The 140,215-nt window shown below is 47.1% G+C and overlaps 1 protein-coding gene across 2 annotated transcripts; it reads right to left on the bottom strand.

The window, feature by feature from the left end:
• Positions 1 to 10,057: 10,057 nt before the first annotated feature.
• On the bottom strand, positions 10,058 to 92,011 carry BICRA (BRD4 interacting chromatin remodeling complex associated protein). 2 transcript variants are annotated; one of them, XM_066271680.1, is made up of 15 exons: positions 91,976 to 92,011; positions 34,890 to 34,990; positions 32,959 to 33,004; positions 32,826 to 32,868; positions 31,022 to 31,087; positions 26,773 to 28,734; positions 25,992 to 26,168; positions 15,777 to 16,382; positions 15,445 to 15,625; positions 15,071 to 15,180; positions 14,085 to 14,146; positions 13,047 to 13,195; positions 12,846 to 12,940; positions 12,555 to 12,657; positions 10,058 to 12,025 (listed from the first exon to the last, which is right to left on the bottom strand). In XM_066271680.1, exons 3-15 carry the CDS (start codon positions 32,997 to 32,999, stop codon positions 10,926 to 10,928), a joined length of 4,695 nt encoding a protein of 1,564 aa, XP_066127777.1. In that variant the 5' UTR covers positions 33,000 to 33,004; positions 34,890 to 34,990; positions 91,976 to 92,011; the 3' UTR covers positions 10,058 to 10,925. The 2 variants fall into 2 exon arrangements, with proteins under 2 accessions (XP_066127777.1, XP_066127778.1); XM_066271681.1 differs by lacking the exon at positions 25,992 to 26,168.
• Between the last annotated feature and the right edge of the window lie 48,204 nt (positions 92,012 to 140,215).

Genomic DNA, 140,215 nt, shown 5'->3' on the forward strand with positions numbered 1-140,215 from the left:
TCCTCGCCAGCGCTTATTATGTGTTGTTTTGTTGATGAGCGCCATTCTGACTGGTGTGAGGTTGATATCTCATTGTGCTTTTAATTTGCATTTCTCTAATGATTAGTGATGTTGAGCATTATTTCATATTCCTATTGGCCATCTGTATGTCCTCTTTGGAGAAGTGTCTATTCATTTCTTTCGCCCATTTTTGATTGGATTGTTTGTCTTCCTGGTATTGAGTTTTACAAGTTCTTTATAAATTTTGGTTATTAACCCCTTATCAGACATATTGTCAAATATGTTCTCCCATTGTGTAGTTTGTATTTTTATTCTTTTCTTATTGTCTTTAGCTGTGCAGAAGCATTTTAGTTTGATATAGTCCCATTTGTTTATCCTGTCTTTATTTCACTTGCCCATGGAGATAAATCAGCAAATATATTGCTGCAAGAGATGTCAGAGAGCCTACGTTTTCTTCTAAAATGCTTATGGTTTTATGGCTTACATTTAAGTCTTTTATCCATTTTGAGTTTATTTTTGTGAATGGTGTAAGTTGGTGGTCTAGTTTCATTTTTTCGCAGGTAGCTGTCCAATTTTCCCAACACCATTTGTTGAAGAGGCTGTCTTTACTCCATTGTATGCTCTTACCTCCTTTGTCAAATATTAGTTGTCCATAAAAGTGTGGGTTTATTTCTGGGTTCTCTGTTCTGTTCCATTGATCTATATGCCTGTTCTTATGCCAGTACCAGGCTGTTTTGAGTACAATGGCCTTGTAGTATCTTTATTATATGCGGCTTAAGTGTCTGTTTGTCGCCAATAGCTTATTGGTTGCTTGCGTAACTGTACTAGCCAATGGGGTGAAGTTGCCACGGCTGAACGCAAATTGAGCGGGTCAGGGGGAAGGTGAACATTTGTTTGCATTGGCAATCATCTGCTTTTGAAACAATTTAAGGCTGAACGCAAATTGAGCGTGTCAGGGGGAAGGTGAACATTTGTTTGCATTGGCAATCATCTGTTTTACATAAAAACTACGTCTTAATGTAATTTCTTTTAAGAATGCCTCCTAGAAAATACAGCACTGAAGAGGAGAGAAAAGGAGCTAAAGCTGCACAAAAACGGCTTTCTCTACAAAAAGAAACCACTGAGTAGAGAAAGACAAGGCTTGCTTCAGTCGCAGAGCAAATGCGTCTTTCTCGGCAAAATGAGACTGATGAGCATAGAGAAACAAGGCTTGCCTCAGATGCAAGACAAAAAAGCCTGTTTCGACAAAATGAGTCCCTTGAACAAAGGCAGGAGAGAAATGCAAAAAAACGACAGAGTAATGCTGACCAAAACGCAAAAAGGATTAAAACAGTTTCAAACAGAGAAACTTTAACTTTTGAGCATTCCTCTGGTGACATGAATATTAAATGTGAACACTGTCAGTCCTTAAACTTCAAGTTAGAAACTAATCGATTTGACCGTGGCAAGAAAGGATTTTCTCAATGTTGCAAGTACGGAAACATTGTAGTTCCACTAACTGAGAATTATCCACCACTCTTGAATAAATTATTGACTAATCAGCATCCAAACAGCAAGCGGTGGCTCTTAAGAAATGTACCGCCAGTGGTTTCCTTCATTGCACGCTACTTTAAGCAATTAAGCAAGTAGAAGGGGGAAACCCTGTGGGGCACTAAGCAAAGGGGCATCCTCGCCGCCTGCCCTGGGTAATTCAGTTTGAATTAGCAGACACCTTTGCACAAATCATTTTAATTACAATTTATAATATCTAGAACAGCGGTCATTTCGTATGACCGCCGGGCTTTCTAGTAACTTGATATTCAGAAGTGTGATACCTCCCACTTTATTCTTCCTTTTCAAGATTGCTGAGGCTATCCGTGTTCTCTTTTGGTTCCATATAAATTTTTGGAATATGTGTTCTATATCTTTGAAGTAAGTCATTGGTATTTTAATTGGCATTGCATTGAATTTATAAATTGCTTTGGGTAATATAGACATTTTAATGATGTTTATTCTTCCTAACCATGAGCACGGTATATGCTTCCACTTGTTCGTATCTTCTCTGATTTCTTTTATCAATGTTTTATAATTTTCCGAGTACAAGTCTTTAATCTCCCTGGTTAAATTTATTCCTAGGTACTTAATTTTTTGGGGTACAATGATGAAGGGGATTGCTTCCTTAATTTCTCTTTCTGACAGTTCATTGTTAGTGTATAAAAATGCCTCTGATTTCTGAGTATTAATTTTATATCCTGCCATCTTGCTGAATTTATTTATCAGGTCCAGTAGTTTTTTGATTGAGACTTTAGGGTTTTCTATATACAATATCATATCATCTGCAAATAATGATAGTTTTACTTCTTCTTTTCCAGTTTGGATGCCTTTTATTTCTTTTTCTTGTCTGATTGCTGTGGCTAGGACTTCCAGAACTATGCTGAATAAGAGTGGTGAAAGGGGGCACCCCTGCCTTGTTCCTGATCTTCTCGTTTTTTTTTTTTGTTTTTTTTTGTTTTTTCCTGCATTTTTCTGAAGCTGGAAACGGGGAGAGACAGTCAGACAGACTCCCGCATGCGCCCGACCGGGATCCACCCGGCATGCCCACCAGGGGCGACGCTCTGCCCACCAGGGGGCGATGCTCTGCCCCTCCGGGGCGTCGCTCCGCCGTGACCAGAGCCACTCTAGCGCCTGGGGCAGAGGCCAAGGAGCCATCCCCAGCGCCCGGGCCATCTTTGCTCCAATGGAGCCTTGGCTGTGGGAGGGGAAGAGAGAGACAGAGAGGAAGGAGGGGGTGGGGGTGGAGAAGCAAATGGGCACTTCTCCTATGTGCCCTGGCCGGGAATTGAACCCGGGTCCCCCGCACGCCAGGCCGATGCTCTACCGCTGAGCCAACCGGCCAGGGCCTTGTTCCTGATCTTAAGGGGATTGCTTTTATTTTTTTCCATTGAGTATGATGTTGGCTGTGGGTTTGTCATAGATGGCCTTTATCATGTTGAGGTATGTTCCCTGTATTCCCACTTTGCTGAGAATTTTGATCATGAATGGGTGCTGGATTTTTTTTTTATGGGTGCTGGATTTTATCAAATGCTTTTTCTGCATCTATTGAAATTATCATGTGGTTTTTCTCCTTCCTTTTGTTTATGTGATGAATCACATTGATTGATTTGCAAATATTGTATCAGCCTTGTCTCCCAAGAATAAATCCCACTTGATCATGGTGTATGGTTGTTTTTCATATATTGCTGGATCCGGTTTGCTAATATTTTGTTGAGGATTTTAGCATCTAAATTCATCAGGGATATTGGCCTATAATTTTCTTTCTTTGTGTTGTCTTTGCCTGGTTTTGGAATCAGAATTATGCTCGCCTCATAAAAGGAGCTTGGAAGTCTTCCTTCCTCTTGAATTTTTTGAAATAGCTTGAGAAGGATAGGAGTTAGTTCTTCTTTGAATATTTGGTAGAATTCACTCGTGAAGCCACCAGGGCCAGGACTATTCTTTGTTGCGAGTTTTTTTATAACTGTTTTGATCTCATTTGTTGTAATCGGTCTGTTTAGGTTTTCTGATTCTTCCAGATTAATTTTTGGAAGATTATATATTTCAAGGAATTTGTCCATTTCATCTAGGTTGTCTAGTTTTTTGGCATACAGTTCTTCATAGTATTTTCTTACAATATTTTGTATTTCTGTTGTGTCAGTTGTTATTTCTTTTTTTTTTTCTTTTTTTTTTCCATTTTTCTGAAGCTGGAAACAGGGAGAGACAGTCAGACTCCCGCATGCGCCCGACCGGGATCCACCCGGCACGCCCACCAGGGGCGACGCTCTGCCCACCAGGGGGCGATGCTCTGCCCATCCTGGGCGTCGCCATGTTGCGACCAGAGCCACTCTAGCGCCTGGGGCAGAGGCCACAGAGCCATCCCCAGCGCCCGGGCCATCTTTGCTCCAATGGAGCCTTGGCTGCGGGAGGGGACGAGAGAGACAGAGAGGAAAGCGCGGCGGAGGGGTGGAGAAGCAAATGGGCGCTTCTCCTGTGTGCCCTGGCCGGGAATCGAACCCGGGTCCTCCGCACGCTAGGCCGACGCTCTACCGCTGAGCCAACCGGCCAGGGCTCAGTTGTTATTTCTCCACTCTCATTTCTAATTTTATTTATTTGAGTCCTCTCTCTTTTTTTCTTGGTGAGTGGTTAAAGGTTCATCGATCTTGTTTACCTTTTCAAAGAACCAGCTCCTGGTTTTATTGATCCTCTGTATTGTTTCTTTAGCCTCTATGTTATTTATTTGTGCTCTGATCTTTATTATTTCCTTCCTTCTACTACCTCTGGGCTTTACTTGCTGTTTTTTTTCTAGTTCTTTTAGATGCAGGGTTTATTTGAGTTTTTTCTAGCTTTTTAAGGTATGCCTATAATGCTATAAACTTCCCTCTCAAGACTGCTTTTGCTGTGTCTCATAAATTTTGAGTTGATGTATGCTTATTATCGTTCGTTTCTAGGATTTTTAAAATTTCTTCTTTGATCTCATTGTTAACCCATTCATTATTTAAGAACATGCTATTTAGTTTCCAAGTGTTTGCATATTTTTTAGTTTTTCTGTTGTAGTTGATTTCTAGTTTCATGCCTTTGTGATCAGAGAAAGTGCTCGATATGATTTCAATCTTCTTAAATTTGTTGAGACCGCTTTTGTGCTCTAACATGTGGTCTATCCTAGAGAATATACCATGAGCACTTGAAAAGAATATATATTCTGCTGCTTTAGGATGAAAGGTTCTGAAGATATCTATTAAATCGAGTTGATCTAGTGTGTCCTTTAAGTCTGCTGTTTCTTTGTTAATTTCCTTTCTTGAGGATCTATCTAGTGATGTTAGTGGGGCATTGAAATCCCCTACTATTATATTATTGCTGTTGATCTCACCCTTTAAATCCATCAAAGTCTGCTTTATATATAATATTTAGGTGCTCCTATATTAGTTGAGTAGATATTTATAACAGTTATATCTTCCTATTGAATTGCTCCCTTTATCATTATGTAGTGACCTTCTTTATCTCTTACTATAGCCTTTGTTTTAAAGTCCATTTTGCCTGATATAAGCATTGCTACCCCAGCTTTTTTTTTTTATTTCCATTTGTATGAAATGTTTTTTTCCATCCTTTTATCTTCAGTCTATATGTATCTTTTGTTTTAAGGTGTGTCTCTTGTAGACAGCATATGTATAGGTCCTGTTTTCTTATACATGCAGCTACCCTATGTCTTTTGATTGGATCATTTAACCCATTTACATTTAAGGTTATTATTGATATGTAGTTGTTTATTGCCATTTTATTCTTTAAAACTGTATTCCTCTTTTGCTATATTCTTTTTCCCCTTTGATCTGTTTATAACAGGCCCCTTAGCATTTCTTGCAGCATTGGTTTGGTTTTAGTGAATTCACTGAGTGTTTTTTTTTTTGTCTGGAAAGCTTTTTATTTCTCCTTCAATTTTAAATGATAGCCTTGCTGGATAAAGTAGTCTTGGTTGTAGGCTCTTGTTCTGCATTATTCTGAATATTTCTTGCCATTCCCTTCTGGCCTCAAGTGTTTCTGTTGAGAAGTCAGAAGTCATCCGTATGGGGGCTTCTATATAGGTGACAGCCTTTTTTTCTCTAGCAGCTTTTAATATTTTCTCTTTATCACTTAGCTTTGGTATTTTAATTATGATGTGTCTTGGTGTAGATTTCTTTAGGTTTCTCTTTAATGGAGTTCTCTGTGCTTCTTGAACTTGTGAGACATTTTCCTGCCTTAATTTAGGAAAGTTTTCAGCTATGATATGTTTGAACAAAGTCTCTATCCCTTGTTCTTTCTCTTCTTCTTCAGGAACCCCTATGATGCAGATGTTATTTCTCTTCATGTTGTCACAGAGATCTCTTAAGAGTTTCCTCAGACTTTTTGAGTCTCTTTTCTTTTTTCTGCTCTGCTTCCATGCCTTCATTTATCTTGTTCTCTAACTTGCTGATTCGAATCTCAGCTTCATCCATCCTGCTTTTAATTCCTTTCATTGTGTTCTTCATTTCTGATATTGTCATTTCTGATTCTTTTTTATTATTTCAATGTCCTTTTTAATATTTGCTATCTCTTTATTTAGGTGTTCATAATGACCATCTATTGTTGTTCTAAAATCTTTGAGCATCCTAACAATCGTTATTTTAAACTCTGCATCTGGTAATTTGGTTATATCTGACTCATTCAGGTCCTTTTCTGGGGATTTCTCTTGATTCATTTGTGTTGCATTTCTCTGCCTTCTCATTTTGTCTGTGTAAAAGAAGGTTTTGGCCATTGTAGTCCACTGAGTGTGGCCTCTGTGTTCCCTAGGTGTGGTCTGTCTGCAGGCCCGCCACCCCCTCTGCTGTTGCTGCCTAGGGCAGCGGTTCTCAACCTGTGGGTTGCGACCCCGGCGAGGGTCGAACGACCAAAACACAGGGGTTGCCTAAAGCCATCGGAAATACATATTTTATTTTAAAATGTATTGTATAATAAATATGTATTTTCTGATGGCTTTAGGCGACCCCTGTGTTTTGGTCATTTGACCCCCGCCGGGGTCGCGACCCACAGGTTGAGAACCACTGGCCTACGGCATTTGGGTATGGGCATTGCCAGTGCCAGCCCACTGGGGCTACTGCTGTGGTTTCTGCCTCTCTTTCATGGGAGGGGCTGTGATCACATGCTCGGGTGTACAAGCCTCGATGGCCTCAGCCTTTGCCCCACCCCTGCAGGTGGGGTTATGTTCAGCCCTGAGGGCAGGGGTGAGCACTTTTGCTCAGCTGCGGGTCTTCGCCTGATTCCCAGCTTTTGCCCCGCCCCTGCAGGAGGAACCTGCTCACGGGACAGCTGCAAGCCTTGGCTCCATGGGCTGGGCAAGGTTGTGTGCCCACACTCAGTTGCATGACTCCGCCTATTCTGGGCTTTCGCTCCACCCCCGTCGCAACCTCAGTGTTTTAAGTCAACACTTTATCCACTGCACCAGCACAAGTCAGGCACATTTCAGTTGTATCAAAGATGTCCACTAACTATTTCCTCATCACCACCCAGACCCACTGCTAGCTCTATCTAATTAATATATAATTAATAGTATTCCCTATTAGGGTATCACAGATTTGTGTGTGGGGGGCTATTTATTGATTTGAAAGAGAAAGAGAGAGAGAAACATTGATTTGTTATTCTATTCAGTTATGTATTCATGTATTCATTGAATGCTTCTTGTATGTGCCCTGACCAGGGATCAAACCTTCAGCCTTGGCGTATCAGAATTATGCTCACTAACTGAGCTACCTGTCCAGGGCTGTGGGTTTCTTAATAAAAGAATAACTGTATTGCAGTATAATTGCTTCTCTCGTAGTCCTGGGGGTTTTATTTCGTGCATTTAAAGACATTATTCCAGGAAGGGTTCAGTGGAGTGAGAAGCCCCTGACTCACAACATTTTTTGAGCCCTTAATGACTGGGGCTCCCATCACATCTCACTGTCTCCTTGCTCTCTGAATCAGGGACTCTCTGAGGTCTATACTGAGGTCATCTAGCTACCCTGCCACCCTTGCAGCCTCTGGAGCCCCCTCCCGAAAGCGCAAGCTTGGGTTATTTTATAGCTCCCTCTTTCCTCATCTGTTAAAACAGAAGAGATAAACTTTGGCACATACTGCAACAGAGGTGGACCTTGGAGACATTATGCTGAGTAAATTAAGCCAGTCCCCAAAGAACAAATACTATATTTCACACACATGACTTGCCTAGAGCAGTCTGTCATAACAATAAGAGAAAATAAAATGGCAGCAGCCAGGGGCTGGGGGCGGAGCAATAGGCAGTATTATTTAATGGGCCAGAGTTTCAGCTTTGCAAGGTGAAACACGTTCTGAGGATGGATGGTGGCGATGGTTCCACAGTGTGAATGTACTTAATGTCACTGAACTCTATAGTTAAAAATGACTAAAATAATAAATTTTGTGATGTATACATTACTACAATTACAAAAGAAAAAAACAACAACAAACCCACAGAGAAGGCAGCCAGTCTCAGAGTTACTCAATGAATGTCGGACTCTTCTTGTAGGCTAGGGTTCCAGTCCTGCTTCCTGCCCAGGTCGCTTGGGCCCGGAGGTAACCTTCTGGACCTCTTTTTCCAGTTGGCTCAGCTGTGGAAAAGGGGACTCCACAGAGCTGCTTCCAGGATCTGGAAACAGGTATCTAACAAGTTTGATCAGCTTGGGTCCCCTCCCCAGGGCCAAGGGAAAAGGGGGGGATCTCTCTCCTGTGCTGCCCCTTCTTGCAAAGACTGATTGTTGCTCCCCACCCCCCACTCCCTGAAAGCTGAGTGTGCAGAAGTGGAGATGGTGGGCTGACAGCCAGACCACCTAGCGTGTAGTGCTGTCTGCCAGCTGGGTTCCTTGGGGCCTCGGTTTTCTCACCTACAAGATGGGGCTATGGATTTCCACACACGAGGACCAAGTAAAATACAGATGAACGGCCTGGAGTCATGCTCACAGGGAGTGCTCCACAAAGTCAGTCATCATGTTCTTCTGCTCAGGCTGTGTTCAGCCAGTGTCCCAGAAACAAGGCCAGAGTCCATTGAAATCACAGGCAAACTTTTTCTTTCTTTTTTCTTTCTTTTTTTTTTTTTTTTTGTATTTTTCTGAAGTGAGAAGAGGGGAGGCAGAGAGACAGGCTTCCATCTGGGGAGTTGCGTTGCAACCGGAGCCATTCTAGCACCTGAGGTGGAGGCCAAGGAGCCATCCTCAGTGCCTGGGCCAACTTTGCTCCAACAGAGCCCTGGCCACGGGAGGGGAAGAGAGAGACAGAGAAAGGAGAGAAGAGGTGGAGAAGGAAATGGGCGCTTCTCCTGTGTGCCCTGGCCAGGAATCAAACCTGGGACTCCCACACACTGGGCCGACGCTCTACTACTCTACTGCTGAGCCAACCAGCCAGGGCCACTGGAAAACTTTTTTGCATAGCCACATGGGGTCTTCCCAGAGCATGCAGGAATCCAAAGATGTTAAGAACTGCCGCTCTCCTTCAGCATCTTATTGTGCATGTGGGGGAAGCAGGTGTACAGCTAAGCAGGGGTTCATTTTAGGGTACCCCATGTATCAGCTTCCCTACCACAAACACCCCCAGGGCCTTGCAGAGAACGTGCGTATCACAAGTCCAGCCGCCATAGCCCACCTGGACTGTGGATGGCAGGTTTCTCGCTGGGGCTGATTCTGCCTTTGCATCTGTTCCCCATGCGGCCACCAGAGGGTGCCTAGGAACGCTGTTAGCTCCCAGCCACCTGCTCAGAACCCTCCCGTGGCTCCCACCTCAATCAAGAGCAAGAGCAAAGTTGGTACCTTGGAATCCGAGATCCTACACGATAGGCCCCCTTTGTTCCCTCTGACCTTGCTTTTCGATTCACCCCCAACCCCAGGTGTGGTGCTTAATGCTGGCTAGTGTTCCTAAGCACAATAAGGCTGTGATGTGCCTTATGGAGAATTCAGGTGAGTTATAGTGCTGTTGACCATGAGCTCAATGTAATGAATCAACAATATATATTAAAAAGCATCTATAAACAGAAACACATATAAAACAAGGTAATGGATTGATCATTTGACAAAAATGATGTGACCTGAGGCTAAAAGTATATGCTGATTTCATGTTTCCGGAGACCACAGAACATTAATGTGAATAAGAATAGCAGAGAAAAGAAAATAAATGAATAACCAAAACAAAACAGAAATAGACCCATAGACAAAAATAACAAGCTATGGTTGCCAAAAGTGAGGGGGTAGGGAGATGGGAGTTAAAAAAAAACAAAACCCACAAAAAAACTCTCCTGATCTGTTGAGCTATTTTCTTTCTCCAGTAAGTCCGTCCACCCACCCCACCCAGGGCAGGGACTCCTGCCTGCCTGGTTCCTGCAGCACCCCTGGGCCAGGAACAGGGCCTGGCACCTAGTAGGTACTCAACAAATACATGTGGAATACACCCTTCCCACCTAGGTCTCGCCCCAACCCTCGGACTCCAACCCCCCTAAAGACCCAAAAGCAAAGGGACTGAGGGGGCATCAGTAGTTTAAAAAAAAAAAAGAATCGGTTTTTAATTTACAAGAGTTCTAAATGTACAGAATTCTCCTTTAAAAAAATCGTTATACACAATAAATACAGTACAAAAAAATTTATCTTACAGTACTAGTTTTGTCTCCGAGATTTCAAAATCTGGCGTGGGTGGCTGGCGGCAGGAAGAACAGAGGGAAGACTGGTTGAGGGGTGTGCGAGGAAGACCCCGGTTTCCTGTTTTGCAGGTGCCCGGATTTCAGTCGAGGGACGGGAGGGTTCGTAATCTCTCTCTCTCACTCTCTCTCTCTTGCTCACTCAGGCACACACACAAGGACACAGGACAAGGAGCTGGACGCACACACAGGGATGTGGCAGGTGCCCTATGGGGGTCCTGCGATGCTGGCTCACAAGGCCCCTTCCCTGCACTTCCACTTATGGCCTGCTGGGGGCAGTGTTAAGAGGGTGAGCGTGGCCTCCAAGGATCCTCCCAGCTCTGAGCGCCTTCCAGGCATAGATGTTGAGCCACACAGACAAGCCTGATACCCAGACACACGTGAGCAGTGCACACAGGGTGCCCCCATCCCTGGCAAACACGCATGTCCCCCAGATGGAGGGGTGGAGTATAGCAGGAGGTGGGAAGAAATGGGAAGTGACACAACCAGGTTTAACCCTCCTTTGGCAGGGGACATTTTACATTTACAGTCCCCTCCCCTAAATCCACGACCCCCACCCAACAACCCAGCTAAAGCAGGTGGTGAGGGAGGAGGCCTTTGTGACTCAAATAACTTAGGCAAGAAAAACTTGGGATTCCCGGCTTGTGTCCCCCAGGAGGCTGAGGACAGATGCCCAGCTGCCCCTGGTGTCTGCACGGAGCGAGGCGACAGGGAAGGGAAGACCAGCCCGGTGTTATCTGTTCAACGTCCTGGCGCCAAGGCCACCGTTGTGACTGGAGGGTGGGTAGGCCTCTGGCCTGTGGAGGGGTGACGGGGAGGCTGGCGTGACAGCCACCGGGGGGGCGTGGGGGTACGGGGCTGCGGATGTCCGGCCGGGGGCCTGCTGGAGGTTCAGGATGCTGTCGATGGCGCTCTGGAGGTGCTCGGTGAGTGTGTCGTCCTGCGGGCTATCGCTGGAGAAACTGGCCTGGTCCACATCGGGTGACTCAGACTTGCGCCGCTTGGCAGGGGGCAGTGGGGGAACCTCCCAGCCAGGGTCCCTGCTGCCACTGCCCTGGCCAGCACTGGCCGTGGCCTCCGGTGGGGCTCCCTTCAGCATGCGCTGGTACAGCTCGTCCTCCACCGCGGCCAGCTCGCGGATCAGCCCGCTGGTGGCTTCGTCCACTTTGGTGGGCAGTGGCGCTGGACTGCTGCCCCGGGCCCTGCCCGGCCCCACCCCCTCGGCCGCCCCGCTGCCCAGCGCCTCCACGTTCTCACGGTATGTCTTCCGCAGGGGCAGGCGGGGGCAGTGCGGGGCTGGGGTTGGCGGCTTGTGGTCCGTAGTAGCCGGCGGTGGGTGATCCACGGTGCCGTTCATCTGGCCAGTGGTCTGGGGTGGTGGCGGGGGCCGCGGCGGGGGCTCAGCCGCCTTGAGCGCAGTGTGGGGCGGAGGCGGCGGGGGCTGGTGCACTGGATCCAGGGCTGTGTTGTGGACAACCTTGCTGAGCCCAGCCTCCTGCTTGATCTTGAGCTTGAGGCCGATGCGGCTTCGAGCCTCATAAGTCTTTATGGGTGGGCGATTGCGCGAAGGCATTGGGCCATCCTCATCAGCATCCAGGGAGGAGGCGGCAGAGGACGAGGAGGACAGGGAGGATGAAGCACGAGCCCAGGTCACGGAGGGGGAGCCGCCTGCCCCACCATGTCGGATCACCAGCTTGGTGGGCAGGTGCAGAGGGGGCTGGGTGGGCACCCCAGACGCTGAGGACGGTGGTGGGCCATGGCCGGGAAGCCGATGTCCCTCCGAAGAGGCTGCGACAGGGAGGCTGAGGGAGCGCGAAGAAGACACGTACTCATCTGGAGAAGCAGGGGGCCAAGAACACCGACAGGGTTAGGGACTGCAGGGGGCGCCTGTGCAGAACGAGCTAAGAGGAGCTGGTGTGCACTGAGCACCTACTACCCACCAGCCCCTGGGCTAAACCCCTGACTCACTGTGACCCTTCTCGGCAATCCCCAAATCCCCGCCATGTGTGCATGTGTGTGGGGGGTGTCATAAGGCCGGACAACGGAGGTATGCATGCAGCACCAGAGATTGGATGCCACCTTACATTTGGCAACCTGGGTACCTTGCTTGCTTCACGCCAGTTCTGGCTCTGCCCCCTTGCTTTTCTATCCCCCTGAAGGTGGGAGAGTGTTTTCCCCATGCCAGGACCGAGGGGGTGAAAGGGACAAGGTGATGGAGGAAGAACTTAGTTCCCAGGGAGACGGACCACGAAGGCGGGGCTCAGGCGCAGTCTAGTGGCGGAGTGAAGCCACACCCTCTCCCCACCCCAAGTCTAATTCTGCCCCAAGGGACTGGGTGGGGGACACCTCTCCCTTCCCTCACCAGGCTTCTCCTTGGCCAGCTGTTTGTCCAAGGCGAGGGTGGTCTTCTCTTCCTGAATGAACATTCTGTCGATCATCACCATCTCTGCTGAGGGGCTCACCCTCTGAGGGGCAGGAAATGGGCAAGTGAAAAAGCCAGGAGGGATGGAGGGAGGTGATGTGAGTAGCGGCGGTGGAAGGAAGTCGATTCACAACTGTCCTTGTGATCTGCCCGCTAGCCACCCTGCCTCCCTCCCTCCTCACCAGGGAGAAGGGCAGGGTCCCCCGGGGAGGAAGGTGACAGCCACCCTACCCGGGACTCCTCCAGGAGCAGGAGGCGGTACTTGTTGAGCATGGCCTGGGTGCGTTTCAGCAGCTGCGTGGAGACAGTCTCAAACTCCTCGTCCACTGCAGAGGAAGAGCAGAGGTCCAGAGGCACAGACATGGCAGACGGACAGATGGAGCAGGGTGCACAGCAGGGTCAGGGAGGGAGTATAGTCCTGGGAGGCCTTACCTCTGTGGTAGTCATTGGGGGAGGGGAGGGCACCCTGGTAGACATGGTAGGGCAGGAGGCGATACAGGGCGTCCTCAAAGGAAGGGAAGGCTGTCTTGTAGTCTGGGTGCAGGACAGAGCCCTGATGTTTGTGCAAATGCTCCAGGAAACTGGGAGTGGGGGTAGGGAGAGACCACACACACAGAGCTGGTGGTGAGGCTGGGAGAAAACAGGACCCCGAGCCCCTGGCCCCAAAGCAAACAGCAGGAGCAAGAGAACATTTGGGAAGCAGATGCTAGCACGTTCAGACTATTCTCCGTCTGCCTCACTGAACCTCTGGTGCTATAATGACCCCCATTTCACAGAGGAGGAAACTGAGGCCCAGAGAGGTGAAGAGCCTGGACTCAAAACATACAGCGAGGCAGAGGCAGAGCTGGGTGGGAATCAGGCCTGTTGCTCAGCCTCCGTGCTATCCTGTCTGCCGCCACCGGGGGGCAGCATGGCCCCACATTGCAGTGGCCCAATGGCAACCTCCAGGAGTGGAGGGAAGTCCGCCGGCTGATTGGTACCTAATACTCACAGGCTTTTTACTACCACACATGTTACAGGGAGTTATGTCTCTTTCTGGTGTGACCAGACATGCTGCCACCCTCCCACCCCCCACCACAAGGCAGGACTTGGTGGTCTGCTTTGTGCTTCCAGAACCCAGCACAGGACCCGGCAATGAGCGAGCACTTGAGCAATGCTCTTGGTGGAAGGCAGGCAGAAGAGATAGAGACAATGCAGGCAAGCATCCAACATCTACTCACCCACCCACACAAACACCGATCCCCCCCACCCCCCAGGCCTGTGTGAGGTGCTGAGGCACACTCCCATCGAACCCTCACCTGCCAGTTAGGCACCAACTGAGGCAAGTGAGGGACAGAGCACTGGGAAACCACAGGGCTAACAGGAGGTGGAGTGAGGGTTTGTACTTGAGCCTGCTCAAGCCCTCTTCTGCAGGGTGGTCCTCACCCACCCTCCTAGACCTCTCAAAAGGCACAGGGCGCTGCCACTCACCACGCTTCTTTGCTGGGCTGAAGTTGGGGTGCCTTCTTTAGGCTACTCAACTTGCTCTCATACTGTGGGGGGAGGAAGAGGAGTGAGGAGACCGCACGGAGAAACTGCCACCTTGGTACCCTCATCCCTTTCCCCCCCAAGCCTGGGACAGACAGGATGAGGCCTGTCTCCCCCGGCCTGGGGTCCTGGCCCTTCACACTCAACCTGCGGGGAAGACCGGGGCTGGGCCCTGGTGGAGCACACAGTGAGGAGAGGGTGACACGCAGGCGTGAGCCCTGGTACTGTCAGCCGGGCTCCCCTCTACCCCTCCTCATGCGTGGGTCTCTCAGCCTCAGCCTGCCTTATCTGGATGCCAGGAACACTCCTGGGGTTCCCTTCCTGCTCACCACGTGTCCTCCGTCTGCGCTCTCATGTGCAGACTTGCCCCGCCCCCCCGGCCCTCCCATCCTGCCGGGGTCCTTCCACTGGACTCCTCCCCTCTCCCAGGCTGTCTTCCCGCCTGGCCTCTGCTAAATCATATCTCCCGGTCTCTCCAACTTCCTGGGTCCGGGTCCCTCCACCTGCCCTCTTTTCTGTGCCCCCCATTTCTGACAGGTGGTCTCTGCTTCAGTCCCCTACATGCACCCTGCCCTTCCATCACCAGGTCCCTCCTTTCTCTTCCACCTGTCCTGAGCTGACACTGGACAGTCTCACTCACCTCTCCTCCTAGGGTATCGACCTCTTGCCTGCTTGTCCCATCCCCTCCAGTGACTGTATCAAGGTCTCTCAGGTCAACTCTCCTATTGTCACCCTGTTGTCTTGGTATCTGTGGGTCTGTCCAGCTGTCTCGGTCCCTCCCACGCCCCTCCCACACTGTCCTGCTGTTTCACCCATCAGCTGGATGTCTTAAGTGCTGATCCGTCAGCCTCCCTTGTCACGTTGGCCCCTTCCCAGGTTCCCTGGTGACACGGCCCGAGCCCCAGCCCTCCACCCTGTTGGCCTCTTACCTGCATCCCAGAGGACTTCCCTGGCCCAGATGCAGCAGCCTTGGCCACACTCAGGGTCGGGAGGTTGCTGGCAAAAGCTTTGCTCTCGGCAGGAAGCAGAGGAGGGAGACCTGGGAGCAGAGGTGGGGACAAACAGGGCTCAGTGGTCACTGGTCCCCTCCTCACACGTGATCCCCAAGCCTGCACCCCACTGTGCTTGTGTTTTTTTGGCCTTGGAGGCCCCACCAGCCCTCAGATCTGGGGGACAGCCCTTCCTCCTCCACCTTCCCTAGCCCGTGAGGTCTGAGTGACCCCTTGGGTTCACACAGCCACAGCTCAGCCCCCTGCCCACCTTCAGGCCCCCATCTCTCCTTCATGGACTACCTCAACCCTACCTGTGGTGGCCATGGGTGCTGGGGCAGGGGGGTGGCTGGGGGCGGTGGGGGTCCCGGATGGGGCCTGCCCGCTGACCAGCACTGAGGCAGCGGGACTGGCGAGGGGTCCTAGGCTGGTGGAGGTCTGTGGGGCAGTGGAAGGTCCCCCGGCCTTGCTCTGGAGAATGATTCCGGATGGTACCTAAGGAGGGAACAGGTGGTTGAGGGGTGGGGGGCACACACTAGGAGTTGGACGGCCAAGCACCAGGGATGGGGGTGGCTTCGATCAGACTACAGGGGGAGGGCTGGGGGCTTGTGGCGCGTGCGGTGGGGTTGGTCCCTGCCTTGATTACCTGGTGAAGTCTCTCCAGAAGAGCCTTCGACTGGGGTAGTGCTGGGAAAGGGGTAGTCACCATCTGGAAGGTCCGAGGAGGTGGTGGTGGGGGTGCTGCAGGCTCTGGGATCAGATGAAGGGCTGGAGGGGGCGTGGGGGACTTGTGGGGTCCCTGGCCAGGCGGGAACTGCATCTGGAATTCAGGTGGCGTGGGGGCCGGCAGTCTGGTGGACGTCTCGGAGGCCACGACGGAGGAGGTGGAGACAGGAGGGAGGTGGGGGGCTGGGGGCAGTGGCCCCTCTGGGGGCTGGGAGGCGGGGCGCAGAGGGGGTTGTGGTGGGCCTGGGGCCGTGGGGGCAGGGGTACTGGCAGGTGGGGGGACGCCCAACTGGTTCTGGATGACAAAGATGCCAGGCAGAGTGGGCGGGGCCTGGGGTGGGGGGCAGGGGTGCAGAGCAGGCTCTGAGGGCGGGCGGGATAAACTCTGGGGCTGGGAGGGTGGGCGAGAAGGGGGCCGGGTGGGGTGCGGAGAGGGCATGTGGGGGCTGTCCCCCAAAGGGGCCTGGTGAGGTAGTGATGGGGACGAGGAGGGGCCTGGGCCCTTCAATGGAGCTGCTGCTGGGATCTGGGCAGGGGAAGGAGGCAGAGGGGAGGGGGCAGGGGTCAGAACCAACCTCGGCTCCCACTGCCCCAAGATACTGGGGACACTAGCCACTCCCATAAGGAACCACCCTCCTTAGTAACTCCATCTGGGAAGAACCCCATCGTGACAGCAACAGTGCTATCCTTCCGGCCTGTTTCTCACCTCCCCACCTCACCCCTGCACCCATCCCCCACCTCAAGCCCTCCGGATCTCCACCCCCTTCACATATGCTCCGCCTTCCCAATCACCCCAGACTAAGGCAAGCTCTGCAGCATTTGGGGGCAGCAGTGGAGGAAGCAGCAGACGACACCACACCAGCTGTCCAGCAGGGAGGCAGGGCCGAGGAGCAGAAGCACAAGCAGCAAGGGAGAAGGAGGCAGCCAGGCGAGGGTAGCGTCCCAGAAGCCACCCAGGCCTGACTGTCTAGCTAACCAAGAAAAAACAGACACTAGTGTAGATAACAGAGTGGGGGCTGATGGCCACGGAGGGCACAGTGGGGACTGGGGGACCCAGGGAGCTGAGGATAATAAGGATGGCCACTGAGAGAAAGGGCCAGGCCCCTCTGGACGCCGGCCTGTGAACCCTGGGCCCCATTCTAAGTGTCTAGGGCCTCTGCCTCAGTGTGCCTATGTGGTCAGGGCTGCAGGCTGACCTGGGAGCCGCATGAGCCTGCAGACATGGGCCTGTGTGTGCACACGCGAGTGTGGGTGGGTGCATGAGCCAGACTTGCACGTGAGATCTGGGCATAGTCCTGTTACACGGACACAGCGACCCTGCCTGGGACACACCTTGGCCACAGAGCCTCACCCCCTCCACGCCCAGAAGTCACCTCCCCAAGAATCATCGCCTCATCAGTGGCCACCAAGCCGGGGAGGGCAGTGATATAAGTGATACTGGCACTGTCACAGAATCCTCACCCTAGTGACAGTCCACACCGATCCAGCAAGCTGGGCTGGCCGCCCATGCCCACTAGTGTGGTCTTCCAGCCCCGAGAGCTATGATCACACTGGGCCGATTTCACAGATGAGGCACAGACACCAGGAGCGGAGTGACCAGTCCAGAGCCTCCCTGTCTCACCACCACCCCAGACTTCAGAGCTGAGCGAGGGGGACTCAGGGGGCTTTCCAAGGCCACTGAGCGCGGCCATGCTTCCAAGCTAGGGCTCTGTTTCCAGCCCCCAGAGTGGCCGCTTTAGGATCAGGGTCAGGACTTGCAGTAAGTCTCCAGGCCTCTGGACCCGTCCAGCATTCCTTCCAAGTTTGGCCCTGAATGACCTCGGCAATTCCAAACAGAATCCAATCAATCAATCACTTAATCCACACACCTGGAAAGGCTTGCCACTTCCAATGAGAGACCAGAGAGCAGCCCTTGGTCCTCACAAGAGGCTGGTGAGAGTGTCACCTGGAATAGCCCTCTGGAAGGCAGTTTGGTACGGTGACTTCGAAAAGGCCCCAACTTTGACATCGCGTCCCCCTCCAGAAATCTGTCATAAGGAGCATTTGGGCCCTTGCTCAGAGCTACCCATTGTGGGAGTATTTACATGAGAGAAAATAGGAAACCAGCGCAAATGGCCCCAAACAGGTGAGTAGCTAAGTGAGTCAAGAGAAAAGAGCCGGCCCATGCCACACCTCCCTAACCCAGGGCCAGTCCTGAGCGCCAGAATGCTGAGTGAAGTCAGGAGAGTAATACATTACATACGGCTGGACGACTGGCTAACCTGCATCATGAACAGTGGACTAGATAACGGGATCGTCTCCATGCTAAATTTTCTGCATTTGAATCTATCTGCTATAGTCAAGTAAGAGAATGTTCTCTTGTTCTTAAGGGCAGAAAAACTCTACTAAAATATTGTAGCGTAAAGGAGCGTGATGTCTGCAATTGATTCTCAAATGACTTGAAAAAAAAATAATGCTATTAAGAGAGCTAAAGATAAAGGAAATGTAGCAGAGTATTTATACTGGGTAAGTCTGGTGTGGCAGCCAGCATCTGAGACCCAGCAATTGCACCTTCTTTGTTTTTTTAATTTATTTTTTTAATATTTTTTATTTTATTTTATTTTTTTGTGACAGAGACAGAGAGAGAGACAGAGACATACAGACAGAAAGGGAGAGCATCAATTCTTCATTGTGGCACCCTAGTTGTTCACTGATTGCTTTTTCATATGTGCCTTGACCAGGGGGCTACAGCAGAGCGAGTAACCCCTTGCTCAAGCCAGTGACCCTGGGCTCAAGCTGGTGAGCCTTGCTCAAACCAGATGAGCCCACGCTTAAGCTGGCGACCTCGGGGTCTTGAACCTGGGTGCTCCATGTCCCAGTCTGACACTCTAGCCACTACGCCACCACCTGGTCAGGCAAATCACACCTTATATTGTCTCCTCTGACACTGTACACAGGTTGGTCTCTGTGACCAATAGAATTTGGCCAAAGTGATCACATGCTACTTACAAGGTTAGGTTATAAAAAAGACTGAGGCTTCCATTCTGGGCACAGTCTCTTTCTTTTTCGAATGCATCATTCACTTTGGTGGGAGCCACTGTGCAGTACGTTATGAGAGTCCCCTCAGAAAGGCTCCTGTAGAGAGGAGCTGAAGCCTCCTGCCAACAGCAACATGAGTGCGCCATCTTGGAAGTCAATTCTCCAGACCTGTCAAGCGTCCTGATGACTGTGGCTCTGGTTCACATCTGCCCTCATGAGAGTTAGTGAGCCAGAACCCTTCAGCTGCTACTTCCAGATTCCTGCTCCTTAGAAACTGCCTCAGATAAGGTAATGTTGACTGTTTTAAGCAACTAAGTTTGGGGTAACTTGTTACACAGCAATACATAGCCAACACATAGGGTTAAAGAGTAAAGAACTCCCATAAATTCTTTGTATTATTCCTGAAACTGCATATATTTGAGAGGATTTTAGAGCTAAGTTTAAAATACCCAAATTTAAAAAATTAAATCTATTCTCATTAAAAATGCAGAAACACACACACACACATATACCACAAAGTCAAAAACCAAATGATATACTGGGGGAGGTATCTATAATTTACAGCACAAAGTTCATCTCTCTAATTTGTAAAGAGTCTCTAGAAATCACTAAGAATAACAACCAGTGAGAAAGTGGAGCAAAAGATGACCAGCAGTGCACAAGAAAGGAAACACAAAAGGCTCGAGTATTTCAAGAAATGCAAATCAAAACAAGAGAAATGCAAATTGAAAGCATCCTATGGAACCACTTTCACTCATTACATTAGGAATAAGCCATATGTTTCATAAAGACACTCATATTGCTCATGGAGGTCTAAACTAGCACAACATGCTGCAACTCCAGAGGAACACAACTTGGCAGCAGCTACCCAAATACAAGTGCGCATTCACTTTGATCCAGCACATAGTCTTCTGGGAAGTGACTAGATGGATATACCTGCTTGTGTGGGAAAGAACACATGAACAAGTTTTTTACTGCAGGCCTGTGTGGGGTGCCAAAGCCTGGACATAGTCTAATGTGAATCAATATAGCACTTACTGGGATATGGTGATTGGTTACAGAACCCCCCTGTGGACACCAACACCTATGGACACTCAAGTCCCTTATATAAAATGTCGTAGTATTTGTATATAACCTACACACATCCTCTCATATACTTTAAATAATCTCTAGATTACTTATAATACCTAATGCAATGCAAACACTGTGTAGACAGTTGTCATCATGTTTCATTCAGGAAATCCCTCCCCAATCTCTTTGATTTGCAGTTGGCTGAATTTGTGGATGCACAACTGGCAGATATGGAGGGCCAACTGCAGTGTGCTAGCTTCTGTCAGAGAGAAATGGGAGGAAAATGTAAACCTATAGTGCACTAGACCATACCGGCACAAAGAACTATAAGGATACACAAAAATAAGTTACTGTGTGCCTGACCTGTTGGGGCACAGTGGATAACGAGTCGACCTGGAACGCTGAGGTCGCCAATTTGAAACCCTGGGCTTGCCTGGTCAAGGCACATATACAGCCTGACCAGGTGGTGGCGCAGCTGATAGAGCGTCGGACAGGGATGTGGAGGACCCAGGTTCAAAACCCCAAGGTTGCCAGCTTGAGTGCGGGGTCACTGGCTTGAGCGTGGGATCATAGATATGACCCCATGGTCGCTGGCTTGAGTACAAGGTCACTAGCTTGAGCAAGGGGTCACTCAATCTGCTGCAGCCCCACCCCCAGCCCCCAGTCAAGGCACATATGAGAAAGCAATCAATGGACTAAGGATCTGCAACAAAGAATTGATGCTTCTCATCTCTCCCTTCCTGTCTGTCCCTCTCTCTGACTCTCAAAAAAGAAAAAAAAAAGCACATATAGGAGTTGATGCTTCCTGCTCCTCCCCGCTTTTCTCTCTCTTCTCCTCCTGCAGCCATGTGGTTCCAATGAGGTGGCCTCTGCCTCAGGTGCTAAAAAAAAAGGCTCCATTGCTGAGTAGCCCTGATTGGGGAATCAAACAGGCAACCTCCATCTTCTGAGAGGATGCTCCAACCAACCAAGCTATCTGGTCAGGGCTTAATATTTATTGATAGAGACAGAGAGAAGAAGGGAGAGAGAGGGGAGGGGGAAGGGGATCTTTCATTTATTGTTCTACTCAGAGTCGTACATTCATTGGTTGCTTCCCGCGTGAACCCTGACCAGGTATGTAACTAGCAACCTTGTTGTTTTGGGATGACACTTTTAATCGACTCAGCTGACCAGCCAGGGCCTATAATAATTTTTTTACACAACCACACAAGTAAACTGTTTACCAAGAAATTCTAACTGCCCGTGTGCTGATGGCAAGACACGCAGCCTCACACAGAATCAGAGCGGGGTGCAGGAGAGGGTGGTTCCCGCCTGGCGTGGCCCGGCCCGGCCCCTGCAGCTCTGGGCTGCGGCTCTAGGCTGGATGAAACTCAGGCACAAACTTCTTGGAGGAGCAACCAGGTTAGTGCTTTCTATAAAAATATCTGAAAAATGCACCTACCCTCTCATCCAGCCATCCTGTTTCTAGAAATTTACTCTACTGTTATTTTCATACACGTCTGCAAAGCATGGGTAAAGAATGTGAGTGTTGTGTGTTAACAATTACAAAAGAAGCCACTTTAAGTCCTCATGATAGGGGACTGAATGAATAAATCATGGTGTGCCATCTAATAAGATAAAAGCCTGAAAAGTGTCAGCAAACCACAGCCCCAGGTCAAATCTGGCCTGCCGAGGTGCCTTGCTTATCATTTTGTATGGCCCTCAAGCTAAGAATAGTTTTACATTTTTAAATGATTGGAAAAAAAATCAAAATATTTTGTGACTCGTGAAAATGACATGAAGTTCAAGTTTCAATTGGCTATCAATAAAGTTTTATTGGAACACACCCATGCTCGTTCATTTACGCATGGTCTAGAGCTGCTTTTGTTATACACAACAGTCTCTCATTTTTTTTTTTTTTTTTTTTTTTTGGTGAGAGGGACAGACAGAAAGGGAGAGAGATGAGAAGCATCAGTTCTTCATTGTGGCACCTTAGTTGTTCACTGATTGCTCTCTCACATGTGCCTTGACTGGGGGGCTACAACAGAGTGAGTGACCCCTTGCTTAAGCCAGTGTCCCCGGGCGCAAGCTGGTGAGCGTTGCTCAAACCAGATGAGCCCACACTCAAGCCTGAGACCTCAGGGCTTCGAACCTGGGTCCTCCTCGTCCCAGTCCAATGCTCTATCCACTTCGCCACCACAGTCTCTCTTATCTGCGGTTTTGCTTTCTGCAGTGGCAGTTACCTGTGGTCAACCATGGCCCAAAACTATTAAATGGAAAATTCCAAAAATAAACAATTTTTAAGTTTTAAATTGAAGAATGTGATGAAATCTCATTCCATCCCCACTGCTGGGGATGTAGACTGCCCCTTTGTTCAGCTTGCCCAAACTGTTAACGCTCCTTGCCTAATGGTCGGTGAGGGGCTGTTGATTATCAGAGTGACTGTCCTGGTATCACAATGCTTGTGTTCAAGTCACCCTTATTTTATTTAATAATGCCACATTCACATACCTTTTATGTTGCTATAATTATTCTATTTGATTATTGTTGTTAATCATTTACTGTGCTTAATTTATAAATTAAACTTGATCAAAGGTATGTATATGTAAAAAGAAAACATAGTATATATAGGGTTCAATACTATCTGCAGTTTCAGGCATCTACTGGGGGTCTTGGAAAGTGTGACCTGCAGATAGGATCAGACATAAGCCCTGGCTGGTTTGCTCAGTGGTAAGAGCATCCACCCAGTGTGTGGATGTCCCAGATTTGATTCCTGATCAGGGCACACAGGAGTAGAAATCTACTTGTTCCTCTCCCTTCTCTCTCTCTCTTCCCCTCCTGCACCCATGGCTCATTTGGTTCCAGTGGCCCTTGGAGCTGAGAGTGGCATGGAGCCTCCACCTCAGGTGCTGAAAATAGCTCAGCTGCCAAGCAATGGCCTTAAATGGACAAAGCATCACCAGTAAAGGGCTTGCTAGTCAGATCCTGGACAGGATACATGTGGGAGTCTGTCTCTCTGTCTGCCCTCCTCTCACTTAAAAAAAAAAAGGCCCTGGCCGGTTAGCTCAGTGGTAGAGTGTCGGCCTGGCATGCGGGAGTCCTGGGTTCGATTCCCGGCCAGGGCACACAGGAGAAGCACCCATCTGCTTATCCACCCCTCCCCCTCTCCTTCCTGTCTCTCTCTATCCTTCCCGCAGCCAAGGCTCCATTGGAGCAAAGTTTGACCAGGCGCTGAGGATGGCTCTGTGGCCTCTGCCTCAGGCGCTAAAATGGCTCTGGTCGCAACAGAGCAACGTCCCAGATGGGCAGAGCGTCGCCCCCTGGTGGGCGTGCTGGGTGGATCCCGGTTGGGCGCATGCGAAAGTCTGTCTGACTGCCTCCCCATTTCCAACTTCAGAAAAATACAAAAAAATAAAATTAAAAAAAAAAGAAAAAAAAAAGATAAGGGGGATCGACTGTAATGACAAAGACCTGTCAAGCCTGAAATGTTTACTATTGGACCTTTGGAGAAAGTTTGCTTGGCTTCTTTCATTTTGTAGGACTTTCAACATGTCGACAATGTTTAAGCACTTGACATGCTTTATTTGTCCCTCACAACCCATGAAGTACGTATTATCTCTGCTCTCACTTTACGGGAAAAGCTGAGGCACAGAGAGGTAAGGTCACAGAGACTATCGTGGCAGAGTCAGGGTTCCAGAGTCCTTGCTCCTAATGACTACCCACAACTCTCCTGAACGGTGGTTTTCCAACCACACCTAGTGCTCATTAGTCATGGCTCCCTCTGATCTCACAGCAGCCTACTCAGCACAGAACAGGTGCAGTATGGGTGGCTTGGCTCCCTCCCCCATTCACTGAGGTAATAAATGCTCACCAAGTATCTGCTGTGTGCCACGCACTGTTCTGGGCACTGGGGACACAGCTGGGAGAAGAGAGACAAAACTCTGCCACTGAGAGTCCTTTATCCAAGAACCTCTTTAGTGCTGGGTCAACTGGGACAGCTGGGCGGCTGAGGATGGAGTCCAGACATGTACCCATTGCCCAGCAAAAGCTCAGCACTGCCTGCAGAGTGACACTCTGAAATGGCACAGGACAAATGTGCCCTGGTCTGGCTCTCTACCAGTGATCAGAAGAAGGGACTCTACCAGCCCCAAGTCACAGCTGAGGATGGAGACTTGAAAACGGGAAGACACTCGCCAGAGGGACCCAGGCCTATGTGTGACCTGCTCTAGAAACAGTGCTTCCAGTCTGGGTCTCTCTCAGGCCTGGCCCTCACCTTCTCCTCCCAGCCTGTTTCTCTTCTCTGTGTAGAGATGATGCTACCATGGCCCCATGTCCCTCTGCACAGGGCCCATGCTCTACCCCATAACAACAACACTTAAGTGCAAATATATATCGAGTGCTTGCTCTGTGCAAAGTACCTGTGAGCTTGTATACTCCTAATAGATCTAGAAGAAATTATTATTCCTATTTTCCAGATGAGGAAATCAAAGTCCAGCAGTTCCACGGACTTGCTCAGGGTCAGCACAAGGCCTGGCACATGCTAAAGCCCCTTCCCCCAAAACATCTGTTGATGGAATGAAGGCATTGGTGGTAAAGTCACACGGCAGTGAACATGCAAGAGGGAAACCATGGCTGTTTGAGGCCAAAGCCCAGCTAATGCCTGCTGTCCTGGGCCTCGCTGATGCGGTTCCCTCCTCTGCCTTCCTATCCCAGTCTACCTACCCACAGGTCCTTTCTGAATGAGCACGATGTCCACTCCTCCAGAATAAAAGGTGGTGGGCTCTCCTAACCTCTCATGTGTTTATAACCCATATTAGACAAATGCTAAACTTCCTTATACATAATTTCTATAAATCAACAAGAAAAAAGATCAAGAAGCGAAATGTTAAAATGGCAAAGTGTATGAACAGACAATTCCATAGAAAAGAAAACACAAATAGATCTAAACCTGCGAAAATCTGCCCAGCCTCATTCACAGTAAAAGAAATGCAAATTAAAACAAGCTACAGTTTCTTGCCTACTAGACTAGACTGGTCAAGTTCAATGCACTGCTGAGGTTATGGGAAAACAGGCATAGATCTTATATTGGTGATAAAGGAGAAACCAATTTTACTCCATGGAGAGAGATTTTGGCAATACTGGTCAAAACTACAAACACATATGCTCTTAGAGACAGCAATTTCCTTTTTAAAAATGTATCCTACAAAGTGATGGGTGGACAGAGTTTTTCTTTGTAGCCTGGCTTATAACAGGTTGAAACCGGAAGTGACCAAGATGCCACACAAAGACTAACGGTTAAATAACAGCATGTCCACACAACGGAGTACTATAATAGTATACACACTGTCGTTGTATAAAAGAACTAAGTAGTTGGCCTCAGCGGTCAGCTTAGTCGCTTAGAGCATCTTCCTGAAACAAGGTTGCAGGTTTGATACCCGGTCAGGGCACACATGGGAAGCAACCAGTGAAAGCATGACTGAGTGGAACAGATGCTTCCCTTCACCTCCCCTGTCTCTGTCTTCCTCTCTCTGTCTTCCTAAAATCAATCAATAAAAAACAAAACAAAACAAAACAAAAACACAGTAGTCTCCAAGATGAATTTTTAAATGATAAAAGCGAGCTGCAAAGCTGCATGCAGAGTATGCTACTGTTTTTGTAAAAATGGAAGGAAAAAAATCCAGATGTCATTGTCTGTGCAGAGAAAAGGAGGGACCGCAGGAGGCTGAGGTTCAGGAGGGGGAGTTTCTCATTTGTATCCTTCAAAATGTGAACTACCTGAATGTTTTATCTAGATATGAAAAGGATAATTTAGGAAATCATCAATTTCCTGTTATGTACATCAACTTCCTGCCTGAAGTGTGGGCTCCCCCGGGACTGGCCCTGGTCTCAAGCGCCCATGACTGTCAGGAGCCCCTCAGGAAATATCTGGGGAGTGGAGGAGAGCACCGTTTCCCAGGCCAGCGAGACAGACAGGCAGGCAGGGCAGCCACAGGAGGAAGGAGAGCGGGAAGAAGGCGTGGTGCAAGGCTGGTCTGGGCTAGGACACACGCTGCTGGGGTTCATCTACCTGGGGGGCTGGCGCCGGGGAAGCCTGGCCGTCGGGGGCCTGAGGGCCCAGGCCAGCTCCTTTGGCGGCGGGGGTGGTCGGGGCTGGGTCTTGGGCGGGAGCCGGGGCGCTGACTATGACCGAGGCAGGCACGGAGAGGTGGGGGCCCTCGGTGGAGAGGGGCTGCTGGCTCCTCTCCTGAAACAGGCAGCCCACACAGGGTCACCCGGCTGCCCCCACGGACCTGCAGCCTTTCCACCCAAGACCCCCTCCCCACTGATGCAACAGAGAAGGGTGTGATAGAATTGGGTACAAGGGGCACCACGAGGCTGGCAGCCCTGGAGGTCCAGGCGCCAGGGAGGCTGCAGCTGGGTAGCTCCCTCCCAAGTCCCTGGAGGTCAGTGGTCTTCTAGCTCCTCTCACCTGCCCTGTCAGTCCGTCCATGTCTTGCCCAACGTTCCTGCAATACTCCCAGGACTCTAGCAGGAGGGCAGTCTGTCTGTCAGCTGTCCAGCCTTTCACTCTCTGTGTCTATGTGTCAACCATGCCCTCTCCCATGTCAAGTCAATTCCTTTCCTGTCCATCATCTGTCAGTCAGACCCTGTCACCCTCGCACCTCCTCCTAGGGGACAGTGGTATCCAGAGCAGGGTGCCATCTCTGAGACACTGTCCTGGCCCACAAGATCTCAGCCTCACTGCAAGCCCCTCTCCGTAGCAGAGCCTGCTGCCTGCCCTCCCCTCTGCCCCTCACCCCCATAGCCCTATACGCAGCCCCTGGTCCTGCCCCCCCCAGCCCTGTTACCTGGGGCAGGAACATCTGCAGGGAGTCCTGAGTGAGGATGGCCGTGGCAGCAGCTGAGGGAGGCAGCACGATCTTTTCTGGGCTGGGTGCCAGGACCGGGCTGGGCTGGGGGGTGGTGGCCTGAGGCGGGTTGGTGGCCTGGGGTGTGGGGGCCTGTGTGGGGGCCTGAGGCTGTGCCTGTGGCTGCTGGTGGCCCAAAGGCAGCGGGGTGCTGACCGTGGGGGTCACTGGCGGGGCTGTCTGCACCGTGAGGACAGGTGCAGCCTCCCCGGTGGCGGCAGGGGTGGCCGGCTGCACCAGACCGTCAGGGGTGTTGAGCATGGCCACAGCACTGGGAGGCAGAGTGACCCCCTGGAGGACGGTGGTGGCAGTGGGGCCAGTGGGGGCCGGCTGGCTCTGCGTGGGCAGGCTGCCCGCAGCCAGGGATACGGGCATCTGGAAGAGGGCCGGCTGGCCCACCTGGATGGGGGCAGCGGAGAGGATGTGGGCAGCGCTGTGGGCCCCGGAGTGGGGGGCCAGCACGGGACCCAGGCTCAGTGGGCCCGCCAGGTTCTGGTTGGTGAGGATGGGGTTGGCGATGAGCTGTCCACCAGCGTGGGGGGCCGCAGCTGCCAGGATCTGCCCACCCACATTAGCTGGCAGGGCCGAGAGCGACTGGGGGAGTTGGACCGCGGACGCACCAGGAAGCAGGAACTGGTTCTGGCCAGGCAGCATGTGCTGCGCAGGGATGACGATGCTGCTGCCCTGGTTCAAGAGGTGGACGCTCATGGGCTTGCTCAGGGCCCCAGGGGGTGGGGGCGGGGCTGCCCCCGTGCTGGTGGCAGGAGGCTGCTTGAAGACATTCGCCTGCAGGGCGGGGGCGGGGAAGCCTGACAGCACCACGTTCTGGCCAGCCTTGCCTGCAGCCATGAAAGTCAGGTTCTGGGGGGCCTTGGGCTGCTGCGGGAGGCCCCCTGCTTCACCCTGGATGGTGAGTGTAGCGCCTGCAGGGGCGAAAGGCTTAGGTGTCAGCTGGTAGAGCTTGGGGGGCAGCACGCCGGCAGGTTTGGGCTGGATGGGTGTGGGAGTACGGTGCAGGATCACGTTGGGTGCAGGAACCAGCGGGGATGTGCTGAGGCCTGGGGCCACCGCCAGCTGCTGCCCCGAGGGCGCCCCGGTGGCGGCGGCAGAGGCAGCTCCTGCTCCTCCAAACACAGAGTTCCCATTGAGTGTGGTGGCCACGGCGGCTGGGAGGTTCTTCTGGATGACCAGGCCGGCCCCCTGGGGTGAGACACCAGCCGATGCCAAGGTCACTGGCTCCGAGGGGCCAGCTGCCGAGGCTAGATAGCCACTGACAGGCACCTGCTTGGCCAGAAGCTGGGAAGTGGGTGGGTTGAGTGCCATGACCGGCTGGCCGACCACCTGGATGGGTGCCAGGCCAAGTGTGGCCGCCGTGGCACCTCCAGGGCTGCCATTGGGCAGACCCTGGAGGCCTGGGATGGGCTGCAGGGTCACGTTGCCCAGGCCCACGGGCTGCAGAAAGGGCTGGACACTCAGGGCTTTGTTGACCACATCCTGGGGTGGCACCAGGGCCTGGTGGGTCAGCACGGTGGGTGGGGCCTGAAGTCCCAGCAGGTCTGTGCCACCTGGGAAGAGGGCCTGGGGCCCCGAGGCCACGGTGGCAGCCCCTCCAGCAACCGTCGGGCCTGCCCCACCGTCTGTGGGTTGCAGGGTAGGCAGCTGGAAGGGGCCCAGGTCCAGCTCGGCCTCGGCTTCGAGCGTCTGCTCAGTGATGTTGGCCTCTTGGAGGCTCTGCTGAAGGATGTCACAGGGCTGGTCAGAGCCCCCGCCACCCCCGCCGCCCCCACTGGCTGCCGCGGGCGAGCCCAGGATGTCATCTTCCAGGAAGTCTAGGTCCACGCTGGGGGCTGGCTGGCTGGGCTCTGGGTTCAAGTGGTTGCCAGGAGCTTCTTGCACGTGGAGCTATAGGTCAAATGAGGTGGGAAGGACAGATCTGAGATTAGCAAAGGGCTGGGCTCAGGGCACAGCTGAAATAGGGAATACACTGTGTCAGGGCGGCATAATCAGAAAGAACATTCCATATGAAAGTGGCTGGACCTGGGTCCAAATCCCAGCTCCAACAGGGCTTAGCTGCAGAGCCTGCTTCACCAGCCCTCTCTCCCTATTTGTACACATCAGGAGAACGTAATATAAACCATTTAATAAATAGTTGTACAGTCTCTTTTTTTTTTTTTTTTTTTTTTGGCTCAGAGAGACAGAGACAGAAAGATAGGAAGGGAGAGAGATGAGAAGCATCAACTCATAGCTACAGCACCTTAGTTGTTCACTGATTGTTTCTCATATATTCTTTCACTGGGGTGCTAATGCCAAGACAGTGACACCTTGCTCAAGTCAGTGGCCTTAGGATCATGTTGGTGATCCTGTGTCAAAGCTGGTGACCTCGGGGTTGTGAACCTGAGTCCTCAGCATCCCAGGTCGATGCTCTATCCACTGTGCCACCACCGGTCAGGCCCTTAACACTCATCTGCAATTCCAGAACCCTAAAGGCTCTGAAAACCATGAGTGTTTTCCTAAGGCTTTGGAAGCAAAATTTGACCAGACTCGATGTGGTGCTTTAGGGGAAAGGCACGACTTACCCAGTTAACACGGCCCTTCTTAAGTCTGACCACAGAAAAGTGAATGAGCGTCACACACCCTGCACCAGAATCCGAAAAATCCTGAATTCTGAAACACCTGGGCCCCACAGGTTTCAGATAAAAGATTGTAGTTCTATTACCCATAACAGCAGCAGCTGCTACTGCACGTGAACTTACTCTGGGCCAAGTGAACTAAGAGTCTGACATTTTGTAAATGCTTTTCATGCACAATTCATGATATGGGGGCATAAATGTGCGTGTGCATATTTGAGTAAATACTCCACAGGTGCCTGACCTGTGGTGGCGCAGTGGATAAAGCATAGGTCTGGAATGCTGAGGTCGCCGGTTAAAAACCCTGGGCTTGCCTGGTCAAGGCACATATGGGAGTTGATGCTTCCTGCTCCTCCCCCCCTTATCTCTCTCTGTCTCCTCTCTCTAAAATGAATAAATAAAATCTGTAAAAAAGAATACTCTACAGGCAATAATTATGCTCACAGTATAGAATCCCCATTGATATTTAACCAGACAGCCTCCTAGGACGGTTGTGACATTCACTGACTTCATGTACAGGAAGTGCTTAAAGCCCAACCAGGGACCAGGTAAGTATTAAAAAATGACAGCAGAGCCCTGGCTAAATAGCTTGGTTGGTTAGAGTGTCATCCCAAAACACAGAGGTTTACGGTTTGATCCCTGGTCAGGGCATATACAGGAACAGATCAATGTTCCCCTCTCCCTTCCACCCCCCTCCTCTCTCACTTAAAAAAAAAAAAAAAGACAGCAGTGATGAGAAAATGGCCTCAGAGTAAGAATAGAGACTTGTCAACATTAATGGGTCCATAAGGGTAGTAACATAAAATGATGTTTATTTGTTGGGTCTTAGATTTAGATTTGATCATTTATATTACGAAAGATAAATTCTTCAGAATATATATAGGTGTAGCTATGAGGATGGAGAAGAGGGAGACGGGAGGACGGGAAGGGGGAGAGAAGAGGGGAGAGGAGGAAAAAGAGCAGAAGGGAGGCAGAAGCAGCAGGAGAGAGAGAAGAGGGAAGGACACTGGCATTCCGTAATGGGCACAGCCAGGCACACAGTAGGTGCTCAATAAATGTCCCCTGCGGTCCCCACCCTGGGCTTTGTCCATCAATTGCCTTCATTTTCCAGATGAAGACTGAGGTCTGTTATCAGTTGATCCCTTCCCTCACCCAGGTCACCCCTCAACAGCTGAGCAAAGACAGGCCCCCAGACCCCTACATGCTCTTCCCCCCCAGGGAAGTGCCCCTGGTGGACCCCAGGGCCGGCATCTCCCTCAACTTCCCAGAACAGCGCTGTACCAGCTGACTGCCAAGGCCCCATGGCCAGGGCCCGGAGCCTCACCTCCTTCTCCAAGAACCCTGTGGGCACAGTCAGAGTGGTCAGGCAGCAGAGGGTCCACCTCCACCCACACTGCTCACAGTGACCGCCCCCTGCCTCCCCCCAGCAAAGTGCATCACGGAGATGAGCGTGACTCCTTCCCTCTTGCCTTCAGAGCCTCCCTCTCCCGCTGGCTGCTGCTGTGGGCAGCTGGGGCGGTGACCAGGAGCCCACGGCCCTCCCCAAACCCGGGTCCACTCACCCCAGGACCTTCATAGAAGGCACTTTGGGCCTCCCCAGGATTATCCAGGAGGTCATCACTGTCGAGCTGCAACAAGACCCGCCCCACCCAAGGCCAAAGTTCAGCTGGGCAGTGAGCCAGTCCCTGCTCTAGAACAAAACCCAATTTAGGATGATACAAGACAAAAATATAAGATGAGGTAGGGGGCAAGGTATCTCCAACAGAGCCTCCCACCAACTCTCTGTCCCTTCCACTGCCCGGCATGGCCCACCACCCAGGCACCTAACTCATTATGCAGCACTGTCCCCAGGGGCGGGGGGGGGGGGGCAGGAATGTGGCTGATTTCTAGGGGCATGCTCAGTGCCTAGGACAGAGTCTGGCATCCATATGCGCCCAGTGAATGTCCCCAGCCAAGGAGCCCTCGCCAATTCCTCCCTGAAGCTGACGTCTCTCCAGAGCCCCAGCTGGTATATCCAACAGTCCCCCGTGGACTTCTGGAATCCACCCCAGACTCCCACTCAGTTGTTCAGACCAAAATCTAGAACTCTTTCTTCCTTGACAACCAGTCTCATTCACTCTGCCTCCCAGATAAACCCCAAAGCCAGCTCCTGGCCCTCCTCACTGCCTGTCCCTGTGCCCAGGCCACTGGCCTACCACTGCACTTGCCTCCATGCTATCAACCAATTCTCGAATGGAGCTCCTCTGCCCTCCCTGCGAGTGTGGACTGGCTCAGTGACTTGCTTCTAGTGAATACAAACTGAGGGAAGTGACAGAGTGTGACTTTGGAGACTAGGTTATAAAAGGCACTGAGCTTCCTCCCAGCTCTCTCACTTGGGTCACTTGCTCTGGGGGTTGCCATCCCAAGAAGATATCCTCGTGGTGAGGAGCAGAGGCCTTCAACCAACAGCCATCGGAATGAGTTCTTGTGGAAGCACATCTTCCGGCCCCAGCCAAGCCTTCAGATGTAAGCAGCCCCAGCCAACACCTGACTGCAAACCCAGGAGGCACCCTGAGCCAGACTACCCAGTGAAGCTGCCCCTGATTCCTGATTCCTGACCCTCACAAACTGTGAGAGTGCTAACAAATGTTGTTTTAAGTCACTAAGTGTTGGGGCAATTTGTTATGCAGCCCTAGCTGACTAATACAACTCCTCATAGCTCAACAGACTCTGACTCTCCCCTACTCTGCCCCATTCTCTGCGGTGATAATAGAATATGCATTCTCCCACTTATTAACCCATCAGAGTTGCCTGTCACGTTCAAAATAAAATCTAAACTCCTCGATCCAAGTCTGCCAGGCCCTGCACGACCTGGTGACTTTCCTCACTTCCAGTCTCACCTTCTACTCATCTCACCTTTAGTCTACCCCCCACCCGGCCTTCTTTCAGTTCTTCAAACATGCCACCTTTTCCTGCCTTTGTGCCTGCACTTGGCCTGCCCTGAACACCATAGCACCTCCCCTGACCCTTAAGGTTCACCTTCAATGTCACCTCCTTAGAGTGACTTTCTCTGACCACACTCGCTAAAGCCCCTGCCCCACCCCATTCATTTCCTTTTAAACCTCTTTTGTTGTGCAAGTGACACTACTATTTTGCATCCTACTCTGCATGGTACTTTCCACTATCACCTTTATGGGTTACCAGTCACTTTGGTGACCAAGGACATGGGTACAGAATGAAGACGGAATTGCCGTCTCTTTTGCCCTTCACCACAGCCCCACTGCCCCGCTCACAGAAGTCAGGGCAGATGTCCACTGAATTAGGAAACATGTCAGCTCCCAATCCCACAGTCCCTGCCCTGGAAACGCCTCCCTGCTCAACACTCACCTTCTCGGATCCATGTAAGAAGTCATTGAGGGCCTGAGGGTCACTGAAAGAGAGAAGGGAAGAGACACTGAGGAGGTGAGGGGCGGGTGGGGACGGGAGGGAGAGGGAGGGTGGGGGAGAGCCCGTTACTCACCAAATCACGTCTAGTAAGCATCTCCCATCCTCATCATCCATCGCCACTGGACGGGGCGGGGTGGGACGGGGAGGGCAAGGGAGACGAGGTTAGATGTCAGCAGCATGCCAGGACCCCCCTTCAAGGACCATTCCCCAGGGTCAAGGCTGGAAGGGTCAGGGATTCTGTTCCATTGAGTCTCTGGACAGGGGTGGGGTGGGGAGCACCTCTGGGTGCCCTCCCTGCAGAGCTTCCGGAGCAGGCACAGCTGCCTTTTCCTCCCCTGTCACTCTGTCCCCGGAATCTGACACCACCTAAGACTAAGCGAGCCCCGATCACATGTAGCCCCGCGCCAAGTATTTCACACACTCCTAATGCAGCCTCACAGTATCCCTCGAGGTGGGTCCTGCCACCACCACTTTGCAGAGTGAATGGAGGCGCAGAAACCCCCACTCTCCACCTCCCAGCTAGCAGGAGGCAGAGCTAGGTCTCAAATCCAGGAAGTCTGGCCCTGGAGCACATCCCTTTCTCTGCCCCACCGCCCCGCCTGAGCACGGGCCTGGCCCAGAGTAGGCTAGGGGTTTGTCCTGCAAGTAAACGGGTGAAGGAGGAGGGTGCAGGCTGCAAGAAGGGCTTCTCGGCCCAGGTTCTTGGCCCCCTTGAAGACATATGCAGAGTGGTTCCTAAAAAGGGCAGATGGCGGAGGGGGACGCCTGCAGCCCGCTGAGCCCCGTGGCATGAGGATGAGGATGGGGATGGGGACAGCTAAGAGTGTCTAGCACTTGCCCCAGGCCCTGACCCAAGAACCCCAGGGATGGGGAGAGATGCCATTAGCCCCGTCCTACAAATAAGGGAACTGAAGCCCTCCACATCTGCCCATCGACCCCAACCCACCTGACCTTCCACCTTCCCAAACACCCCTCCATTCCTCCAAGCTCCACCCGCACATCCTGGTGAAATGCCATTCAAACATCCATCTTTCTCTTCCTCCAGCACACAAAAGACTGCCCCCATCCCTTCCTTCCAGTGATGCTTAGAGGACACAAAGAGAAGTCACACCTCAGTGCAGGAGCCCGGAGCCATGGGGCTCTTGTCCCCTCTTTTTGGACGGGCTCCTGAACCTCTCTGAGGATGCCGTGACTGTGGACTCCTCTTCCCACCACAGCACCCCACACATGCAAAACCTCACTTACGCCCCCAGCTGCTTCACAACCCCTCACCCTGACAGCATTCTCTGAACGACACTGAGACCTCCCAGTCGCCACCCCAGCTCCCATAGGCTCAGCAGTCTGTGATATCAGGGAGCCAGTGGGGACCTCCCACACTGGGCGAGGGTCTTCTCCGAACAGTGTCTGGGAGAAGCCGGAGAAGGCAGACACTCTTGCCAGAAGCAAGCATGTGGCCTGAAACGGTACATGTGCTTCCCAGGGCTCACAGCACATACACACATTACCTCTCGGGGCCCAGCGAACAAGGCCAGGTCTCCAACAGGACAGCCTCAGACACACACATTCCCAGACCCTTGTGTGCCAATCACCCTCCCGGAGCTGGCCACGGTTCTATCCCCAAAATGGCCCTTCCTGGGCTTTGGCCTCCCTTCACAGTGGTGAAGTACCTGTGACTCCACACTCCTGCCCCACCCATACTGTCACCAGGTCCTAGCCTCCATGCCCCCGCCCTTCTCAACCTGCCACGGGGAGGGGTGAGGAACAGACCCAGCCAGGGAACACGGAGGAGAGGGGAGAAGAGCCTGCCTGTGGCTGGCATGGGGCAAGGGGCGGCCCAAGTGAGCCAGGGTCTTGGGCTGGAGGGGAGGGACTGCAGCTGTTACTACGCCAGGCTCTGCCAAGAAGGAATGTTACTTCCCAGTCCGGGGCCTAGGCGGGCCCAGGGGGGGTGGACAGAGGGCCAGCAGCCCCTGCAGGGAGGCACGGGGACCCTCCATTGGTTACCTGCGCTACAAACGAATCATGAAGGGAAGGAGGGGGTGTCCGCTCCAGGTCTACACAGAGCCCCCAGCTGGGGACTTGAGGAGTGTCCTTTTGGGGGCCAGCTGTGGAGAGAGAATGAGAGAGAGGCTGTGAGTGACAAAAGTCAGTGAAAGGAGAAAGATGTAGCCCAGGGGGCGGATAGTGAGTCAGGGGAGGGAAAGACAGAAGAGAGACAGGAAGGGCTAAAGACACGATGTTAAAAGAAGAGGTCAAACACAAGTTTAAAATCACATAAAACAACACTATACATATAATATGTAGACAGATACTATACCATACGTACATATATATAGTATAGTATATTCACATAACGACACAATAGTATATAACATTGTACAGTACCCTTTACTGGGATATCAATTTGACAAAATACAGTCAATTCTAGTAATCCGTGGTACTCATGCTCTAGAACAGGGGTCAGGAACCCATGGCTCACGAGCCAGATGTGGCTCTTTTGATGGTTGCATCTGACTCGCAGACAAATCTTTAATAAAAATAATAATGTTAAAAATATAAAACATTCTCATGTATTACAATCCATTCATTTCCTACCGCTCATGTTCATGGTTGCGGGTGGCTGGAGCCAATCACAGCTGTCCTCCTGGACAACACCAAATATTTATTGGATAATGCCTAACATACGTGGGTCGTTGTATGGCTCTCATGGAATTACATTTTAAAATATGTGGCATTCATGGCTCTCTCAGCCAAAAAGGTTCCCAAACCCTGCTCTAGGGGTTGCCATGAACACTGAATTAGCATGTCTCCTGTCACATTTCCATCGATCGATCCTGTGGGACCCTGTTTTAGGACACTGTATACAATATAATTGCTGGTTCATTAACACAACACACAGCTGACAGCTGCTCTCAGTACTGTCTGTCACTAACTTATGCCTGAACGAAGCTTCTCTAATGCAGGTCTTTTCTCTGCCAGGCACACCCCAGCCATCCTGACCTTGGGAACACTAGACAGGGCTTCAAAACCAGGCTGGGTGGCCACAACAGTGACTTCAGGTGGACACATGTGTGATTTGGGTTTTGCATGGCTCTGCACATGTCTGCAAGTGACCTGGAAAGCAGCATGAGTATTGAGAGTTGGGGGTAACAAATGTTAGCGAGTGGGCAAATTCACAAATACAGAATCTGTGAATCATGAGGTTCCGCTTTGACGATGAAGAGTAACTCTGATTGTGGGCCCCCTGTGTGCTGGAACCAGTTTTAAGCATTCTGTATATATTAACCCATTTCATTTTCCCTAATCCCTATGAGGTGGGGCTTTGATTAGCCCCATTCTGTAGATGAGAAAATTGAGGTTCAGGATGGTCAGCAGTAAGCCCGAAATCCCTGAACCAGCAGTGGCCAGGCTGGGATCTGAGCCAAGGCAGGCTCACTCCAGGGCCCCGCCCTCTGCTTAACCGCTATCCCACAGAGGATGCTCATTGCATTGTTTCTTTGAAGATATGAAGCAAATATGACAAAAATATCAAGATAAGACTAGGTGACATGGTCTCTAGGCTTCTGTTATCATTTGAGGAATGCAGTGTGGGGGACAATCAGATTCGAAGTGATCAAGGTGTATGGGGGGGAGGAACTGAGCATGGACCCACTTCCCCTCGTCCTCACCCCAGAAAGATCTAGAAAGCAGTGTCACAAAACCCAGTGTCCCACCTAGATTTCAGGGGTGCTGCCCTGGCCTGGAGGCATTCACAGCACCCAAGGGTGTTTCAAGGGAGTGGCGGGCATGGCCGAGCTCTGTGCGCCTCCCACCAGCACAGTCAGCCAGGAGGGGATGCTTCCTGAGCAGGCTTCTCCAAACCTGTCCATAGGTGAATGTCTCTACAACACTCCAGACTTCTCGAGAACTTTTTATCCATGTGTTTTTATTCTGGTGGTAACATCAGAGCAATGGATGGAGGGAGAGAACTGATCCACATTGTGATGATGTGTTGGTGAGGAGGGTGAATTTGAACACTGCCTGGGTCTTTGATGAGACTAAGGAATTGTTATTAAGATTCTAGGTGCAATAATGACACTGTTATTTTTTTTCTTTAGAATCCTTACCCTTTAGAAATAAATCCTGAAATATTTAGGGGAAAACTGATAGAATGTCTGTGACTTCCTGCAAAATAACCCAGCTGTGGGTGTGAAGGGGGCATATAGACCACGCTGTCCAAGATGGCAGCCAGCAGCCACATGCGGCTTTGTACATTTCAGTTCAAGTTAAAGTGAAATTAGGGCAAAGGGCTTGAATACACATTTCTCTAAAGAAGATACACAAACGATCATTAGCACACGAAAATATGACTGACGTCCCTAATTGTCAGGGAAACACAGTCACAGAGAAAATCACGAGTGCTGGTGGGGACGAGGAGAAATTGGAACCCTGTGCACGCTGGGGGGAGCACTGTGCGGCGCAGCTGCTGTGGGGACCAGTTTGGCGGTTCCTCAAACACTTAAAAATAGAATTACCACATGATCCAGCAATTCCACTTCTGGGTGTACATCCAAAGGAATTGAAAGCAGGGTCTTGAAGAGAGATTTACGCTGATGTCCACAGCAGCATTATGCACAACAGTCAAGACGCAGAAACAGCTCTGACTGTCCATCAACAGATGAATGGATCGACAACACGTGGTGTGTACAGACCATGAAATACGATTGAAGAAGGCAGTTCTGACACAGGTTACAACACGGGGGACCCTGGAGGACATTACGCTAAGTAAAATGAGCCAGTTATGAAAAGACAAATGTTACCTGATCTCATTTTTGAGGTACAAACAGAGAAAGCAGAACAGTGGCTGCCAGGAGCTTGGGGGAGGGAAGGACTGGGGAATGATTTTAATGGGTGCAGAGTTTTGGTTCTGCAAGATGAAGAGCCCTGGAGATGGGCAGTGGTGATAATTGCACAACAAAGTGACCGTACTTAACACCACTGAACTGTACTTAAAATTGGCTAAGATGGTAAATTTTATGTAACATGTATTTTGACACAATTTAAAAATGGAAAAATAAGAACAATTAGATATATCAAAGTTTTAAATAAAAATACTTATATAAAAATTAATTAAATGAAATTAAACATTTAGTTCTCAGTCATGTAAGCCATTTTTCTTTTCTTTCTTTCTTCCTTCCTTTATTTATTTTTTAAGTGAGAAGGTGAGAGGCAGGGAGGCAGAGACACAGACTCCACACATGAGCCCGACCAGGATCCACATGGCAAGCCCTCCATCAGGGTAGTCTGCCATTCTGGGGCTACTCTGTTGCTTGGCAACTGAACTATTTTAGTGCCTGAGGTGAGCCCATGGAGCCATTCTCAGTGTCCAAGGCCAACCTGCTCAAATCATTTGAGCCATGGCTGAAGGAGGGGAGGACAGAGAGACAGAGAGATAAGAGAGAGGGGAAGGAGTGGGGAAGCAGATGGGCACTTCTGTGTGCCCTGACTGGGAATCAAACCTGGGACTTCCACACGCTGGCTGATGCTCTACTACTGAGCCAACTGGCCAGGATAAGCCACTTTTCAAGTGCTTGATAACAGCTCCATGTGGCCAGTGGCCACCGGACGGGACAGCACACATAGAGCAATTCCGTCATAGAAGTGCCACTGGACCACACTGGTCGGTAAGAATGTTAGAAAAGTAAAAACTGGTGGGGTTGGTTGATTGGGGAGGGGGTGTCTATGTTTTACTATTCTCTCTACTTTGTGCACATTTGAAATTTTCCATAATGGGAAACTAGTAACTACCAAAATACTTTACTACCAAATATCACATGTCTGATTGTCTGGTTGTTTACTGTATCCCCCACACACACCAAGGGCAGGGACGTTTACCGGCTTCATGCCCTGTGGGACACCCAGTGTCAGCACAGTAGGAACTCAGCAAATATTTGTGAAATGAATCTGAAGAGGAAGTAAAACAAACCCATTCATTCACTTACAGAGTGGCCTGGTGGAAAGGGCATTTATGCCATGCCTACTATGTGTCCAGGATGGGGAGAGCTAAGGATACTGTCATGAGCAAAAGCAGATGCAGTCCTTGACCTTGGGGAGCATGCCCAGTGGTTCTGCACCAAGGAAGGCAATAAATGCCCTTCACCTCAACACATACATACTAAAAAGCTTCTGAAAAAGTGACTCCCAGGGGACACAATTACTGTGTAAAGTTGCCAACCCAAAATTGTTCACATGGGACCAGAAGCTCTAAGAGCCACCGCGTAGTTCCCACCTGAGTCCCAGAATGGAGTGGACACATGGACAGAGTCGCACCAATCCACAAAGGGCACACACAATAGCAAGAACAAGATTTTGCTATTGAAAGCCACTGAGCCCTGGGGCTCATTTGTTAACGCATATCACTTGGCCAAAGCTGACTGATGCACCTGGAAAAGCCTGGATGGCCCCAGTGCTTGTGCTAACTCCATACCCACAGATTCCTCCCAAGCCCCAGTGAGGCGGGAAGAACGTTGACTCACGTTTCAGAGCCCAGAAAACAGAGACTCAGAGGGGTCAGGACACTTGCCTCAAACCACACTATGGATCAGAATCTGAACTCAGACGCTGTGATTCAGAAGAAACTCATTCCTTACCACCTGCTACAAAAAGTAGGAAAAGCCAGGCCTGAAAACCACAAGCTGCTCAAAGGAACAGCCATGACGCAACAATGACAAAGTGTCCTTCCAGCAACTCATGTGAATTCCTCCCGCACTTGTAATGCGATCGGAGTTCTGCGTTGTCATTGGGAGTTGTGCAGAAGCCAGACGGCTTAGCAGGATAGGAATGAAAAGGCCTATTAGCTCCAGAAACAGGCAAATTTTAATTCCCCAATACAAATTTTAGTAACCCTTGAGTTGTTTGCAAGTCGTACAAATGAAAGTTGACAAAACTGTCACTGGCTGATGGGAAACAGCAGGATGAGAAGACGAGTGACAGTCTGGCTGCTGCTTTTCCAAACACCGCCTCCCCCGCTCCCCGTCTTCCTCCCAGAAGCCTGATGCCGCGCAGGCTAACACTTGCCAACCCCAAGATGTAAACAAAGGCTGTTCTGAGTCAGTCTTTTTCAAACAATGGGGCATGGCATTGAGGGTTGTGAAATCAAATGAGTACGTTGTGACCAGGGTGTTGTTGTTGTTGTTTTTTAAATTAAATGGAATGGGATAAAACAGAAAATATTAAAAGGCACCAACGTGCTAAGCCAGCGACCCACAGGTTGAGAACCGCTGTGCTAAGCGTTTGAGTATTAGCCCATGACACTGGTTTCAGTTATGTGTGTCTGTATGGGTATGTACTTCCTACTGTGGGTTGTGGTCAAAATAGCTTTAAAATAATTGGACTGAGCCAGTGAGTGGTAGGGCTATGCCCTTTATCAGTCATTCACTTTCCCAGGCTTACTTGCAGCTAGGTTAGCCATATTTTTCTGCAAATAGTAAAAGCCAAAGTGTATAGGGTTGGGTTCTTGCTCAGTGACTTTTGGGGAAAACTGTGGCAGACTTTGAGAAAGTTTTTGTTCTACAATGTAAAGACAGAGCTTCTCTATGGAGAAAGTCTTTTGCTCCTCACTTCCAACCTTGAATACAGTTGAGACAACTGGAGCTGTGGCAGCTATATTGCAACCATGAAGCAACAAACCTGAGGCTGATAAGGCCCCCTGCAGAGGACAACTGTTGGGAGAAGGGAAAAAGACTGGGTTCTTAACAACTCCTCATTACTACATGCCTGCAGGCTTACTTCTTAATCCTTACAGTTTAAGCTCCTATGAGGTTTTTCTTCATTTGCAGTCAGACACAATCTGACATAAATGAGCTTATATATATTTTTTAAGTAAGAGGGGGAAAGCGAGAGAGTAACAGACAAGGACACACAGGGAGAAAGAGGAGAAGCATCAAGTCGTACTTGCGACACTTTAGTTATTTATTGATTGCTTTCTTATATGTGCCTTGACCAGGGGGCTCCAGCCAAGCTAGTGACCCCTTGCTCAAGCCAGTGATCATGGGGTCATGTCTATGATCCTACGCTCAAGCCAGATGAGCCCACGCTCAAGCAGGATAAGCCTCTGCTCAAGCCAGTGACCTCAGGGTTTGAACCTGGGTCCTCAGCGTCCCAGGCTGACACACTATCCCAGGCAACACCACCTGGTCAGGTGAGCTTGTACTTTTTATAACTTTGCAACCCATCACAAGGATTCTGATGGCCTTCTATAGATCAAAGACTATACTATGTGAATCCATTGAGAAGAGAGGACCGGCCAAATGGGAGAGGGCTGATGGTGAGGAGATCTGGAGAAAAGACCACCGTGGTGATCGTCAGAACTCTTAACCTCCCTAGTCCCCCACTACCTTTGCAGCTTTTCTGATCAAGAGACGGGGTCTGTTACCCAACCCTTGAACTCAGGCTAGCCTTTTGACTTGTTCTGGCCAACAATGTGGCAAAAGTGACCTGTGCATTTCTGTGACTGTGACTGTGCCTCGAGACCCTGGCACACTTTTACTCTTTGTCCAGCTATCACGTAAACAAACCGGGTTAGCCTGCTAGAGGACAAGAGACACACACCCATCACCTGTGTCACTAGAGCTCACTGCCAGCCAAGCCGTAGAAACAGAGCTACAGAGCTGACCTACAGCTGACTACAGATGCCCAGGTAAGACCAGAAGTACCCAGCAGTGCCCAGCACAAATTCCAACTATTAGGATCAAGGTTTTGTTTTCAGCCACTGTGCGTATCTCATTTTCCAAACACAGCTGCACCAATGTCTCCAATCCCCTGCAATCTTCACCAGCACAATCTTGCCACTCCCTCTGAATGGAGGAGAGTCTGTGACCACATCAACCAGGACAGCGCAACAAAAGCGCCACTCTGACTTCTGAGACTGGGTTGCAAAGGGCAATTCAGTTTGTGCCTTGTCCACTGGGACACTTACCCTGAAAGATATCAGAGAGAAGTCTGACTACTCTGAGGCCACCATGCTAGGGGGACACCAAAGCCAATTATGTGAAGAGACCATGAGCAGGCACTGAATCACCCCAGCCTGGGGCCAAGCACGTGTGTGGATAAGCCTCCTGCCCGCCCCCGCCCCGGCCCCGGCCCGGCCTTCAAGTCTTCCTGGCCAACACCTCAGACATTGTGGAGCAGGGACCGACTGTGCCAGATTCCATGTGGAATTCTTGACCCATTAAACCCATGAGGACAATTCAGTTGTTGCTTTAAGCTATTCTATTAGGGGTAATTGGTTAAACAGCAATATTAACCAGAACAGCCTCTAAATCTGGGGCTGTTACGTAGCAGCTGATACAGCACTCTAGAGACCAAGGGCCTCTAGACCGCACACCTCTGACCCACCCAAGTCTCACCCACTCTGCCCCCTCATCTCTTCAGTCTCTCTCCTCCTCCCCACGACCACTATTCCTGCCCAGGTCTAGGCCTCGCCATTTCTCTCATCTCCTCCTATCCATCCACCCAGTCTGTGTTAATATTGCTCGTAACTGACCGCACCCATTGTTAAAATACTCAAGTACTTCCTTACTTATTGGTTAAGTAAATGTTGCTCCCAGCCCCCACCCCACCTGCCCGCTCAGAATCACGTGAGACCCCTTGTGACTCAGCAACTGAAGGGAACCATGAGGCAGAGCAGGGAGCCCACGGACCTCCCTCCACAGCACGCCAGACACTCCTGATTGGTGCCCACAAGCTGCTGCCTGTTACGCATTTTAAATACTGCCGATTCACAAGTCACTCAGCACCTTCTTCGTTCCTGCCCCCGTGCTGGGCACCAAGGCCCATGGTGAGCAAACACACCACACCTTCCCGTAGCTCAAGTCCACCGGTGAGAACATCAATCATCCCCTGCACAAACAACCGGATAAAGTGCGCCAGGCTCCCTTTGGCCTCGGTGTCTCCGTGCCAACCCGCCTCCTCACTGGCCACCAGCTCACCTGCCCAACCACCAGGCCAACCCCTGCTTAGGAGCCCCCCGTCCCCGGATTGGCTAGAGTTTGGGAGGCCAGGCGTTTGTGGTGGTCCCGGTCTGTGCCCTCCACCCTTGGCTGCCATCATTTCCTGCTCCATCCCCTTCTTCGTCATCACAGCCAAGTTTTGCCAGACCCACAGAGCCAGGTGCTGTTCTAAGTGCTTCTTCCGTTTCATTTCATTCTCACAACAGTCCTAGGTGACAGGTACCATTACCCTCACATCCATTTCACAGATGAGAAAACTGAGGCAGAGAAAAGGGTTAATTACGTTTTCCAAGGTCACCAGGTAGCAGAATGGCAAAGCTGGGATTTCAACCCAGGTCAATAGGCTCCCAAACTCATGGAACTACACAGCCTGGCCGGCTTCCCCGCCAAACCCCAACCGGCGACTTTCTGCAGTGCCCTTCCTTACAGGTCCCCACAGTCCTCCAATAACCCACTCAGGCCCTCAGGTCAATAGGCTCCCAAACTCATGGAAACTACACAGCCTGGCCGGCTTCCCCGCCAAACCCCAACCGGCGACTTTCTGCAGTGCCCTTCCTTACAGGTCCCCATAGTCCTCCAATAACCCACTCAGGCCCTCTGCCCCCTACCGTGGCCTGAAATGCCACAGAGAAGTCAGTTCATTTCCCATACGGCTCAGCCAGACAGGCCAACCGGGCAAGGCACTGTGGAGCAGACTCAACGTACCACAACGCCCACAACTTATGCTCTTATGACTTATTTATTTCTTTTCTTTTTTTTTTTTTTTTTTTTACAGAAACAGAGAGAGAGTCAGAGAGAGGGATAGATAGGGACAGACAGACAGGAACAGAGAGAGATGAGAAGCATCAATCATTAGTTCTTTGTTAGGATACCTTAGTTGTTCATTGATTGCTTTCTCATATGTGCCTTGAGCGTGGGGCTACAGCAGACCAAGTAACCTCTTGCTTAAGTCAGCGACCTTGGGTCCAAGCTGGTGAGCTTTGCTCAAACCAGATGAGCCCGCACTCAAGCTGGCGACCTCAGGGTCTCGAACCTGGGTCCTCCGCATTCCAGTCCAATGCTCTATCCACTGCGCCACCGCCTGGTCAGGCTGACGTATTTATTTCTAAGGCCTTTGTAGTGCATAGACTGGTGGCCTCACAGAAAGGTATATCACTGACCTGGAAGCTGAATATGGCCTTCCTTATTTGGGAGGAAAAAGCCTTTGCAGGTGTAATTAAGTTAAGGATCTCAAAATGAGATTATACTAAATGATTTGGGTGAGCCCTAAATCCAACAGGGTGGGACCTTTTAAAAGAGAAGACACACAGAGGAGAAAGCCGTGTGAGGACAGAGGCAGACATTAGAAGGACACAGTGACAAAACCAAGAGCCCCTAGAAGCTGGAAAAGGCGGGGAAGGATCCTCCCCTAGCCAGTCAGAGTCTGTGACTGCCTTGAGGCCAGCCCACACCTTGGTTTTGGACTTCTGGCCTCCAGAACTGTGAAAGAATAAACTTCTATTACTTTAAGCCACCACATTTGTTGTACTTGGTTTGGCAGCCCCAAGAAACTAAGTAATGCAGGATGTCAATTTCTAAGACCGACGTGTGTGATCAGTACTGGGTACACAGTACATATCCAGACCACCATCTACAGCTGTCTAGGCTGTTCACTGCACACGGGGACCCAGACATGGGACAACAGGGCCTCCAATCCAGTTGACGTTCTGCTGGAACCAGTGAGACCTAGATAAGGGCAACACCCCGCTGGGGCAAGAAACCCTTCTCCTCACTCACACCCTCTGGCACTGTCCTCGCACAGAGGCGCCTGCTGCTGTCCCAGTGAGGGTGGGCTGCCCAGGACAGGCAATGCACACTATGCCAATTTGAAAGCCAGTAAAGGAAAACGGAAAAAATGCTAACTCCTTGCCTATGCCAACCCCTTTAGGGGAAAGAAGAGAAAGAGCAATGTAAGGAGCAATTAAGATCTGCACCATCGCCTGACCAGGAAGTGGCGCAGTGGATAGAGTGTTGGACTGGGATGCAGAAGACCCAGGTTTGAGACCCCAAGGTTGCCAGCTTGAGCGCAGGCTCATCTGGCTCGAGCAAAAGCTCACCAGCCTGGACCCAAGGTCGCTGGCTCGATCAAGGGGTTACTCAGTCTGCTGAAGGCCCACGGTCAAGGCACATATGAGAAAGCAATCAATGAACAACTAAGGTGTTGCAACAAAAAAACTAATGATTGATGCTTCTCATCTCTCTCCGTTCCTGTCTGTCCCTATCTATCCCTCTCTCTGACTCTCTCTCTCTGTATCTGAAAAAAAAAAAAAAGATCTGCACCATCTTTATTCTGAGTGACCTGAAAAATCAGAGTTAGTGTAACAACAAAAAAGCATGCCCTATTGGTCAAATAAGTTTGTAAATAAGATGTATATGTTTGCTCACTTATAGTTTGCATTGGGTGTGGGAGGTGAGGCTGTAAGCTGGCAAGGTCCTTATAGCCTAAGGCAAGGGTAGTCAACCTTTTTATACTTACCACCCACTTTTGTATCTCAGTAGTAAAATTTTCTAACCATCCACCGGTTCTACAGTAATGGTGATTTATAAAGTAGGGAAGTAACTTTACTTTATAAAATTTATAAAGCAGAGTTACAGCAAGTTAAAGCATATAATAATAATAATTACTTACCAAGTATTTTATGTTGGATTTTCACTAAGTTTGGCAGAATAAATCTTTATAAAACAACTTACTATAGTTAAATCTATCTTTTTATTTATACTTTGGTTGCTCTGCTACCGCCCACCATGAAAGCCGGTATGCCCACTAGTGGGTGGTAGGCACCAGGTTGACTACCACTGGCCTAAGGCTTAGTTTTAAGACTAAGCCTTTGCCACCCTTTTATTTATTTATTTATTTTATTCATTTATTTTTTACAGAGACAGAGAGAGAGGGATAGATAGGGACAGACAGACAGGAATGGAGAGATGAGAAGCATCAACCATTAGTATTTCGTTGCACTTTGCGACACCTTAGTTGTTCATTGATTGCTTTCTCATATGTGCCTTGACCACGGGCCTTCAGCAGACCAAGTAACCCCTTGCTCGAGCCAGTGACCTTGGGGTCTCGAACCTGGGTCCTTGGCATCCCAGTCCGACGCTCTATCCACTGTGCCACTGCCTGGTCAGGCTGCTACCCTTTTAATACTAAGATCTTTTCAACATCCTTCTAATACTAAGATCTTCTCAAAACTAAACTTTTCCCCACACCTTCGACTGTTACATGATGTGGACTGGTGCACTCTTATGAGGAATCCCATTTATGCCTCAGATAAGGCTTTAATTTCTACACTATAAGATAAGGCAGATGGGGGAGAGGGGCTCTCTCTCTCAGATCCTGTCATCAGCATTGCAGAAGAGAGGCAGCCAAGATGGTGGACTGCTGAAGGAGAAACCAGTTTGTACAGAGAGGAGGAGATGGGGAACAGAGGTGAATAAGGCTGGTGAGGTAGAAATCTTTGATTCTAAGAAACTCGGATAAGTCAGTGGCTTTGGGAGCCCTAAATGGAAAGGGAAGTGTTTCCCACTGTGTGTATTTCTCACCCGCCGGGTGCAAGCTAGAATTAAAGATAATGGTCCACCAGTTCTTGGCTCCATTATTTCATTACCGTCTGTCCAAATCAAATGCGAACCTGCACAGGCCAAGTGGCTGTGATGGTGGCCGTGGCTACTGGCCATACACCTATAAAACCTGGACGGCTCCTAAAGGGCCTGTTGATACAGGTACTCACACACCAGCAATGTTCGCTGGGCCCCTTCTTTCCTCTTTTTGCCATTCATGAATGTTCTAACTACCTCTATAAAGCTGCAGGCCTGCCAAGAAAACCAGCTACCTCAAAGATTTTAGATTATTTTCCTTTATTGATTTTTTTTTCTTTTAGAGAGAGAGAAAAACATTAATTTGTTGTTCCACTTATTTATGCATTCATTGGTTGAGTCTTGGATGTGACCTGACCGGGGATCAAACCCGCGACCTTGATGCCTCGGGATGACATCCTATCCAACTGAGCTACCCAGCCAGGGCTTAGATTTTCTTTTTTTCTTACTACTAGTTTGTAAAAACCAGGGAAACTCTGAAAAGGACTGACAAAGGCAAGGGGATGGGGTGAGGGAAACAAAAGGAGTAGTTGACTGGACACAGGACCTTTCAGGCATTAGGCAACAGAGAAAGCTTCGAGTTCAAGGGGAAATGGAGCAAAGAGAAGCAGAGAGAAACAAGTGCCCTGGCAGCCCCCACATGTGCCTCAGCCCACTCGTTCCTGCCCTTGAGCCAGAATCACCAGCAAGCCTTTTAAAATAAAGACTGGAGGGGGAAAATAAAATAAAATTAAAATTAAATAAAGTAAAATAAAAAAGACTGGGTTTCAGAATGAGTAGGTCCGGGTAGGGCAGAGAACACGCATTTCTAACAAGCACCCAGGGGGTGCTGATGCTACTGGCCCAAACCACTACTCCAGAAGCTTCTGTCTCTTTAGTCTTCTTTCCAGGGCTCTTGCTGCCATATCGAACACAAACCACCAGTTCCTAGTCAGCGTCCAAGCCCCTGACTAAGTGGCCTCAGATCTCGAGTGCAGGCTTTGCCCCTTTCTTTGCCAGAAACATCTTTTCTCAGCCTCCTTTGTAGCTGAGTGTGGGAATGGGAAAGATTTTGCCATTTGGACAAAAAGACAGAGCCTTAATTCAATAAGATTATTTGTGCCTACTCCAAGACTGCTATGAAGCCTGATGACAATGGCTGGTTCTCCAGTGGTCATTTTGCACTCCTGAGGGGAAGATCAAGACGATAGGAGACAGAGCCAGTGGCCAGCAACTTGGAGCTGCCTTCTACTAGAAAGTCTCATTCCAGAATAGAGCTGAGAGCCTGGATTAACTAAGGTTAAACATACACCTATGACCTAGCTATTCCACTCAAAGGTATTTACTGAACAGAAATGTCCACAAAAACATTTCTACAAAAATGTCCATGGCAGCTTTATTCACAAAAGTCCCAAACTGGAAAGAGCACTGGTGTCCATCGATAGGTACGGGTAAGTGGATAAACAAACTGTGCTCTATCCACACAATGGAATATACCTTAAAAGTTGTATTCCATTAAAAGGGAAAAAATTATTGGTACATGTAACAGACAGATGAAATCTGAAATGAATCATGCTGGGCAAAGGAAGCCAGACATAAAAGACTACCCACTGTGAGGTCCCCTTTATGTCAAGTTCTAGTGAAACTGAAGGGAAAAATCAGAAGTGTGTCGCTAAGAGGGTAGGAGGAGGGGAGGGGCGGGAGTGGGGACGAGGGGAGTATCAGTACTGACTAGGAAGGTCCACGAAAGAATCTTCTGGGCTGACGGGTATGTTCTATATCTAGCCCTGGGCGACAACTACACGCATCACATTCATGAAGCTGTGTACTCGAGACCTGTGCATTTTATCCCCATAATCTTATCTCAGTAAAGGACAGCTAGTGTGCAAAACACCCAGCCTACACGATCAATTCTTGTTATTCGTGGCAATTGTATTCTCTAAAGTCCCACAAGCACTGAATTAGGACCAATGAATTATATTGATCGTGCGGGCAATACAGATTCCTGTGAGCCTCTGGTCACATTTTCATCAACCGATCGATACATCACCATGTTTTATGTGTGTTTCTGTATAAGACGCCTTGTTTAATGTATATAGATATTGCTGAGTTGTTCACAATGAACACGCAGCCAGCAGCGCGATCACTCACACCTAAAGGGAGCTCCTCACACACATGTTTTCTCTGTAGGGTACATCACAGCCTTCTTGAGCTTAGAAAAGCCAGCCAGCCTTCAGCATTGTGCTTGGGGGGCATTTCAAACGGCTAAATCACCAACAAAAAATGTGAACAATGTGGCACTAAATAAACCAAGAAAAAGACATTTGTTTACAGAGGAAGAGCTGGAATGAGAAGGGCCAGCCATGCCTCTTACTGCGGCAGGGAACAGGCACAGGGCCACACCTGCAAATGACCCGACCCGCTGTGATTTGGAGATTACAAGCAAGTGTGCATTTTGGGATTACAAAGAAATTTTAGCAAGTGGGTGAGTTCACAAATGTGCCAGTAATGAGAATCAAATGTCTAGGGCAATATCTATCAAGATGACAATGCATTTATCCTTTACTCAGTGATTTCACTTATGGGGATATATCCTACAGGTACAACCTGACACGCCCCAAATTAGACACTTGGAAGGTTTTATGGAAATATATTTAACAGCAAGATAGTGGAAACATCCACTGGCCATCAGTAGAAAACAAGTTAAATAAGCTACGGCCCATCTAAAGTGGAATACTATGCAGCTGTGGAAAAGGTTGTGGTATACAAACAGCCAATAATCATGTGGAGAGATGCTCAACGTCGTCAGCCATCAGGGAAATGCATCAAAACTATAAGGGATACCACTTTACACCCAGTAGGATGGCTATTAATAAAAAAGGCAGACAGCCTGACCAGACAGTGGTGCAGTGGATAGAGCCTCAGCCTGGGACACTGAGAACACAGGTTCAAAACTCCAAGGTTACTGGCTTGAGCGCCAGCTCACCAGCTTGAGCATGGGGTCGCTGCTTGAACAGGGGATCATAGATATAAACCCCAGGGTTGCTGGCTTGAGCCCAAAGGTCGCTGGCTGGAGCAAGGGGTCACTGGCTCAGCTGGAGCCCTGCCCCCACTCCCCTGCCCAGTCAAGGCACATATGAGAAAGTAATCAATGAACTAAGGTGCCACAGCTATGAGTTGATGCTTCTCATCTCTCTCCCTTCCTGTCTCTCACCATAAATAAATAAACGAACCAACAAACCAGACAAGGATGCAGGCAATTCAGAACCTCATTCACTGTTGGTGGGAATATAAACGTAAAATGGGTGGCTGCTGTATAAATGTCTGGGCAGTTCCTCAAATAGTTAAAAACAGTTACTATATGACCCAGCAATTTCTTTTTCTTTATATATATATATTTTTTTAAAGTGAGAGGAGGGGAGATAGAGAAAGACTCTTGCATGAGCCCTGACCAGGATCCACCAGGCAACCCCCATCTGGGGCAGATGCTCAAAACAACCAACCTATCCTCAGTGCCCAGGCCAACGCTCCAACCAATCGAACCACTGGCTGCAAGTGGGGAAGAGAGAGAGAACAGGGAAAGAAGCAGATGGTTACTTCTGTGTGCCCTGACCGGAGATCTAACTCGGGATGTCCACATGCCAGGCCAACACTCTATGCACTGAGCCAATTGGCCAGAGCCATGACCCAGCAATTTCACTCCTACATACACACCTATGAGAAATGAAAACATTCACTCACACAAAACCTTGCCCACAAGTATCCCCTGCAGCACATTCATAATAGTCAAAAGGCTGAAAAAATCCAAAAGTGGATGAGTAGATACACGTATGTGGTATACTCACATAGTGGGATCATATTCAGCCACAAACAGGAATGCCGTACTGAGGCATTGTGCCACAACACGGACGAACCCTGGAAACATTATGCTGAGTGAAGGAGGGCAGACACAAAGGACCACGTATTGGAGGATTCCGTTTCTATGAAATGTCCAGAATAGACAGATCCCTAGAGACTGAAGGTAGATTATTAGTGGTCACCAGAGGCTAGGGGAGGGGGAATCAGAAGTAGCGAGTGATGTCATAACCATGGTACTGTTGTAGGGCAACACATTACTCATGTGTTTGTGGGGATGCTGGTGTAAACAAATCTAGTGTGCTGCCACACCTATAGGAGTGTACCATACACAATCACAGTAATAGTAGGCTGCACCATTTAGGTTTGTGTAAGTGCAGCCGGTCCTCAGATAACGTTCTGGTACTACATTGATGAGATGCCATAGGAAATTGAGCCTTGTTTATATCAGTTAGTCTACAGTAAAACTCGTTTCATTGTACATAATTTTGCTTAAAGTCCCATAATCTACCGATGACGTTAACTGAGGACTTACTGTACACTCTGTGATGTTTGTGCAACATCACAATGAAATGATGAAATTGACTAATGACATTTCTCTAAGCACATTCCCGTTGCTAAGCGGCACGATGACTGTATATGTCAATGTAGATATTCGTTTTTTGGTTTTGTTTTAAATAAGGATGTTCTCTATCTACTGATAGGGGAAGCTCTCCAAGACTATTTGCTTTGTGAAAAAGTAAATAGTGTGTATAAAATGTTACCATCTGCTTCAAAGGAGCGTGAAAAAGATACAGGAATATATATTCTAAATGCCTTTATATGTCTAAAGAAGCTAAGAAGAATCTATACAGCATTCAACACTGAATACTAGGATGTGGACCTCACAGATGGGAACAAAGGTGGGAGGGAAACATTTCGCTGCATATTTTTCAAAATAATTTTTGGCTTTTCAGCCGTGGGAATGTACCAACCATTCCAAAAAGTAAAATTTAAAAATATGTGCTGGAGGGCCCTGGCCAGGTAGATCAGTTGGTTAGAGTGTCATCCCAATATGTCAAGGTTATGGGTTCACTCCCCAGTCAGAGCACATACAAGAATCAACCAACGAATGAAATAAATGAAACAACAAATAGAGCTCTCACTTTCTCTCTCTCCTCTCCCTTTCCTCTCTCTCTCTGAAATCAATAGATAAAATTTAATCTGTTGGGAAAAAATTAGTATTACTTAAGCCATCACTAGTCAGGCGAACTTTTACTTGCAGCCAAATGCACACAAAGTAAAAAGCTACTCAGGGGTAAAAGGAAACGCTGGGATTTAAACCAATTGCCTGCACGTTGAAGTCTGGGCTGCTTCCCAAGATATCCCACTATCGTCTTTCTTTCTTCTTTTTAAATTTTACTTATTAATTTTACAGTGAGAGAGGAAGGGACAGAAAGAAAAAGAGAGAAACATCAATTTGTTGTACCAGTTATTTATCCATTCATTGGTTGATTCATGTATGTGCCCTGACCGACCGGGAATCAAATCCTCAACATTGGTGTATGGGGACAATGGTCTAACCAACTGAGCTACCCACCCAGGGCCCCACTGCCTCCTTTCTAAGGCCGACAAGAACCCTGGAAAACTGAGCATCTGCTGGCCCGAGACAACCTTCCTTCCCTCCATCCTTCTGTGTTGGAAACACTTTACTTCCTGGATTCCACAAGTCTTTCTAATTACTGTCCAATTCACCTAAGTTGGGGGTCTGGTGTTGCTCAACATTTCTGTCACCAAGCCTCCCTGAGCCAGCTAGTTTGCCATATCGTAGAGCAGGGCCATCTTCTAGAATTATCTCTCTCTAGATGGCCCCACAACAAGCCACCTCTTCCTTTTTTTTTTCTTAAGTGAGAGTCGGGGAGGCAAGAGAGAAAGACTCCTGCACGCACCCCAACTGGGATCCACCTGACAAGCCCCCTATGGGGCGATGCCCTGCCCATCTGGCCCATTGCTCCAATGCTCAGCAACTAAGCCATTTTAGTGCCTGAGGTGAGGCCACAGAGCCATCCTCAGTGCCTGGGGTGAAACTGCTCCAACTGAGCCATGGCTGTTGCAGGAGGGGAAGAGAAAGATAGAGATAGAGAGAAGGTAGAGGGGGTGGAGTGGAGAAGCAGACGGTCGTTCCTCTTGTGTGCCCTGACTGGGACGTCCATATGCCAGGCCGATGCTCTTCCACTAAGCCAACTGGACAGGGCCCTCTTCCTTTTTTTAATTTTAATTTTTGGGGACAGAGACAGAGAGAAACAGAGAGACGGACAGACAGACAGGAAGGGAGAGAGATGAAAAGCATCAATTCTTCGTTGCGGCACCTTAGTTGTTCATTGATTGCTTTCTCATATGTGCCTTGACCGGGGGGCTACAGCAGAGCGAGTGACCCCTTCCTTGCTCAAGCCAGTGACCTTGGGCTCAAGCTGGTGATCCTGCTCAAACCAGATGAGCCCGTGCTCAAGCTGGCAACCTCGGGGTTTCAAACTTGGGTCATCCACGTCCAACACTCTATCCGCTGCACCACTGCCTAGTCATTCAGCCTCTTCCCTTTTCTTAATTGTCTCCATCTTCTCTAGGTATTGCAATCAGCACTGTCTGGCCACCCCTCTCTGTGCGTGGAGGGCTGCAGGGGAGTTGCCAACTGGCCTCCTGCTTCCTCTCCAGTTCTTTCTGAACTAGTCCCACTAGGCAGCCAAAGCAATCTATTTTATTTAAAGTCATATCAGCCTGACCAAGCGGTGGCGTAGTGGATAGAGTGTTGGACTGGGATGCGGAGGACCCAGGTTCGAGACCCCGAGGTTGCCAGCTTGAGCGCGGGCTCATCTAGTTTGAGCAAAGCTCACCAGCTTGGACCAAGGTCGCTGGCTCAAGCAAGGGGTTACTCGGTCTGCTGAAGGCCCGCGGTCAAGGCACATATGAGAGAGCAATCAATGAACAACTAAGGTCTCGCAACGAAAAACTGATGATTGATGCTTCTCATCTCTCTCCATTCCTGTCTGTCCCTGTCTATCCCTCTCTCTGACTATCTCTCTGTCCCTATAAAAAAATAATAATAAAGTCATGTCATTTCCCTTCTCAGGACCCTTCATGGACCTTTAACTGCCCTACAGTGAAAGACAAATGCTACCCAGAGGTGCTGGGGAGACAGGGGAGAGAAAAACAGACAACCCTGCTCTCCTGGAGGTCGTGTCTATGGACAGGAGTCCCTCACTGACATACAACACACTGCAGAGCAGATGACAGCAAGGATGACAGAGAAAGGTGGACCAGGAGGGAACAGGAACAAATAGGGCATGTTTTTTAGCTGAAGTGGTCAGGACCACCTCATGGAGGTCAAGTCTGAACAGATATGCGGGGGGGGGGGGGGGGGCATGTGAACAATATGAGAGAAGGGCATTCCAAGTAAAAGGAACATCAGATGCAAAGGCCCTGGGGCAGAAATGTGCTGGGGTTGCCTGAGCAAGAGCAAAGGAGGTAAAGAGGAGTCAGGAGGTAAGGTCACACAGACAATGAGGCCTGGAGAGCTGAGTCCACAGCCAGGGGACGGCTCTGAGCAGAGAAGGGACACAGTCTGACTTGGGTTTTCACAGGATCCCTCTGGATGCTGAGTGGAGAACACACTGCAGGAGGTGAGAACAGGAGCAAGGAGTCCAGAGAAGAGGCAATGGTAACAAGAGGTGAAAAGTGGCTGTATTCCAAATACGATGGCAGAGCAACAGGGTCTGCAGATCTTTTGGCCAGGGGTGTCAGGGAAAGAGCAGAGCCAAGGGCCCTCCAGAATTTGAGATGGTTGGGAGGAGAGAGCAGCCACACTGGGAAGCCAGGCAAGATGTAAAGGGCAGGCGCACCTTTAAATAAGCTCTTTTGTTTGATCTAGCACCTTCTCTAGTGAAAGTCATTTTTCATTAAGGTACTCTGATGGTCCCAAAGCCTCTGATGACCTTATTAAAAGGGATGACTCCCCACCCAGGGCAGAGCAGGGGGAGGGGCTGCTCAGAGAGATAAATAGTTGCATGGGGCCATCACCTAAGAAATGTATAAGACCTCCAAGTCTTCCCCTCATAGCAACACTTTTTGTATCTTGTTTCAGAATCTCTCAGATCCCAAAGTATAAACAGTTTCCAAGTGTGTATTTCATTTAGAATCCTTAAAGCATCTCGAGTATATGGTGTGAGGTAGAGATCCAATTTCATCTCTTTCCATAGGAATGACATTTGGGGTGGGGGGCACCAGCTTTGCTTATTAAGAGTGCCTCCTTTCACCATCAACCTGACCAGTGGCCACTGGGGCCTCATATGTGTCAGACGTCCATATGTGTTTAGCTTCTGTCTTGGGTTCTGTTTTATTCCATGAGTAGAACATTGATTTCTATTTATTTTCTAATTTAAAAAATAAAACAGATTAAGCTGGACAGGTAATATACACACTGAAGTTGCAGAAGGTGACAGATGGTCAAGGAAGCGAGCTGTCTTCGCAAGGCATAAGTTAGGAACCGTGATGTACCTTTGGTTGACTTAATAAAGTCCCATTTTTTTTCAGTATCTCAGTAAGTTGATCTATATATTATACCATCAACTTTTAAATAAATTAATCCTCATAAATGAGACAGAGGTCATAAAAAAGTGCTCACAAAGAAACCAAAATGATTAAAGATAATTGCACACAACAAAAGGTGACATATCTATCATAGGATTCCATTTATATGAAATGTCTAGAAAAGGTAAATTTACAAAGCAAATTAGAGGTTGCCAGGGGCTGTGGGAAGGAGAAATGGGGAGTGACTGCTTATGGGTGTGGAGACTCCTTCTGGGCAATAAAAATGGTCTAGATATATAGGCAGACAGAAAACTAGACAGAACATTGGAGCTGTACTAAAAGATGCTGAAATGCACATTTTTGAAATGGTTATTTTGGGGTCTGGCCAGTTGGCTGAATGGATAGGGCATCGGCCCTGCATACGGATGTCCCAGGTTCAATCCCCAGTCAGGGCACACAAGAGAAGTGACCATCTGCTTTTCTTTTTTTTTTTTCTTTTTTATTTTTTTTGTATTTTTCTGAAGCTGGAAACGGGGAGAGACAGTCAGACAGACTCCCGCATGCGCCCGACCGGGATCCACCCGGCACGCCCACCAGGGGCGATGCTCTGCCCACCAGGGGGCGATGCTCTGCCCCTCCGGGGCATCGCTCTGCCACGACCAGAGCCACTCTAGCGCCTGGGGCAGAGGCCAAGGAGCCATCCCCAGCGCCCGGGCCATCTTTGCTCCAATGGAGCCTTGGCTGCGGGAGGGGAAGAGAGAGACAGAGAGGAAGGAGGGGGTGGGGGTGGAGAAGCAAATGGGCGCTTCTCCTATGTGCCCTGGCCGGGAATCGAATCCGGGTCCCCCGCACGCCAGGCCGACGCTCTACCACTGAGCCAACCGGCCAGGGCCCCATCTGCTTTTCTCCTCCTCACTCTACCCCTTCCGCTGCCAGTGGCTTGACTGGTTTGAGCAGCAGCCCCCAGGTGCTGAGGATAGCTCGGTTGATTCGAACATGGGCTCCAGATGGGGGTTGCCAGGTGGAGTCCGACTGGGGCACATGCAGCAGTCTGTCTCACTATATACCTGCCTCTCAAAAAGGAAAAAAAAAAAAGATCACTTTTACATTACGTAAATTTTGCTTTAAAAATGTTAATGTAAGCAGAAAATATAGAGATGATGGTTTTAACCTATTACACAGGTTGACCAGGGACCCATGGTGCTGGGCTCAAAACTGGGAACCAGACACTTGGATGGCAGTGAGGCCCAGGGACCCCGAGAAAGCCTGGCCATGGGGGAGGAGGTGAAAGGCCACGGGGATGGGGGGAAGTTGGGCCTCACACAGAAAGCTGGCCAGAAGGGAGAACTGAGTAGAAGTGCTAACTGGGCAGACGCGTGTGGGAAAGAGAAGTTCAGAGAAAGACAGAGGGACAGCAGGGGAAGAGGGCCAGAGAGAAGGTGGCGCACCTCTACAGGACTTATCCTTCCTCCTCCGCCTGGCACACCAACCCAAGAGGCAAATTAATCGTCAGTCTACACCAGTGGTCCCTGCCCACTCCATGCCAGGAGCTACCTCAAATATAAGACAACCAAAACTCCGGGTAAAAGTGCAGAACACCCTCTGGGGGGGTGACATCACTCCTGTGAGCCCCATCAATCCCAACAGGACACCCCCGCACAAGGGAAAGGACCCCCAGACAGCCACCTGTACATCTGCACAGGCCATGCAGATGTCTGGTTCATGGGCGCCCGGCAGGAGAACATTGCTCAAGGCGACAAAGCAAGAGTTACAAAGCTGCAACCAGCAGCAGGTACTGAGATAATGGCTTTCAATTCTCATCCAGGAAGAAAGATTCTAGAACATGCAATGTAGGTCATACCTCTATCAATTTCTAACTGGCATCATACACAGCCTGGGGCTACTCTCTGTAATTCCACCCTTATGCAAAAATAAGGCAGATATGGATCAAAGGGCATGTTCTAGAATGTTCAAAGCACCCCTGAACTGGGAGCAACCCAGATGCCTGTCAATAGGAGAATGCATGAACATGTTGCGGTACATCTGCACAATACTACTCAGCAACGAAAAAGGAACAAACCAGATACTGATACATGCAATGTGAAAGAACCTCAAATAGATAATGTTGAGTGAAAGAAAATGCTGCTGTAGGGTTTCACATACAAAGCACCAACCTAGGTGCTAATCGATGGAGTTAGAATCAGGATGGTGGCTCCCTGGGTGGGAGTGAGGGTGGGAATGGGAAGGGGGCTATGGGTAACAGAAAGGGCACAAGGCTGCCTGACCTGTGGTGGCGCAGGGGATAAAGTGTCAACCTGGAATGCCAAGGTTGGCAGTTCGAAACCCTGGGCTTGCCTGGGCAAGGCACATATGGGAGTTGATGCTTCCTGCCCCTCTGCCCTTCTCTCTCTCTCTCTTTCTTTTTCTGTCTCTTCCCTCTAAAAAAATGAATAAATAAATAAATAATAATTTTTTAAAAAAGAAAGGGCACAAGGCATCTTTCAAGAGTGTGGTCATGTTCTGGTTTTTTTTTTAATTAAAGAGCTGGTTACATGGGTGTGCCCAATGTGTGAAAAACATCAGGCTGGAGGCCTATGATGTGTGCACTTTGTTGGGTGTTGTAATTCAACCAAAAGCTATCGAAAGAGGAAGAAAACAATGAAAAAGAATAACTGTCACCCTCATCTACTGCTGCTAGGATGTAAAATGGTGTGACCATGCGAGAAGCAGGCTGGCTGTGTCTCAAAAGCTAAACACAGAGCCACCCTGTGATACCCAAGAGAAATGAGCATGCGTGCCCACACAGACACCTGTGCACAATCGTTCACAGCAGCACTGTTCACAACAGCCCAAAGGTGCAGACAATCCAAATGCCCATCAACCAATGAATGTGTAAATGAAATGTACTCTACTACAATGGAGTATCACCCAGCCATAGAAAAGAATGGAGTGCAGACACGTGCCACAGTGCGGACAGCCTGACACCACGACGCTGAGTGGGAGGAGCCAGGCGCACAAGGCCACGTACTAGATGATTCTGTTTATATGAAATGTCCACAGCAGACAGATCTATATAGACAGAAGCAGAGCGGTGGTTGCCAGGGGCTGCGGGGAATGGGAGGGGGGGGGGGGGCGAAGGCTAAAGGGCACAGTTTATTTTTGGGGTGGTTAAATGCTGAAATTGATGCTGCTGATGGTTACAGGTTTACAAATGTCCTATCAACCAGTGCTACAAACCACGGACCAGTACACTTTAGATGGCTGGACTGTATGGTACATGAATTATATCTCAATAAAGCTTTTTAAAAAGAATGACTATGTAGGAGAATGTTGTTTTAGAATTGCCAAATGGAATATACACATTTTACACTTTTCTGTATGAATCTTTTATTTCATCATTATTTTGGAAAGTAGCAAATATGGCCTGGCCGGATGGCCCAATGGATAGAGCGTTGTCCTAGTGTGCTGAGGTCAAGGATTCAGTCCCAGTCAGGGCACGTACAAGGAGCAATCAGTGAGTGTACAGCTAAATGGAGCAACTAAGTGGAAGAATAAGTTGATGCTTCTCTCTCTCAACCCCATTCCCACCAAATCAATGGAAAAAATAATTTAACAATTAATTAATTAAAAAATAACAAATATGTGCTGACCAGACCAAGACACTTGACCATGCCCATTTTACAGAGTGAAAACTGAGGCAACACCTGCCCCTGGCCAGAGCTTGCCCCAGCTCACGGAACAGTATGCCCAGAAGCCCGGCTCTCAATGGTTCCTTGGCTGGGTCCCCCAAAACCCTGTTTCATTCTGGGAGTCAGGAGCAGAAGAGACAGACCTGCCAGTCCCTTCCCTGCGCCTCCACTTCAGGAGACGCCTACTACTTCTTCGCTAAAATCATTCGTTTATTCATTAAAAATCAATAAATATTTCCTAAACCTACATTATGCCTGAATCTCTTCAGCCGCCTCCTCACTGGGCTCCCAGGTCTCACCTCAGCCTAGTCTTCACAGGGACCTGGCTAGATCCTAAGTCAACTCATGTTCCTCTTTACTCAGCACCCTACCCAGGTTCCTATCTCACAGTAAAAGCCAAGTCCTCACTGTGGCCCTCAAGGCCCCACAAGATCTGCCACTGTTCCTTCTGCCCTCACCTCCCATCCATTCCGCTTTGTTCACTCAGCTCCAGCTTACACAAGCCTCTTCAACAGTTTTCAAACACACAAGGCATGGTCCTGCCCCAGGGCCTTTGCACTGGCTGCTTTCTCTATAGACCACACTTCCCCAAACACCCAGATGACCTAACACCTCATTCACTTCAGGTCTCTATTCAAATGTCATCTTCAAAAGTACAGATCTGCCCTGGCCAGATGGCTCATTTGGTAAGGCATTGTCCTGATGCACTGAGGTTACTGCTTCAATTCCCAGTCAGGGCACATGCAGAAATAGATTAATGTTGCTCTTTCTCTTTCTCCCCTCACCCCTTCTCTCTAAAATCAATCAATCAATAAAAATTTTTTAATAAAATACTTTAAAAATAAGTATAGAACCAACCTCCAGCACCCTGATCCCTCTTTATCCTGCTTTATTTTGTTAGGAACATTAACCATTATCTGACATAGTAAATATTTTACTGACTTATCTTGTTTATTGTCTGTCTCTGAAGTAACCGCTTGAGAAATATTTACTAAACATTGGGCAACCGTGGACAGCCGTGTAGGTTGCACACTGCACAGCCCTAGGGGAGACGCCATTCCTATTTATGATACTGTAGACTTGTCTGGCAGATGGCATTAAAGGGTCATGAGAAAGGGACATCTGTTTTTAGTTCCATAAAAGTGCCACACTTGTTTATGCATGGAGGTGATGGTTAAATATATAGGCAAACTGTTTCTTCAGATGCAGCCAGAAAGACTGCCACACACACCCCGACAGCTGGGGTTCAGGTCCTGCTCTGACATTGAGCGCCTGTCTGACCTTGAACAAGCTACTCCTCTCTGTGCCTTAGTTTCCACTTCTGACGGGAGCTATGACACCCCCGTGGTGTGGGAACGAGGGTTAAATGAGCTAGTGTGCGTGAACTAGATGACCCAGGGTTCACAGGATGGCCCAGAGAAGCGTGCACTATTATCAGAAGTGGCTTTTGCTCCCAAATCCCCAGGCTCAGGCTTCAAAAAAATAAAACACCAAGGAAAACTGTTTTTAAGCACAAAGTGCTTCAGCTTGCTATGTGTTATGCTGAGCAGACCTCTTGGCTTTGGGTTCAGAGCTCTGGAGATCTAGGAAAAGACCCAGCCCTGCTCCCTTCAAGGACATGGGCTCTGAGTCCTTCCTGGGGCCAGTGGGGGACACTGCTGTCCACACAGTGGGGTAGAAAACCCAGCCCCAGTGCACAAGCCTGCAGTGGGCATTCCCCACGCATGATGCACTTGCCTGGCCAGGTGCCCAAACGCCCCTGGACTGAGCTTGACCTTATGGATTTTCCTCTTGTCGTCAGCTCTCAAAATACATCAGTCTTGTCAACAGCGAGACTGAATGCCTGGAGGGCAAGGAGAAAAGCACCGATTGGGAGGATTGGGAGGACACGTGCCAAGATGCTAATAAGGCTGTGCTACCCGGCTGGCAGAACGTCTGGCAGGACTTCGCGTCACCTGCGTGTCCTCAGCAGTTCCGGAACTCTGTATATCCTGACCTCATCCCCTGCCCGTTCCTTCTTGTGTTCCTTCTAATAATGATTGTGTCTTACATATTTCATGTTGAGAGTTTTTAACTTTTTGTTGCAATCACATGCCTCCCCCCACATGGACTTATTCTAAGGGCAACGGATTGTCACAAACAACACGCCAGCTGCCGGTATGGGAACAAAACGATGACCAGCCTGCCCAAGAACGCCTTTGAAAGGATGAACCTCAGCAAGGTCAAGAGTGAGGGGTGTGAAAATTCCAGCCGGGATGCGTGCGTCACCTGAATACCTGACTGTCACTGAGAGGAAATGACAGGCAGACCCACGCAGAGAGATGTTCCACAGAATGACTGGTGGGGACCCTTCTGAAAGGCCAACGTCACAAAACACAAAGAAAGGCTGAGAAAACACTCCAGACTGAAGGAAGCGAAAGAGACAGGATGCAGCACATGATCCGGAACCCAATCCTATACTGGGGGCAGGGAGATGTAGCTATAAAGAAATTTATTGGAGCCCTGGCCGGTTGGCTCAGCGGTAGAGCGTCGGCCTAGCGTGCGGAGGACCCGGGTTCGATTCCCGGCCAGGGCACACAGGAGAAGCGCCCATTTGCTTCTCCACCCCTCCGCCGCGCTTTCCTCTCTGTCTCTCTCTTCCCCTCCCGCAGCCAAGGCTCCATTGGAGCAAAGATGGCCCGGGCGCTGGGGATGGCTCTGTGGCCTCTGCCTCAGGCGCTAGAGTGGCTCTGGTCGCAACATGGCGACGCCCAGGATGGGCAGAGCATCGCCCCCTGGTGGGCAGAGTGTCGCCCCATGGTGGGTGTGCCGGGTGGATCCCGGTCGGGCGCATGCGGGAGTCTGTCTGACTGTCTCTCCCTGTTTCCAGCTTCAGAAAAATGAAAAAAAAAAAAAAAAAAAAGAAATTTATTGGAACCACTGACAAAGTTGGGACACAAAGAATACACTAGACAACAGTTAAGGCATCAATGTTGAACAAGATGCCTTCGATGAACTACCCTGGGGTTAACATCACCCTTGTTCTTCTAAAATGCCCAACAAAGTGTCAAAGGCCAAAAACTTGAGTGGCATATGGTTCCTACTCTCAAATGGTTTAGGAAAAATAAGTGGTAAAGAGTTTGGGTGGGACTGGACCATTTCTGTAACTGGCCTATCTTCCAGAGAAGGAAACTGAAACTACCACACAAGAAAACTGTTTGCTCTGCCAGACCATAAAAAGAGAAGAGAACAAAAAAGGAGGCACAGTAAAATGTTAAAAGTTGGTGAGCTGGACAAAGGGTTTTCTATATAATTTTTGCCACTTTTCTAGAAATTTGAAAATTTTTCAAAATATAAAGTTTGGCCAGTTCTGGGACCATACTGCCTGGATTTGCCCCAGCTCTGTCCCACCTGGCTATGCAACCTGGAGTGAGTTACAGTACTTCCCCTCCCCGTGCTTCAGTTTCTTAGTCTACAAAACAGACATCAGAATAAGTGCTTCACATGACAGTGGTGTTCCGCTGAACACGCGTGCCAGTGTTTCACAGTGGACCGGTTCTGAGGGGGCTTATATATTCTCCACATCACCCCTGCTTATGGGGCTGTTTCAGGATTTAATGAGTCCATGCGTCTAACACATTAAATGCTCGATCAAGGTTAACTGTTACTACCACCGTGAGGACACCAAACACATGAAGATTTATGCCTCAATCTCCCAGCTAATATACAGGCTAAGCAAAGCCAAAGAACATGGCTTCTCTTTGCCTATCTGTCCAGAGCTACCCAGCAGGGGGGCTGGTCCCCAGTGCCTTGTCACAGCCTGTCTGGTATCAAGGACCTTGGCAACCTCACCATGAATGGCCCCAGAGACACTGAGACTGGGCCCTAAGTCCCAGGAAGTGGGTGTCCCTTCAGGGCCTGGACTGAGCCCCTGTGGAACAGCAAGAGCCACATTCAAATCTGCCCTTTTGACAGTCAGAGGCAATGAACCAGACACTCCAGACATTTTGGGGTTGGTTTACATAATTACTTTTGTGGACCAAATTTTAGAATCCAGGGAAAATGTTTTCTAAAAAGAATCCAGTTTCTGGTTTTTCTTGAAAAACTGGAATATCTGACCCACAAGAATTGAATAGCAACTGACCCTTTTTGATGAGGAAGGCGCTTTTCGGCTGCCCTGGGTGCATCCCCCCTCTCTAGACACCCAACTGCTCACACTATACCCAGCATTCCTGTCCAGGCCCCTGAGGACATCTGGGTCAGCAGCCCTGACTTTCAGCTCAGTTGTGGGACCTTGAGCCAATGGTTTTATATCTGGGAGCCTCAGTTTCCTCATCTGGGAAATGGGCCAGTTGCACCTGAACCCTTGCAGAGTTGATGTGAGAATAAAACCAGACAATCACAGGAAGGAGCTGATACACAAGTGGCCCCTGTCAGGTGTTATTTCTAGAAAGAGAAAAGGGGACAAGGCTCTCCTGTCACTTTAAGATCAGATCCCAAGGGCCCTGGCCAGCAGTTCAGTGGATAGAGCATCAGCCCGGTGTATGGATGTCCCAGGTTCAATTCCTGGTCAGGGCACAGAGGAGAAGCAAACATCTGCTTATCCCCCACTCCCTCTGCCCCTTCTCTCCCTCTTCCCCTACCGCAGCCAGTGGCCAGACTGGTTCAAGCATGGCCCCAGGCACTGAGGACAGCTCCATTTGGAGCACATTAGCCTCAAAGGCTAAAAATAGCTAGGTACCATAGGTACTCGAGTATCTAGCATCGGCCCCAGATGCTGTTGCTGTGTAGATCCAGATCAGGGCACATTCGGGAGTCTGCTTCACAATCTCCCCTCCTCTCACCTATTTAAAAAAAAAATTCAGAGCACAGGGTCCCTGGGCAACCAAATGAACAAATAAAACGTGGTGCATCCACACAATGGAATATTATTCAGCAGCACAGTAAATGAAACGGAGCACTGACACACGCCACCATATGGATGAACCCTGAAACCACGAGGCTGAGTGGGAGAAGCCAGACACAGAAGACACACAGGGGGTGATCCCACGTATACAAAATACCCAGAACAGGCAAACCCATGGAGACTGAAAGTAGATTGGAGGTTGTCAGCGACTGACCATGGGGGGGGGGGGGTTAGAGGTGAAGATGGGGGGGGTGATGACTAAGGAAGGAGCACGGGGTTTCTTTTTGGGGTGGTGGACATGTTCTAAAATAGGCTGCGGTGATGTCTTTCAATGCCGTGAAGATGCTAAGGAACCACCGAATTACACATTTTAAATGAGTGAGTTGTACGGCATGTGAACTATACCTCAGAAAGCCATTTCAAGAAAAATATTGTTGGAGGAATAAAGTAAGAACAGGAAGCTGGGGTGCTTGCAGAAGAGACAGGGAGGCATTAAGAGATGTCTGGTTTGGGGTGCAGGCTGGCAGGGGTATCGCCACAGTGTCGCTTTAGATGGAGCCTCGGTCACTGCCTGACACTTGGGAAAACCAGCAGGATCTCTGAAAAGTCCCAGTGTGGTGGTGCCTTTGTCAACTTTCTAGAACATGCCTTCTGTAAATAATAAGAATCGATTATAAATTGGCCAAGCACCGATTGGAATAAAATGTTCACAAACATCAGACAAAGATTGTGGGTCCATAATCCATAAAAAAAATCCCACAACTCGGACATAAGAAGACAAACAACCCAATTTAAAAATGAATAAAAGCCCTCAAGCCAATGAGATGTTCAACACCTTTCGTCATCAGGGAAATTAAAAGACCAGAAAAGAGATACCAGTATATACCCATTCAAAGGTCTAAAATTAAAAAGACTGACCATAGCAGGTGGCGGTGAGGATGTGGAGCAACAGGAACATTGCTGGGGGTTACCTAAACCGTCACAGCCACTTTGAAAAATGGTTTGGAAGTTTCTAATAACATTAAACATGTTCTTGTAAGACCCAGCCATTCCACTACTAGATATTTACCCAAGAGAAACCACAGCATGAGTCTATGCCAAGGGTCATACGTGAATACTCACAGCAGCTTCATTGTAATGGCCAGACACTGAAACAACCCAAAGGTCCACCAGCAGGCGAATGGACAAGCAAATTGTCATATATACACAGATCAGCGGAACACAGATCAATGACAACAAGAAACAAACCACTGACATACATGACGTAGAAGAATCTCAAAATCCTATGGTGAGTGGCAGAAGCCAGACTCAAAACCAGAACATGCTGTGTGTGATTCTATTTATATCAGTCTAGAAAAGACAAATCGAACCTATAATTATAGAAAGCAGATGACATTGCCTGAGGCCAGGAGGTGAGGAGGGCTGACTACAAAAGGGCACAAGGGACCCTTCTTCGGGTGATGGAAATATTGTGTGCCCTGGACTTAAGGTGGTGGTTACACAATAATACACATTTGTCAAAACACAACTAAGAGCACTCTTAAAATGGATGTATCACATTGTGAATAAATTATAGCTCAAGAAACTTCATTATCAAAAAAGAGAGAGAGAGAGAGAGAGACCCAGGCTGACTCCAGCACTTACTGGCTATAACTTATAGAGCTATAATTTCTAGTGTCTTTGTTTTCCTGCCTCAGGGCCTTTGCACTTGTTGGTCTCTCTGCCAGGAACACAGTTCTTCAGATAGCAGCAGGGCTTGCCCCTTGCCTTCTTCATGTCTTTGCTCAAATGGCATCTTTTCAGTAAGGGTTGGGCAAAATGACCACATGTACCACTGGCCCTCTCCATCCACTTTTCCTCCTTCTTTTCTCCACAGCATCCAGCACCCACCCGGTCCTATCCTGGGTCTCCCCATACCCAATCAGCTCCCCAAGGGCAGAGATTTTGGTCTTGTTCTTGCTGTAGTCCCCCTCCTATACACTAAGTGACTGCTGAACAAGTGAACCATGGGATACAGGTCACTGCCATTTGGGGATGAGTTGCAAAGATACTCAAGAAGTGTCTAATAAAGAAGGAGAAAGCCCAAGGGAGGATGGAATGAAATGGGCTCACAACCATCCTGTGAAGGAACTGCAGCTCAGAGATGGGAAGGCACTGGCCCCAGGTCACACAGCAAGTAAGAAGCAGAGCTGAGGTTCCCACTGGGCAGTCTGATACCGCCAACTATGCCACCCCAGGCAAGGGTAGAGGGAACTGTGTGGTCGAGACTGAGAACTACAAGACTGAGTGACCAGGGCCAGAGAAGTCAGGGAAGGAGTGTGTCTGGGGGATAAATGAGATAAGACTGTCAAAAAAAAGTGGTCCTGGCCCCCATCTGGAAACACAGATCGTAATTTAAAATATACAAAGATGGTTAACATCACTAGCCATTAGGGAAATGCAAAGCAGACCATGCATGAGAGACCATGGTACACCTAGTGATGAGGTTATAATAAAAAAGAGAAATTGGTGTTCTCATGCACTGCTGGTAGGAATGTAAAGTCATACAGCCGCTGGAAAACAGGCTGGCGGCTCCTCAGTAAGTTACCATACGACAGGCCAGTCCACTCCCAGTACATACACAAAAGAAATAAAAACGTGTCCACACAAAAACTTGTTAGCAATGTCCAAAGCAGCATCATTCATTAGAGTCAAGAGGTGGAAACAGTCCCAGGTCGAGTAGTTCAGCTGGTTAGAGTGTGATCCCAATATGCCAAGGTTGTGGGTTCGATCCCCAGTCAGGGCATATATCAAGAATCAACCAATGAATGCATAAATAAGTGGAAAAATAAATCTATGTCTCTCTCTCTCTCTCTCTCAAATCAATAAATTAAAAATAAAGTTATGAAGTTCTGATCCATGTTATGTTGGTGAACCTTCAGAGCATTATGAAGTGAAAGAAGTCAGACACTTATGGAGTACATATTGTAGGATTTTATTTCTATGAAATGCTCAGGATAGGCAAACCCGCAGAGACAGAAAGTAGATTAGCGGCTACCAGGGGCTTGCAGTGGGGAAGGTCGGCTGGGGGAAACCAGGAAACTGCTAATGGGTCCAGGCTTTCTTTGTGGGGTGGTGACAAGATTCTGGAATCGGAATAGTGGTGGCAGCAGCACAACCTGGGAATATACTAAGAACCACTGAACTGTGCGCTCTCTCTGGGGGGCGTGCCTGCACCTTTTCCCACCCGCTTCCCTCAGGCGCATTTTCCTGGCCTCTCTCTCCTCTAAGCTCCAAGGGCCCTTCTTTTGCCCCTGTAACTTGTTTCTGGGGCCAACTTCTTCTACAGCTCATTTTTTCTACCTCTGGGACTTTCTAGATACATTTTCTCTTATAATAAAGAAAAACACAAAACAAAAACCCACCCAGCTATACCCTTTAAGAGGGCAAATTTTACAGTATGTGAATTACATTCTTTACAGAAAGGTAACAAAAAGGCACAGCCCTGATGTACCAAGAGCTGTGACTTTTATTGGGTTTGATGTCATTGTGGTTACACAAGAAAATGCCTATTTTTGTTTTTAAATACATACCACATTTTTCGCTCCATAAGATGTACATTTCCCCCCCCAAAAGTGGAGGGGAAAATGCCTGTCTTATGGAGTGAAAAATACGGTATTTTATTAAATATTTTAACACACCATTTGGTACAGATTTTTTTTTTTCTTCCTCCTTAAAACCCTAGGTGTGTCTTATGGTCAGGTGTGTCTTATGGAGCAAAAAATATGGTACTTAAATACGTAGAATCAAAATAACAAGAGACTTGGGATTTGCTTTCAAGTACTTCAACACCACCAAAAAACAGACCAACAGAGCAAGTGTAGCCAAAACTTCATCTATGAGAAACCTGGGGGTAACTAGCAGGTTATTCTGTTGCTCTCTCCACTTTTATGTACATTTAGAAATGTTCATAATTTTTTTTTTTTTTTTTTTTTTTAGAAAGAGAGAGAGAGGAAGGAAGGGAGAGAGATGAGAAGCATCAAGTCATAGTTGTGACACTTCAGTTGTTCACTGATTGCTTCTCATACGTGCCTTGGCTGGGGGGCTCCAGCCAAGCCAGAGACCTTGGGGCGAAGCCAGAGACCTGATTTCAAGCCAGCAAACACAGAATCATGTATATGATCCCACACTCAAGCTGGTGACCTCAGGGTTTCAAACCTGGGTCCTCAACGTGCCAGGTCAACCCCTATCCACTGTGCCACCACAGGTCAGACTTTTCATAACTTTTTTTTTTAATGCACATACACTTTGTCCCAGAAATTCCACCACCAGGATTTTAACTTACATCTCTATTCATATTCATACTAATCAACAGTTGTTCATGGTTACTCATTGTAGCCTTGTTTGTGATAGCCTAGAGCTAACCTAAGTGTCCAGCGAAGAGGGACTGGTTCAGTAAGGTAGGGGCCTCCAGCAGAATACTACACAGTCCATTACGTGCAGCTGGGAAAGACACTGAACTTGGTAAGTTAGAACTTCTGGATATAGTATTAAAAGAAAAAGGTAAAGGGCAGCACAACCTTAGGATACCCTGTCATTAGTGCCTTATAAACTGCGTGTGCATGTGCATGTGATGCTTAGGTGTACGCAGAAAATCTCTGGAAGGAGAACCAAGTACTGTAACTGTGTTACCCTGGGAAGAGGGCCTGAGTGTGGCTGGTTGGGAGGCAGGGGAAGGAGCGAGATTTTTCACTAGAAATCGTTGATCCCATTTGAGTTTTGGGTATGTGTTCTCTATTCCAAAAAATAAAATACATACATTTCTCTTTTTTTGTGTTTGTGTGTGTCAGAGACAGAGTCAGAGAGAGGGACAGATAGGGACAGACAGACAGGAAGGGAGAGAGATGAGAAACATCAATTTTTCGTTGCAGTTCCTTAGTTGTTCATTGATTAATTTCTCATATGTGCCTTGACCGTGGGCCTTCAGCAGACCGAGTGACTCTTTGCTCAAGCCAGCGACCTTGGGCTCAAGCTGGTGAGCCTTGCTCAAAGCAGATGACCCCACGCTCAAGCTGGCAACCTCAGGGTCTTGAACCTGGGTCCTCCACATCCCAGTCTGACGCTCTAGCCACTGCGCCACCGCCTGGTCAGGCAAAATATATACATTTCTTAAAGCCCCAAAGAAAAGCTGTTTTCTAAGTGAGGCCCTGTCCCCACACATCGTCCCTGGGGCTGGATTAGAAGGATCAGGTTGTCCCTTCCCCAGGGGTAGACGCCAGGCACCGGCTGAGGCCGCCCTGCAGGGGGAGCAGAAAGGCCCCATGGGCCTGCCCAGGGCCCCCTGGGAATGACTCCTGCTCCCTTGGCTGAGGCTGGGGGTGAGGGAGATACAACACAGAGGGGAGGAAGAGGAGGTAGGGGGGAAGAGCGTGAGGGGAGGAGGAGGCCTGCGAACTACGGAAACAAAAGAACAGGACTGAACAGGGAATAACTAGAAATGCCACTTTGGCTGAAGAAATGGCCACTAAGTAGCTTGATTCATAACAGACAAAAAGTAGAAACAGCCCAGATGTCCATCAGCTGAGGAATGGATAAATCAAATGTGCCCGTCTGTACACAGGAGTACTACTCAGCCCTAAACAGGAATGAGGCTCAGACACGCTACAACATGGGTGACACCTGAAAACATTATATAAAGTGAAAGCCAGACACGCACTCCCCAAGTGTCTGTGGTCGCATTTATATGAACTGTCCAGAGTGGACAAATCCTAAAACAAAACAGATTAACCACTGCCAGGGGCTGGGGACAGAGGATGGAATAAGTGCAGGGCTTCCTTCTGGGGCGATGAAAATGTTCTAGAACCGGACTGAGGTGGTGGGTGCCTACATTGTGGATATACTAAAAACCACTGAACTGGACACTTTCAAAGAAAGAAAGCTGCAGTATGTAAATTATCGTGATTTTTTTTAAAAGAAAAAGATTTTTTAAAAAAGAATGAAGTAGTATAAATGCCATCACATGGACGAGCCTTGAGAACATGGTGTGAGAGAAGTCAGACACAGAAGGTCACCGAGTGCGGGACACTATTGGTATGAAAATGTCCAGAAGAGGCAAACCCATTGGGACTGCGGCAGAGCAGCAGCAGCAGGGGCTGGGGGAGGGGTGGGCAAGGGCAGCTAACGGGCACAGGGTTTTTCTATTTGGGGCATGAAAATGTTCTGAAACCGGAGGGAGGTGATGGTTGCACAACTCTGTGAATATAATAAAATCTACTGAATTGTACATTTTAAAGGGTTGAATGTGATGGTATGGGAATTATATCTCAATAAAGCTGTTTATAAATTTTTAAGCAAGAAAAAACAAAAGATAGAAACTGGTCACAGTGGCCCACCCCCCACCACACCCTGACCTTCCCCACTTGACTTCCCAGTATGCACATTCACTCTGCATGGCCCCGTGCCCCCAAACACACAGTGGCCACACCCCAGGGCACCACCTCCTCCTGCCTGTACTTCCAGGGTTCCTACATGTACTTCTGGGTCGGTCCCCAGGTTGTCTAGGTTGCTCCTCGGTCCCCACTGCTGGCCAGGGGCAGGGGTGCCATGATGGTGGGCACGAAGCTTCAGCCTCACATGCTGTCCTCCATTTACTCCCCGGCCCCAGCCAAATACAGGCAAGAAGACACAGAAACCACAGAGGAGTGTGAACTGTGCTGGGTTTATAGAATTTCCTAAGTGTGCACACTGCTGATTTCAGAAGCCTCAATTCCTTCACACTTCATACAAAACAAAACATAGAAGTTTTTAGGGTGATGGTGTTGTATCAGAACAGCGAGAAACAGATGTTTTGCCACACGATTAAGTAGCCAAATTAAGTAGTCTTTATTTTAAAGCCGCAACCACATGGAGACCTAAGTCATTCAAATCATGTGGCCCTGAACACAGTTTGAAGTCAGTTTTTAAAGACAAAATTATACATTGATTGGAGAATGGAGAGGAGAAGCCTAGTAGTAAAACAAAGCAGTGAAACAAGCTCACTTACAATGTTTATCTATAGGGTTAATTCAGAGAAACATTTTGGAAACATGCAACCTTGCAGAACCAGCCCAAGGCCACAGCCTGGGAAACCAGCCTCAAGGCCAGGGGTAGGGAGTTTTTTAGAAGAAGGAAGTTCTGCTAAAAGTCTCTTTGTTTTAGAGAAAGTAAGTTCTGCTAAAAGTTACTTATTCTAAGAGCCTTTCTTTTCTACATTTCAATGGGAGGCAAGCGTGAGGAGGGGGTCAAATATATGGTGACTGTAGTGAGGAAGGAGACTAGACTTCCTGCGGGGAGCACACAATGGAGTATACAGATGATGTACAAGTTGTACCCCTAAAATTTATATAAGGTTATTAACCAATGTCACCCTAATATTATACATTTAATAAAACAAAAATGTAAAAATCTTTATACTTCAAAAAAAATTAAAAACACATACACACATAAGAAACCAGACTGGAGAGAAAGGACCAGAGGGGACTGCGCCATGCCTTGGGGTGTCTCAGGTGAAGAGGTGAGATTTTGAACGGTATGAAGCAAATTGTTTATGAAAAATACTCTACAGACACATGTTCTTGCTTCAAGCAACCAAGCTACGGATTCCATAGAATTCCTGGGGGTGGCTTTCTGGGCTCCAGAGTGTCTCTCTCCCTCCCACCTGACCCTTATTCTGCCCTCCAATATGACACCCACCCTTGATCTGGTGAGGAAGAAAACCAAAACCAAAAATCTCTGATTCATTCCATCAACCAATATTTAGTACGCACCTAATACCTACTATGCCACAGGCCATGGGAGACCCTGCATGGAGCTAAACTCTTGTAGAAGAAGCACACCCAGATTATAGTAATAGTGGAAGTCACTAGGAGGTGATCATAATATGGAATAAGGAATAATGGGGAAGGGGAGGTTTCAATATTAAAACAGAGTGGTCAATAGAGGCAACATTGAAGCAGAGACTAAAGTCATGCAAATATGTAGGGAAAAGCATATCCAGCTGTGGGAGCAGTACATGCAAAGGCCCTGAGGCAGGAATGTGTCTAGTTGGCTCCAAGAACAACTAGCTCATTGTAAGGTAGGTGGAGTGCACTGGGACTGTCAGAAGGGTAGTTAAGGGGGTGGGAGGCATGAGAAGTGAGTTAATTTTATTCTAAGTAATCTAACCCTCAGTATTGCTTCGTGCTTCACAAACTAGGCTTGGGACACATGGGGAACTGAGGTGGTATTCTTAGAAGTCTAGAAGTTGTCTGTTACAGTTCAAATTTTCTCACACTTCCATTTTCATTGTCAATGTTTTTCAAATTGTGGATTGCAATATTTGAACAGTAATAAAATCAATGTAATGGTCAATAGACACTTAAACAAATGAATGAAACAAAAGGATTTTAACTGTATCACTAAATGACTCAAAGGTAGTCAAGCTACATGTGCCATAAAACTTTGGTTTCAGATGTGTGTGTCTATGTCTATTCTGGGTCATGGTGTAGAATATGTTGTATCGGGAATTGCAAGTAACAAGTGAGGAAGACAATTAATTGGATGCCCTGTCCCCTAGAACCGAGTCCTTCCCACCCACTCTAATGGCCATGCCAGTATCTATGAACACACACCCACGGTGGCAAAGACTGCTCTGTGTGCCCCCAAGCCATTTTCTTTTCCTCCTAGGCTGGACTACATTTCCCAGCATCCCTTGTATCTAAGTGTCACCATTTGACTGAATTCCAGCCAATAATGTTAAGTGGAGTGAGACTTGTTTTCCAGGCCTGTCACATAAAACATTCCTCTGCTATTCTTCATCTATAGTGAACTCCAGACTCAGGGGAGGGTAGAGCCACAAGAGGGAGAGAGTCTGGTTTCCTAAGTGAGTTCACAAGGGGCTGCCCAACAGAAACACTGTCACTGGTCTATGACATGTGCAAGAAAGATACTTTTATGGTGTGTGTCAAGCCACTGAGAATAAAGGGCTTATTTGTTACAGTAGCTGGCTAACTCACACACCCACCAGATGAAGGCTGCTCAACCAGCAGCATGCTGAACTAAAAGCCTTTTGCAGAAGTTCCAGAAAAAGAGAGCAGAGTCTCTACATGCCTCAGGGTACAACAGGTGTGCCCAATTCAAAACAGCCCACAGCAGAGCATCAGGACCAGGTCCAAGGCCAGAGATTTAGTGCCCACAAAATATTCTAAGCCATATTAAGTTCATGTTTTGAAAAGAAACTTAAGTTCCACGATCAGGACCAACTTCAGTCTCCAACCCAACACCACACCAATGACAAGAGACCCCATTTATAAATCACTGTTATCATAAATGAGGTAGTAGGCTTTCACCACAACCCTGACAGACGGGAAAAACTGAAGCCTACAGCTAACCTGACAACAGGAATTGTGGTTCACCTCTGGCCTGCTAGGCATGTAATTGCTTAATTCACACATCAGCATGGGAGGTGGGAGGCTAGAACAGAAGCTCAGTGAGGGCACGCTGCCTCCCTCATCTACCACAATGCCGGGCACATGCTGGGTATGCAGGAATATTTGTTGAATAAACGAACACCTGTTTGTTTCCCCTTCTACAAATGAGACAATAAGGCTCAGAGAGAGCTCGTCACTGACTCCAGGTCACCCAGCAAAAGTGAGGGAAGCAGGTTTCAGGTCAAGACAGGCCCCCAAGCACCACCCTGCCTACTCTGCCAGCCTGTTCCCAGTGCCCCTCACACCCACTCAGGGCCCAATCACACCACCTTTTAAACCTTAGGGCCTTTTTTCTGTTCTTCCCAACTCTCTCTCCCTTCCACCCCAATATACTTTCTTTTGACTTATTCACATCCTCCTAAATTCCTCACTCACTAAATATTCATCCACTTAAGCAAATAAGGAACTGAGACTCATGCCTTTGTTCTAGAAGCTGGGGGGATGGCTGTGAACAAAACAAAGATCCCTGTTCACTTAGAGCTAACATTTCTGAAGAGGGTAAGGATGGAGACAGAAAATAATAATAATATGTTATACTAAGTATTGACAAATACTTAATTTATATGTATTTGACATATATATATTTTTTAAGATTTTATTTACTGATTTTACAAAGAGAGTAGAGAGGGGTGTGGGGGGGGGGGGAAGAAGTAGCAATCATGGTTGCTTCACTTTAGTTGTTCATTGATTGTTTGTCATACGTGCCTTGACCGGGCAAGCCCAGGGTTTCGAACTAGCGACACCTCAGTGTTCCAGGTCAACATTCTATCTACTGCACCACCACAGGCCAGGCTGATTTATATTTTTTGAATAAAAGTTCAATATACATTATAAATTATATCTATAAATGTTAAAATAGAAGTGCTATGGTATATGTAGAATTATTTATAAATAGTAAAAATACAGATACTGCTCCCTCCCTCTCGCCCACACCATGCACTTTGCTGCAGGGAAAGAAGGCCTCTTCCCACAGGAGTGCATCACCCACGGCCCTGCCTCCTGCCAGCCCCCAGTGGCCTGCCTGGACAGTACCATCGGCTGTGTGGACAGCTGTCACTGCCCCAGTGAACCCAGATGGAGTCTGTGTCCAGTGATGTCAGTGATTCTACACCAGGACCCTTGGAGGCAGGTGACCTCGACCCAAATGAGGGATGTCCTTCTGTTTGATCAGTACAAGGTCACCCCACCCTGCATGGATGGTACAGCTTTGGTGGGTGAGAGCTGGCTGGTAGCTGGCCGCCCTGGCTTCTTCCAGGCTCCTCTGGTCAAAGACACTGCCACACGGACAAGAGCTCAAATTCTAATACTGGGTAAATGGGGCCGGGGAGCACTTTGGTCCCAGGAATATGAACTCAGAATTCTTAAAATGCTCTCTGTCCCCACCCCAACATGACAGGTTTCACAGCAGTATAAATGCTTCTTCTAACATTAGGATATAATTGCAGCTGTTTTCCATCCTTACTCTCACTATTTGTTTATTAATTACTTACTATCCTGTCTGATTCCAAAGGGATTTGTGGTAGCTCATAGAGAACAGCACATCTAACAAAAATAGCAAAACTATTGAGAAATAAAATAGTCCCTTGCCAGATAGTTCAGCCAAAACACCAAGGTTGGTGTTTGGGTAGTTAGACCCAAAACACCAAGGTTGCAGGTTCAATCCCTGGTCAGGGCACATACAGAAATCAACCAATGAATGCATGAATAAGTGAAACAACAAACCGCTATTTCTCTCTCTCTCTTCCTTCCTCTCTCTCTCTCTAAAACTAAGTATTTTTAAATGCTATGAATACATTTTTTAAAAGGGTTAAGAAGGTAAATTTTATGTTTGTGTTGTTTACCACAATAAGAAAATTTTTCATTTAAATTAAAAGAGAGTGAGAGAGAGAGAAGTCAAGGATGATGTCAAAGTACCTGTCCAGTCCTGGTCCTGGAAGGACAAAGCTGCCACTGACAGGTGGCAATAATCTGGAGACAGCAGACTGTGCTCTGCTTTGTTTTTAGGGGTGTGGGGTCAAGGGGAGCTCGGTGTTGGACACATGAAGTTTGAGGCGCCTATCAGACAACCCAGTGGAGATTTCAGCACAGTGGCACAGGCTGGAGACAATGTGCCAGTATCCAGAAGGGGGGCATGAAATCTTCACATTCCCCCACCAGCCACGGTCCAGTGTACAGACTCTAGGCTCTTGGCTTTTGGAGAACAAGTTTCCAGAAGCTCTTACAGCCCTCTCTGCTTCCTCACATCCGGTCCCATTGAGAGTTGATGCCGCTGACAATTCTGAATCGTATGGCAGGAAGTGGAGACTCTGGTAAACATAATGCACGAAGCTGGTAACCTGCGTGTGTAACATGCACCCTGCATGTGGGAAAGGGGGAGACACTCTATGTGCATATGGGTCCCTCCTCCATACTTTACTCAAATTTCTTGAGCGGAAATGTATGCCAAAATGCAGATTTCCCCCCCCAGACTTTGCAAGGTAGTGGTGTACATGTATTCATTTCAGCACACCCACAACAGGCTCTGAGGCCGCACCCTGTAATCAAATGCTAATATCTCTGCAGCCAAACATATGAATATTCACTTGGAGTGTGATAAAGACTATGAATAGCCTGGCTTCCATCCGGTTTTGTTGCCCAAGTCGCTGTGGTACCATTACTTATGTTGGCAGTGGTATTTTGACAGTGCGCCTTGCTTGCTGGCTGTTCCACAAGGGGCACAGTCTCTGTGTGCTAAACCTGGAGGCTCCCCAAAGGTCTAGAAAGGGGACAACCGTGAGCTCTGATCAGACAAATCTGGCTTCAAATCCCGGCTCTGCAATTTTCTGACCCTGAGCAACTGATTTCATCTCTCTGGGGTCTTGGCCTTCGGGATAAAGAAAGATCTAGCTGATGCCTGTAGGACTTCAATTAACAACGGTGATGACTAAGACAACAGCAGCAATGACAATAATTGTAGCCAACCTTTCTGGAGCCTTCCCATGGTCCATGGGGGCACTGAGCCCTATGCTGCCATCACGCCACATGCCCATCACACTCCTGGGAAGCAGCTCTGCTCTTCCTTATCCTCCATCACAGAGGCCTGGGGCAGCCTGCCTAGGACGTTCATCCCACACTGTCCAAAACTTGGGTCAAGCCTACCCCTAGGTCAGGCTGACCCGTCCCTCACACAGATCCCCTCCCACCAGTGATGATTTAGTCAAACAATCCATGTGCTGTCTTCCTTCCTGTGGAATCCTCCCCAAACAGCCCCAGAGAGAGGTAGTTATTTACTCCACTGCGCATGCCCGGCACTGCTGGGAGCCCACACATGCGATCTCCAGACCAATGCTGTCTGCCTCCTGACCCAGCCAGCCCTCATGCCCCCAGGAGCTGCCAACCTCCTTCCACCACCTAGAATATTCTCTTGCCTCTCCTTTTTCGATTCCTCTGTACCATCGCCTTCCTTTGAGCTCAAACGCAGCTCCAGAGGCTGCCCTGAGCCTCGAAGACCGACAGTTATTTAAGCAGCAGGACCTGGGCTGATTTTCGCCAGTGTCCCTAGGGTCCAGCACAGGCCTGGCACAGAGCAGTTGCTCAATAAATCCTGGCTGCTGTTTGCAAGGGGTGAGAACGGTGAAGCCTCTGTGGAATGCAATTTGGCAGGGCATACCCACGTCTACATGCACGCTTCCCTTTGCCTTAGCAAGTCCTCTTCCAGGAATCTGGCTGGTAGAAACACTCTTGCACAAGTGACTGAGGTGTGGCTACAAGAAAGTCAGGTCGAGCCACTCCCCAGTTTAAAATCCCCCATGGCTCCCATCTCACCAAGACTTGATACCCATTTTGTTTGTTTGTTTATTGTTTGTTTGTTTTTTGAGAGAGACAGGAACATCCAGCTGTTCCTGTATGTGTCCTGACCGGGAATTGAACCCAGCAACCTCTATGCTCTAGGACGATGCTCCAACCAACCTAGCTATCTGGCCAGGACTTAATTTTTTTTAGAAAGACAGAGAGAAGAATGGAGAGAGAAGGGACAGGGAAGGGAAGCATTTGTTGTTCCACTCAGTCATGCATTTTTTGGTTGCTTACCATGTGTGCCCTGACCAGGGATTGAACCCACAACTTTGCTGTTTCGGGACAAAGCTCTTAACCAACTGAGCTAACTGGCCAGGCTAAGCCCAAGTTCTAGTCCAAGACACAGAATGGAATCGCTACAGCAACGAAGAGGTGGTGTGAATTAGCTAACAGTGAGGGGAACACGAAATTACTCAATTCATCTAAAGGAGGCAGGAAACGAGAAAAAGGAACAAAGAACATGGGTGATAAACAGAAAACAAATAGCAAGACAGAAGATTTAAATCCAGCCACATCAATAATGACCATGAACAGAAAACGGTCTAAACCAGTGCTATCCACTGTGTAGTTTAACAGCCAAGCTCTGAAAATTACAGCTGGTCCAAACGGAGATGTGCTGTGTGTGTGAAATATACAGTCAATTTCCAAAACTTAGTGTGTGTGTGGGGGGGGGCATATAGCAAGTGCTGGTGAGGATGTGGAGAATGGGGACCCTGTGGACTGCTCCATGGGAATGTGAAATGGTGCAGCCACCGTGAAAAACAGCAGTTCTTCAAAGATTTAAGCACAGAATTACCATATGACCCAGTAATTCCACTCCCAGGTTACATCCCAAAGAACTGAAAGCACAGACTCGGACAGCTCCTTGTAGGCCAATGTTCACAGCGGCACTATTTGCAATAGCCAAAAGGTAGAAGCAACCCAAATGTCCATCAACAGATGAATAAATAAATGACATGTGGTGTGTATAGACAATGGAATACTACTCAGACATGAAAAGGAATGGTGCATGGGTCCATTTTACCACCAGATGAGCCTTGAAGACATTCTGCTCAGTGAAATAAGCCAGACACAGAGGATGAATACTGTATGACACCACTTATGTGAGGTCCTTAGAGTAGGCAAATTTATAAAGACAGAAAGTAGAATAGAGGTTACCAGCCGAGGAGGGAGAGGGTATGTTGAGTGGTACAGTTTCTGTTTGGCATGACAAAGAAGTGCTGGAAATGTAGAGTGGTACTAATTAAACAACATTGCAAATATACTTGTCACTAAACTGTACATTGAAAGATAGTCAAATTGGTTAATTTCATGTTATATTTTTGTTGTTGTTACAGAGAGAGATAGGAAGGGAGTGAGGAAGGAGAGAGTTGAGAAGCATCAAATCATAGTTGCTTCACTTTAGTTAGTTGTTCACTGATTGCGTCCCATAAATGCCTCGATGGGTGGGTGTGTGAAGGAGGGGCTCAAGCCAGTGACCATTTGGGATTATGATGATGATCCCACACTCCAGCCAGCAACCCCCGCACTCAACCCGGCAACCTCAAGGTTTTGAAAAGGAGACCTCAGCATTCCAGGTCAACTCTCTATCCATTGCACCACCACTGGGCAGGCTCATGTTATATGTATTTAAATACAATAGAAAAACTGTAAAACATCTCAGTAATTTTTATATTGATCACAAGTTGAAATGAAATGAAGTATTTTGGGTTACATAAAATATATTTACATTAATTTTCTCTGTTTCTACACAAACGCCCCACACAGGGGACAGTGAAAAGACTTATAGTGGTGGTATATGAGTTTTTCCCTGTATAATAATGAATACAGACCTGCCCTTAATTTAGCAAGCTGAAAAGCTTGGAGTTAAATCTTATTTTAGCCTGGGCATCCCATGTCTCAGCTAGATTTGCAGAACACCTGAAGCAACTCGAAACCATGGGGAAACCACTCCACACGCTACCACATTTGCAATTCAAATGTGTGGTCCCAGGACCAGTAGTGGCCTCACCTGGGAGCTTGTCAGAAACGCAGAGCCACAGACCTACTGAATCAGAACCGCTCTGCAAGGAACCTGAGGGCACGGTCAAGTTAAAAAAACTGTTAGTGGGCAAGCCAGCCCAATCTGTCTGAGCCAGTGGGTACAGACTGGAGGCTGGTTAGCGATAATAATAGCCACGGCAGTGAGAGTGATCAGCTAGCATTTACAACACACTTATGTGCCAGGAACCTGACGACACATTATCTCAAATGAAACTCACCACAATCCCAGCAGTAGATAATCTGGATAAATCGGTGACCCCATAGCCGCCATTCCAACTCAACCTGCAATGGCCCTCCTTATGCATCCCTCTGTGTCCGTAGCCACAGGCCAACAGCAGCAGAAATACTCTTGGTTGCAAAAATCTTAGTATATTCGGCGATGGAAGCTGCCCACCTTGCTGGGGGTATTCCCCACCATCCAGCGTGAGCTCTGGTCTGAAACGTTCTGAATGTTGAAACACTTATGGTACTGAATAGTACCATGCATGCAGCACTTAAATATTGACATGCAATGTCACCTAGCTGACCTCCAAGAGGAAGGGATGAGGCCCCTCTATTTGATGGGGAAACTGAGGCTGAGAGAGGCTGGGGTCATTGCTCCAAGTCCCACAACTGGCTACAAGCTAGGTGTGCCTTCAGAGTCCTGACCCCCACCCCCACCCCATCCCTTAGGTCTGGCTGATTCATACCAGCTAGTCACCCACACAGTCTTGCTCACAAACTCATAAACAAATCAATCCTCTGTCTGGAGGACACTGGGGCAGCCATAGTTATGTTAATGAAGACACAAGGAAGGGTAAAAGGGAAAGGAGAGAGGGAAGTACCCTGCTGGGCGGGGGCTTCCAATGGCTCAGCTGAGACCCAAGCTGGATCCCAAGCCAAGAGTGGGGGAAGAGGGGCAAGGACAGACTGTGGGGTTTCTCATTTCGGCCCCAGCAACAAGGAAGCATTGGGGCTATAGTTAAAAGCCTGGGTTCTGGGACCAGACCACCACTTACAGCAGCTGGGTGACTCTGGGGAAGTCACTTAACAGCTTGTATCTCAGTTTCTTCACCTGTAAAATGGGGATACTCACTGCACATACCTCCTAGGGTCCTTCTGTGAGCAAATGAGTCACTGCTTAAAGGGCCGGACCAGTGTCAGGGAGGCACTGGCTGTCATTATTATTATTACTGCTATGGTCACAGTCCATATAAAGTTTTTTTTTTAAATTGACTTTTAGAGAGAGAAGAAGAGGAAGAGGGAGAGAGAGGGAGGAAGAAGAATGGAGGGGGAGAGAGAGGGAGAGAAAGAAAAGAGCATTCATTTGTTGTTCCACTTAGTTGTGCATTCACTGGTCCCTTCTCATATGTGGCCTGACCAGGGATCAAACCTGTAACCTTGGTGTTTCGGGACGACACTCTAACCCAGTGATTTTCAACCTTTTTACACTTGAGGACCAGTGAAAATAGGAGAATTATCTTGGGGAACACTAAGGCAGAAATCACCCTGAGCGTAAGCGAATTCAACTAAGATCATTGGGCCTATAATCTTCATACAACATCAGGGTGTTCGGCAGACCATCCCAGACCAGCGTTGGAAAAACTCTGCTCTAACAGCCTGAGCTAACCAGCCAGGGCCTGCACGAAGCTCTTAACCCAATCCTCAAGTGCCTGAAATCCTTTGCCAGCTTCTGGGAGAGCCAAGTGTGTATTTCTCTGGAGAAGTATGTGGCCTCTGAGCAGATTCCCGAAAGGACTTAAGACCTCTTTCCCCCAAACTGTGGACCACAGCGTGCTCTAGCCCTTGGCCTGAAAGAAGGCCAACACCAGCTGGCACTAGCCTAGGCCCCCCAGAGCCACCACGGGCCTCCCTCTCCTCTGGTCTTCACACAGGCCCATGCTGGTCTCCTGGACTCTTTCCCAACTGCTCAAACGTCTTTCTTCTGCCTTTGTAACTCTCCTCACCTGTGAGGAAACACACCTAAGGCCAACCCCGTATCACCCCCTCCTGCCTCTTCTAGAACTTTCCTTCACTCCTTTCCTTTTCTCTCCTGAGCCTCTAAGCCTGCTCAGAGTCTGAAAAACCAATCCCACATGCTCCTCTCCTCTCAATCTGAGTCAAGGTCGCTCGGCCCCTCATGTATGCAATAAATACCAATTACGAGTTTATTCCAGTCTGGTCTCAGGGATGAATCCTATCACGGGAATAAACGGAGTGACTGACGTGAAGGAAGCTTGGCAGGTAAACAAGGAAGGCTGCCCGGAGGAGGGGCTGTGTAAGCAGAGGCCTTCAAGACAGGAAGGAGCTGGGGGGGGGGTCACTGCAGGCCGAGGGCGCAGAGAGGACAAAGTGAGGAGGGAGGACCAGGCTCAGTGCGTGAGGAAGGCAAGGTGAGGGGCGAGGAGGGCGAGGAGAAGCCCAGGCCAGACTAGGGGCTCTGTCCAGAAAGGCAAGGGTTAGCTGTTTACCTGAAAGCAGAGGTAGCATTTTTTTTTTACCATTGATTTGAGAGAGAGGAAGGGAAAGAGAGGGGGGATAGATCAGAGGCGGGGGGAGAGAGAGATAGAGAGAGAAGCATTAACTCATTCCACCAAATTGTGCACCCACTGGTTGCTTCTCATACATTCCCTGAACAGGGCTCTCAAACCGGCACCATCGGTAGAGCCAGCAACCTCAGCGCTCCAGGACACCATTCTACCCACTGCACCACCGGCCACAGCAAATTTCTTTTTTCTTTCTCTCTTCCCTTTCTTTCCTTCCTTCCTTCCTTCTATCCATCCACCCATCCATAAAGTCATCCTTCCCCTTCTCATGGCTCCTCACTATATTCCAGGCTGGCTCCCACCCCTACCCATCCATGAAACCCAGAACATCTTTGCTTCCAGAAAAGCTGCATCCAACCCAGGAAGCCCAACCGCAAGTCCATTTAGAAACTCAGCTCAGGCCCTGGCCGGTTGGCTCAGCGGTAGAGCGTCGGCCTAGCATGCGGAGGACCCGGGTTCGATTCCCGGCCAGGGCACACAGGAGAAGCGCCCATTTGCTTCTCCACCCCTCCGCCACGCTTTCCTCTCTGTCTCTCTCTTCCCCTCCCGCAGCCAAGGCTCCATTGGAGCAAAGATGGCCCGGGCGCTGGGGATGGCTCTGTGGCCTCTGCCTCAGGCGCTAGAGTGGCTCTGGTCGCAACATGGCGACGCCCAGGATGGGCAGAGCATCGCCCCCTGGTGGGCAGAGCGTTGCCCCTGGTGGGCGTGCCGGGTGGATCCCCGTCGGGCGCATGCGGGAGTCTGTCTGACTGTCTCTCCCTGTTTCCAGCTTCAGAAAAATGGGAAAAAAAAAAAAAAAAAAAGAAAGAAACTCAGCTCAGTGTTCCTGAGATGCGGACCGTGCCTTACCCTGATCGTCCTCCCTCGCTCTCTCTGTTTGGTTCAAAGATGCTTCTGCTCTTCACATGGGCGGCCACCAGGTTGATTCTCAACACACTCCTGAATTCTCCATTAGCCATCAGCCCTATCCCTGAGACTTCAGTCATCACTTGGTGTCACTAACGCTCACTTGGGACTCCTACAATTCATTCATTCACTCTCCATCTCTCTCATCTCTTTTCTCTTCATTCCCCACCAGCCAAGAGGGTGTTAGATAGAGCTTTACCCTCCAGGTTTGTGTTCTCCAAACTACCAGCACTCAACCACATCTCAAGACAGGGCAGCTGCACCCACCCAGAAGTTCAGGCCAATGGCCTTAGATCACCCTGGACTCCCCCTCTTTCTCTTTCTTCCCATCAACAAAAACTCAGAACCTGAGATCCCAGTCCCAATGTCCCAGGCCCTCATTCCCCATGAAGCTTCAACTGGCCTTTGTACAAAGCATCCCAAGCTTCTCTGCTGGGAATGACATTGCATCCAAATCCAGAAGCTCCCTCCTCCAGGAAGCCTGCCCTGATGGTCCAACATACTCCAGAAGTCATGTCTCCTCCCAGCGTCCACCAGTCTAGCTGAGATACTAATTTCACCTTGCAGGGAGGAGGGGTGTGCTCTTGGTTTACCGCCCCCCGCCCCGCATCCGTGAGGGCAGAGCTCTGAAACCGGACACACAGAAAGCCCACTGTGTGGGTCTGAATTAACCAGTAGAATTTGCCTGGATTCAAATCCTTGCTTGGCCAGCAGCTAGCTGTATGACCCAGGACAAGTCACTTGACTCCTCGCTGCCTCTGTAACAGGGAGATGGTAGCAACCTGGAGGTCTGGCTCTGGGAAGCATTTTAAGCAAACTTTGATGACTGTGCCTCATGAAGATGGACAGGGAGCAACATAGGGGCCTAAAAGCAAGGAGCTGGGTCAAAAGACACAGAAGGAGCCATAAAGCAGGCTCCAGGGAAAATCCATCACACAAAGCAAACAACTGCCAGGGCAGAGGAGAGCAAAAAGACAAATCACCTTACACAGGAGGAGGCCGCTGGGAAAGGCAAGGGCAGAGAATGCAAATACAGGGAATTTTACACACTGTATATAAATACAATCTACATGTGAATATTCTAGACCTCAATAGGGGTTACACCGGTGGCCACATTTGTCAAGGCTCATGCAGATGCACAGTTCAACTCTGTGCATTTTACTGTAGGTGAATTATACTTCCATGAGAAAATTGGGAGTAATACACAGTGTATTTCCCCTTGTATAAGACATACTTTTTCTGAAAAATTTGGGGTCTAATAACTGGGTGCATCTTATACACCCAGTTTACTTGCATTTCCCACTTTTTTGCACTTGTTTTTGCGCTCGTTGTTGAAGACAGTGGCTCATCATCAGACACAGATGAGGACGAGCTAATGGATGGAAGTTTTGACAGTGATGAGGAGTTGTATGAATTTTATGATGAATAAAACTTGAGTTCAATAACTTTATGTAATACATTTTTTTTCAAATTTCGTGCCCCCAAATTAAGGTTCGTCTTATACATGGGAAAATATGGTACATACATATAAAACTCCCTGTGAATGGGGGGGTTGTACACAAGAGCGGGAGGTCATGGCAGATACTGGGGACAGAAGTAGGGACTGTGTGGCAAGAGCTTGCTAAGCCAAGGGGAGCCTGGCACAAGAGGGTGAAGAGCTAAGAGCTCTTTCAGAGGGTCCCCGCTCACCTTGCCTGGGGGCTCCATGTTCAAGGACGGCTGAGGCACCATGAGGGGCAGAAAGGAGGTGACAGTCCAACAAACTGGCACGACCACCCTGAGGCAGGAGCACTGCACACGGACAACGGGCAGTATGCATCCTGGGGAAAGGGGGCTCCTGGGGGCTGGGGGCGTCCTGGGGGAAAGGGTCGCACTTAGCCTCCAAGCTGCTGGGGCCACCAGGGGCTCCCTCCAGGGCCCAGGGGTCATTAACAAGGGTTCTGCAGTCACAGATACTCCCCCTCACTCTGCTCCCAAGGCTGCCAGGCTGGGGCACAGGGAACACTGGAGGCTGGGAGGGGGATCACTTAAAGTTAGCAACCCCCACCAGACCCTCTAAACACAAGAAGCACTTTACTTTGAAGGGGAACTACTGAGGGACAGAGCAGGCAGGAGAAGCCTGGCTGCGTGCTTGAGGGGCATCAACCCTTGCTGTGACCCTCAGCCCTAGAAAGAGCATTTGGCTACACCCCTGAATACACAAAAAAAGTAATAACTAATAATGGTGACAACACTAATGACCGCTACCTTCTGCTGACTGCTTAGTTTCTTTATTTTTTTTTAAATGTTCATTCTATTGATTTTAGAGAGAAGGGAGAAACGGAAGAGAGACAGGAACATCTGCTCCTGTATGTGCCCTGACCAGGGATCCAACCAGCAATGTCTGCTCCTTGGGACAATGTTCCAACCAACTGAGCTATCTGGCCAGAGCTAAGCCAGGTGCTTTCAAAACACTTTTCCATGCAGGGCCTTAATGGGTGCAAAGGTTCTTTTTTTTTTTTTTTTTTTTTTTATTTATTTATTCATTTTAGCGGGGGGAGGGAGAGAGAGAGAAAAAAAAAGAGAGAGAGAAGGGGGAGGAGCAGGAAGCATCAACTCCCATATGTGCCTTGACCAGGCAAGCCAGGGTTTTGAACCAGCAACCTCAGTGTTTCCAGGTTGACGCTTTATCCACTGCGCCACCACAGGTCAGACGGGTGCAAAGGTTCTTGAAAGAGCTATTTAGTATTATTCCTGTATTTCTGATTCTCTAACTTGGGATGAGAGAACTTGCCCCCAGGTAGCTGACCCAACTATCCCACACCCCTGGATCATCACATCCACCCCTTGTCACTGGCCAATCTTTCAGACTCTCCCTTTACAGAAACGATTTTTGTATAGGCCACCATAACCTAAGCCCACACTGTCCATATCCAAGCACTAACCTACAAACCCATGTAATTATAAATAGCACCCAGGGTGTGAGGCCTGCGGTAGCCAAGACAGGGACCTCACCAAGGCCCCAAAGAAGTGAACACCAAAGAAGAGAAAGGACAACCTCACCAAATCTCAGTCCCTGCTGCCTCAGTTTCCCCAACCTGTGAAATAGGATAAATGTCCTCCTTCTCTGAACAGGGCAGATTCTGGAAGAGGTGAAACTGATTCTGGACCCCAGAAATAATAATATCATTCATAACACTAATAATCCAGATGAAATGATAGGATATCTGAAATTTACTCAAAAGTACTCTAGCAAAAAAAAAAAAAAAAGCAAGGTGGGGAATAATGGACCAGAGAAATCAGCAGAAATTTGTTGAAGCTGGTGACGGGCACAGAGAACTTAAGTATGCTGTTCTCTCACTGCTTGGTGGGTGCTTTAATATGTCAATTATAAGCCTGACCTGTGGTGGCACAGTGTATAAAGCATTGGCCTGGAACGCTGAGGTCACCGGTTCAAAACCCTGGGCTTGCCCGGTCAAGGAACATACAAGAAACAACTACTAGGAGTTGATGCTTCCCGCTCCTCTGCCCCCTTCTCTCTCTAAAATCAATAAATAAAATCTTTACAAAATAAGATTTCCATGATAAAAAGTTAAAATAATAATTTTATAAATATTAATAATTAACATATAAACAAAGTGAACCTTTACTATGCACTCCTTCAAGGTATGCCATCTTAAAAAAGCTTTTCACATCTTCACTCATTTAAGCCTCATAACAACCCCAGGAGGGAAATTGTTACAGATGAAGAACTGAGACCAAAAGGGTATTTGATTGCCTGGCACCTTACCCTCAGTTTAAAATGCCAACATTAATTGCCAAAGGTTTTGGGGGGAAGGCAATAAAGACTTGGGTCTGATCTCATGGGAGACTTTGCTACGCTTCTTGATATTAGTAATCATCCCAGACACTAAGTTTTTGAGTGCTTGCTATATGCCAGGCATTGAATATCTGTGAGTACACCTGCAGTGGATCACCTGTCATTCCCACTCTTCCAGATGAAGAAACTGAGGCACAGAGCAGGGAAATCCTGCCTGTTTCCAGAGTCATATTGCTGTGCCTGATGCCAGAGCAGCCTGCTATGGGTCATCCAGTTTAGAATGCCAACATTGTTCCCATGTGCCTTTGGGGAAGATAATGGGGACCTTTCAGAATGGAGAAGTCAGCCTGGTTCCCACAGGAGAACAGTAATCATAGTGAAAACAGCAGCAACCTCAGTTGCTAGTTCCTGAAAGCCCACTGCATGCTCAGCTTGGGAGAACACTGCCTCACTAGGCCCTCCCTGCAGGCCTCACAAGGGAGCTGTCATGGGCCCATTCTACAGACAAGGAAACTGAGATCCACAAAAGGGATCGCTTGCCCAGGGTCCTGTTCCAGTTGAGTGGAGGAGCCAGCATTCCCTCCCATGCCTGCCAATATAGGGAGTTCACGGCTCAGCTAACTGGGTTGAAAAAGCCCCAGGCTAAAGATCTGACAAAGAATGACAGGCAACACTGCCATTGACTGTACTAGCTACCCATGACCTTTTTATAGATGTTAGTTATCCTCACAACCTTCCCAAAGTAGGTACTGAGATGAGCCCATTTAATAGCGGGGGAAACCAAGGCCCAGGGTAAACAAGCCTTTTGGCTGTAGCCATTCAGTCCACAAGAGGCAGAAGCAAGATTTGCTTCTGCCAACAGACACTTTGGCTTCCTGACCCTGGGCTCTTGATCTCCACACTAACTGGCAAGCACTTGATGCAGGCCACAGACAGGAGGAAGACACAAAGGGTTCACACAACACAAGACCCTAGGGCTGGACAGGTTGGATGAACTGAACAGGAGGGAGAATGACTTCCTTCAAGATGTGGCTGCAGCCTGACCAGGAAGTGGCATAGTGGATAGAGCGTCGGTCTGGGACACGGAGGACCCAGGTTCAAATCCCCAAGGGCGCTGGCTTGAGCAAAAGGCGTCACTAGCTCTGCTGTAGCCCCCTGGTCAGGGCGCATATGAGAAAGCAATCAATGAACAACTAAGGTGTCGCAATGAAAAATTGACGCTTCTCATCTCTCTCCCTTCCTGTCTCTCTGTCCCTATCTGTCCCTCTTTCTGTCTCTATCACAGAAAAAAATAAATAAATAAAGATGTGGCTGCAAATGGACCTCCTAAGAGTGACCAAATGACAAATGTCAGGCTCAGCAATCCACTTCCAGGAATTTATCCCATAGGCATACCCATTTCCCAATCAGACAAGTGGATGCATGCCTTCCATCTCTACACGCAGAAACTTTTGGAAACATCACATCCATGTCAAGTCAAGGAGGATTCACCCACTCCACAGAACACCATGCAGTCAAGAAAAACACGGATGGTCTCCCAGGAGATGAAATGAAAAAAGCCACAGGCAGAGCAATGGGAAGAGCATGCTACCAGCTGCACACTGTATATGTATATTTTAAAGATACACACATAGATGTAAATGTGTGTACAGAACATCAGAATTGAGGAGCTGCCGCTCAGGAGGCAAGCTGGGGTCCCAAGGACGCGGGGGTGGGGGTGGAGAGGAAGATTTACTACTTTGAATGTCTCCCATGTGCATGTATCATTTAGAAAATAAGAGAGGGAGAGAGAAAAAGAAGTTAACTTCCTCCTTGGAGACTTAACAGACCACCCAGACAGAATTCACAGCTAATCTAGACCTAAATACAACACTTACTTCCAGCCTCCTCCAGGATGGGGTCCCAATATCCTAACCAAACCCCAGGGCCCTGGCACACAGTAGGCCCTCAGGAAGTTTCACTGGGAACAATTAACGAAACAAAGGCACTCTCTCCTGCTTCTCTTGCCAACAGATCCCGCCACCACAAATACACAAACTGTCACCAAACTAGAAATGTCTTAGAAAACATTCTCTCTCTCCCCATTGGGGAGACTTGCATGTCACTAAGACACATGCCGTCAATGGGGACAAAACTCTAATAATGGTTGGTACTCCAGGCAGGAGAGAGTTCGAGAGAAGGAATGAGGACAGACTCCTTGGGGACAATTCAACCAAACATTTCCCATGTGTCTGTGGTGTGACGCATCCTATGCTGCAGAGCCAACTCTCAGGCAGGCCCTCTGCCCTCAGAGAGAGGACAAACTGGATGTGAACAGTGAATAAGTTTGAGGCAACTCATTTCTGATGGGGAGGAATACTTTACATCGCAGATGTGTAGTTTGGGGAACAGATGCCTGGTGGGGTGAGGATCCAAAAGAGACCAGGGCAAGATAACCATGCCCCCCCCCACCCCCTCTCCCCTGCCGGGCAAGAAAGGGAAAAAGGCAGCCCCTCAGTTGCTTTCCAAACCCAGGCCAGCTGGAAAGGAATGCCATGTTTTCCTGTTTCCAATTAACTTCCCCCAACAGCAGCCCTTTGCATTCTTGAGACCAGGAGTCAAGGCAGCTATAAGGGAGAGCTACAGGGAAGGCTGACAGGAACTCTGCTGGTGGCTGGACCTGGAGAACCCGCCCCATACCCGGGAGCACTCCCACCAGGCCTCAGGGCTTGGCACTGAACCCTTGGTCCTTTCACAGCATCTTGGAGGGGAGAAGGGGACCATGACCCCACATCCCCAGGGAAGGAAGTCAGCAGGGAGAGGAGTGAGGTATAGGCCTGTCTCTCTTGGGCCTTACTCATGTTTCCCCCCTCAAAAAAAATCTGCTCCTACTTTCAGGAAACATTCAGCATAGAAAGGCCTACAACCCCCTTCTTCTGCCCACCCAAGAATTATGATAGCTTAGGCAGGCCGTCTCCGAAAGATACTTGCACATCAAGGAGAGGTAGCAGTTGGGGAGGCAGGCGCTCCCTCAAAATGTTGTCTCCCCAGCTCTGCTGACAAACATGGACCCCTCTCCCACCACCCCCAGCCATGGAACAGGCTTCCCCTGAACTCAGTTTCTTCATCTGTATAATGGCAAGAGTCACCTCCCTTATTAAGTATGCAGGGCCCTTCCCAGCTCCCCTCCCTCAGCCCAAGCCCCCAAAGACTGATTCAGCACAGTGTATGTTAACAGAATAGGTTCCCGAGTCAAAGACACAGAAAGGGTATGTCACCTAAGTGGAATTATCTACAGGCAGGCCTCACTCACCACAGGGAAATCCTCAGGGGTGGACGCCTTATGCTAACACCCTAAAATGCCAAGCAACCAACAGTCCTTTCCACCCTACAGGCATGCCACATCCCATCTGCTGAATGAGAAATAAAAACAGCATGTTTGGATAACACTTTCACCCCCCTCAGGGTCAGCTAAGGAAAGTATAATTATTTCCATCTACAGATGAGGAAACTGAGGACTAGGGAGTTGCATGACCTCCCTAAGGACAAAGAGTGGTAGCAAAAGTGTGACAGCCAGTCCAAGTGAAAAATGGGCAGAAAAGTTCCCTGCCAACTGCATCAGGGCACCACAGAAGGTCACGGGGCAGAGTGACGACCAGGTCCCCACCAGCTCAGCTTCCCTCCCTGGAGGGTTGAGTAGCAGCAAGCCAGGGCAAGTTCCAGCTCAGGGGGAGGAGGAAGGCGATAATGGGGCCAGCTCCAGGTGACCCCAGCCAGGCCTGACTCACACACCTCCAACTCTCAGCTCCCACAGGCAAATGCTCTGCTCAGCCCCAGGTGAAATGATGTTGCCCTGGCCCAGCTTCCAGGTGCTCCTATCCCTTCTCCAAACCAGCACTCTGACAGCTCCATCCAGGTATTATATTTGAGACCCAATTCAACTCAAATCAAAGGGACCAAGTGCCAAAGAGGGTACAGGAGAATCCAAGAGCTTTGAGCTGAGTTGAAGAAACCTGAGAGGGTTACAGATTGGGGCTGTGTGACCCCGGGCAAGCCACTTAACCTCTCTGAGCCTCCATTAGCCTGTCTGCAAAATGGACTAACAGTCCCTACTTCCTCCCCCAGTTGTGGCCAGTGAATAATGCACTTAGCAGCAGCCATAATGCTTTCTAGTTAGGGAGATGAAGTTATTTCCAACTTCTAGGTGTGGGGGAGTTTTGGGGGAGAGTGGAGGAATCGATGAGCCCCTTAAGTTCCACCTGACCCCACACATGGTAAGGGGTAATACCTGAGCTGTCACCTCCCCTATTCTACCATCACCCCTGAGGTCAGAGTTGCCTCAGCCCCCACCTCTACTCCCACCCCAGGTGAGAATTTGAAAGCTCTCAGAACTTATCATAAATTTCAGGCCTTAGTGTCTTGGGTGTTTCTACAACTGTTTCCCAGACAAGCGCCCTCGGAAAGGTGTGAGGGAAGTGCAGACGCTCCGTACAAGCCCAGATCCTTGTGATACTACTGGAGGACTGTGTGACAAAGGGGGCTGCTTGTCAGGACTGCAGCCCCCTGTCCTGGAACAGCGGAAGGCTGGGACCTGTCACCCCCGCCTTCCCGGGAGAGCTGACACTGCGGCCTCTGACCCCACCTCCCGGGAAGCTCAGCTGCTCAGAACCACAAAGCAAAACAAAGGGGCACGGAGAGGAAGGAGCCACAGAGCCTTCCAATCACCGCTGGCGCCGGCGCCCGCGCCCCAGCCCGAGAGCCCTCCCGCGGTTCCTCGCCCGCTTCTCTGCTGGCCGCGGCCCAAGGCCTGGGCAGCCCCTGGTCCCTTGTCTCCCCGCGGCCGCCCGTGACAGCAGCCGGGGAAGCAGCCGAGGGGCAGCAAGGGATAGGAAAACCAGATGGCTCCATCCCTCCTCCCTCCTCCATCCCTCCCTCCCGGTGCCCGCGGCCTGGCCGCCCTCCGCAGGGGCCCGGCTCGCCCGGGCTCACCCCAGGGAAAGGGTTGCCTTTGTCTAAAGGTCACCACCCGAGTGCGGTGCCCGGGCTGGGCCTGGTGCCTCCCATTCCCGGGCCGAAGGGGTGGAGATGGGGGGCCGCCCCAAATCCTGGGAGGTGACAGGGGTAAGGCTCACCTCCCTCCTCACTCCCCCCGTAACGGCCCCCCTCCAGGGCCAGCCAGCCGCAGGAGGAGGGGGTCAACTTCTTTCACTGCTGGGGAGTGGGAGACCAAGTCAACTCCTTTCATTGTTTAGGGGCGATGGGGAGGGGGAGACCCGATGGCCTCCTTCCACATCCATCCCTCCCAGCTTGCTGGAGGCCCCGTTTCGCCCCGGCACCCCCGGGAGGCATTTGGGGAGGGGGCGCAAGGAGATGGGCGAGAGGAGGCGATGAAGGCTCGCCGCCTCTAGCCGGGAAATCACCATCCGCTGCCCGGTTGCCCTCTTCTTCCCTGAAAGGCGGGGAGCAGGGCGAGGGGAGGGAGCCCTTGGGCTGGGAGAGGGGGTCTCCCCGCCCCTCCCCCCGTGGAACGTTAGGTCTCGTTTTTCCGCCGCTCCATTGTATCCCCGGCAGCCGGCGGGAGGGCCGTGGAGGCACCGGGAGCCGGGTTTGGGCAGGAGAGCCGGGAAGGGGGGGTCCCCTCAGGATCGGGGCGACGGTGATGATGGGAGAGACGCGGGGGGTGGGGGGCTGCCGGGGGCGGTGGGCGCCGAGCGAAAAAGAGGCAGCGGACGCTGCGCCCCGGTTGGGGGGCTGAGTGTGTGAGTGTCGGGGGGGTGGGTTCGGCCCCGTCTCCGGCTCCCCCCACACACACCCTCGCCTCCAACCCCCACTCCCCCCTCGCTTTTGCGCCCTGTCACAGCCCCGACTCGCAGGTAGAGAGAGTTAAGAGATTTAAAGAGAAATTGCTACATTGTGAGAAACTCACCCTGATGTTTGAGCAGCCGTCGGCGCGGGGTCTCCGAGACGGCCCCGCACGGGCTGCACAGGGAGGACCCAGAAGGGGCCGACCGGCCGGGCCGGTCAGCGCACTGCCTGATCGCATGGCGGCCGCCCGGCAGCCTCCGCCGGGTCCCCGCCGCCGCCCCGCGCCGCGGCCCGGGCGCCCCGGCCCCGCGCTCGCTCCGAGGAGGACCCCTCGGGTTTGCAAAAAATATATATTTATTTTTTTAATTAAATGCAAAAGAAAAAAACCTTTACAGGGTTTGTGTTCCGCCCCCCCTTCTCCTCCTCCTCCCTCCGCCCTCGTCGGAGGAGGGGCTTGGGAAAGCCCCGCCCCGCGCCCGGCAAACCTGCCAGGGCTCCCGGCGCGGAGCGGCGGGCTAGCGAGCGAATGGCAGGCTGCGGTCGCTCAGGGAGGGGGCTCTTTTCTCCAGCACCGCCCCCTACCCAGCCCAGTCCCAGGTGTTTGGGGGCGCACCTCCCCAGACTCCGGTGAACTCCTGAAATTGCCATCATGCTCCGGGTTGGGGGGAAATCTAAAGGGATTCGCTCTCCTAGACCCCGGGCGGCCAGCAGCACAGCTGGGGAGGGGTTGCCGATTCGGGGGACGGTCGCCGGGCGGGAGAGCGCAGTGGTTTGAAAAGGTAGCGGGAGTCGCTGATGGAGAAGGAGGGACGGTCTCGTAGGTGGAACCGCGAAGAAACCGGGAGTCGAGCCATAAGGGTGGAAGGCGGCTGGAGCTTCGGGGCGACTGGCCGATATCCCTGGCTGGCTGGATCACTCACCCCAATCAGCCTTTGCTGATCTGCGCCGGCCTTGCGGAGGGCTCCGGGTACACGGGTCTGCCCTGCCGCAGATCCTCCTCGAGGACTCTCGAGGCGCGCTGGTGGGACTCCCAGAAGCCCCAAAGTCGCCGGGTTGTGCTGGGTCCGTTTCCGCCCCACCTGGCGGTGAAAGCCTCGCGGGCGGCACATTGATTCACGCGTTCATTCAGGGAATGCTGGTGAGCGCCTACTGTGTACCCTGTGCGCGGCTGAGGACCCAGCTAAGACTCAGACAGCCCTCCCGGGACGCACAGACCAAAGGAACTTATATTCTCTTAAGTACCTTCCCTCTCCCCAGAGCCTAGAAAAAGCTCTATGCACACAGACACTGATCAGTAAATGTGCGTTGAATAAATGAGTGACAGACATCTCTCTATTTTTTTAAGCTTTAGCATGTATAGTAGTATCTTTGTGATACTTTCATGTTATTTAAACATTTTTCTTCCTTAAAACAACCTTTTGTTGTTGTTGTTGTTGTTGTTGTTAAAGAGACTACAGTGGTTAAGGGCCCTCACTCAAGCCAGTGAACCCCTGGTTCACATCCTGCCTCTGCCACTTCCTTGTTGTGTGACCTTGAGCAAATTACATCACCTCTCTGTCCCTCCATTTCCTCATCTTTAAATAATAGGGTCATTAGGAGGAAATGAGCTGTCCAGGAGAGCAGCACCTAGTAGGAAGTATCAGATAAGTGCTGACAGATTATTATTATTATATAAAAAAGAAACTCACTTTCAAAAGGAGACACATGGGTTGCCCCAAACATAAGAGAGGGGTAAATCTAGCAGTGGTCATGCACTGGAGGTAAGTGACCCTTCTGGGAACAGCAATAGATACACTGAAATTTTATTTTTCTGTAGCTTGCCCTTCCATTGGCTATGATTGAACTACATTTGGAGTATTCATTAACTAGTGCCAAGTACAATGATGTTTCCAGGCATTAGCACTGCCTCCTGGGAAGAGACCTCTGATAACCCCTCATCTGGAGGCTTTTAGTTACTGCCACCTTACAATGTACAAAACAAGGGAAATGCTTTGCCCAAAGCACACAACCAGGAAGTGGGACCTGATTGAAGCTGGATGGCACTGCCTCACAGCTACCAGCCCCTGGGATACTCTGAACTTGGGGACTGGCTTGCTCAAAGTTGGCAAACTTCAGGCATTGGAGTGTGACTGTCCAAGTTTATTTATTTATAAAGGAAACATTAAGTATCTAGTGTACCCCAGTGATATAGTGGTGACCAATTGTTTAAGTATATCTAGTGTGCCCCAGTGATATAGTGGTGACCAAGAGCACCCTGGTTCCTGCCCTCCCCCCCCCCCCCCCAGCCAACACACAGTCTATTAGGGGCAAGTAAGCAAAAAGAATAGGTCACTTAGCCTTGGTTTCTCCCCAGCCTCCACCACAGGTCCCAAGTTTCTTGTTGCCTTATGGTATCCCTCACCCTGGTGCCTATACTCAGTGTTCAAGAAAGGTTTAGGTTTGCTAACTAATGACATAAACAATACCCACCCTCCCAGAGGCACACCTGATCTCTTGGGGAAATGGCCCGTGCAGCCATATACCACTTGGAATGTGCCGGGTTGGGTGTGAAGGAAGCCAACAAATAGCCCCAAGCCTTGGCTGTCAAAAGCCCTGGGAGATCAAATGTCCAAGGCTAGTGTAGGATCAGCAGGGGTTCAAGTGGAAAAAACTGCTGTCCTTTAGGGGTGACACACCCCTTCCCTTGGAGAATCATGCAAGTTGTGAGTTTCAAGTTAACTGAGTTGTCAGTGAGACAGGTTAATCTACTTACCACAGGGCTACCTAGCCAGGGTGGAGACTAATCCAGTATGCCTAGGTGGTGTCACAACTTTGTCTCTGAGTCACCAAGTGAATCTGGGGCAGGTCACTTCAGCTTCTCCAATTTCTCATCTGTCCAACGGGAATGTATAGTCAGACATCATAATCTGTCCCCAAACATTTTATTATGAAAAATTTTAAACATGGAATAGTGGAAGAAATACAGTGAAACCTAAATACCCACATCCTTGATTTGCCTGTTACACTGCTTGCTTTACCACATCTGTGCATCTATCCGTTGATCAAATCCATATTTTAATTTAGAAATTAAATTTAATGGGGTGACATTGATCAATGGTTTCAAGGAAACATCTCAATAGCATTTGAACTGTTCATTGTATTGTGTGCCCATCACCCAAAGTCAAATAATTTTCCACCACCGTATATTTGTCCACCATCTTATTTTATTTTATTGATATTACAGGGGGGGCAGGTGTAGCAAGAACCATCAACTCATAATTGATTATATGTGCCTTGACCAGGAAAGCCCAGAATTTTGAACCGATGACCTCAGTGTTTTAGGTCAACGCTCTATCCACTGTGCTACCACAGAGCAGGTGATTTTTTTTTTTTGATGCCTTAAAACTGGAAGACATATGTTTACCTCCCCCTTAATACATATTAACCAGGTAATCCTAACTAATTCCTTCCTCTGATAAACTCTGAGAATTGTAATAACAACCCCTTGGGACAGTTCTGACTTTCATTTTAAATCTGAATTCCACCTTTTTTGTGAAAGAGAAACAGGTTCAGAGAGGGTAAAAAAACATATCAAAGTCACACAGCTAGGGATTCAAACCCAGCTCTGTCAGTCCTCAAAGTTCAGACTTTGAGGATTACAGAAAAGGATAAAATGGGACAATGGACATGGAAGCTCCTTTGGGACAGGGACAAAGCAGCATATGGAGGTAATATATTAGGACCTGAGAAGATGCATCCATCCACCTTCCTTGACCAACAATTATGTTGTGACCTGTGGCTTCTGGCACAGGGTCCTTGCCTGCCAGTTTGGGACTTAATCCCATATGAGTCACAATATTCCCTAACATTAGGCTGGACAGGTAATGGACATCTCACAAATGTTTGCTGATTCAATAAAGGGCTCAAAAAACATTTTGCTGTGAGGCAAATGGCTTCTTCTATAAGCTTCGCAGCCACTCAACAAGCATAGCCCTAGCTAGACATTGGCCTTGGGGTTATGAAAACCCCATGATCTCTACATGACCTTGCAGTGATTTTCAACCTTTGTTTCTCATGCACTCATAAACTAATTACTAAAGAAAAAGGGGCCCTGACCTCTTCTTCCTTAGTAACTAATTTATTTGTGCCATGAGATGAAAATGGTTGTATTTAGTCAGGGGCACTGACCTTAGTAATTAGTGTGTGTTTGTGCCATGAAAAAAAAAAGGTTGGCCTGACCTGTGGTGGCGCAGTGGATAAAGCATTGACCTGGAAATGCTGAGGTCCCCGGTTCGAAACCCTGGGCTTGCCTGGTCAAGGCACATATGGGAATTGATGCTTCCAGCTCCTCCCCACCTTCTCTCTCTGTCTCTCTCTCCTCTCTCTCTCCTCTCTCTCCCTCTCTATCTCTCTCTCTCCCTTTCTCTCTCCTCTCTAAAATGAATTTAAAAATAAATAAATAAATTTTTTTAAAAAGGTTGAAAATCACTGAATGGATTGTTTTAACTATAACTGTACAGCTAAAAAGGAATGTCAGAAAAACCCCTATTTACTGTAGAAAGGTCCAGTACATTGGACAACTAACCTGTGCTTTCCCTGGGGTCTGATTCCTTTTTCCATATCCAGCGTACTTGTTGCAAGTCCCTCTTACCCTCCTAACACTCCAGCTAGGAGCGCCCCAGTCCCCTCCCCCCATGTGTCGCAGCATTTTCTATCCTGTCCGCTCTCGCTTCTAGTCCTTCCGCACCCTGCACTCCACCACCAGCTCTCTCAACCGGATTCCCTCTACTTTTAACTGCCTCTTGCACCTCTTTCCTGCCCAGCAGCCCGGCTCCTTCCCTGCAGGACCCTAGTCAATGTGTAGCCCGATCGCCCTCGCTCTACAGAGAGCAGTCGTTTTACTTTATATTGACTTTTAGAGAGGATGAAGGGACGAGAAACATCAATTTGTTGTTCCACTTATTCATGCCATCACCGGTTGATTCCTGTATGTGCCCTGACCAGAATCGAACCCGCAACCTCAGCATGTTGGCACCACCTTCTAACCAAACTACCCCGCCAGAGCTCTTTTCTTTCTTTCTTTCCTTTTTTTAATAAATGGTTTGGGTCTCTGAAAGTCTAAACCACGCCCATCGCGGTCCTCCCTCGCAGAAAGTTGAAAACGGTCAACCCAGTTCCTCTCTTCTTGATCTGGGAGGGTGCTGGTGCCATGGGTGTTTTTAGTTTTCAGTCAAGCAGCACACTTATGATCCCTGCGTTTTTCTGTATGTACGTAACATTTCTTTTTAATTGGAGTGACAATCAACACAACTATATAGGCTTCAGGCGTATAACTCCTCAAGTATGTAACATTTCAGTAACAAGGACGAACAAAACAAGAAAAAGCCTTGCCCGATCCTCAAATACCCCTGCACCTCTTCCAGGTATCGTTCAACGGGGCATGAGAGGAGAAAGTTCTCGTCAGACTTTTCCAGGATCCCGGTTTTAGCGCCGGGCCCGGGAAGAAAAGGAGAATCAGAGGGCATTGATTCCGGGGCGACCTCTGCCCTTTGACCGCTCCCTTTAAACATGGCTGGTACAGCCAGTGTGCGCAGCCCCGGCTCCCAGCCCTGCAGACCCGCAGGGAGAACCTAGACCCCGCGCGGCGACCAAATCAGGCAGCTGTGAGCCCAGCCCAGCCTCGGGTCCTCAGCGCGGCAAGTACGCGGGGCGGGGTCTGACTGTCCATTGGCCCAAACCTAGGGGTGGGGCTACCGCGCCAACCCGCCCCTAATCCCGCAGGGTTAAATAAACCTCGCGCCCACCCGAAGTACGTATTATTCATCGGAAGGCGGGGCCCAGGTTTGTTTACACCTTGCTATTGGTTGGATTTGAATCGGCCCGGGTCGCGGGGCGGGACTCCAGAGAGCCCAGGCCCGCGCTTGACAGCTTCGGGGAGGCAGGTGCCACCGCAACTCGCTCCACCAAAGCTCTAGGACGGGTCCTTAAAGAAGGGGGTACCCTCGGCAGATGCGAGCAGCGGGAGCTGGCAGGCTGAGGCTTCCTCTCGTTACTTGATAAACGCTAACCAAGGTGTGGGAAGCATTGTTTTTGTTTTCATAAAAACGCATAAGGCAAAACAAACCGGGGTAAACAAAAATATGTTCTGAAAACTCCCTTTGTATCCATACCTTGAACCAATACATTCTAAGAAATGTATTGACTTAGGTATGGAGATAAGCGACTTGCGCTCCCGGTACCCTGCAATGGCATGGGGGGGGGGGCGCGGTGAGGACTTGACGGGAATGAATTTCTGCATCATTCATTCATGCACCACCAGATACCCAGACTCAGATCCAGAGAGTGGCTTTATATGTTGCTTTAAGCGATTTGGTTATCAGCGGATTTAACATCCCAGCTGCGCGGGAGGGGAGACTTCTTGGGCTATTCCTGGGGAAGGGGGAGAACGAGGAGGACAGGACACTAAGAATGGAAGACGGCCTCCTGGGGGAAACAATGTCAGGCTGGAGGAACTGATGGGCAGAGGAGAGCACTGTCCGGTTTTAACAGTTTATTATTACTCCCTGTTCAAGGAGATCTAGAGAAGAGGATATAAAAGACTTCCTGCAGCTAATGAATTTTTACCTGTTGTGGAAATTACTTGTAAAGACTTTCTCTGCAAAGTGCACCACAGGGTTTGTGAAGCATGGTTTAGATGGCTGTGAAAACTACGCATGCTTAGAGTACAAATATTCTAGGCTACCAGATGATGGAGTTATAAGTAATGCTTAACCGAGCTAGCGCTGCTGGCCCAGGTGCATGGATAAACTCAATGAATGCCCCAAAGATCCTAGCAGGTAGGAGGTTCTAATATCATCCCTGGATTGTTGAGGAAATTTAAGTCGCAGAGAGGTTACAGAATTGCCAAAATCAGGAGCCATAAGGATTTGGGCAGCCCTGCTCCAAAATTCATCCTTTTAACCACCATATTACACTTGCCCCTAAAAAGTTTCTGACTTTTGTTGCATTGTTTTAAAAACTACATAAAGCTTTGTACACCTGAGACCTATATAGCTTTATTAATCAATGTCACCCCAATAAATTCAATAAAGCCTGACCAATGGAGGCACAGTGGATAGAGCTTTGACCTGGGATGCTGAGATCCTAGGTTCAAAACCCTGAGGCCACCAGCTTAAGCATGGAGTCCCTGGCTTGAGCCCAAAAGTCACTAGCTTGAGCCCAAGGTCTGTGGTTTGAGCAAGTCACTGGCTCTGCTGGAGCCACCCCCACGAGTTGATGCTTCCCATATTTCTCCTCCCTCTCTCTCTCTCTTCCTGTCTTTCTCTCTCTGATCAATAAAATACATAAATGAACATTAATTAGTTAATGAATTAAAATTAATTAATAAATATGAAGCTTGATGCAGATTCTTTTTTTTTTTTTTGGCAAAGACAGAGAGAGTCAGAGAGAGGGACAGACAGACAGGAAGGGAGACAGATGAGAAACATCAATTCTTTGTTGTGGTTCCATAGTTGTCCATTGATTGATTTCTCATATATGCCTTGACGGGGGGGGGGGGGGGCTACAGCAGACCAAATGACCCCTCACTCGAGCCAGCGACCTTGGATTCAAGCTGGTGAGCTTTGCTCAAACCAGATGAGCCCACGCTCAAGCTGGCAACCTCGGGGTCTCAAACCTGGGTCCTCCACATCCCAATCCAATGCTCTATCCACTGCGCTATCGCCTGGTCAGGCTTGATGCAGATTCTTAATGAAGTTAAGTAATTTTCTACTTTCTAAAGCAGAGCTTTAAAAAAAAATTGTATTGAATATTTTGAGGTGACCTTGGTTAATAAAATGATACAGGTTTCAGATATCATCCGTATATTGTGTGTTCACCATCTCAAGTCTCCCTCCATCACTATTTATGCCCCATCTACCACCTTCTACCACCCCACCTCCTTTGCCCCCCTGCAATCCCCATGCTGTTGTCTGTGTCTATGAGGTTTTTTTTTCTTTGCTTAATCCCTTCACCTTTTTCACCCAGATCCCTTTGACAGCTGTCAGTCTGTATCTATGAGTCTGTTTCTATTTTGTTCTAAGTTTATTTTGTTCATTAGATTTCATATATAAGTGAAATCATATGATACTTGTCTTACTCTGGCTTATTTCACTTACCATAATAACCTCCAGGTTCATCCATGCTGTTGCAAAAAGTAAGATTTATTTGTTTTGGTTTTTTTTTGTGACTGCATAGTATTCCATTGTGTAAATGTACCACAGCTTTTTCATCCACTCATCTACTGATGGGCACTTGAGCTGCTTCCAAATCCTTGACTATTGTAAATACTGCAATGAACATATATTTTTTTGAATTAGTGTTTCCAGTTTCTTTGATGATAGTCCCAGAAGTGGAATTGCTGGGTCATAAGGCAGCTCCATTTTTAATTAAAAAAATTTTTTTTCTTAAATGTGAAGTGGGGAAGCAGAGAGAGAGACTCTTGTATGTGCCCCAACCTGGATCCACCAGACAAGCCTTCTACTGGGGCTATGCTCTGCCCATCTGAGGCCCTTGCTCTGTTGCTCGGCAACTGAGCTATTTTAGTGCCTGACATGAGGCCACAGAGCAATCCTCAGTGCCCTGGGGCCAACTTGCTGCTACTGTGCCATGGCTGTGGGAGAGAAAGATAGAGAAAAGGGAGAGGGGAAGAGGTGGAGAAGCAGGTGTTTGCTTCTCCTGTGTGCTCTGACTGGGAATCAAACCCAGGGAATCCATATACTAGGCCAATGCTCTATCCATTGAGCAAACCGGCCAGGGCCTCCTTGTGGTTTTAATTTGCATTTCTCTGATGATTAGTGATATTAAACATCTTTTCATATGTCTGTTGGCCATCTCTATGTCTTTTTTGGAGATGTGTCTATTCAGGTCCTTTGCCTATATCTTAATTGGATTGTTTGGGGAGATTTTTGTTTTGTTTTGTTTTTTAGTGTTGAGTTTTTAAGTTCCTTGTAAATTTTGGATATTAAGCCCTTATCAGATATATCAGCAAATACATTCTCCCATTCAGTGAGTTGTCTTTTCATTTTGTTCATTGTTTCTTTGCTGTGCAAAACTTTTTAGTTTGATTTAGTCCTATTTGTTTATTTTTCCTTTATTTCCCTTGCCTAAGGTGATATATCAAAAAAACCCCAAAACATTGCAGTAAGACATGTCTGCAATTTTATTGCCTATATTTTCTTCTAGAATTTTTATGGTTTTGAGTCTAACATTTAAATCTTTAATCCATTTTGAGTTTACTCTTGTGTATGGTGTAAGAAATGGTCCAGTTTCTTTTTATCTTTTTGTACATATCTGTCCAATTTTCCTAACACTATTTAGTGAGTTGACTATCTTTACCCCATAGGTTTTGTTTGTTTTTTTAATATTTCTAGTTTATTGATAGAGAAAGAGGCAGAAATATCGATCTGCTGATCCATTCATGCCATCGCTGGTTGATTCCTGCATGTGCCCTGACTGAGGATCAAACCTGTAACCTTGGCAGTTGGGGTGGGCCAACCCACTGAGCTACCTAGCCAGGGCCAGGTTTTTTTTGTTGTTGTTTTTGTTGTTGTTGTTGTTGTTGTTTTTACAGAGACAGAGAGAGAATCAGAGAGAGGGATAGATAGAGACAGACAGACAGGAATGGAGAGAGATGAGAAGCATCAATCATTAGTTTTTCGTTGCGACACCTTAGTTGTTCTTTGATTGCTTTCTCATATGTGCCTTGACCGTGGGGCAACAGCAGACCGAGTAACCCCTTGCTCAAGCCAGTGACCTTGGGTCCAAGCTGGTGAGCTCTTTTTGTTGTTGTTGTATTTTTCCAAAGTTGGAAACGGGGAGGCAGTCAGACAGACTCCTGCATGCGCCCAACCGGGATCCACCTGGCATGCCCACCAGGAGGCGATGTTCTGCTCATCTTGGGGTGTCGCTCTGCCGCAATCAGAGCCCTTCTAGCTCCTGAGGCAGAGGCCACAGAGCCATCCTCAGCACCCTGGCAAACTTTGCTCCAATGGAGCCTTGGCTGCAGGAGGGGAAGAGAGAGAGAGAGGAAGGAGAGTGGGAGGGGTGGATAAGCAGATGGGCGGCGCTTCTCCTGTGTGCCCTGGCCGGGAATCAAACCCAGGACTCCTGCACGCCAGGCCGACACTCTACCACTGAGCAAACCAGCCAGAGCCTCAAGCTGGTGAGCTTTTGCTCAAACCAGATAAGCCCGCACTCAAGCTGGTGACCTCAAGGTCTCGAACCTGGGTCCTCCGCATCCTAGTCCGGTGCTCTATCCATTGCGCCAACGCCTGGTTAGGCCAGGGCCAGGTTTTTTTTTTGTTTAGTTTAGTTTCTGTATTTTTCGGAAGTTAGAAATGGGGAGGCAGTCAGACAGACTCCCGCATGCACCCGACCAAGATCCACCCAGTATGCCCACCAGGGAGCAATGCTCCGTTGTAGCCGGAGCCATTCTAGTGCCTGAGGCGAAGGCCGTGGAGCCATCCTCAGTGGCCCCGGCCAACTTTGCTCCAATGGAGCCTTGGCTGCAGGAGGGGAAGAGAGAGATAGAGGAAGGAGAGGGGGAAGGGTTGAGAAGCAGATGGGTGCTTCTCCTGTGTTTCCTGGCTAGTAATCAAACCCAGGACTTCCACATTGCTGGGCTGATGCTCTAGCACTGAGCTAACCGGCCGGGGCCCTTTTTTAAAAAAAATAAAATAATTTCTGCTTGTTTCTCCTAAAATTCTATACCAGGGCAAATTTAATTTTTTGAAGTACTATTCACAGAGGAAAAGTTTTTGCTCTTGGCCCCCCTACCGCTCTCACTATGAAACACTGGTCTGCTGCTAACTGTGTGCCAGGCGTTCTCAGTCTTCCATATACACGAGGTCATTGAATCATTACAACTCTGAAGTCAGAATGGTCATTCCCATGTCACAGATGAAGAAACTGCAGCACACAGAAGTTAAATAATTGGTCCAAGGTCCCACATCTCTTTGCAAAAAAGAAAAGGAAAACCAAGAATGGGCAGGTCGTGGTAGGAGAGGGAGAAAGGTGTCCAAAGTTGAAAGAGAGAGAATGGGAATTAAGCTAAACCACTGGGCTGGTGAGCGTGAGACAGTGGTTGGGCAGTGCTTAAATCAGTTCATCAGTCTTTAGGGAAGTGCAAATCAAAACCACAGTGAGAGACTTCTTCCCACTTACTGTAATGGCCATAATCCAAAAATGGGGGAAATGACAAGTGTTGGGAGGATGTGGAGAAGTCAGACTCCACACCGCTGGTGGGTAAACTGGGGCAGCTGATATGGAACACAGTGTTGTGTTTCCTCAATAAGTTGCACATAGAAATACCCTTGGTGATATAGCCAAAATAATTGAAACCAGGTATTGAAACAATAACTTGTACGTGAATGTTCATAGCAGCACTATTTATGAGAAGCAAAAGGTGGAAACAATCACAATATCTATTAGTGAATGATTGAATAAACAAAATGTGGTAGATCCATACAATGAAATATTAGCCATAAAAGAACAAAGTATTGCCCCATGCTATAGAAATCTTAAAAACATGCTAAGTGTAGCCTGACCAGGTGGTGGCGCAGTGGATAGAGTGTCGGACTGGGATGCAGAGGACCCAGGTTTGAGACTCCAGCAAGGGGTTACTCAGTCTGCTGAAGGCCCGTGGTCAAGGCATGTATGAGAAAGCAATCAATGAACAACTAAGGTGTTGCAATGTGCAATGAAAAACTAATGATTGATGCTTCTCATCTCTCTCCGTCCCTGTCTATTCCTCTCTCTGACTCACTCTCTGTCTCTGTAAAAAATAAAAAAATAAAAAAATAAAAAAACATGCTAAGTGTAAGAAGCGGACTTAAATAAGGCCACATATTGTATGATTCCATTTATATAAAATGTCTCCAATAGGCAAATTCCAGAGACAGAAAGCAGATTAGTGGTGGCCCTGGCCAGTTGGCTCAATGGTAAAGGGTTGGCTGGGCGTGTGGAAGTCCCAGGTTCAATTGCTGGTCAGGGCACACACAGGAGAAGCTACCATCTACTTCTCCACCCCTTCCCCTCCCTTTTCTCTCTCTCTTTCTCTCTCTCTCTCTCTCTCTCTCTTCCTCGCCCGCAGCCATGGCTCAATTGGCACTGAGGATGGCTCTGTGGAGCCTCTGCCTCAGGTGCTAACAATAGCTCAGTTATGAGCATAGACCCAGACGGGCAGAGCATCACCCCAGATGGGGGTTGCCAGGTGGATCCTAGTCAGGGCACATGCAGGAGTCTGTCTCTCTGTCTCCTCTCCTCTCACTTGGAAAAAAATAAAAAATTAAAAAACAAAAAGAAGCAGATTAGTGGTTGGGGGGGGGGAGGAGGGAGGAATGGGAGTGCTGACTAGGCACAGGGTTTCTTTTCCGGGTGATGGAAAAGTTCTGGAATTGGAACACCCTAATGCCACTAAATTGTACACTTTGAAATGGTTAAAATGGTAAATTTTATGATATAAACATTTTTTAATATAAAATTTTTTTAATTTTAAAAAGGCTGTAAGAAAGCAGAGGTGTTGATTACACATGACTTACAAATAATACATATGGCAACATATACAAGGAGAGGAGCAGAAAACAGCTGGGAGGGGCAGGCTGATGGAGGGAGAGAATGGGGAGATGGGGGGAGATGGCAGTCAAGTGGGTTCTAGTCAATGCACCTGCTCTGGAGGGGTCTGAGAGCCCCGGGTGATCTCCTTGAGTTTTCAGAGATCTATAGGGGATACATGCCCAGCCCACCCCCCAGGGCTGGAGTGGGGGATCCAGGGGATTGTGGGAGCCCTGAGCAGGCATCTGACCCAGCCTGAGGTTCAGGAAGGCTTCTTGGAGGAGGAAGAGGAGGAGGAGGAGGAGGAGAAGGACAAGGTGGAGGAGGAGGAGGAAGAGGAGGAGGAGGAGGAGGAGAAGGAGGAGGAGAAGGGGGAGGAGGAGGAGGAGGAGGAGGAGGAGGAGGAGGAGGAGGAGGAGGAGGAGGAGGAGGAAATAAGAGGCATTTGATAGGTGTTGATATTCTGGGCCTAGAGTAGAGAGACAGCCTAGAGTTTCTATAGCACAGATCAACCTTGACACTTCCCAGTGGAAACCCTCCTATGACTCCCTAGTGCCCATGGGATAAAGTTCCCATTCTATAGTTTGGCATCAGTTCAGTCCATACACACTCCCTGTGCACCTGCTCTGTGCCCCACACATTGCAGGGGTCACAGGGGTGATGAGACAGGCCCAGCCCTGCCCTCACGGGGCAATGCCGCACCACAGTGCAAGAGACAGACATAAAGCAAAGCATTTCCCGTGGTGTGACAGGTATCCTGTGGGAGGTCAGGCAGAGTTGACCCAGCCACCAGGGGCTTTCTAACTCCTCTAATTCCTAAGGGACTATTTGACAAATGTACTCCTCTACTGTTCTATACCTTTAATTAGTTCTCACAGCCAAAAAAAAATATTTTTTTCCTTACATGAGTTCCCAGAGTACTCCCTTAGGCTCACCCTAAACAAAAATAGTCATGAAATCACAGGTGTGTTGGACAGCATACTTTTTTTTCCCTTACCGTATGAAAATAAATGCATGACCAGTTTTTTATATAAATGAATGATCATTTTTAAATTATTTTTATTTATCTATTCATTTTAGAGAAGAGAGACAGAGAAAGAGAAAGAGAGAGAGAGAGAGAGAAGGGGGGAAGGAGCAGGAAGCATCAACTCCCATATGTGCCTTGACTGGACAAGCCCAGGGTTTTGAACCGGGGACCTCAGTGTTCCAGGTTGACGCTTGATCCACTGCGCCACCACAGGTCAGGCCTGCCTGGACCATTTTTTAAAGTCACTTGGAAATTATCTCAAGTGCTACTTTGGGAACATGTGCCCTCAACTCTGGTTCCAGATGGAAATCAATTATAAGCTAAGACTTGCAAGAAGAATAGTTAGTCAGACAAGGGTGGAGAGGAAGAGCAGGTGCAAAGGCCCAGAGGCAGTGGCTTTTGGGGAAAAAGGCATGTCAGGTGCTGAGTGTCAGGAGCTTGGCTGGGAGTGGTGAGAGAACCCGAGAGGCTGAGGGAATGGGCGGCCTTACAAGTACACCTGGAATTTGAACGTTGATCCCAAAGGTGATACACTGTCATTGGAAGGTTTGTTGATATCGTTGTTGTTACTTTTAATTACTATGTGAACCACACACATAATATTAATTTGAAGTGTATAATACAGCCTGGCCTGTGGTGGTGCAGTGGATAACGCATCCACCTGGAATGCTGAGGTGACTGGTTCAAAGCCCTGGACTTGCCGGGTCAGGGCCCATATGACAAGCAATCAATGAACAATTAAAGTGAAGCAACTATGAGTTGATACTTCTCTCTCCCCCACCCCTCTCTCTCTATAAAATCAATAAATAAAATTTTTTTTCTTTTTTTTAAAGTAATCTTGTTTTTATTTATTTATTTATTTTTTTTATTTTTTACAGGGACAGAGAGAGAGTCAGAGAGAGGGATAGATAGGGACAGACAGACAGGAATGGAGAGAGATGAGAAGCATCAATCATCAGTTTTTCGTTGTGACACTTTAGTTGTTCATTGATTGCTTTCTCATATGTGCCTCGACCATGGGGCGTCAGCAGACCGAGTAACCCCTTGCTGGAGCCAGTGACCTTGGGTCCAAGCTGGTGAGCTTTTTGCTCAAGCCAGATGAGCCCACGCTCAAGCTGGCGACCTCGGGGTCTCGAACCTGGGTCCTCCGCATCCCAGTCCGACGCTCTATCCACTGCGCCACCGCCTGGTTAGGCAATAAATAAAATATTTAAAGCATACAATTCAATGGTTTTTTGTATATTCTCAAAGCCTTGCAACCGTCACCACTGTCTAATTCCAGATCAGGCATTGTACTGAGTCATGTCCCTGAAGACTGAATCAGTTCTACCCCTTCCTTGCTTCCCTTTGACAGACGTGGGGAGAAGAAATTGGAGGGGGAGAAGAGGGGAAGTGAAGAGACCAGGGAGAAGCTGGTGCTCACAGTCAGAAAAAGGAATTTAGGAATCAGCTGGATCTTGGTTCAAGTCATTGCCCATTTATTTAGTAACTGTGGCCTTGGGCAAGTGACTGAATCTCTCTGAGCCTTAGCTGTTTAATAAGAAAAGTGGGACTAAATCCGAAGGGTCTCTGTGAGGACTCGTGATGTGCTGAACACAGACCTGGCACATCGGGTGGCATCAGTTTCCCCCCATCCTATCATTGGCATTGTTCCTATCAGCGCCAGGACCCAGAACAGTCCCAAGTGCTTTGAGTCTTCGGATGTGGTTGTTTTTCTGATTCTTTCAACAAACAATCTTATAAGCAGGTGTTATCATCCCCACTGATAAGAGGAGGCATCTTAATTCATTCTGGCTGTTATGATACCACAGACCAGGCGCTTATAAACAACAGAAATTTACTTCCTATGGTTCTGGAGGTTGGAAGTCCAAGATCAAGAGGCCAGTAGATTCGGTGTCTAGTGAGAACCTATTTCTGGTTCTTGCTGTGTCTTCCACATGGTGGAAGGGGAGAGGTAGCTCCCTGGGATTTCTTTTCTCTCTTTTTTTTTTTATTATTATTTTTAAAAGATTTTATTTATTGATTTTAGAGAAAGGGGAGAGAGAGAGAAGGGGGAGAGCAGAAAGCATCAACTCATAGCAGTAGTTGCTTCTTTTACATGCCTTGGCTGGGCAAGCCCGGGGTTTCAAAATGGCGACCTCAGCATTTCAGATCTATGCTCTACCCATTGAACCACCACAGGCCAGCCTCTTTTCTTTTTTTAAAAATTACTGATTTCAGAGAGAGAGAGAGAGAGAGAGAGAGAGAGAGAAAGAAAGAAACATGGATCTGTTGCTCCACTTATTTATGGTTGATTCTTGTATGTTCCCTGACTGGGGATTGAACCCACAACCTTGGCATATTTGGAACAATGCTCTAACCAACTGAGTTACCTGGACAGGTTTGGCTTTCTTTTATAAGGGTACTAATGCCATTCATGAGGACTCCACCATAATGACCTAATCAGCTCCCTAAGGCCCTACTTCCTACCATCACATTGGAAATTAGGTTTCCATATATGAATTTGGGGGAGACACAAACATTTAGTCTATAACAGGAGACACTGAGGCACAGAGAGGTAAAGTCACTCTCCTGAGGCCACCTAGCTAGTCCAGGGCAGAGCCAGGATTAAAACCTAGGTCCCCATCTCTCTGCCTTTATTTATGATTGTTATTGTTAGTCTAGTCAAGAGATCATCTCCAGGTGAGGTCTGGAGCCTGCGGACATGTGGGGATGGAAACAAGAGGAATGACCCACAGGGAGAGAGAATGGTGACTAGCTGGGATGTGAAAATGGCAGAAGTCCAGGTGGAACCCCTCACTAGCACTTTAGAAGAAACACTTTCTCGCAGGAGATGGAAGGAATAAAGAGACAGAGAGCTTGACCTGTGGTGGAACAGTGGATAGTACATCAACCTGGGATTCTGAGGTCCCAGGTTCGAAACCATGAGGTCACCAGCTTGAGCGCAGTTTACCAGCTTGAGCGTGGGCTCGACAGCTTGAGCTTGGGATCATCAGCATCAGAGGCAGATTAAGGTCAGTTGAGGCCCTGGGTGCTGAAGAAAATATTGGGCCCCTTAAAAAAAAGAGAGAGACAGGGAAAATAAAAATACATGTTAACCATATTTTTAAATAAACCAAAAATATTATATACTGTTAATGTTAAAAATTGCACATATAAAACCAAACTTGGTGTCATTAGAAAAAAGTGTAAAGTTGGGGTTTTGCGGGGTCCTTCAGAAGTCGGGGCCCAGGGCGTGTGCCTGGTGAGCCCGTTAAATCCTCTGATCAGCATGATCCTATGGTCACCAGCTCAGCTTTTGCCAGCTCACAGGGAAGAGAGCAGGTATGGTGAGCATCAGTCTTACCTGCCTCAACCCAACCTTCTCCACCCCTTCCTGTATGCAGACCCGTGGCCTTATGGCTTTGTAACTCCTCCCATTAAGAAATGGAATCTCTTCTCCCACCCCTAAACTGGAACTTGCTTTGGCCAGTAGGACATAGCAGAAATGACAATGTACAAGTTCCAAGACAAAGCCTTGAAAAATTAAAAAAAAAAATTTTAAGACCAAAAAATAAAGACTAAGCCTTGAGAGGCTCTGAGTATTTCTCTTCTCTGTCTTGCACCTCTGCCTTCACCATGGCAACGTGCCTAGGCTAGCTTGCTGGAAGGAGCTGAGAGAAAGGTAGAGAACTGAGTCGTCCCAGCTGAAGTTATTCTAAACTAGCCAGCCTCCAGCTAATGGACCAGAGGATGGTAGGTTCATATTCGAGTCCAGCCAAGGCCAGCTGAGCCTGACCCAAATAAGCAACAGTTGTCCAGGATGATCCAAATACATGTGAGATAAAGTAAATGGTTGTTCTTTTTAAGCCACTATGTTTCAAGAGGGTTCATTATGCAGCTGTAGCTAATTGATACAAAGGAGAGATTAAGAGCTAATATAAACATGTGGGCTTCAACACCTAGTACTTTAGGAAATCCAAAATTCTCTCACCTTTCCTTCTTTCCTTCACCAACTTCCCCTTGAAACTTTTTTTAATTTAGTTTTTTAATACCAACTCTATTTTTCTTTTTTTAATCTTTAAAAAAATTTTTTAAATAATTTATTGTGTTTACATAGATTCTAGTGTCCCCCCGAATACATCCTCCCCTCCCCCGTGTTCCCCAGTACATCCCCCCTGTTCCCCTCCCCATAACGCCCTCCCCCTTCCCTCCAGGATTTGCTTTTCTGCTCTCATCCCATCCTACCACCCTATCATCCCTTTCCCTCTATCCGCTTTCCTTCTGGATCCTTTGATCCCGCCTCTGTTTCTATTCCGCTCCTCAGTTCATATTGTTTGTCAGATTCCTCAAATGAGTGAGGTCATATGATATTTTTCTTTCTCTGCCTGGCTTATTTCACTTAACATAATAGTTTCCAGGTCCATCCATGTTGTCGCAAAAAGTAATATTTCCTTCTTTTTCATGGCCCCATAGTATTCCATTGTGTATATGTACCACTGCTTTTTAATCCACTCGTCCACTGTCAGACACTTGGGCTGTTTCCAGATCTTGGCTATTGTAGACAATGCTGCCATAAACATGGGGGTGCATTTCTCCTTTTGAATCGTTGATGTGGTGTTCTTGGGGTATATTCCTAAAAGTGGGATAGCTGGGTCAAAAGGCAGTTTGATTTTTAATTTTTTGAGGAATCTCCATACTGTTTTCCACAGTGGCTGCACCAGTCTGCATTCCCACCAGCAGTGCAGGAGGGTTCCCTTTTCTCCACATCCTCACCAGCACTTATTCTGTGTTGTTTTGTTGATGAGCGCCATTCTGACTGGTGTGAGGTGATATCTCATTGTGGTTTTAATTTGCATTTCTCTAATGATTGGTGATGTGAGCATTATTTCATATGCCTATTGGCCATCTGTATGTCCTCTTTGGAGAAGTGCCTATTCATTTCTTTTGCCTATTTTTTTTTCTTTTGCCCATTTTTCATTGGATTGTTTATCTTCCTGGAGTTGAGTTTTACAAGTTCTTCATAAATTTTGGTTATTAACCCCTTATTAGACATATTGTACGTATTGTCGAATATGTTCTCCCATTGTGTGGTTTGCCTTTTTATTTTGTTCATATTGTCTTTAGCTGTGCAAAAGCTTTTTAGTTTGATATAGTCCCATTTGTTTATCCTGTCCTTTATTTCCCTTGTGCGTGGAGATAAATTGGCAAATATATTGCTGCGAGTGATATTGGAGAGCTTACTGCCTATGTTTTCCTCTAGGATGCTTATGGTTTCATGACTTACATTTAAGTCTTTTATCCATTTTGAGTTTATTTTTGTGAATGGTGTAAGTTGGTGGTCTAGTTTCATTTTTTTGTAGGTAGCTGACCATTTTTCCCAACACCATTTGTTAAAGAGACTGTCTTTATTCCATTGTATGCTATTACCACCCTTGTCAAGTATCAATTGTTCATAAAGCTGTGGGTTTATTTCTGGGTTCTCTGTTCTGTTCCATTGATCTATATGTCTGTTCTTATGCCAGTACCAAGCTGTTTTGAGTACAATGGCCTCGTAGTATAACTTGATATCAGGAAGTGTGATACCACCCACTTTATTCTTCTTTTTCAAGATTGCTAAGGCTATTCATGTTCTTTTTTGGTTCCATATGAATTTTTGGAATATGTGTTGTATATCTTTGAAGTATGTCCTTGGTATTTTCATAGGAATTGCATTGAATTTATAAATTGCTTTGGGTTATATGGACATTTTAATGATGTTTATTCTTCCTAGCCATGAACACAGTATATGCTTCCACTTGTTTGTATCTTCCTTGATTTCTTTTATCGATGTTTTATAATTTTCCAAGTACAAGTCTTTAACCTCCTTGGTTAAGTTTCCTCCTAGGTATTTTTGTTGTTGTTGTTGCAATAGTGAAAGGGATTGTTTTCTTAATTTCTCTTTCAGACAGATCATTGTTGGTGTATAAAATGCCTCTAATTTCTGAGTATTAATTTTATATCCTGACACCTTGCTGAATTTTTTTATCAGGTCCAGTAGTTTTTTAACTGTGACTTTAGGGTTTTCTTTGTACAGTATCATATCATCAGCAAATAATGATAGTTTTATTTCTTCTTTTCCAATTTGGATGCCTTTTATTTCTTCTTTTTGTCTGATTGCTGTGGCTAGGACTTCCAGAACCATATTGAATAAGAGTGATGAAAGGGGGCACCCCTGCCTTGTTCCTGATCTTAAGGGGATTACTTTTAACTTTGGCCCATTGAGTATGATGTTGGCTGTGGGCCTGTCATAGATAGCCTTTATCATTTGAGGTATGTTCCCTGTATTCCCACTTTGCTGAGAGTTTTGATCATAAATGGGTGCTGGGTTTAATTGAATGCTTTTTTCTGCATCTATTGATATTTTCATGTGGTTTTATCCTTTCTTTTGTTTATGTGATGAATCACATTGATTGGTTTACAAATATTGTACCAGCCTTGCCTCCCCAGAATAAATCCCACTTGATCATGATGTATGATTTTTTCTCATGTATTGCTGGATTCGGTTTGCTAATATTTTGTTGAGAATTTTAGCATCTAAATTCATCAGGGATATTGGCCTATAGTTTTCTTTCTTTGTGTTGTCTTTGACTGGTTTTGGAATCAGAATTATGTTTGCCTCATAAAAGGAGCTTGGAAGTTTTCCCTCCTCTTGAATTTTTTGAAATAGCTTAAGAATAGGAGTTAGTTCTTCTTTGAATGTTTGGTAGAATTCACCTGTGAAGCCATCTGGCCCAGGGCTTTTGTATGTTGGGAGTTTTTTGATAATTGTTTCTATCTCATTTGTTGTAATCGGTCTATTTAGGTTTTCTGATTCTTCCAGATTGATTTTTAAAATATTACATTTTTCAAGGAATTTGTCCATTTCACCCAGGTTGTCTAATTTTTTGGCATACAGTTCTTCATAGTATTTTCTTACAATCCTTTGTATTTCTGTTGTGTTCGTTGTTACTTCTCTACCCTCATTTCTTTTTTTTATATATAATTTTATTTTTTTAATGGGGTGACATCAATAAATCAGTATACATATATTCAAAGATAACAAGTCCAGGTTATCTTGTTGTTCAATTATGTTGCATACCCATCACCCAAAGTCAGATTGTCCTCTGTCACCTTCTATCTAGTTTTCTTTGTGCCCCTCCCCCTCCCCCTTTCCCTCTCCCTTTCCCCCCTCCTCCCCGTAACCACCACACTCTTATCAATGTCTCTTAGTTTCACTTTTATGTCCCACCTACGTATGGAATAATGCAGTTCCTGTTTTTTTCTGATTTACTTATTTCGCTTCGTATCATGTTATCAAGATCCCACCATTTTGCTGTAAATGATCCGATGTCATCATTTCTTATGGCTGAGTAGTATTCCATAGTGTATATGTGCCACATCTTCTTTATCCAGTCATCTATTGATGGGCTTTTTGGTTGTTTCCATGTCCTGGCCACTGTGAACAATGCTGCAATAAACATGGGGCTGCATGTGTCTTTACGTATCAATGTTTCTGAGTTTTTGGGGTATATACCCAGTAGAGGGATTGCTGGGTCATAAGGTAGTTCTATTTGCAGTTTTTTGAGGAACCACCATACTTTCTTCCATAATGGTTGTACTACTTTACATTCCCACCAACAGTGGATGAGGGTTCCTTTTTCTCCACAGCCTCTCCAACATTTGCTATTACCTGTCTTGCTAATAATAGCTAATCGAACATCCACCCTCATTTCTAATTTTATTTATTTGAGTCCTTTCTCTTTTTTTCTTGGTGAGCCTGGCTAAGGGTTCATCAATCTTGTTTACTTTTTCAAAGAACCAGCTCTTGGTTTCATTGATCCTCTATATTGTTTTTTTAGTCTCTATGTCATTTATTTCTGCTCTGATCTTTATTATTTCCTTCCTTCTACTTCCTCTGGGCTTTACTTGCTGTTCTTTTTCTAGTTCTCTTAGTTGCAGGATTAATTTGTTTATCTGAGCTTTTTCTAGCTTCTTAAGGTTTGCCTGTAATGCTATGAACTTCCCTCTCAGGGCTGCTTTTGCTGTGTCCCACAGATTTTGAGTTGTATGCTCATTTTCATTTGTTTCAAGGAAATTTTTTATTTCTTCCTTGATCTCATTATTGATTCGTTCGTTATTTAATAACGTGCTGTTTAGTTTCCAAGTGTTTGAGTGTTTTTCAGCTTTCCTATTGTAGTTGATTTCTAGGGTCATGCTATTGTGGTCAGAGAAGATGCTTGATATGGTTTCAATCTTCTTAAATTTGTGGAGACTTGTTTTGTGCCCTAATATGTGGTCTATCCTAGAGAATATACCATGTGCACTTGAAAAGAATGTATATTCTGCTACCTTAGAGTGAAAGGTTCTGAAGATATGTATTAAATCCAGTTGATCTAGTATGTCCCTTAATTCTGCTTTCTTTGTTAATTTTTTTTTTTTCCCCGAAGCTGGAAACGGGGAGAGACAGTCAAACAGACTCCTGCTTGCGCCTGACTGGGATCCACCTGGCACGCCCACCAGGGGCGACGCTCTGCCCACCAGGGGGCGATGCTCTGCCCCTCCAGGGCGTCGCTCTGTTGCGACCAGAGCCACTCTAGCGCCTGGGGCAGAGGCCAAGGAGCCATCCCCAGCGCCCGGGCTATCTTTGCTCCAATGGAGCCTCGGTTGCGGGAGGGGAAGAGAGAGACAGAGAAGAAGGAGACGGGGAGAAGCAGATGGGTGCTTCTCCTGTGTGCCTTGGCCGGGAATCGAACCTGGGACTCCTGCACGCCAGGCCGACACTCTACCACTGAGCCAACCGGCCAGGGCCTCTTTGTTAATTTTCTTTCTTGAGGATCTATCCATTGATGTTAGTGGGGTATTAAAATCCCTACTATTATAGTATTGCTGATGATCTCTCCCTTTATGTCCATCAAAATCTGCTTTATATAATTTAGGTACTCTTGTATTAGGTGCATAAATATTCATAAAGGTTATCACTTCCTGTTGGGTTGCTCCCTTTATCATTATGTAGTGAGCTTCTTTATCCCTTACTATAGTCTTTGTTTTAAAGTCTATTTTGTCAGATATAAGTATTGCTACCCCAGTTATTTTTCATTTCCATTTGCATGAAATATTTTTTTTCATCTTTTTACTTTCAGTCTATGTGTATCTTTTATTTTGAGGTGGGTCTCCTGTAGACAGCATATGTATGGGTCCTGTTTTCTTAACCATTCAGCTACCCTATGTCTTTTGATTAGAGCATTTAATCCATTTACATTTAAGGTTATTATTCATATGTAGTTGTTTATTGCCATTTTTTTCTTTAAATCTATATTCCTCTTTTTTCCCCCCAGAGACAGAGAGAGTCAGAGAGAGGGATAGACAGGGACAGACAGACAGGAACAGAGAGATGAGAAGCATCAATCATTAGTTTTTTGTTGTGAATTGCGACACCTTAGTTGTTCATTGATCACTTTCTCATATGTGCCTTGACCATGGGCCTTCAGCAGACCAAATAACCCCTTGCTCGAGCCAGTGACCCTGGGTCCAAGCTGGTGAGCTTTGCTTAAACCAGATGAGCCCGCGCTCAAGCTGGCGACCTCGGGGTCTCGAGCCTGGGTCATACGCATCCCAGTCCAATGTTCTATCCACTGCGCCACTGCCTGGTCAGGCTCTATTCCTATACATATATACACACATACACATTTTTTTCCCTCACTTTGTTCTGTCTACAGCAGGCCCCTTAACATTTCTTGTAGCATTGGTTTGGTTGTGATGAATTCCTTGAGTTTTTTTTGTCTGGGAAGCTTTTTATTTCTCCTTCAATTTTAAATGATAGTCTTGCTAGAGAAAGAAGTCTTGGTTGTAGGCTCTTGTTCTGCATTACTTTGACTATTTTTTGCCAATCCCTTCTGGCCTCAAGTGTTTCTGTTGAGAATTCAGATGTCATTCTTATAGGTGTTCCTTTGTAGGTGACTGACTGTTTTTCTCTTACAGCTTTTAATATTCTTTCTTCAGGCCCTGGCCGGTTGGCTCAGTGGTAGAGCATTGGCCTGGCATGCAGGATTCCCGGGTTTGATTCCTGGCCGGGGCACACAGGAGAAGCACCCATCTGCTTCTCCATCCCACCCCCTCTCCTTTCTCTCTGTCTCTCTCTTCCCCTCCCGCAGCCGAGGCTCCATTGGAGCAAAGTTGGCCCGGGTGCTGGGGATGGCTCCATGGCCTCTGCCTCAGGCACTAGAATGGCTCTGGTCACAACAGAGCAACGCCCCAGATGGGCAGAGCATCGCCCCCTGGTGGGCATGCCAGGTGGATCCCAGTTGGGCGCATGTGGGAGTCTGTCTGACTGCCTTTCGGTTTCCAACTTCAGAAAAATTAAAAAATTTAAAAAAATTTAAAAAAAGACTGATTAGGCGGTGGCACAGTGGATAGAACGTAAGCCTGGGATGCTGAGGACTCAGGTTCAAAACCCTGAGGTCGTTGGTTTGATCATGGGCTCACCAGCTTGAGCACAGAGGTCACCAGCATGAGCGTGGGATCATAGACATGACCCCATGGTTGCTGGGTTGAGCCCAAAAGTTGCTGGCTTGAGCCCAACGTCTCTGGCTTGAGCAAGGGGTCACTGACTTGGCTGGAACTCCCCAGTCAAGGCACATATGAGAAAGCAATCAATAAACAACTAAGGTGCTGCAACTATGACTTGATGCTTCTTATCTCTTTCCCTTTCTGTCTGTCTGTCCCTGTATGTCCCTCTCTCCTCTCTCTCTAAAAAATAAAAAATGAAAAAATTTAATTTTAAAAAAAGTTAAGAATTTGGGATTCTTGGTGTATTCTAGGAATGGGAAGTGGGGACTGAGGAACAGAGATGGGGAGGACAAAGGAATAGAGGAGGCAGCAAAATGGTTAGTAGTCAAGGTCCTGTGTCTGGTGGCATGGCCAGTAAAAACACTAGTGGTGCAGTGGCTGAAATGATTTTAGAAAGTGAAACAGGCCCTGGCCAGGTGGTTCAGTAGATTAAGAAAGCATCATCCTGGCACACCAAGGTCATAGGTTCGATCCCTGGTCAGGGCACTTACAAGAGGCAATCGATGAGTATACAAGTAAAAATGGAACTAAATAGAAAAAAAAATTCTTTCTTTACCTCTTAGCTTTGTTATTTTGATTATGATATGTCTTGGTGTGGGTCTCTTTGGGTTCTTTTTTTAATGGGGGTTTCTCTGCTTCTTGAACTTGTGTGGCTCTTTCCTGCATCAATTTAGGGAAATTTTCAGCTAAAATGTCTTCAAAGAGCTTCTCTAGTCCTTGTTCTTTCTCTTTTCCTTTAGGAACTCCTATTATGTGGATATTGTTTCTCTTCATGTTGTCACAGAGCTCTCGTAAAGTTTCCTCAGACTTTTTTTTTCCTCAGACTTTTTAATCCTCTTTTCTTTTTGCTTTTCTGCTTTCGTGCTTTCGCTTATCTTGTCCTCTAAGTTGCTGATTTGATCTTCTGTTTCATCCAGCCTGCTTTTAATTCCTTCTAGTGTAGTCTTCATTTCTGATATTGTTTGTCATTTTTGTCTGGTTCTTCTTTATGATTTCCGTGTCCTTTTTGTTGCTTACAATTTCTTTATTGAGGTGTTCATTAACTCCATCCATTGTAACTTTGAGATCCTTGAGCATCCTAACAATCATTATCTTATACTCTGCATTCAGTAATTTGATTACTTCTGATTCATCTAGGACTTTTTCTGAGGATTTATCTTGTTGAGCATATGACTTATGCTTCTCTGCCTTCCCATTATGTATGACTTGTAGGCTTCTTCCAATTGTGGTCTCCATACCTAGTAGAGCCACTTTAAAGTCTTGATTTGTTTGTTTCCTTCTCAGTTTTCTTAACTTGGTGGTAATCTTGTTTACTGATCTCAGCAGGGGGCTTATTTGAAAGTGTATCCAGGAATGCTGTGGGTGTAACCTCTGAGACTCTGCCAGCTGCTCTCCAGGGGGTGGGCTGCTTTCTCAGCTTCAGTAGGGGGAGGTGTATCTCAGATCTTCATGGAGACCTGAGTTACTGCCCCTCCTCCCCACTTCCTGTTTTCAGCTATGTCTTTTTGCACTGATTGGAGCTGGAGAGCTTTCTGGAGGTGGGTCACCGGGAACCACTTTAGGCTTGTGCTGTGTGGAGGGGTCAACCCTTCCCCCAGCTATGGCCACCTCCACACTGGATGAGTCAGCTTCTCAGTTCATCCCATGCATTCCTCTGCCCATCACTGTCTGTCTCTTTCTCCCCCCTTTCCTTTTGAAAGATAAGCCAGTCCTCTTAGCCCTCCTCATTCCCAGGTCCCCAGGCAAGTGGCTGTGAGTGATATTTTCTGCTCTTCTCCTTTTAATGAGAGCCCTTCCCCTTCACTCCTGGAATCAGGGGAGCCCCTGCCACACCTCCGCATTCCCTACCAGGCTCAGTGTGGCTCCTTTTTTGCTCCTTGGTTTTTGAGACCTGTTCTTTTAGTCCAAAGTTGGTTTTTCATGCTGATTGTTCCTAAATTAATTTGTAATCCAGTTTGGTGGTGTGAGCTGGGAGTCTGTGCATCTGCTTGCTCTGCTGCCATCTTAGTCTGCCCTCTTTTTAAAATTTTTAAATTTTTTTTAGATTTTATTTATTCATTTTAAAGAGAGAGAGAAGTGAGGAAGAAGCAGGAAGCATCAACTCCCATATGTGCCTTGACTGGGCAAGCCCAGGGTTTCAACCCGGTGACCTCAGCATTCCAGCTTGATGCTTTATTCACTACACCACCACAGGCCAGGCCCCCTTGAAACTCTTATTCCAATATCCAGATCTCAGCTTGCTGCTAAGAATATAATATATCCCCTTTGACAAAAGGGATACATGGTTGAAGAATAACAGCTTTGGTGCTTGTGTCATTTATTAGCTTAGAACTACTGTGATCATTTAAGTAAAGGAACCATCATTTAAGTAAAGGAACATTTACTTAAATGTGACCCTTTAAGTAAATTCAGCAAAATCATTTAAGTAAAGCATCTTGCTGAATTTCAGGAAATGAGGTGATAGACACTGGTGGAATGGGGAGAAGTGCCAACCTCAGCCACCCGCATCACCAGCACTAAGGTAGCTTTGACCCACGTTGTCCTTCCTGCTTTTCTGGACTGCACGCAGGAAGCCAGAGGGCGTTGGTGAGGAAGGGAGGAGGTCTATGGATATGGATGCTTCTGTTGGGAAAATGAATGTCCTGAGTGTTCTCAAACACAGAACACACTTGGATTGTTCTCTTCAAGAATTAAGCTTGGTACTTTGGAATCTGAGCCTTGTGCCCTAACCGGATGTGGTGAATCAGGGCTGACACTGCGCATGCTCAGAAAGCCCATTTGTGAGGGCTGGACATTTGCCATCTCCAAACAAGACAGAGAACAAAATCCCCCTACCTCCCCCTTCCAATTTTTAAATAGAGGAAGTTGAAATGACCTGGAGCACATAGCACTCCCCTTTCATCCCCCCAGCATTAACTCACTACCTGGATACTCGTTGTGGCTTCTTTCTGAGGTCAGTAGAGTACAGGCTGTGGAATGAGCCTCCAGGTTTGTATCCTGGCTCTACCACCTACTCATTGTGTGCCTTGGGCCAGTTAGTCACCTCTCTGCACTTCAGTTTCCTCATCCATACAATGGGCACAGTAGCAATCCTTGTCTCTCAATGCACAAGTGGATATGAAGGGCTTTAGAACAGTGTGTGGTGCTTTTGTATCATTATTACTGGAAGGCCCTGTTAGGTACTGGGGACACAGCAACCAAGGTAGGCATGGTCCCTGTCCTCACAGAACAAACAGGGGAGACACACGATGCATGTCTTAATGACAGTTAAAGCCAGAATCAGAGCACCTTTCACCATCTCTGTCCCTACTACTTGTGTCACCTCTGAGATGTTCAACTGTAGTGAAACACTTCCAGGCAACAGTCAGTATCAGATGACAAGGTCACTGGGGGGAGGTCGGTGAGGAGCAGACCACTCACACGGTCTCAAAGCATCACCTCTCAGACTGCTGGTTGCGTAGGAGAGAAGAGCCCCTTATACCAGCAGAGACCTGACAGTCGCCACCTGCAGTGGCTTAAAATCAGTCCACAATCTTTTGGCCTTTCTTCCCAATGCCCAATGCCTTTTGGAAAGGACCGCAGCAGCTGGGGTGGGGTCAGACTGGATGGGGAGGAGCGGGAGGAGAGGGCAGGAGAAGCAAGAACAAAAAAGAGAAGAAAAGAAAGGAGAGAGAAGATAACTTCAATCCTGAGAGAAGGTGTGGAACCCAGGGGTTTCTGTGTCATCACTGAAAGGAAAGAAGACCCCGGGCGCATAGCTCAGTTGGTTAGAGTGTCGTTCGGATGCAGCAAGTTTGCAGATTCGATGCCTGGTTGGGCATGTACAAGAGGCAACCAATGAGTGCAAAACTGCTGGGTGGATGTTTCTTTCTGTCTCCCTCCCTTCCCCTCTCTCTAAAATCAATTTAAAAGGTGGGAGGGGGGAAGCCAAGGAGGATTAGCTATGGGGATGGGCAGCAGGGGGCTTCCTATTGTAGCAGGGATTAAGGGGGACAGACGCCCAGACAAGTTGATGAAGGAAGCAGGATCTTAATAGCCGGCGGAGCAGCGTGACCCCAAAAGAGGCAATAAACCACCAGCTCCTCGAGGTTAGATTTCTTACATTTTATATGCCTTTTACAGAATACATGTGTTCTATGAAGGAGTCTCTTCACTATCTGATGGCTTTGGTTTGCTCAGGGAAGTACTGTTTGGGACTTGGTTCTCAGCTGGAGGGCAGGTGGGCTGTGAGTTGGGAGGCCTGGAAGGAAACAGTCTTCTCTCCATTAGCAAAAAAGCAGCACCCCAGAGACACAGAGAGAATGCTCTGTGCCCTTTTGAGGCCTGTGATTTCTGATTCAGGTAAAACCAGTCAGGCTGGCTGGGTGCTTTCCTCCTGCTGTGTTTAGCTGGTATGGAGAAGGTAGGCGGCTGGAATTTGGCCAGGTGTGTGCTCTGGAGGATGAGAGCGTCGAGGGTGCTTGAAGGAAGTGATTCAAAAAATTGAATCACAAGAAGTAGAGCCGAGCACAGCAAAATAGCAAAGGAAAGGCAGTGGAGAGGAGAAACCGGTGGCCAGTGTGGACCCCCTCACTCCTAGGGAGCGTCTTCTCCCCCCCCCCCCAGGTCCACTGAGGCTTCCCTTTGCAGGGTTTCCCTCCCACTTCTCTGGTTCCTCTTTTTCTGTGTCCTCACTGATCGACTTCTCAATGTTTGCACTTTCCAGAGTGTAAATGTGCCCTCCAGGCCCACTCACTTCTCCTTTGCTGCTTGGTCTTCCTAAGCATTCTCGCCCCTTCCACGGGTTTGGTAACTTCAGCTGACCTTGATTCCAGCGTGAGAAGTGCTGTTGAAGAGATCGGGTGCTCTGCCTGTGCTTGGAGCGGCTGGTGATGCAGTCAGGGCTCTTGAAAGTCTTCCCCTTTTCTCTTTGTGACTTCCCAGATGGGTCACTGGCCCCAATCTGTGGGGCAGCAACCAAGGTTCACCTGATGCCATGCAGTGTGTGGGTGGGGGCCAGGTTCAAACCCTGATCTTTGAATCCTTATTCGCCCAATTATTCGGTTGGTCTCTCTGTGCCTTGATTTCCACATCTGGAACATAGGTGTAATACCACTATCTGCCCCATAGGGTGCTTGTCAGGATTCAGTGAGTTCATATATGCAAAGGGCTTCAAACAGCACCTGTCACAGAGTTTGGTAACTTCATATACATACTGCATGAATGACTTTAATTGTAGAATTATAATTGTAGAACATAATCTGTAGACAATTTAAATTTAATTACAATTTAAGTTTCTTAATACATTTAAATATAAAAATACATTTAAATATAAGTATTAAATTTTAAGTTTAATCCAGTCAATACATTTTAATTTAATTTTTAAAGTTTTTATTTAAAGAATTTATTGGGGTGACATTAATAAAATTATATAGGTTTCAGGTATACAATTCTATAGTACATCACCTGTATACTGTACTGTGTGTTTACCACCCCAAGTTAAGTCTCCTTCCATCACCGCGATCCCTCCTTTACTCTCTTTCTACCTCCCTAGACCTTCCTTTCCTCTTATAATCCCCACACTGTTGTCTGTGCCTATGAGGTTTTTTCTTTGCTTAATCCCTTCACCTTTTTCACCCAGCCCCCCAACTCCCATCCCCTCTGACAGCTGTCAGTCTGTTCAGACCCATGAGTCTGTTTCTATTTTATGTTTTAGTTTATTTTGTTCATTAGAGTCCATATACAAGACATACGGTACTTGTCTTTCCCTGGCTTATTTCATTTAACATGATAATCTCTAGGTTCATCTACACTGTTGCAAAAAGTAAGATTTCCTTCTTTTTTACAGCCAAGTAAACATACTACAGCTTTTTCATCCACTCATCTACTGGTGGGCACTTGGGCTGCTGCTTTTTTTTTTTTTTTTTGTATTTTTCTGAAGTAAGAAGTGGGGAGGCAGAGAGACAGACTCCTGCATGCGCCCAACTGGGATCCACCCAGCATGTCCACCAGGGAGCGATGCTCTGTTGCAACCGGAGTCATTCTAGTGCCTGAGTTGAGGCCATGAAGCCATCCTCATCACCCGGGCCAACTTTGCTCCAATGAAGCCTTGGCTGCAGGAGGGTGTTGTGGACCGGTAATGGCAAAAAGCCATTATAGATTCAAGGCTTGGCAGGGGGCTTAAGTTCTACCCCCTCCATCTCCATATTTGTCTTTGATGCTCTGTGTTTGCACCCACTCCACTTCCTTCCTTGGGTTGCAGGAAGCAATATACATACCCTTCCTCTGACTCTTTGTTTTCAGATGTTTGTAAAATTCACTAATGTATACTGTTTTTGCCTTGGGAGAGTTCCTGTCTTAGCCTTTGATGTGCAACTTTGTATCAGGGTCCTTGATTTGCATAGGTCCATATAATAAAGCGAACGGAGGCTGTGAGGCACTCAGATGCTGCCAGGCAGTTTGAGGAGTCCTCCCGGTCCCATCGGTTTTGTTCTGACAAAGTGTGTTTCCTTAATTCCGCACCGTTATTTGGAAGCTGCGCTGGTCCGCGGCAAGTGGCGCCCGAACAGACGACTTGAGTATGAGGAAACTAAAACTGAAGGAAGGTGACGGAACTCCCCAAAGTGAAGTGCGCACAGTGAGTAAAGAAAGTTTTTGGGGAAAGTGTAGTTGGGAGTAAAAGAATATGGGACAGATAGGGTCAAAAGTAAGGGACCTTTTTGTAAAAATGTTTCCATATGAAGACAAATCATTGTCTGAAGAGTATCAGGGTAAGCCGGAAACAGAGGGATGTGAATATGAGGATAACTTGAAGTCTGAGGATGACAGGGGGGATGAAAAATCCGTGGCTATGGCTGCCTTAGCCGCGGGGCCTCCGCTGCCCTCAGCTCCTTCCTACATTCAACCCTCTGCTCCTCCGTTCCCTTATCGGGCTGATTCCATAGTCTATAGCTCAAAAACTGGGAAATCTCCTCTCCAACAATCTATAGACCAGGCTCGAAATATAGGGGAAACAATAGATGGCTTTGCCTGTTTTCCTATTGTGGAAAGACAGGATAATACAGGGAGACTAGTGCGAGAACATGAACCTGTACCTTTTAAAACTCTGAAAGAGCTTAAACTTGCTTGTGCTCAGTATGGGCCTACTGCCCTTTTTACACTTGGTTTATTAGATACCATTAGTGCAAAGGCTCTTCCCCCAAATGACTGGAAGGCGATTGCTCATGCTTGTCTCTCTGGGGGTGATTATTTGTTGTGGAAGTCAAACTTTCATGAAAAGGCTATAGAGCTGGATGAGAAAAATCAGCAAGAGGAGGTTGCTGTTACTGTAGATATGTTAACTGGAGAAGGACAGTATGCCCATATGGCAACTCAATTAGAATATCGACCAGCTATTTATGATATAATTAATCAGCTAGCCACACAGGCATGGAAATGCCTGCCTATTCCAGGGACCAAACCAGAAGAATTTGGTAAAATTAGGCAGGGTGCAGACGAGCGATTTCAAGACTTTGTCTCACGGCTAATTCAAGCAGTTGAAAGAATAGTAGGGGATAAAAATGTGGGAAAGGTTTTAATAAAACAACTAGCCTATGAAAATGCTAATTCTGCTTGTCAGGCTGCACTTCGGCCTCACCGCAAGAAGGGAGATATAGAGGATTATATTAGAATTTGCGCTGATGTTGGGCCTTCATACATGCAAGGTCTTGCCTTTACCACAGGTAATAAGGCAAGATTTCCAGGACAAAATTTTGATAAAGGACAGAACAAGCGAAGGAAGGAAGGTCAGGGAAGTACTTTTGCCCGTGGATACTGTTTTCAATTGGGGGGTTCGGGGCATTTTGCTAAAAACTGCCCTGCTTTCCCCGGATATTGGTCTCGGCCTCTCCCTCAAGGACAGCCAGCCCTTAAGGCTCCGGACCTCTGCCCACTCTGTAGACATGGGAAACATTGGAAGAATAAGGGGAGGCCTAAATGTACTACTGCAGGACAGGGAAATGGACAATGGGGCCCTCCCCGGCCCCATCAAACAATAGGGGCAATGTCAGTGTTTCCTCAGCAAATTCAGATTCCAGTAGGCCAAACATTGCCCAACTATCCCAGGCAACAACAGGCAGTACAGGACTGGACCTCAGTCCCACCTCCCAATTCGTATTGACTCCAGAGATGGGACCTCAAGCCATACCCACTGGAATTTTTGGGCCACTTCCCAGTAACACAGTAGGAATCTTGTTAGGCAAAAGTAGTTTAACTATGAGGGAATTCTTTGTTCTTCCTGGAGTGATAGACTCTGATTATACAGGGGAAATTAAAGTAATGGCTCACACTTTGAGGAATATAGTCACTATCTCCCCTGATATGAAAATTGCTCAACTAATCCTTTTACCTCTTTTAAGACAAGGTCAAACCCTGCTAAAGGGACCCCAAGAGAATCAAAGATTTGGCTCCACTGATACTGCCTATTGGATTCAAAAAATAGGTCAGGAACGCCCTGAAATGGAACTAACAATACAAGGGCGTAAATTTAAAGGGCTTTTAGATACTGGGGCTGATGTATCTATTATTGCAAAGCTACATTGGCCTCCTTCCTGGCCCACTCATGCAGCAGCCACAGAATTACAAGGTATAGGGCAGAGTAAATCCCCTCAACAAAGTTCTAGTTTTTTACAATGGGAAGATAAAGAAGGTCATTCTGGATTTTTTCAGCCTTATGTGCTCCCTGGATTGCCAGTTAATTTATGGGGTAGAGATGTTTTGAAAAATATGGGGGCATTGCTTGTCAGTCCTAATAGTTTAGTTAGCACTCAAATGTTTGATCAGGGATTTTTGACCACTAAGGGTCTAGGGAAAGAACAGCGAGGAATTCTCACCCCCATAGAAGTGGCACCCAATACCAGAAGGCATGGATTAGGATATCAAAATTTTGCATAGGGGCCTTGGTAGCTCCTGCTACCCCAATAATGCACTGTGCAGACCCAATTACTTGGAAATCAGATAATCCTATATGGGTAGACCAATGGCCCCTTTCTCAGGAGGAACTTAGGGCAGCTGCTCAATTGGTACAGGAACAGCTACAGCTTGGGCACATTGAACCATCTAATAGTCCATGGAATACGCCTATATTTGTCATTAAAAAGAAATCAGGAAACTGGAGGCTATTACAAGATTTGAGAGCAATAAATAAGACTATGGAAATTATGGGTCCTCTCCAGCTAGGACTTCCTTCTCCTACTGCCATTCCATGGAACTATCACCTTATAGTTGTTGATTTGAAGGATTGCTTTTTTATTATTCCTTTAAGCCCTCATGATTGCAAGCGTTTTGCATTCAGTGTTCCTTCACTTAATTTTCAGGCTCCCATGGAGCGATACCAGTGGAGAGTTTTGCCTCAAGGTATGGCTAATAGTCCTACCTTGTGCCAAAAATATGTTGCTCAAGCCATCTCTCCAGTACGAAGGCAACACCCTAAGGCATACATAATTCATTATATGGATGATATTCTTATTGCTCATCCAGATAAAGACACTGTGTTGACCATTTTGCAACAACTAGAATATTCTCTGAAAAAATCAGGACTTTATATAGCTCCTGAAAAGGTACAGCAATCTTTACCTTTTTCTTATTTAGGACAAATTATTGAGGGACAACAAATTCGCCCACAGAAAATAGAAATCAGGACAGATCATTTGCAAACTTTAAACGATTTCCAGAAACTGTTAGGAGACATTAATTGGCTTAGACCTTCCTTGAAATTAACTACTGGAGAACTGAAGCCACTTTTTGATATTCTTAGAGGCTCAGCTGAACCAGCTTCTCCTCGGCTACTTACACCTGCGGGACAAGCTTTAAAGCTTGTAGAAAAGGCCTTGCAGCAAGCACAACTAAAACGCATAAATCCTGAGGAATCAATTGCCCTACTAATATGTCCCTCAAGTTACACTCCAACAGGACTATTGTGGCAAGCTTCAGGTCCTATTGAATGGATTCATTTAGCTGTTACTCCTAAGAAAGTTTTATCTCCATATTTTGATCTTGTTGCCTCCTTGATTATCAAGGGGCGTAGGCGACTCTTGCAGCTTATAGGTTTTGAGCCACAGACTATTGTTGTTCCTTTTTCAAAGGATCAACAACAATGGCTCTGGGAAACTTCCACAAAATGGCAAATCGCTTTTGCAAATTTTACAGGCCAAATTGATTCTCACTACCCAGCTGATAAAATAGTTCAATTTTCATTAATTACTACCTTTATATTTCCTAAGACAATTGTTAATGAGCCCATTCCTGAAGCACCTACAATCTTTACTGATGGATCCAGCTCAGGAATAGCAGGCTTAATAATCAATGGACAGCTTTATACTGAAACAGTCACCTTAAAATCAGCCCAAAGAGTAGAATTACATGCCATTATCATGGCTTTTCAGCATTTGCCATACTCCTCCTTTAATTTATATACAGACAGCAGATATTTACTTATGGTTGTTTCCACTATAGAGACTGCTGTCTTAGGGACAACTGCTGATGAGGAACTATTTCAGCAGTTCCTCCTTCTTCAAAGACTTGTACGTCAACATACAGCTCCGTGTTTTATAGGACATATTCGAGCTCACTCCATGCTCCCTGGAGCTTTAGTGCAAGGGAATGCCCTTGTTGATCAAGCTACCCAAAAGAAAATTATTGGAGCAACCATGACAGATCAAGCAATTCAGTCTCATACTATCCATCACCAGAACGCTGCAGCCCTGCGTAAACAGTTTCAACTTTCTCGGGAAGCAGCACGGCAGATTGTTAAATCTTGTCCAAGGTGCCCTATATTACAATCTGTCCCTTCGTTTGGAATTAACCCTCGAGGACTCCTACCGGGGCAACTTTGGCAAATGGATGTTACTCATATACCTTCATTTGACAAACAATCCTTTGTCCACGTTACAGTAGATACTTATTCTGGATTTATAGTAGCCTCTGCCAGAACAGGAGAGGCTGCTAAACATGTTATAGCTCACTGCTTGTATGCATTTTCTATTATTGGACTTCCTAAACTGATTAAAACTGACAATGCTCCTGCATATGTAGGAAAAGCATTTACTACATTTTGTCAGACTTTTGGACTTGACCTAAGGACGGGAATTCCTTACAATCCCCAGGGTCAAGGCATTGTAGAGCGTGCACATCAAACACTTAAAAACCAATTGGAAAAAATTAAAAAAGGGGAATTATACCCTCAAACTCCTGCAAATCTTCTTTGTCATGCTCTTTTCACTTTAAATTTTTTAAATACTGATGTACAGGGTCATTCAGCAGCAGAGAGACTCTGGAACCCTGCAAGGAAAGCCTTCCCTGAAGTGCGATGGAGGGACCCACTCACAGGAATCTGGCAAGGGCCAGACCCTGTTCTCTTATGGGGCCGAGGATATGTGTGTGTTTTTCCTAGGTCTGCTGAAGCTCCTCGGTGGATCCCTGAACGACTGGTGAGACACCATGATTCTAGATGAGAGACTCACTTCACAAGAGCAATTGCATAAGAGTTACTATGCTCTTTTCCCTTTCTCAATTATTATCTAATTTTTTTTAATGTTTTAGATCATTTTATTTTCCTGATCCATTGCTTGAAAAGAGGGCGAAAGGGGGGCCTGATTTGGGTATTGCTGAATAGAAATCTCATACGGCCGTCTTGAGATTTTTCGAGAGAGATCTCTGTTTAGTATATATCCTTATTACGTTCCTATTAAGATAGCCCTACTTAAGATCAAGCAGGCCATAGTTCAATCTCTAAAACCCCGGGTTTCACTCTTGATTTGTATGATTGTATGTGAAGTCTTTGTTTAATGTCTAAGTGTTTTTGTTTATAAGGCCTGAATAAGTCCTTACATGAAAAGTAATGATAATAATAGTTTTGGAAGTGCCGGCTGTAGTATTGAAAACAAAATGGGAATAATTTCATTTCCCTATATAAATATAATTTTGTTTGGAATAAGTAGAGCACGCTCATTTTGGATCCAAAAGACTTGCTGGTTTGGCCAGGCTGCTCCAGGCCACAAGTGAAAGGCTTGAAGCAGCATAGATTTACATAATATAGGTGTAAAGATTTTTTTGCTATAGAAGAATAATGAAGATCACAATGGGATTTTTCAGTTTTGATATGTACTCTCTAAAGTGCCTGTTAATTAATGTTAAGGGGGTGTTTTGATAAGTGTGGGAATGTTGTTTAGAGGTGCTTTTACTCTATTTTTGTTAAAAGTTAACAAAGTCAAGAATTTCTTGCAATATTTGAAGTCAAAATATTGTAAAGTGTAATTCAATTGTAAATAATATAAAAAGAAAGGGGGGGGGGAGTCATGTCCTGGAGCTCCTGCAGGTCTACCCTGTTACGCTTTTTACTTCAAACAGTTTATCTTGAATGCTGATGTACAAGAGATGCCCAAATTTTTGTCATGCAAACTACTACCCTTTTTTTTTACTTTTATTTGATTCCAGCTAATGACACTGTTTTGTTCTATTCTGAATAGCTCCAGATATATAGGCAGATAGGGACCCTCAAGCCCCTCAGCGAGATCTTCTGAGCATGGCTTTTAAGGTACCAAGAGGCCGAAAAAGCCCAAAGGAGATCAGGTAAAATACTAGCTCTTGGCATACGCCCTCAGAGGCTCCAACGCTCCAACTGGAACTTCATCAGGGCCCTGCTTCAATAGTGGAAAGGATGGTCATTTAAGCCAAAGCCTGCCAGGCTTACATGCCTTTGCTGTGAGGAAGAAGGGACACACTGGAAGGTAGGCTTCCCCCTCACTCCTCTAAGGGAGGGTTCAGTCTCTTCCAGCCCTGCTCCAGCCACCTGTGACCTAACCTTGCCCAGAATACTGGGATTTGCCACTGAAGGCTAAAAGGTGCCCAGGGCCATCGGCCCCATCTTCGACACTGTGGACGAGCCTGGGGTATTTCTTCCAAGTAGCTGGTAGACTGGTCTCATTTACACAAGGGTCATTTAACTAGGTCTTGCCTGAATATTCAGGTTTTTTATTCTTCCCTCGAAGATCTCTGTTGTGGGTATTGATAGTCCTGTTTTCTGCTGCTTTGATTAATATACAGTCTTTCTTTTATTCCTCCTGCCTCAATGCCCCACTCATAGTTTAGACTAGGACCTACTCCTAATTCAGAGCTCCTTTTTTCCTTTTTTGCCAATTTACAAAATTACCTCTGCCACCCAGCTTAGTGTATCCCAAGGTTCTCCTCACCACTCCATGGCTGTAAAGCTCCAGTATAGGACCCCTGGGTTCATCTTTCCAGTTTAAAGAAAACGGAAGCTCCGTCTTCATGCGTGCTGCAGATGGCTTTTCCAGTCTACCTGGGTCATTGCCAGCTGGGAAGCAGCGGTCATTGGGACTTTGATGCTAGCTGCAGAGTGTGGAAGTGTGACAGCAATTCCAGTGCCATGTGGACTTCTCCTGAAAGTGGACTTTTCCTGGACTCCTGCTCCTGTGACAGTTTTTGATGGACTGAACTGGGGTTGGGTTGCATTTGCAGAGATTTGGAATGGTGTTGGTGCCAACTTGGACTTGGTGAACACTTTAAGGACATTACTCTTTTATAGATTCTTATTGTATTATTAGCTTAAAGAGTTTGCTTAAAGGCTTTAATTACTGTGATGTATTAGTATACTTGTTTTGGGTATCTGTTAGCATTGGCTATACTAATTTTGTGTTTATTCTGTATTTTCTCCGTCTGCCTCCAAATTAGAAAATCAGATGAGTGCAAATCTCCGCACACAAATTAAAAAGAAAAGGGGGATATGTTGTGGACCGGTAATGGCAAAAAGCCATTATAGATTCAAGGCTTGGCAGGGGGCTTAAGTTCTACCCCCTCCATCTCCATATTTGGCTTTGATGCTCTGTGTTTGCACCCACTCCACTTCCTTCCTTGGGTTGCAGGAAGCAATATACATACCCTTCCTCTGACTCTTTGTTTTCAGATGTTTGTAAAATTCACTAATGTATACTGTTTTTGCCTTGGGAGAGTTCCTGTCTTAGCCTTTGATGTGCAACTTTGTATCAGGGTCCTTGATTTGCATAGGTCCATATAATAAAGCGAACGGAGGCTGTGAGGCACTCAGATGCTGCCAGGCAGTTTGAGGAGTCCTCCCGGTCCCATCGGTTTTGTTCTGACAAAGTGTGTTTCCTTAATTCCGCACCGTTATTTGGAAGCTGCGCTGGTCCGCGGCAGGAGGGGAAGAGAGAGATAGAGAGAAAGGAGAGGGGGAAGGGTGGAGAAGCAGACGGGCACTTCTCTGTGACCTGGCCGGAATCAAACCCAGGACTTCCACACACTGAGCCGACACTGAGCCAACTGGCCAGAGCCTTGGGCTGCTTCTAAATCTTGACTATTGTAAATAATGCTGCAATGAATATGGGGGTACATATATTCTTTTGAATTAGTTATTTTAATTTCTTTGGATATAGTCCCAGAAAAGGAATTGCTGGATTATAAGGCAGTTACATTTTAAAGATTTTTTTTCATTTTTAATTTTTTGAGATAACTCCATTCTGCTTTCCACAGTGGCTGCACCAGTCTGCATTTCCACCAACAGTGCACATAGGTTCACTTTTCTCCACATCCTTGCCAATTCTTGTTTGTTGATTTGTGAACGATAGCCATTTCAACAGGTGTGAAATGATATCTTCCTGTGGTTTTAACTTGCATTTCTCTGATGATTAGTGATGTTGAGCATTTTTTTCATATGTTTATTGGCCATCTGTGTGTCTTCTCTGGAGAAGTGTCTATTCAGGTTTTTAATTTTAATCATACATTTAAATTAATACACTTGAATTTTAATGACTGATTTTAAAATCTTTATTGATTTTAGAGTGAAGAAGGGAGTGGGCAGAAGAGAGACAGTAACATCTGTTCCTGTATGTGCCCTGACCAGGGATCGAACCAGCAACCTCTGTGCTTCAGAATGATGCTTCAACCAACCAAGCTATTTGGCCAGGACTAAGTTTTAAAGTGATTTTAATTAGTAAGTTTTCTTTTAATTAAGAAATTTTCGAAAGAGTGACGTCACAGAAATGGCACCGTGAAAAGCGCGTCCGACAGATCTCCCCAAAATCTCAACAAATTTATCAACTAGAAACAGAAAATTTTATCCTCGGAGCATTCTGGAGTTCCACACACACTGAAAGCGAAAGGACTGTTATCACTTGAATCTGAGAGACGGGTCAGCTGAGGGTGTGGAGGAAGCTAACTACCGTAGGGACGTTCATTCAAGCCGAGGAGGGAGTATGCCTATGGTGAGTCAACCCACGTGTGCAACTGCCCGCCCACACTCGGGGAGCAGCAGCCTGGGCGCTGCAAGCGGCCCCCGGAGTGCCCTGAGAAACCGTGCGCGTGCCCTGTGCCGCAGTCCGGTTGCAGAGCGAGCTCCCTTGCACCGCCAGCGTCCCCAGCGGCCCGCGCACTGCGATTGAGAGTCCCCAGCCACCGGTGTGCCCTGAGAAACCCCGTGCGCCCGGTGCCGTGGTCCGGGAGGGGCGCCAAGGCTGTTTTCCCTACTCGGGAGATTCTCTCCGTGGGTGGGACACCTCACCCAGCCATTCAAGCTAACAATCAAGCATTGGGAGAGGGGCGCGCAGGCAGCCTGAAATACTTTCTGGAGCATAGCTGCGGATCCAATCACTGAAATTAGCTTAACCCACGAAATCTGCGCACCCACGGGGCTCTAATTGATAGGATCTCTCTCAGTTCAGCGATCGAAGACAAGAGGCGTGATATTTTTCAGTGCCTCTCGCTAAAGGGGCGGGGGCAACTTCTGATTGACAGAGCCTCCATATTCAGAGATATACGCTAACAAGAGGGACTTGGCAGATATTAAGAACTATACAGCCTGACCTGTGGTGGCGCAGTGGATAAAGCATCGACCTGGAAATGCTGAGGTCACCAGTTGATGCTTCCTGCTCCTCCCCCCCTTCTCTCTCTCCTCTCTCTCTCTCCCCCCTCTCTCTCTCCTTTCTAAAATGAATAAATAAATTTAAAAAAATTGTTACTTAAAGAACTATACAGCAAGCAGCAACTAGTGCCTCTTCTTCCCAGCCAAAACAGGCTACAAAGTGTGGAAAGCCTGGGTTGAGTGGTCCAACTGAATGCTAGGCACTGAACCTTGACAACAATTGACTCCCAGCCCCACCTGATTACACTGGAGGCAGTCATGACTGCCAGAGCCTTGCGCTGAGTGGGGATAGAGTGGGGATTTCCTAGCTCTTTGAGCCTCTTACTCCCCAGACAGAAGCAGTGGCAGCCTCATAACTGGATCACCAGGCTGTTAATTCAGGAAGGGGAGACTAGGAGAGAGACTCCAGGAAAGCAAACTCTCTCATTGTTGGACCCTGAAAACGCCAACAAGCCTTGACTACCAGCGAGACTAAAGCCAATTACATTGCCATAGAATCCCATCAACTGCAAATCCCTACCTAAGCGTGACACAGGGGCAGAGCCTGGGGTACAGAGTTACCGACCAGGAAGAGGGAGAGAAAAGAAAAAGGAAGAAGTTAACCTCTCAAAATCAAGAAAAATCCACAGACTTTATAACTTGTTCCACTAATTCTTTGTTGTTGTTGTTTCTTTCTTCTATCTTATTGCCTTTATTATTATTTCTATTTCTTCCACCTCAGTCCTTTTACTCTCGGCCCATCTTATGCTTCCCTTTTCTTGAACTACACTACCAATGAGTGTTACATTTTATTTCTTTTCTTCATCCTTACTCTCCTTTAGGGTTATACTCCAAAACCCTTAACTATCACTCTCTCCCCTTTTGTTTTTTTTTCTTTTCCTTTTTTTCTTCCTTCATTTCTCTTTCTTATTTTTTCCTTTCTATTTGTTTCTTCTTTTCTACTTTTACTATTCCTCCCATTCAATCCTCAATCACGAACAAATTATTTAATTTGGGACTCAAGTTTCTTTTTTTTTTGCTTTTGTTTTTGGTTTTCCTTTGTTTGTTTTTGTGGCATTTTGGGTACTTTTTACATTGCTTTTTAACTCACTAGCATTCCTCCCAACCCAAGGTCTCCATTGTATTTAGTCTTCGCTCCACTTAATACAACAGATTTTTACTTATTATTTTTATTTTTTTCTTCTTTAATTATTATTATTTTTTCTCTCCTTTTTTCTGTTTCCCTCTTATCCCTCTCATTATATCTCTTAGTCGACCATCACTTACAAGCAAATCATTTTATGCTTGTCTAAGATTTTCTCCTTTTTTTTTTTTTTTACATTTAGTAGGTCCCTACTCCCTTTTTTTGCCCCTTGAACTCTTCACCCCAAATCAGGCCCTCCGTTATAGGCAGTTTTTGTTCCATTTAGCATAATATAATTCACAGGTCATCACGATATTTCCCTAAGGAGGGGAGAGGAGAGGAAGAGAAGAAAGAAAAAAAGGGGGAAATAATAAATTATTACTGGGGTTTTTTTTGTGGGATGTTTTCCTTTTTTTTTTCCTCTCTTTTTTTTTCCTTTTTATTTTTTATTAATTCTAATTAATACTATCAACAAGACCACCCTCAGATGCCAATAAGAAAAAGGAAATTGAATATTATGGATACAAAAGATAGAGAGGTAACACAAATAGATGTGGAAAAATCTATGGAGAAAAGATTTAACATATTGGAAGCCTTGGAGCCAAATGACAGAGAATTTAAAATAGAAATCTTAAAAATACTCAGAGATATACAAGAAAACACAGAAAGGCAATTTAGGGAGATCAGAAAACAACTCAACGATCACAAAGAATATATTACCAAGGAAATTGAAACTATAAAAACAAATCAAACAGAAATGAAAAACTCAATTCACGAGCTGAAAAACGAGGTAACAAGCTTAGCTAATAGAACAGCCCAGATAGAAGATAGGATTAGTGAAATAGAAGACAAGTAACTTGAGGCATAACAGAGAGAAGAAGAAAGAGACTCAAAAATAATAAAAAATGAGAAAGCCCTACAGGAATTGTCTGACTCCATCAGAAAGAATAACATAAGAATAATAGGTATATCAGAGGGAGAAGAGAAAGAAAATGGAATGGAGAATATACTCAAACAAATAATAGACGAGAACTTCCCAAGCCTGTGGAAGGAACTAAAGCCTCAAATTCAAGAAGCAAACAGAACACCGAGTTTTCTTAACCCCAACAAACCCACTCCAAGGCACATCATAATGAAGATGACACAAACCAATGACAAAGAAAAAATTCTCAAGGCAGCCAGGGAAAAGAAGAGTACAACATATAAAGGAAGGCCTATTAGATTATCATCAGATTTCTCAGCAGAAACTCTACAAGCTAGAAGAGAGTGGACCCCAATATTTAAAGCCCTGAAAGAGAGGAACTTTCAGCCAAGAATACTATACCCATCAAAGCTATCCTTCAAGTACGAAGGAGATATAAAAACATTCACAAATACAGAAAAGATGAGAGAATTTATCATCAGAAAGCCCCCACTCCAGGAAATACTAAAAGGGGTTCTCCAACCAGATTCAAAGAACAAAAGAAAACAAAACCACAAGTAACAGCTCTACCAGGAAAACAATAAAACCACACTTAAACTGTGACAACAAAAGAAAAAAAGGGGGGAAAGGATGGAGATTAACAGTAGCAAAGGACAATGAAGCGCAGAAATACTCATAAGATAGGGTACTACAATGAATATGGTAGGTACCCTTTTCATTACTTAATGGTAACCACCCTTGAAAAAACCACCACAAAAACACTTGACTTAAAAAAGGTAGCAACAGAGGAAAGAAGTATGGAATACAAACAAACAAAAACAAATGATAGAAAAACAAAAGAGAAGAATCAAACAAGATACAAAACTAACAGAAAGCAATTTATAAAATGGCAATAGGAAACCCACAAGTGTCAATAATTACACTAAATGTAAATGGATTAAACTTACCAATAAAAAGACAGAGTAGCAGAATGGATTAAAAAAGAAAATCCAACTGTATGCTGCCTACAAGAAACACATCTAAGCAACAAGGATAAAAACAAATTCAAAGTGAAAGGCTGGAAAACAATACTCCAAGCAAACAACACCCCAAAAAAAGCAGGTGTAGCAATACTCATATTAATAATGCTGACTAGAAGACAGAAAAAGTACTCAGAGACAAAAATGGTCATTTCATAATGATTAAGGGGACACTGAATCAAGAAGACATAACAATCCTTAATATATATGCACCAAACCAAGGAGCACCAAAATATATAAGACAGCTACTTATTGACCTTAAAACAAAAACTGACAAAAATACAATCATACTTGGAGACCTCAATACACCGCTGACGGCTCTAGATAGGTCATCCAAACAGAGAATCAATAAAGATATAGTGGCCTTAAACGAAATACTAGAACACCTGGATATGATAGACATCTACAGGACACTTCATCCCAAAGCGACAGAGTATACATTTTTCTCTAGTGTACATGGAACATTCTCAAGAATTGACCATATGTTGGGCCACAAAGACAATATCAGCAAATTTAGAAAAATTGAAATTGTACCAAGCATATTCTCTAATCATAAAGCCTTGAAACTAGAATTCAACTGTAAAAAAGAGGGGGAAATACCCACAAAATTGTAGAAACTAAACAACATACTTCTAAAAAATGAATGAGTCAAAGAAGAAATAAGCACAGAGATCAAAAGATATATACAGACAAATGAAAACGGAATACGACATATCAGAATCTATGGGATGCAGCAAAAGCAGTAATAAGAGGAAAGTTCATATCACTTCAGGCCTATATGAACAAACAAGAGAGAGCCCAAGTAAACTACTTAACTTCACACCTTAAGGAACTAGAAAAAGAAGAACAAAGACAACCCAAAACCAGCCGAAGAAAGGAGATAATAAAAATCAGAGCAGAAATAAACAAAATAGAGAACAGAAAAACTATAGAAAAAATCAATAAAACAAGGAGCTGGTTCTTTGAAAAGATCAACAAAATTGACAAACCCTTGGCAAGACTCACCAAGGAAAAAAGGCACAGGACTCAAATAAATAAAATCCAAAATGAAAGAGGAGAGATCACCACAGACATCATAGATATACAAAGAATTATTGTAGAATACTATGAAAAACTATATGCCACCAAATACAACAATCTAGAAGAAATGGATAAATTTCTAGAACAATACAACCTTCCTAGACTGAGTCATGAAGAAGCAGAAAGCCTAAACAGACCAATCAGCAGGGAGGAAATAGAAAAAACTATTAAAAACCTCCCCAAAAATAAAAGTCCAGGCCCAGACGGTTATACTAGTGAATTCTATCAAACATTCAAAGAAGACTTGGTTCCTATTCTACTCAAAGTCTTCCAAAAAATTGAAAAAGAAGCAATACTTCCAAACACATTTTATGAGGCCAACATAACCCTCATACCAAAACCTGGCAAGGATGACACAAAGAAAGAAAACTACAGACCAATATCTCTAATGAATACAGATGCTAAAATACTGAACAAAATACTGGCAAACCGAATACAACAACATATTAAAAAAATAATACATCATGATCAAGTGGGATTTCATCCCAGAATCTCAAGGATGGTTCAACATACGTAAAACGGTTAACGTAATACACCATATCAACAAAACAAAGAACAAAAACCACATGATCTTATCAATAGACGCAGAAAAGGCTTTTGATAAAATACAACACAATTTTATGTTTAAGACTCTCAACAAAATTGGTATAGAAGGAAAATATCTCAACATGATAAAGGCCATATATGATAAACCATCAGCCAACATCATATTAAATGGCATAAAACTGAGGACTTTCCACCTTAAATCAGGAACAAGACAGGGTTGTCCACTCTCTCCACTCTTATTTAACGTGGTGCTAGAAGTTCTGGCCAGAGCAATCAGACAAGACAAAGAAATAAAAGGCATCCATATCGGAAAAGAAGAAGTAAAGGTATCACTTTTTGCTGATGATATGATCCTATACATCGAAAACCCGAAGGACTCCACAAAAAGATTACTAGAAACAATAAACCAATACAGTAAGGTCGCAGGATACAAAATTAACATACAAAAGTCCATAGCCTTTCTATATGCCAACAATGAAATATTAGAAAACGAACTCAAAAAAAAATAATCCCCTTCACGATTGCAACAAAAAAAATAAAATACCTAGGAATAAACATAACAAAGAATGTAAAGGACCTATATAACGAAAACTATAAGGCATTGCTAAGAGAAATAGAAAAAGACACAATGAGATGGAAAAATATTCCTTGTTCTTGGATAGGAAGAATAAATATAATTAAAATGGCCATATTACCCAAAGCAATATATAAATTTAATGCAATTCCCATCAAAATTCCTATGACATTTTTTAAAGAAATGGAACAAAAAATCATCAGATTTATATGGAACTATAAAAAACCCCGAATAGCCAAAGCAATCCTAAGGAAAAAGAATGAAGCTGGGGGCATTAGAATACCTGACTTTAAACTATATTATAGGGCCACGATAATCAAAACAGCATGGTATTGGCAGAAAAATAGACACTCAGACCAATGGAACAGAATAGAAAGCCCAGAAATAAAACCACATATATATGGTCAAATAATCTTTGATAAAGGGGCCAACAACACACAATGGAGAAAAGAAAGCCTCTTCAACAAATGGTGTTGGGAAAACTGGAAAGCCACATGCAAAAGAATGAAACTCGACTACAGCCTGTCCCCGTGTACTAAAATTAACTCAAAATGGATCAAAGACCTAAATATAAGACCTGAAACAATAAAGTACATAGAAGAAGACATAGGTACTAAACTTATGGACCTGGGTTTTAAAGAACATTTTATGAACTTGACTCCAATGGCAAGAGAAGTGAAGGCAAAGATAAATGAATGGGACTACATCAGAATTAAAAGTTTTTGCTCAGCAAGAGAAACTGATATCAAAATAAACAGACAGCCAACTAAATGGGAAATGATATTTTCAAACAACAGCTCAGATAAGGGCCTAATATCCAAAATTTACAAAGAACTCATAAAACTCAACAACAAACAAACAAACAATCCAATAAAAAAATGGGAAGAGGACACGAACAGACACTTCTCCCAGGAAGAAATACAAATGGCCAAAAGATATATGAAAAGATGCTCAGCTTCATTAGTTATTAGAGAAATGCAAATCAAAACTACAATGAGATACCACCTCACCCCTGTTAGATTAGCTATTATCAACAAGACGGGTAATAGCAAATGTTGGAGAGGCTGCGGAGAAAAGGGAACTCTCATCCACTGTTGGTGGGACTGTAAAGTAGTACAACCATTATGGAGGAAAGTATGGTGGTTCCTCAAAAAACTGCAAATAGAACTACCTTATGACCCAGCAATCCCTCTACTGGGTATATACCCCAAAACCTCAGAAACATTGATACGTGAAGACACATGTAGCCCCATGTTCATTGCAGCACTGTTCACAGTGGCCAAGACATGGAAACAACCAAAAAGCTCTTCAATAGAAGACTGGATAAAGAAGATGTGGCACATATACACTATGGAATACTACTCAGCCATAAGAAATGATGACATCAGATCATTTACAGCAAAATGGTGGGATCTTGATAACATTATACAGAGTGAAATAAGTAAATCAGAAAAAAACAAGAACTTCATGATTCCATACATTGGTGGAACATAAAAACGAGACTAAGAGACATGGACAAGAGTGTGGTGGTTACCAGGGGTGGGGGGAGGGAGGATGCAGGAGGGAGGGAGGGAGAGAGTTAGGGGGAGGCGGAGGGGCACAGAGAAAACTAGATAGAGGGTGACGGAGGACAATCTGACTCTGGGCGAGGGTTATGCAATATAATTTAATGACAAGATAACCTAGACATGTTTTCTTTGAATATATGTACCCTGATTTATTAATGTCATCCCATTGACATTAATAAAAATTTATTTAAAAAAAAGAGAAATTTTCTAAAAATCTTTTTTTTTTTTTTTTTTCTACAGAGACAGAGAGTCAGAGAGAGGGATAGACAGGGACAGACAGACAGGAACGGAGAGATGAGAAGCATCAATCATTAGTTTTTCGTTGCGCATTGCAACACCTTAGTTGTTCATTGATTGTTTTCTCATATGTGCCTTGACCACGGGCTTTCAGCAGACTGAGTAACCCCTTGCTCGAGCCAATGACCTTGGGTCCAAGCTGTTGAACTTTTGCTCAAACCAGATGAGCCCACGCTCAAGCTGGCCACCTCGGGGTCTCGAACCTGGGTCTTCAGCATCCCAGTCTGACTCTCTATCCACAGCGCCACCGCCTGGTCAGGCTAATTAAGAAATTTTAATGCATCCTGACCAGATAGCTTTGTTGGTTAAAGCATGGCCCTGATACACAAAAGGTTTGATCTCCAGTCAGTGCACATATAGGAACAGACTGAAGTTTCTGTCTCTGTCTCTGTCTCTCCCTTCCTTGCTCTCTAAAATCAACAATTTTTTTATTTAAAAATTTTATTTATTGACTTGAGAGAAAGAGAGAGAGAGAGAGAGAGAGAGAGAGAGAAAGAGAGAGAAGATAAATCTGTTTTGGTATGTGCCCTGACTAGGGATCAAACTGGACAATGTTCTAACCAACCAAGCTATCTGGCCAGGGAAATAAGTAAATTTTTTTAAAAAGAAGTTTTTGCCTGACCAGCGGTGGCACAGTGGATAAAGCATCAACCTGGGACTCTGAGGTTCCAGGTTCAAAACCCCAACATCTCCGAGCTTGACTGCAGGCTCATCCAGCTTGAGCATGGGATCAACATGATCCCATGGTCACTGGCTTGAGCCCAAAAGTATCTGGCTTGAGCCCAACGTCACTGGCTTGAGCAAGGGGTCACTGGCTCAGCTGGAGCTCCACCCCCCATCAAGGCACATATGAGAAGCAATCAATGAACAACTAAAGTGCCGCAATTATGAATTGATACTTCTCATCTCTCTCTTCCTCTCTCTTTCTCTCTCTCTCACAAAAAAAGTTTGAATTCAAAAAAGAAATTTTAATGCAATTTCAATTGTTTTAATTTAATAAACTTTTGCCTTGGCTGGATACTCAGCTCGTTGGAACATCATCCCAATATGTTTATGGGTTTGATTCCTGGTCAGGGAATATGCAGGACTCAAGCAACGAATGCATGAATGGGTGGAAAAACAAACCTATGTTTCTTTCTCTCTTTCCCATCCTCTCCCT

Source organism: Saccopteryx bilineata, chromosome 3 (genome assembly GCF_036850765.1).
Source record: "Saccopteryx bilineata isolate mSacBil1 chromosome 3, mSacBil1_pri_phased_curated, whole genome shotgun sequence".
Classification (NCBI taxonomy): Eukaryota; Metazoa; Chordata; class Mammalia; order Chiroptera; family Emballonuridae; genus Saccopteryx; species Saccopteryx bilineata.

Coding starts and splice junctions, on each gene's coding strand:
- BICRA (XM_066271680.1), bottom strand. CDS start 32,999: ATGGATGATGAGGATGGGAGATGCTTACTAGACGTGATTTG. Junction 32,869..32,958: donor TGCTTACTAGACGTGATTTG/GTGAGTAACGGG, acceptor TCTCTCTTTCAG/TGACCCTCAGGCCCTCAATG. Junction 26,169..26,772: donor TGCAGATGTTCCTGCCCCAG/GTAACAGGGCTG, acceptor TGCCTGTTTCAG/GAGAGGAGCCAGCAGCCCCT.